Here is a 143,783-nt window from a genome sequence, read left to right on the forward strand (position 1 = left end):
GTCACAAAACTCAAAAATACATCTATTTATGGATCAAAATGAAGATTTGACAGTGGCACCAGTTAAGAGTGCAGATTAAATCTAATTTTACTCTAGTATAAGGAAAAAGTACTGTTTGAAAAAATACATGCAAAAGTACAATTATTTCCAAAAGTTACTTACTACTTACTTACTGCATGAGTAAATGTAAGTAAGTACTACCCACCTCTGGTATTAGGCTGAAAGTAATCTGCACATGGTCTGTGTCGTATGTAATGAATTGGATGTTGGAGTTTGTGCAATTGTGCAACATTAAAGAACGATCTCACTCTGATTCAATTTACTGTATAAAATAGAGACGTATCGACAAAACAACAGGAAAGTCTATAGTATTTAAGTGCATAGAAAACTGACTGTTACAGATGCTTCACGATATATGAAAATGAATACGTTTATTGGTTCCTATTCTATGATAAATGATTTACAGGAAGCAGACAAAAGTGTACAGGCAGAGTCTTGTTTATTTTGGAGCAGTGCAAGTGTCACTGTTGCCCACAAATTTCAAGAACGTTTCCCTTGCCTTCTCTGACCTTCCCGTGTAATCCCTGAAAACAAAGCCCGATGACGCTGTGAGAACTGTGTCTTTAAAGTGTGATCTTCTCTGTTCCGCTGTTCCATATCAAATATCCAGCAGTTTTATGTCCAACTACTGTTTGTTTATATTGTTGCCTGAATAGTTATTGGTCTTGGCGGGATGTACTGTATTACATTTCCTCGTCTTTTCTGATTTATTTGGTATTGTAACATTTCTTGCAAACAGGAGAAAGGCCAAGTAAACATGTTTTAACCTCTTAACCCCCACCTGAACCGAGCACATTTTCTTCACTTTGGCTTTACCCAACCTCTAGAAAAAAGTGTCAAAATGGCAACGAAATGCAATAAAAGAGCAGTAAAAAAAATGACGAAAAAGTGATGGAAACAGAGCCCAAAAAGCGCAACCGAAAAGTGGCAAAAAGCGCTGAAAATGTGGAAAAGATTAGATGAAAACGCAATAATTAAAGTCAAGAAAAGTGGCGACTATGTGGCAACAACACGAGGAAAATGATTAGAGGAGTTTTGTAGATTTGGGTAAAGCTGAACTGGAGAAAATGTGCTTGGTTCAAGTTTGGGGTCAGAGGTTAAAGAGCCTTGGTATTTACTTGTTCTTAACTACAGTTGTGCTCAGAGGTTTACACACCCTGGCAGAATTTTATACGTTTAGACGGTTCTTCAAACAATATTCTTCAAAAAGTGTATTTTTCATTGATAGTTGGTGATTTTGTGTGAGGCCATTTGTGGTGAAAAACAGTTTGCTCTTTTTAAATCATAATGAAAAAAGTCATTCCTACGTAGAATTCATATAAAGTATATTTATATATTATATTTTAACTGAAAAGTTACACATGGAGTGATGTATGTAAAATGTACACTCATTTTTCTCTTTAAAACACCTTTTCAGCACAGAGGGCTCGTCAGCGCCCCCTGCTACAAGAATAACTCAATCAAAAAGTTAATCACTGTAATCACCATAATGTCCATCCATCCATCCATTTTCTTCCGCTTTATCCGGGGCCGGGTCGCGGGGGCAGCAGTCTCAGCAGAGATGCCCAGACTTCCCGATCCACACACACCTCCTCCAGCTGTTCTGGGGGGACCCCGAGGCGACACCAGGCCAGCTCGGAGACATAGTCCCACCAGCGTGTCCTGGGCCTTCCACGAGGACATGCCTGGAACACCTCCCGCGGGAGGCGGCCAGGAGGCATCCGGAACAGATGCCCGAGCCTCCTCAGCTGCTCCTTTCGACGTGAAGGAGCAGCGACTCTACTCCGAGCTCCTCCCGGATAACTGAGCTCCTCACCCGATCTCGGAGGGTGCGCCCAGCCACCCTACGAAGGAAACTCATTGCGGCCGCTTGTATTCGCGATCTTGTCCTTTCGGTCATGACCCAAATCTCATGACCATAGGTGAGGGCGGGAACGTAGATCGATCGGTAAATCGAGAGCTTTGCCCCGACTCAGCTCCCTCTTCACCACGACAGACCGATACAGCGACCGCATCACTGCTGACGCCGCACCGATCCGTCTGTCAATCTCACGCTCCATCCGTCCCTCACTGAGAACAAGACCCCGAGATACTTGAACTCCTCCACTTGAGGTAAGGGACTTATTTCATTCTTCATGTTGGTGAAACGCTGCACTAACTGTAAGTTTGTATATTATAGAGAAAGTGATGTTATGAAGCTCATGTGCTGCAGGTTTGAAGGGTGTCTTTGCAGTAAAAAAAGTCTCTTTTATATCATGTTCTTGTGCCTTTGTACTTTAAATGTGAACCCTTGTAATAAAGCAGTAAAAAAAAAGAGAGAAAGAAATCAGTGGCTTCACACAACCACTGACTATGAGTGAAAAAACCTTTTGTGTTATCTTTCATATTCTTTGAAGAATTAAAAAATCCTGGTATGTCGACTTTTGAGCACAACTGTATGTAAAATAAAATAAAAACAAGGTTTTGATAATCATGCTACTCACTCTGAAAGTAAATTGTTTGACATTATAATAATCAGTAAGAATGAAGAATGAATATTGTAAATAAAGTGGAGTCAGGAGCCTGTTTGTGTAAAAAAGTTTTATTTACTCCTTTAGTTGGTTGTTATGGTGATGTTGGGTGGAGTCATCTGAAGCAGAGCCAGAGGGAGGGGCTCACTGTCGAAACACAAACACACAGACAGTCCAGATTAAAGGAGTACAGGTGTTGAAATGTGTGTTGAGCTGGAGTACAGGTGAAATACAACAACAGTTATCCTGTAATAAACCCACAGTTTGCTTAGTGTTGTGGCTAAATGTAGTGGAACCAGGACGTGTTTGTGAACGTGCCCCTGTGGACGGCCTTAAAAACACATCATACACAGTGTCACTTTTATTGTCATGGCTGCCATCTTGGAGATGTCTGCCATATCAAACTATCTCCACTGACTGAAGTCAAGATGCTACATTCCAAAACAGCAGCTCATGCAGATGAGCAGAGCTAATGATCCTTCGTTAGTCAGTTACTGACCGCACCTGACTGCACCACACATAAAAGCAATGAAACACGACAATGTAGAGTTCAGGCACATGAGGTATCCAGACAAGCATCATGTCCAAATGAGCGTCAGCAGCAGGTAGACCTAGACTCTCTGACATGACGAGGAATGGGAGAAAATAAAGAAACCTCAGGGAGAGCCACAGAGGGAGAGATCCACTCCCATGGACGGACAGGCTATAAACAGAGCCAGGTACATTAGTGGACATTAGCTCCAGCTGCTGAGCTGCAGGTCGAACAAACGTCTCCAAGAGAAAGCCCTGAATCACACTCCAAACACCTCAGATACAACATGTGCCAGAGGTCAGAGCTGAGCGGTGACTGTCGCCGTCAGAACACACCCATCACACTGTCTCTTCAAGGTCATGCCTTCAGGGAGGAGACTGCGGAATCCACGGGCCAGGTCCAGTCGACTGAAAAACAGTTTCATACCCCAGGCCATCGGAGGTTCTTTAGGTCATGAAGAGTATTACAATAAACTGGTTCCACTGCTCATTATAAGTTATTATATCATTATACGAAACCATGAGTCACTAAAGCAGCAGCAGGAAGGGGATGAACAGCGCCATGGCGCATTGGTGGAGACATGGTGTAATTGCAGCCCCAAAATCTTAGGAAGACTGTATATCAAGCGTTTGATGCAAGTTTATTAAAAAATGGGTCAGTTCACGGGGGCCCTTGCCTGTTGGGAGCCCCAGACAGCTGGCTGCCTTGCCTAATGGCAAGCTAATGTTACATGTTGTATTACAGCATAATTCCACTTCAGTCTTCAAAATGGCAGCCTTCCCTATGTGTGACGTCAGTGGAAACGCATGTATTGTGCACTACTCTAACATGGGCTTCAACATAAGTAAGTGTTTTATTTGTCATTGGACAATTGTACGTTGAAGTTGATGTGGGCCATAAAAGCCGTATCATGTTCTCATTCGATACTGACAGGGAAGTTTAACTCACCAGAGTGAGCAAGTTATCAGAGAAAAAACTAAAGATGAAACTAAATGTATTTTTAATATATATTTTTCAGAAAATAAAAACATGAAAACTACATTTTCTTTTATTAGTGCAGGGTGCAATAAAATCTACAAGAAAATATGTTGAGAGTCTATTCCAAAATATGGTAGTATAGAAAATGTGTCTCCTTAAGGTGCTAGGTCTGAAGTGTGGGTGTGGACAGGGGTGAGTCTCACCGGCAGGTCCCAGATCACCATGGCTCCGTCCAGGCCCACACTGCTGTAGGAGCTCACGTTCTCCCCCGCCTTTGAGATGACGCACAGCTGACTGCATCCACACAAGAGAGGCACACGCTTCAGATAACACGCATGTTGAGCCTCAGGTAAGTGCGTGTGTGTGTGTGTGCGTGTGTGTGTGTGTGTGTGTGTGTGCATGTGTGTGCGTGTGTGTGTGTGTCGTACGTGATGCTGTTCTGGTGCAGCGTGCGCGTGTGTGTGTGCGTGTGTGTGCGCATGTGTGTGTGCATGTGTCGTACGTGTGTGTGTGTGTCGTACGTGATGCTGTTCTGGTGCAGCGTGCCCAGCTCACTGCTGTCCTCCTCCGTGGCCTTCTTGTGTGTGTGTGTGTGTGTGTGTGTGCATGTGTGTGTGTGTGTGTGCATGTGTGTAGGTGTGTGTGTGTGTCGTACGTGATGCTGTTCTGGTGCAGCGTGCCCAGCTCACTGCTGTCCTCCTCCGTGGCCTTCTTGTGTGTGTGTGTGTGTGTGTGTGTGCATGTGTGTGTGTGTGTGTGCATGTGTGTAGGTGTGTGTGTGTGTCGTACGTGATGCTGTTCTGGTGCAGCGTGCCCAGCTCACTGCTGTCCTCCTCCGTGGCCTTCTTGTGTGTGTGTGTGTGTGTGTGTGTGCATGTGTGTGTGTGTGTGTGCATGTGTGTAGGTGTGTGTGTGTGTCGTACGTGATGCTGTTCTGGTGCAGCGTGCCCAGCTCACTGCTGTCCTCCTCCGTGGCCTTCTTGTCCAGGTTCTTGAAGTGCTGCATGGCCGACATGGTGCTCTGCTTGGTTTGCTTGGGCACGTCCAGCTTCTTCTCAAAGGCCAGAGTCCCCGGGCCTTGGTAGGAGAATTTGTACGGGCAGCAGTCGTGACCCTAAGGCGGGACGGGGAAGGGAAGGACACAGGAGGTCATTTCAGTCGGATTACAGAGACGACCCGAACCAAAGATCTTTGAGAAACTCCAGATCAAACTTGACTAACCCCTATGCCACCAATGCAAAACCAGGAACAACATTTTCATTGATCCAACGGCAGAATGTGAGACTGACATTGTTTGTGATTGGTTTATTACTTCAGTCTGATATCTCAGAGGCATTCACTGTATCACTGTCTCAATAAATACTGGTCATGCTGTATTAAAAAGATCCGAAATACAGTTTTAAAGTAGGAAACAAATGTTATATTTGATATAGACAGAACTGAATGATTTGAAGAGTTTGAGGAGAATCCATGGACAAATGGAGCTAAAGTCTGAGCCTCATATAAAAGTGGAGTCGGTCACAATGATCAAAGAGTCATGAAATAACTCAAAATAGATCAGAACATTTGATTACATTGCCCTGGGTTAGATAGGCCAGTCACAAGATGGCCGCCACAATTGCCATTTTTGATAAAAGATCTTTGACTCAGTGAAAGTGGACACATCCTTATACCTGAGGCCGGAAGACATTCTTTTGGTTTCCTCACGTTGGTATTTAATATTCAAAAATGTGAAATAATGTCGATGTAAGGAAAAGACAAGAGAGTCTGGGCAGGCCAGGATGTCATAGCACAGTTTAACAGCTCGTGTTAGCAGCTCAGAACTGCTCTGAGCGGGTCAGGTGGTGATGGCCGTTTAGGGTTTCATCTACGATGCAACAATATCCTGGAGACACAGATCAGTCAAGCAAACAAAACAACGCACGCGTCCGGGATGAGTCAAAGCTGTGTCAAGGAAGTGTTTGTTGTTGCATTTTAGCATCAGTGGCTGTTAGCACAGGTTGACATCCAAACATGGCTCTAGCAAAGTCAAAATAACAAGTCTACCATGTTCCAAACAGTGAAAATACAAACATTCATTTCTTGGAGACATTGATCTTTTTACAATGAGCCTCTCCTCAGACCAGACTCCTAACCTTTTATGATTGTTATTTGCCGGGAGCGGCGCGTCACCGTCTCCATGGAGATGTGGCTTTGCTTTGACCACAGGCTGCAATACAGGGTTAGCTTTAAATACATCAGATCCTCGTCCGAATGCTTTGTGTTGATCACCCACTGCAGACATGCGGGTGTAGAGGCTGGTCATCAGGACTGTGTGAGATTGTTCCTTCTTGTTTAGAGGGTGCTCTGCTAAAGCCACTATACCTGACCAAAATTAGTTTCGTCCTCCTTTAGTATATTGTAAACTCAGGCATGGGCATCTACTTACAGTATATAGTCTTTGATTAATTTCATGGACATGCAGACTAGTTTTCTCGGATTTTTTCTCGGCTGCTATACAAACTAGGGCTGGGATGTGTATCAAACAGGATTACTATTGCAACAACACATCATCAGTAGGGTAAAACCATAGAAATATTATATTAATAGACCGTCAGTGCTCACTCCTCCCCGTTTGACAAATAACTACGTTCGAGGGGGAAATCACGGCGGATTTACAGACTCCTCCTCCCCAGCTCTGACGAAGCATGTTCCTAAAAAGGGGCGGGATCTTCACTGTAGACTCCGCCCTTGCGTGACGTGCAGTTCGGTCGTAGCCGCGCAGCTCCAATGCTAACAGTCCGGCCCTCATTAGTATAAAGGATTTCTACAGTTTTTCTTATGAAAACCAGCCTGGTTTCTTTAACTGTAACTAACCCAGCGTTATCACAGGAGGAATATAGAGCTAAAGTTTAAGAATATTAGAAACCAGGCTTTAAGGTTGTTTTTAATGTGTCTAAAGTGCAATGCTTTCCAATGTGCAATGCTTTCCAAAGGGAGACAAGCGGCGATATGGAGGTACTACAGCTATGGCAGCCTCTAGTGTCGTCGTCACAAAGCAGAGCAGCCATTGGGTAAAACTAACCTGTCTCACAACGGTCTAAACCACATGTGTCAGGGTCAAGGCCCAGATTATTTAATGGCCCTCTGAGGAGCATGAATTCCCGAGCATGTCAAAAAAAACAAAAACAAAAAAACGTTTCTAGCCCATTCCTGTGCGGAGTTATGGATCTTTAAAGAAATAACCAGGTCGCTCACTCCAGCCACTAGGGGGCAGCTTAAATTTAAAAAAGGACAGAATTCCACATGCGTCCAGCAGAGGGCACTGACATAATAAGAGATCAGGAAATAAACAGCACACTATAGCCACGTGGTAAATGGTCCGTCTGCCCGCGAGCCGCCGTGGGGGCTGAATTTTGGCCCTCGACCCAACTTCAACTGTTTAACAGGTGCACCGCCCCAGTCAAACTCCCCACCTGCCACCGCGTAACCCCGGGTTACGCAAAAAAACAAAAAGCAGTTAATACTAGTGCATATTTGACCCACTGGCTGTACGGGTGGTTAGCTCGGTGCCCTTACTTCCACCCCTGAGGCCTGTAGGATGTTTCAAGATCAATGTTTATTTTAGTTTTTTTTTTTTTTAGGTTTTCGCCGCTGATGGATCTGTCGCCATGGTTACATATACATTCCATCCAGAAAACCCCAAAAAACGGAAACAAAATCGATCCTACAGCAACAGGTTCATGTAAAATAAAGCCTTTGGAAGAGTGTGGGACATATTTAAAGCACCAATAAAATCATCTGTAATCAAATGTATGTACGTGACAGCACAAGTAAATACAGCTAGCAAACATCACTCGTTACTTGTCATTGCTGCCCACGTCTGATCATTTGTGGCTGTTGGAAGTGAATGTAAAAAAGTGTGCTTGCAGCTCTTGTACAGAGTCAGGTCCTGCCTCTGCTGGGACGTCAGGGTCGGGCCGGAGAAAGAATGTAGTGACCGAGTTCCACAGTGGCTGCATTGACTGCTCACCTGCATGTTTGCACAAGACACAGCCTGCAGTCGCACATTCTCTCCACCAGGAGGAGGAAGGCCTGAATACAAACTACCAATATGTTCCTCCTTAAAATCAAGGTCTTCAGTGTCATTAAAAGCACTAAAGTGGATTCAAACCGGCATTACATCTACATTTCTGGGGAAATATGGAAAATATCACAGTATGGCCTAAAACATGTTCAGCTGCAGTTTTGGCTGATATTGACCGCACTTTCTTTTCTTCATAGTTTCACGTTTTGTGCAGTTCAAACATAGTATTTGGGCATTAAAATGGCATTAAAAAGCATTGCATTTGACTTGCTTCTGCCTGGACCAGAGCTTCTGTGCTGGGCCGGATCAGGCCCCTGGGTCTGACGTTGCTTTCCCCTGATTTAGTGACTTCAGGGGTGAAGCTGCACTTACCGCGGCGACGATCTCCGTGGGGCTGACGTACAGCACGCTCTGCAGCGGCAGCCGCTCCGTGGTCAGTGTGGTGACCCTGCACAAGCAGTTTTTTGAAGAAAATGTCATTTAGTCAAATGATTCTCTTCAAGTTTCATCTAGTTTTAGTTGACTAAAATTGCATGTAAATCTGACAAGAAGTAAGAATAAATATATTCATCACACACATAAAGTCAACAGCAGATTGTTCAGCCGAAGTGAAAAACAGCAGGTGTTGTAAACATCAGCATATGTAGCATGAAGCTAACGCTAGTCTCCTGATTAGCATTGTATGCAACTTTTATATAAAAGTTGATATTATGAAAGTATTTGACCTTTCAGTGACCCAGCGGATGCTTGGGTGGTTAGCATAGCGCCTTTGCTTAGCATCCCGCTGGCCTGTAGGACACTCCAGGATCAATTGTTTTTAGGTTTTCATGGCTGATTGAGTTTGTATCCATGGTTACATTTCCATTCCGAAAACCTACCAGAAACCCTACAAAACCTGTAATAAACCTGGTCCTGAATCAATCAATCAATCAAACTTTATTTATAAAGCGCTTTTCATACCGAAAGGTATCACAAAGTGCTTTACAGAATACAACATTTAAAACAATACGCCTGGCACCACCTCCCATATATATATTTTATATTAGGATTAAAGGGACTATAAGGAGTTTAAAAATGTTAAAATTAAGTATTTTCCTCCCCCTACATGTTCCAGCCATGTCCTAATGTGTAGAATGAGCTCAGACCTGTTCACCACAACTTCCTCTAAAATCCTGTACGGTCACTCAAAAATGTGTCACTTCGGCCCGAATTGCCGTCATGCACGAGCTTAATATAGAAGGTGCAGTTACACATATGGCCTGAGGTGGCAGTAGTGAGTATAAAATGGCGAACTTGCTTCCAGCCCCTTTAAATAAATAGATTAGTCAGTTAAAAGCTAAGCTAAAAAGGTGGGTCTTGAGCTGCTCTTAAAAACATGAACGTTCTCTGCAGCCCTGAGCTCCTCCGGCAGCATCAGGGGAGCCTACAGACGCCAGGCTAACCACATACAGCCACTGGGTCACTGAAAGGTCAAATATGCACAAATATCATCTTTACTTTTTACATGAAAAGTTGCAGAGTGCACCTTTAAATATTTAAGTGTTGAACCACTCTCTGTGTTTCTGTATCTTTTTTCAGTAGAAAGATATATATTCAGTCTTTGTTAAAGTAATGGGAAAAAGTTTAGTTTTTTCGCCTTTTTTGTTTCCCTCCTCTGGCCGCATGACCATATATGGGTTGTCTGTATCTTTCTGAAATCATGACATCACTGTAGAACATGAGCGCTGTAGACTGTTGTCGAGGCGGGAGGACTCACTCCTTGCTCTTGGCGCCGTCGGCCACAGAAATGCTGCTGTTGTGGGACACCCACACCAGCTGGTCTCCACTGGGGCTGAAGGACACTCCATGCACCCAGCCTCCACAGTCCTTATGCTCCAGCAGCACCTCCCCAAAAGGCATCTTGGCCCCCCAGGCCGTAGGGCCTGGCTTGTCCTCAATGTCCTTAATGTAAGTGGAAAATATCCTAGAAACACAAAGAGAATGAATGAATGAATCCACAACAACTTCACTGTTTTTATGCTCCATCACACTCTGCTGTGTCATATCAACAATCGAGAACTGCCTTGGGGGCCGGAATAACACACAAGGGGCGGCACCTTTGCCATCCCTGGTATAGAGGCTATTAAGATGATGTCACAGCATGGCAACAGTAGCCAAATGAGCATCAATGTTGAGTTACAAAATAGTTATTATTATTTGTTTTGACCTAAACCAGAGGTTCTCAAACCAAAACTTAGCGGGTTCGGCTTGAAGACCTGGGCTCTGAGTGTGAGAGTGAGTGGTTGGTTAGTGTTTGTCAGACAGAGGTTTTTCCTATCGGCAGCCGCAAGCCTGTGTCTCAGTCAAATGACCATATTGTTTCACTTGTTAATCAGTGCGACACAGCGCTCCCTCACACTCCTCTTACCCCCTGTCGTCCCCACTGTCTCGCATGTCTGTCTCCTGTCTCCTGTCCCCTGTCCCCTGTCTCCTGTCTCCTGTCTCCTGTCCCCTGTCCCCTGTCTCCAGTCTCCTGTCTCCTGTCTCCTGTCTCCTGTCTCCTGTCTCCTGTCTCCTGTCTCCTGTCCCCTGTCCCCTGTCCCCTGTCCCCTGTCTCCTGTCTCCTGTCCCCTGTCTCCTGTCCCCTGTCCCCTGTCTCCTGTCTCCTGTCGTCTGTCTCCTGTCTCCTGTCTCCTGTCTCCTGGGCAGTCTCTGCAGTGCTTAAACGTATCGGCTATATTTAAACTCTCTTCAGAGGGCACTGTTATCAGGACAGTCGTTTGGTGAATAGAAGAGCAAAGCCGTTGTATTTGTCTTTATGGGCAGTTGAATCCACACGGCTCTCATAAGTACAAGTTACTTTCATTAACTGCAGTTCTATGAATGTGCATGGTCTAAACCAAATTAGCGTCTGGCTAATTCTCACTGGTAAGTTAAACAAGGTACAGGCTTCAGTTTCAAATCAGTGGTTCCCAAACTGTGGGTCAGGGACCAGAGGTGAGAGAATGTGAACATTTACCATTTTAAACCCCAGTCTGACAGTGACGAATGGTTAGTGGTTAAGGTTCAGGTGCTTAGCTCAGGTTCTCACAGTGGGCCAGGGCCTTTATTGAGGTACAGATGTTCCACTTCTGCCCTGCACGACTGCACAGTGGAACTGTTTTGGACCATTAATGCGATCACTCTTCATCGATTAGCCTTGGGAAGCGCACTGTAGGTACTGTAGGGCCCCTTTGTGGACTTCTGCTTAGGCTCTGTGGGGCCCTAAGCAGACGCACTTCTGTTAGTCTACCCCAAGGCTGCACCACCACAGAGTGAGGAGTGAATGGATAAAAACCCTTCCCTTGAGTGAAGCTCTTTGGTCTGACCTGTGACACATGAAAAGCACTTTACAAACAACATTCCCTTTCCCACTTTTGGGTTATTGCTCATTCAGAAAATCTTTCCATGATCAGCACAGGGTCTCACGGCACAGTGAGTCTGCGTGGAGTTGTTCTCACACACCTGGTCCAGTTTCTAATAGCACTAAAGACCATGTACAATAGTCTCCTTGGACTAGAACGGACCTGCAGTGAAGGTCGGCCGAGCCCGCTGCCAGCAGGATGTTGTTGGGATGCCAGTCCAGACTCAGAACGGTGGAGCGGATGGCCTTCTTTATGTGTTTACTCAGCCACCTGCACAACACACGAGAGAAAATAAATCAGGCTGAGACAGGGCTAAAATGGAGCTAAAATATAAAACGTTAGATAATACATCCCCTAATACAGAGAGACATGCAAAGAATTTAAATTGTAATACTCTCAAACCCTTGGTGCAAAATGAATGTGGCATAAGTGACCCAAACACAAAATACCAAACATAAGGATTCCAAAAAAATCAGAGTGGGGAGCTTGGAGAGACCGAAGGACCCAAAGGAAAAAAATCAGGACAAAACCGCACAGAAGCACAGAGGTCTCAGATCAGTCACGTCGAAGATAACGATAATCCGGGACTGTAAAGCGCTCACCAGTCATTCTCCTTCTCGAAGTAGCAGATGGAGATGAGGCGGGCCCCGGAGCCCAGGGCGAACTTGTTCTCCTGAGGGGACCACTTGACACAGGTGGCGGCGCGGTTGATGCGGACCAGCACCAGCGTGGGCTTCCACTGCCCGTCACGGAGAGTCCACACGTAGGCGTTTCGGTCCGAGGCGCACGTCACGATGCGATTGGTCTCCGGGGCCCAGTCGATACCTGCAGAGGGCGGGGTGCGGGGGGGTCACAAACTCAATTTATACGAAAAAACATCATACTACATAATTTAGAAACAAAAACATTGACTTTTTAAATGTCAGGGAGTATGGTGGTTAGCATGGTTAACACTGCTCCCCTAAGGCAGGGATCTCTGACCGGTAGCTTGGAACAAGGGCTGAACACGTTACATTTATTTTCCTGCTTCCGGTACTTGAGCAATACTTTGTTTACAAAGTACAAAACTTGAACGATACTCTCTTCGATACCTAGAGTATACTAAAATATTTGTCATCTAGAACCAGAAAACAGAAATGTGTTGAATCTGTTTGAGCTGAAGCCACTTCTCTAAAGATGTAATATTTTTTTCGGTTCCTGTTTTCGATACTTTTAATCTTTCAATACCAGTAGTGCCTAAACTCTTATGGTATTGTTTAACAGTACCCAGCCCTATTTGGGAGCTACTCTCCAGCCCTTGCCAAAAAGCCTCTCTAATTTTGATCAAAATCACTGATTTTTTTCTAGATTCTGAGATAATTAGTGTTTTATGAAACACTCTCCTTTGTCATTAACTCCTCTCCCCTCCTCTCTCCAACTTTTTCCTCCTCTACCCTCTCTGGAGGGTAGACCGCGTGTTATCGATCTCTTTTTATGGTGTGTGCATTTAAACAGCCTTGTTCTCAGAATGAAGACTTTAACAGGATGTTTCTCAGTCGTCCTTGGACCGATTGTAACCATTTAAAAACTCAGAGAAATGTTGTAATTTCAACTGTTTCAATCTTTTCATGGGAATTGTCAAACGCACTCCAGAGAGCGAGAGAGAAGTGTCGGGTTTACAGCTGTTTGCTACGTAACACCACGCCCCCTCGGACTAAAGAAAAGAATCGCAATCACAGAACCACCAAAACCACACATAAGGTGTATTAGTGCCTAGTTTCGCAATAAAAAAAAAAAAAAAGCAGCCAAAACGAGTTTTTCCATTTTTTGGCACTCAATGTGTTAAAAGAAAGTTTCTTTTTAGTGTCGAGTGTTTTTGCTGTATTAAACACACAACTAAACACCAATAAATCAGAGTTTATTCATAGATATCATTTTCTAAATGCTTGGCTGCACCTTAGAGTTTACTTTGAGTAGAAATAAAGGACTCTAGGGGTAAGCGGGACTAAAAAGGCTGGCCATCTCTGCTCTACTCTACAGGGATGGTCCAGTGCAGTTGGTACCGGTGATGCGCCCGCTGTGCTCCGTCAGCTCGTGGATCTTCACCCATTCCTTGCCTTTCTTCTCGTAGATCATCACATCATTGTTGTTAGGACTCAGCGCAATTTCTGTCAAATGAAAATAAAAGAAACACTTTAGTCGTCACACATCTCTCATTGGTTACAGCTGATTCACCTCTGTCCGCCTTAACCGAGCGTATTTTCTCCAGTTCAGCTTTACCAGACCCATCCTGGAACCACCACCTTAACGTGGTGGAGGGGTTTGAGCACCCGAATGATCCTGGAGCTCTGTTGTCGGGAGCTTCGTGCCCCTGGTAGGGTCCATGGCAAACAAGTCCGAGGTGACGGGTCAGACAAAGAGCGGTTCAGAAGCCCCTTATGAGAGACCAACAGGCCCGGTTTGAATCCTGAGGCCGTCCTTCGTGGACCCACCACCTGCATGCATGGATGGATTGATGCATGGATGGATTGATGCATGGATGGATGGATGCATGGATGGATGGATGGATGGATCAGAATCTAAAAGCTTCTTGACTGGAGCTCACAGCCCATAGGCCAGAGTAACTCCTCATTTGTGTCACAGCTTTGAAGTGTTTTTGTAGGTTTTTTTTGTTGCTTTTTGTCAGTGTTTAGCCACTTTTTAGTTGCATTTTCATCACTTTTTAGTCATGCTTTTGTCGCTTTTAAGTAACTTTTTTTGGTTGCATTTTCATCCTCGTTTGGTTCTCGTAATTTGTCACTATTTTCAGCATTTTTTTCAAGAAGCTTTTAGATTTGGGTAAAGCCAAACTGGAGAAAATGTGCTGGGTTAAGGCGAGGGTTCAGAGTTGAAATGTTGACGGTGACTTCCGTAAGCCGGCGCGGGCCGAGCTCCGAGGCCTTACGTGTGCGGTCCTTGTTCCAGGCGTGGCAGGAGAGCGGCTCCAGGCCGAAGCTGTACAGGGACATGTCCTGGCGGGTCCGGAATGTGCTGCAGAGGCAGAGCGCAGACTCAACCACACATACAAACATTGTGTGTGGTACGTATAGGAAGTCTACAAAGAGCTTGCTTGTTCTAAAACATGCTTTGCAGTGAAGGCAATTTGAGTGCTGAACATGCTGGATAAATGTTTCCAGATCATTTATAAAACACTTAAGAACATTCCCAACAGAATTACAAAGTGTGGTTTGATGACACAGTGAAGCAGGGCCGGGGACCGCTACATCTGTGTCGATACCGATACCTGAACGATACTTTGTCCGATACCTATACACAAATATTTGTTGTCTTGAGCCAGAAAACAGAACAATAATGTGTGGAAGATCTGCAAATGTACTGTATAGGGTTCATCTCCAATGTCGAGAAATGTGTGAAAAATGGGGAAGAATTTGAGGAAGAATTGGGAGAAATTGTGGCAAGAATTCAGAAAAAAGATGAGGAGCCTAAAGTACATAAAGTTTTTTTTTCGATATTGTGTCATGGTAACCAGCCCTACAGTGAAAGTGTGATTACACTTTGAACTGTTAGTGTGAGTTACTATTGTAGCCACAGCTGCCCTGGGGTAGACTGACAGAATCGAGGCTGCCAATCTGTGCCCTTGGTCAGTCTGACCACCAGCGTTGGGCAAGTTACTTTAAAATTGTAATATATTCTATATATTACAATATTCTACACGGGCAGTGTGGTGGTACAGTGGTTAGCACTCTCGCTTCACAGCTAGAAGGCTCGGGTTGGATTCCCACCAGGACGGGGCCTTTCTGTGTGGAGTTTGCATGTTCCCCCCGGGTCTCCGTAGGTTTCCTCTGGGTACTCCAGTTTCCCCTACCACTAAAAACATGTACAATAGACCAGGATGAATGAGAGTGTGTTTGAGAGCATGGGGGGGCGACGGATGGAAATTAGGCTACAATCCGGTGTGTTCATTAACATGCACTGTCCCGACCAAACAAACCAATACATTAGTAGCTGCAGCTTTAAAATGGAATATGTTACTATATATATTACTGTTACAATAATGAACACTGTTAAACTACTTTGAGTTACTTTTGGTAAAATAATGCCACTGAGCTAAAGTGCAGTCAAAGATTTCATTTTCTTTCGTGTTTTTTTTTTTTGACGACATTAACTATATGTAACTACAGATCTCACACCAGAGTACAACAACTGATTTGGTGCTGCATTTTATTTGGGGGGGAGTTTGGCATTTTTTTTGTTCATACATCAATATAAGTAATTTAAATGATCTTGTAACTCAAGTGACTTATATTGTATGTATTGTTGTATTCTGTATAAGTAATATATTTTTGAAACTCTGCTGCAGGTCCACAGTCAAACAATGGAATTGTGCAACTTTTTTGAAGTTTTTTCCAGCTTATTTCTTGTTGACTAATTGGAATGACAAAATCTCAAATCCAGGGCTCTCCAAGGAGCAGTTTCTCATCATCGCAGGAGCACATGGGCTCTGTCAACTTGTAAAAAACACAGATTTTGGTCAGATTTTCACATATTTTTGGGCGGGGTGGCTGCAGACACCTTGCTCTGATCACCATCCACTCAGGGCAGGTGAAGTGTCTTTTCTAAGGAACAACCAGCCAGGACACAATCCGCTCTACAATCAGAGCCACTGTTTGTACCTGAGAACCAGTCGCTGAGAAGGACGAAATTCATGAGTAATGCAAACTTTGTGCCTCGTAAAGACGACACATTTGAATTCCACACATTATTTCTGTACTAGCATCTCTACGCCGCATATTCAAACACTCACAAGTCGATCAGGAACTTGTGAGCGTAAAGGTAAGAATAAAGCAAACATTCCTCCAGTGGAATGTGTGAGGCGTGGACGAGCAGATAATGAGGCGGAAGTAGAGCCCAGGTTCACTGCAACTGTGACTGAAGCATTAGGAAAGTGCAGAGAGACCCCCCCCCCCCCCCCCCCCCCCCAGTCCCTGTCAGTGGAGACAGACAGGAAGGAGCAGGAGGACAGAGGGCAGAGTGTGGCTTTACCTGAACGTGAGCGGCAGGCGGAGGATTCGTGGACTCTGGGCAGTCTACACGAGTCTGGAGGAGGACCTGAGCGTGCACCGGGGAGTAGATCAGAGGGAGGGGCTGTAACAGCGGGGAGTAACCCAGAGGGAGGGGCTATAACAGCGGGGAGTAACCCAGAGGCCAGAGGGAGGGGCTATAACAGCAGGGAGTAACCCAGAGGCCAGAGGGAGGGGCTATAACGGCGGGGAGTAACCCAGAGGGAGGGGCTAAAGAGTGTGAAAGTGGCTCATAAGGATTTGTACCGGTCACAACCCAACTTTGGAGTTTCCATCGCCACTGTAACCTCTAAACCCCCCCCCCCACACACACACACCTTAACCGAGCACAGTATCTTCAGTTCAAATCTAAAAGCTTCTCGACTGGAGCTTACAGCCTACAGGCCAGCGTGACGCCTCATTTGAAAGCTACGACCTATATATGTAACCGTTTCTACAGAGTAAAATGATACAAAAATATAGTTAAGCTAAGTCCGTTAGCCTGCTCAATGCATTTTTCTTATAGCCGTTAGCATTAGCCCCAAAACATAGCAAATTATGAACAATCCAGGCGTTTTCAGCTGTTGTCAACCATGGACCACAGCTAGGTCAAAGCCTCGTTAGAAATCATTAACGAATGAACAGACCTTCAGAGATTTTTTATGCAAATGAGTGTATGAAAAAATGTTTCCCAGGGTGACAAAGGCCTCATTTGCGTATTGACTTCCAGATTGGTCAGATTCGTACCAACACCTGAAAGACACCTTTTGTAAACTCCACTGTCCTTAAGGTTAGGGCTTAGTAAGGTTAGGGTTAGTTTGAAACCATAGACTGTATATATAAATGGACAGCTTCTGCTCACTCCTCCCCGTTTACCATAATGACCACGGTCGAGGGGGAAGTCATGGCGGATTTACAGACTCCCCCTCCCCAGCTCTGACAAAGCATGTTCCTAAAAAGGGCATATGGGCGGGATCTTCACCGTAGACTCGGCCCTTGTGTGACGTGTAGCTCGCGCTGCTCCAATACTAACAGTCCGACCCTCATTAAGTAGGAGATTTCTAAAAGTCTTCTTACGAAAACCAGCCTGGTTTCTTAAATTGTGACTAACCCTAGCCTGGCATCCAGACTAATCTCCGATGTTTATTAATTAATAAACAGGAGACTAGTCTGGCGACCCTGTCGTAGGAAAGCTACTGCTTGAGGCGGGACTAATGTGGGACAACCGAAGCGCAGAGCAGCCAATGAGAACATAGCGGATGTGACGACAGAAACAGCCATAAGAAAGTTGTATCATTGGGACATTAACAATGGCGCTCCTGCCACACGGAGTTCAGTAAATGACTTCTGTCGTTTATGTCAGAAAAACTTAAGAATACAAGCATACGTGAAATGGTTGCTTGTGTTGAAAAACTACAAAACAAAGGCGCAACAACGTGACGCCCGTTCAGGGAGCTGCTCTGATTGGTCGGTCGGCTCCATATCGCTGTGTCACTTTGAAAGCGCGCAATGGAGTGTTGCCAGACCCTCTTCTGTAAAGAAGCGGAGTCTGGTTGGCGAGACTAGACTAACCCAGCGTTATCTCAGGAGGAATATCGAGCCTAGTGTTGAAAAAAATTAAACCAGGCGTTAAAGTTGCTTTTAAGGTGTCTAAACTCCAATGCTTTTCAATGGGGGACTAGCAGCGATATGGAGGTACTACAGCAATGGCGGAGCAATGGCGGCCTCTAGTGTCGTGGGCATAAAGCAGAGCAGCCAGCGGCCATTGTTTGAAACACACTATTCTTAATGGGACTAGATGCAAGTTGGTCTTTTTTTATACTCACTACTGCCACCTCAGGTCTTACACGTAACTGCAGTTTTTATATTAAGCTCGTGCATGACGGCACTTCGGACTGGAAGGGGTAGGCAAGTTTTCTTGGCGGAGGCCGACTTTCTTTATTGTAAATAGACCGAGGGCCGAAGCCACTGATTATTAGCCCCAGGTAAAGCACAACACTGGAAAAAATACCATCATGAGATAAATGCTTGAATTAAAGTTCTTCTATGTTGAATTTGAGTCGGTTTGAACTAATCCAAGATACAAATGCTATAGCGCCGATGGAACAAGAATAAAACCCACTTGGAATCAGACAAATAATTGTTTTTCACTTGAAATGACACAAAATTATCTGAATTAAGAGAACAACTACTACTAGAGGTTTTATCTCATCCAAGACCAGACCAAATCTACTCAAACCTTAGATTTAATCTCTTGATTCAAGTAGATTTATGTCATTTCTTCCTTAAAACGATAATTCTTTTTCCAGTGCACTTCTTTCAAATGCCAGTGTTATGACCTCATTGGGTGTATTGACCCTATTTCCATCTATTTTTCTCCCATTTAGCCCCACTAATGTTAAAAGTACTCTGTGATTTGTGTAATAGTGTTTCTGAAAATCATCTTGAGGGCCAGAGGTTCTGCACCGGAGGGCCGGATTTGGCCCCCGGGCCTGATGTTGCCTACCCGTGTTTTAGAGTGACAGCAGCATTTTAGAGGCAGTTGTGTTGAATAGGACTGAGCTCCAGTTACTTTCCACCTGTCGTAGTCATTGTTTTCTACTGATATGACAGCTGTCCTGCACAGTAATGCACACAAAGGCCACTTGGTAAAAATATAATAGGAATATAAGAAGCAGAGTCTCTGTAGCTAATATAGGCTATGACTAGCATGGACCATTGCAACATGGCCGCCAGAGCGGGACATTACATTACTATGGCAACGTCTCTTAGCTTGAGGTTTATTATAGCTACCACTCTGGTAGGTTTTTACACTCCAGTAATAAGGAAATGGCTCAGGTGAGCGCGTACTGGAATAATCCACCGTAAACCCGGAAACAAGGCAGAGGAGACGCAGGAGACGCACGGTACAGGTACAGGTAAGCACAGGTACGGCACATTGAACACCTGCGTACTTTCGGTCGGTGATCTGATTATATTTGTGTCAATAGCGCGACGTGTTCAGCCCGATGGCGTGCGCGTCGTTCGCTAACAGGAAATACCCGCTTCACTGTTAACGTTCGTATAAAGTCAAAGAAAAAATAAAAAAAAAGCTATTTTATTATTCTGACGATTGGTATCACCGACGGACGGATAAAACGTTAAAGAATAGCTTACTTTTCTGACGTTAAAGTCTTTGTCTTGAATGTTGATTTCTCACCTGCTGGTCCAGGTAAAAGCTCCGTCACGTGACACGACCCAAAAAAAAGACCAGAGCATCATTGATCTCTGACATGGTTAGGAATAGTTGTTTTTTCTGTTGCATACAGTGAGTGCCTCTTTTGTTTAAGGCGAGGTCAATACAAAAACAACCGTTAGCTGACCATAATATGTAGAAATAAAGGCCGATGTTTTGTGTAAAATATCAAATCAATATCAAACAAGATCCAGGCTCAAGTTCATTGGTTTATTTTGTTGGTCTAATATTAGATACAATATGGATTGATGAGGGGATTTTGAATATCTTTTTTTAAAAGTATTTTTTTTATTACAGAAAGGGCCAAACCCCTGTTGGTCGCAGGCCAAACACGGCAATGTCAAGCGTGAAACACATATGACTGCATTAATACTTACTTTATTTTATTCAGTAGCCTATACATTTGCATTTGATTTGACTTTACCTCATTCATTTGTTAACTCAAAGAAAATGCCACATTAGATCATTTTGAAAGTGTCAGTTCAGTATAAATTCTTTTATAAGTCAATTTTTAACATGTACCTTTGTTGATGTCAACGACCTTTGCAATAAAAGTTGGAAAACTGGGAAAGTTAATATTACAATGCTCTGTGATAAACACCAAGACACCACAACAGTGTTTCCTTCACTTTGCGAACTTTGCCCCCAGTTTGACGCTGGTGGCCAAAAACTGCACTGCATCCATATTTACCATTGAGAATGAATGGGAGAATTAGTATTACAGAACCAACAGAATTGTTTCGGTGGACCAAATTTGGCCCGCGGGCCCCACTTTGGCACCCCTGGTATAGACCATTCTCAGTCCTTTTGGTTCGCAAATCAGCTGTTTGGAACTTCGCCCACCACTACAGAGCTGCTATTTTGATTTGTTTCAACCATTCCATTTCATGTTCCATTTTAATTAGATTTAAATAGGCTCAGTTCCAAACAGCTGATTGCCAATCCCTGGGGGCCAAACCAATTTTTGGTGGCCCTCAGCCTTCTTGCTGTATTGGTACACATCAATAGAGATGATCCTTTTTTATTTGAAATGTAATACTTCTACACAATTCTAACCTAACAACTGACATTTTGTTGTGAGACAGAGCTGGCATGAAGGTTTTCATCATAAATAAAGGTATGGGGCACCTCTGCTAGTCGAAGTATGCGCCCCCCATGAAAAAAGTTTGGGCATCCCTGATCTAAAATAAAGCAACAAAGCCTTCAGTGAAAAAATGTTGAGTTAATTTGCAAGTGCGAGTGTAAAATGTGAGCGAAAAGACAAAATGCTGTCTTTGAGAGAGCGGCCTTTGAGGGAGTTCCCACATAGATCCGTGGAGGAAAGTTGCTTTAGTGAAATAATAATTCCTGTGTACATTTTGACTATTTCTTTGTTGTGTATATAATTTAAAGGGGGTTGTCATTATGCAGACATTTGCTTAGAGCTATCAAACATGTTACAATGGTGGTTTCCCATCAAATATGTGTATAACAATGTCTCGGGTGTTTGTGGAAGTGTTCGTCCATGTTCTTTGTGTCCGTCCCAGACTGGCCTGGTTGGAGTCAGACAGCAGACCATGGAGAAGAGCAGTCTCGAGGAGCAGGTGCAGGAGCAATTCAACGATGTGGTCAGCAGGTTCAAGTCCAAAGACTTCTTCCAGTCGGACTGGGACACCGCCTCCTTCGCCGTCTTCTTCATCTTCATCGGTGAGTCTATGGAGGACACCAGGGCTCCACGACTTTGGAGCTAATAACCAAGTATTGCAATTGTGATACTCGTCCTCATTAAGCAGTTTTTATTGGAGGCGCACATTCATTAGTTTCTACTCTCATCATCCTGAGTGCAGTTCAGTCTTTCTCTTGCTGTCATTTAACAATAAATGAGCTCAGCCAGAGTTGCTTTCATACTTTATATTTGTAATGCATCTGTCAAACCACCAGATGTCGATGTTTAGTACCATACACTGAATCAAAACATTGTGCTGAGCTATACCAACATTAGGGAGAAGTGTCACACACCTTTGAAGAAATAGTAAAAATGTTTTTTCATTAAAGCCTATAGCATACACAGAAGTGTTTCATATGCTGTCCACACTAGACCCTAAAAAGTCCACAGGGGCTGATGTTATTATTGGCTGCACCGCTTCTAACTCAACCCTTAACACACATTTGGAATGTATCAATTGAATCTGAATCCATCCCAGACTCATGGAAAGCAGCCCATGTTCTGCCTCTACATAAAGATGGTCCTACAAATATCTTAAACAATTATCGACCAATATCAAAACTACCATGTCTTGCTAAAATTTTAGAAAAACTTGTAAGTAATCAAATAAAATCCTTTTTAATTAAACATTCTGTCCTTTAACCATGTCAGTCTGGCTTTAGACAAGGACATAGCACTGCCACAACGAAAGTTTTAAATGACATCAATACAGCACTTGATCGTAGACAAGAGTGTTTGGCCCTTTTCATTGACTAAACAAAGGCTTTTGATTCTGTAAATCATCAAATACTGTTAAAGCAACTACAACACATTGGATTTGATTAAAAAAAAGCCTATAATTGGTTCTCAAACTATCTTTCAAACAGAACACAAGCAGTTGTAGCTGATGGCTTTAAATCTGAGTTTTTAATCACAGATAAAGGAGTCCCCCAGGGCTCTATGTTGGGTCCATTGTTGTTCACAATTTTCATAAATTCTATTGGATGCAATATCAAACATAGCTCTATTCACTTATATGCAGATGATGCAATTTTGTACACCAGTGCTCCCTCTGCTGGCCAAGCTGCTCGGTTTCTTCAGGAAGATTTTGATGAAATTCAAAATTCATTCATAAAACTTAAACTCTCACTTAACCCTCACATATCCAGACATTTGATGGCACAGCTATAGAACGAGTTTCCTCTTATAAGTACTTCGGTTTCTGGCTGGATGTTTCAAAACTATGCCACAGCCTTAAATCTAAATGATCATTTTACTACAGAAACAAATCCGGTGTTCCATTGAATTATAGAATTATAAAATAAATTGTTCACGTTTTTATCAGTTCTTGATTGTGGCGACACAGTTTATATGCACACTTCACCTTCCGTTCTTAAACCTCTCGATGCTTCTATCATTCTGCTGCTCCATTTATAACTGGAGACAAATACAGAACTCTTCACTGTCTGCTGTGGGACAAAGTTGGCTGGTCTTCCCTGACAAACCGGAGAGAGCAGACCTCTATCTTATTTATTTAGAAGGAACACTAGGTCACATGACTGTTTAGTTCTGAAAAATGGACTCATAAAGAGTGACACAGAAAAAAGAGGCTTTTCTTATTATGCTGCCCACAAATGGAACAAACTACAAAGACTTTTACAATTGAACTCTTTAGTGGCTCTGTCACATCTAAAATGCTTAGTACGAGATTTGTATAAAGAAAATGTATAACATTTTATTGTAAATACTGTATTGTTGTTCTTTGCAATGAAACAGGGCGCTCATGAAAAAGAGAGTCTTGTACTCTCTTCCCTGTATAAATAAAGATAAAATAAAAATAAAAAGTACATTAAAAAGGTTCAAATTAGGACGATGTTGAGCATGTAAAGACAAACACAAGGATATCAGAATAACAAGCCTGTGCTCAATAATGACTTACAGAGCGGCAAAAAAGTTTCAATAGAAAGTCCATAAGGACCAGGAACTTCCTGAGCCAGCTGCTATTTTCGGTTACAGGAAGAAGTCGGCCACAATGAGTCCATTCTGAATTTCACAGTCCGTGGGCATCATCTGCTCATCACTGCATCTGATATTTATGCATTATTATTTCACGTTATCTGAAACATCCATGTTAACTTAGTTTACTTTAGCTCAGGGGTGTCCAAAGTGCAGCGCGGGGGCCGAGTTGGCACACATCAACAGAGATTGTACATTTTACTGCAAATTTAACCATTCTAGATGGTTATTGTACTGAAAACATGTACAATAGGTTTCCCTCCAGGACTTGATGATGAGGATGTTCATCCTTTTGCCTTATTATAGAAAACAAACAGTATTAAGGATGCCCTCCCGCTTGTCCATCACAAAGCAAAGCAGACTTGCATTATTTCAGGCCGCTGGGATTATTTTCACGTACCTTTGCCTCATGCTTTTGCCTGACATAAAAACAAACAGCGCTGTGCGATGATGTCATCAGGCCGCGCTGCTCAGGTTACTTGTGCAGGTGTGAGGGCTGGCCAGCAGGGGGCAGGTGTGAAATAGAGACCTCTCCTCCATTGAGGCAAACTTGAAATCATCTGTATTTTTGTGACAGTTCAGAAAACAGAAAATATACAGCATAGTTTTATGATTAATAAGTAAATAAAATAAATATAGTTTTTAAAGGCAACAAACAATCATTTGAATAATCGGGATTTCAATTTTGACTAAAGTAATCATGATGATTATTTTTTCAATAATAGAGCAGCCCTAGTTGAAAATGAGATTCCTGTTCTCGACGGCACTTTCCTGGTTTTAACAAAGGTCAACAACAACATTTTACTGGGAGAAAGAGTTGCATTGACCTCTTAACCCGCGCCTTAACCAAGCACATTTTCTCCAGTTCGGCTTTCCCCAAATCTAAAAGTTTCTCGACTGGAGACTACAGTTGCTTATTTGACATATTTTAGTCACATTTTTATGGCTCGATCACAGCTATATTACACAGAGAAAACAAAACGGCAAAACGTGACAAAGACATGATTAAAACGTGAAAGCAAAAAAAAAGGAAGAAGCTTCGATGTGTTTTGTAGGCCTTAGCTTTCAAATGAGGCGTTACACTGGCCTATAGGCTGTAAGCTCCAGTCGAGAAGGATTTTTGGATTTGGATAAAGCTGGAGAAAATGTGCTTGGTTAAGGCGGGGGTTAAGGTCTTTATTGGAGTTTTGGTTTATAATGCAGACTTACTTAATGCTTACTTCCAGTCACTTGTTTGAGTAATATAGTCTTTTAAAAGGGCCTCTTTCATTATAATGATATATTTGATTTGACCTCTTTTGTATAATGAACATACTCCACCTGTGTACTGCGATTCAGGGATGATCCTGCTGCTCTTCATCCTGGTGCTGATGCGATGCTGCTGCTGCTGTTGCTGTGACGACAAGGTAAACACTTAACACCAAACAATACCAGCTATTTCGATTCTGAACTAATGTGAAGCACAGACTGACATGCAGGATGATTAGAAGTTTCTTAAACCAAGAAAACCTGGCCCAAATGAGAACTATGACACATGTTTTTTTATTAGGACTGCACAATGAATTACAATCATATTGCAGTTTTAATTACAATTGGCCAAAAATATGTGTTCAGTGTCAGTGTTGCTGGACATGTTTATAATGTGAGAGTGGACCAAACCCTGAATCAGTGCATTGATAATGGAGGAGGATATTCTTCTCAAAACTGTGTAAAATCAAATCTCCAGTGTTGAGTGACAGGCTACTGAGAATAAAGGTTCATTTTCAGATTTTTTTCATTTAATTTTCAAAAGAAGGAGGTGGCCACGCTCCTGCATGTACAAAATGTATTTGTATAAAATAATGCAGCAGTAAACATGAAATCCTAATCTACAATACAAATAAAAAAGCTGCCGAAGAAGTGAAAATGTAGATCATTTAGATGAGGATAAATACTCTGTGGAGATACTCTGTGTGATGGTGTAATCCTCAGCCTCGTGGAAAGAAGATGGGCATCGAGAACATGGCGCTGGAGCCCTGAACCCTCCATCCCTGAACCCTCCATCCCTGAACCTCCATCCCTGGACTTCCATCCCTGAACCTCCATCCCTGAACCTCCATCCCTGAACCTCCATCCCTGAACCTCCATCCCTGAACCTCCATCCCTGGACTTCCATCCCTGAACCTCCATCCCTGGACTTCCATCCCTGAACCTCCATCCCTGAACCTCCATCCCTGAACCTCCATCCCTGAACCTCCATCCCTGAACCTCCATCCCTGAACCTCCATCCCTGGACTTCCATCCCTGAACCTCCATCCCTGAACCTCCATCCCTGAACCTCCATCCCTGAACCTCCATCCCTGAACCTCCATCCCTGAACGTCCATCCCTGAACCTCCATCCCTGAACCTCCATCCCTGAACCTCCATCCCTGGACTTCCATCCCTGAACCTCCATCCCTGAACCTCCATCCCTGAACCTCCATCCCTGAACCTCCATCCCTGGACTTCCATCCCTGAACCTCCATCCCTGAACCTCCATCCCTGAACCTCCATCCCTGAACCTCCATCCCTGAACCTCCATCCCTGAACCTCCATCCCTGAACCTCCATCCCTGGACTTCCATCCCTGAACCTCCATCCCTGAACCTCCATCCCTGAACCTCCATCCCTGAACCTCCATCCCTGGACTTCCATCCCTGAACCTCCATCCCTGAACCTCCATCCCTGAACCTCCATCCCTGAACCTCCATCCCTGAACGTCCATCCCTGAACGTCCATCCCTGAACCTCCATCCCTGAACCTCCATCCCTGAACCTCCATCCCTGGACTTCCATCCCTGAACCTCCATCCCTGAACCTCCATCCCTGAACCTCCATCCCTGAACCTCCATCCCTGGACTTCCATCCCTGAACCTCCATCCCTGAACCTCCATCCCTGAACCTCCATCCCTGAACCTCCATCCCTGAACCTCCATCCCTGAACCTCCATCCCTGAACCTCCATCCCTGGACTTCCATCCCTGAACCTCCATCCCTGAACCTCCATCCCTGAACCTCCATCCCTGAACCTCCATCCCTGAACCTCCATCCCTGAACCTCCATCCCTGAACCTCCCACCCCTGAAGCCTCTTCCTGGGAGTGTTCGAATGTCCATCTGGTCTCTATCACACTGGACACACGCAGCACTTTTCCAGATTGTACTAAAATGAAGCACTAGTTGATTCTATCACATAATACTAATATATCATCTAGGAGTTGAGATGACCACCAGGGGCCAGTGAAGCGGCCTACACAGTCCCATGGTGGAACCCAGAATGCTATGGAGCCATAATGTCAAATGTTGTTATTGTTGTGAAATATTAGATGTGATTGTTGTGATTATTTCACTATGAAAATATTTTAAGATGAAGGACTTTTCAAACTTACCTTTACTGTCATTTTTAAGCTTATGGTAAATGAAGATCTTCAACAATATTGTTTTATTGCAGTTTCTTTTGGCTCAATATATCAAACTAATAAATTATAAATATAATTAATATTAACTAATAAATAGTTAAAGAAAACATGACGGACAATAAGTTACTGATCGACAGTCAGTTTAGTATAAAGTATTGTGCAAAATATTAGTGCTATTTAAATTTGTATGAAGTACAGTGAAGTTTTTGCTCCCGGCGTGATGTTTTTAACATGATGCGATTAACTTAATTAGACATACAGTCTTTGACATTTGTTTATTTGGACAAGACACTGCTGCGAACTCAAAAGGGAAATGAGAGCGGAAGTGCAGTGGGCTCCTGAGAATTCACTCTGAAGTCACTTTTATACCATATGGAGTTATTTTTCTTGACATGTCATAAACTAAATGAATACATCTGTTTTAAACTAAGTAGTAAAAGCGATGACTTTTATGAGCAATAAATATATGGTTGAATATGGATGTTTGATGGGGACACGTATATAAAAGTCAAACAGGAAGCAAACCACAAAGTCGAGCCTCATTAGTGAATTAGAACAGAATGGACCTTCACAACATGGCTGCCGGAGCTGGACATTAGTTCCATAGGATTACTATAGAAACGTTCTATCTAGAGTTCTGAGCCCTCTGTTCCAGGTCCCACTGGCTTTCTCCAAAACCACTAGTGACTTTTGGCCTTTGTGCATCAAACACTTTCCAAAGTGATTAAAAGAATATCAAGGCAGTGCTGATTGGTCCATGTAACTGACAAAAGACTTTCACAAACATGAAGTTTGACCATCATGGGTGGAAAAAGTGAGCTCTGGTCATCCTGTTTTACTCTGAGTCTTTTATACGAATGAGGGAAATCTGCCCATTTCTACATCTCAGAAACTTCGAACAGTTTCTCAAACTGGATTAGTCACCAAACCAAACTGATAGAATGTGACCTGATTCATGAAACTTAAGTTTGTACTAAAAACAAAGCGTGCTGCCTAAAGGGACCTGAATACCTTTGAAGAGGTTGAATTTGAGTTTGTTAAATGCATAGGTATGGCTGTGACACAGCTTGTGCCGACAGAAATTGAGTTTTAAATGTCTGAATGTTATGCTATGAATCTTTTTAATATTGAAATAACATGATTTTATTTTGGTGCCAAAATTTCAGTCATTGAATAATCATTTCAGTGTTTTAAGTTCAGAGTGTCGATTGCTGATAGCTTGATGTCCAGGATGATCTGTGTGAATTTTTCACTCCTACTGTTGATTTATGGGCTTGATTTTTAAGAAATTCATTTATAATTCATTTATAATTTTACACACTGAATTTTAAATATTGAAAAGCAATACAGTAAAGACCAGGTCAAAGGTGATTTCTTCATTTTCAATTTAAAACACTTTGATTAATGTGTAATGAATATTCAGTGTCGGAAATTCGAGGACAAAAATGATTCACACATGTTATTTCAGTGTTAAAAAACAATGGCTGCTGTTATAATTTTGCATCACTCGAAACACATGAATATTGTTTTTGCTATAATTGTCGTCATTAAAAAGAGTCACTGCATTGAAGTATATGATGAGTTTATTGCACAGATATATTTTCCTCATTTAACATCTTAAGCAGCTTTTCAAACAATCAGTAACACTTCCTGGAATGACAAAGAATAATTTTGTTCAGGTTTAGAAAAAGTGCAAAGTAAAAAAATAAAAATAAAAGGAAAAATCACAAGCTGAGCACACATGAAGTACACACACAGTTATGATTAGCTTATCAGTTCCATAACACACACGGTATGAGCTGGACTGGTGCACGCTGACCCTCGAAACAAGCTTCACATTTCACTTTGTGTCTCATCGCCGTGGAGATCAACAATAAACCGGCTCTGCTTCAGAAGTGAAATCCCATCCATTTATCCAATAGACCTTTCCAATACAGTAACAGCTGGGCGTATGCAGGTCGTCCCGCCTTTTCATTTTCAATGCCCAGAGAGAACATGGTTAATGCCACTAACAGAGACATGAGGGGGTGAGTGTGGATGTGGAAGTAGACTGGACACAGAGGAGGGCAAATATTTACTCATGTAAGAGTAATGTTACTTCAAAATCATTAAACTCAAGTAGAAGTAAAAAAGTAGTGACCAAAATAATAACTCCAGTCAGAGTAAAAAAGTACTTGGTTGCCCGAGTACTGTGAGTAACTGAGCGTAAAATTCTGATTCATGTTTCAGTTACGACAAAAATGAAGGGAACAAAACATTAAATAATGGAACAAAAGCAATATTTTCAAATAAAATACATATAATCATCATCACAATGAAGAATCAAGTTAAAAAACAAGCAAAATACATCTATTTTACAAAATGAAGATTTGTCACTTAAAGGTTTACTCAGTGTCACAAGTTGCTATTTTCTTTTACTCAAGTAAGAGTACAGATATTTAATTACTCAAGTAAAAGTAAAAAGTCTTGTAAGAAAAAAATACAACTACTGCAAAAGTACAGTTAAGTACATGTACTTGAGTAAATGTAAGAGAACTACCCACCTCTGATTGGACACAACAAAAAAATGGAACGACAATGTCATTGACCTTTCACAAAAGCCCCACCCCCTTAGCAACTGCTAGCTAGTTCAGTTTAGCACATGTCATATGTGTGTTAGCAACTGTTTTTGGTGCAATACCGACATTATCTCCTCCAGATCGAAGCAATGTTGCAGTGTGCAATGGAGGAATTTATCTCAAATATGCAACGAAAGGGAAACGACAGCTATCGAGGCAAAATGAAATCGAAATCTACCCCTGGAGCTGCCTCAAATGAAAGTGGCGCCGTCGTGTGGACCAGTCACGCCCTGACACTGCCGGGTAAGTTCTCTTCTTTTGGTATTCTAGTTATAGATAGAAAAATATATGAACCTTACTGTTCCGCTAGCTGCTAACTAAACCTTCAGTAGCCGAGTTCCCCAGCTGCCCGTGAGAGAGGCTGCAGTGGCTTTGTCTCCCCCGCGGCTGTGGTTCTTATTCGGCGAGGTAATATTTTAGTCCTCATTCTCCAGCCGCGATGTCCCGTGCAGAACAAGACTAATCAAGACTCACGGAGCTTTCGGCAAACGGCAAGACGATGGTAAACTAGTCTTACCTTGGCTTACGAGTCAGCAGGTGCGGTTTCTGCTATTTCTCTCGGCTTTGAAAAAGGAAAAACACGGCAGGCTTCACTTTCTGCTGTAGGAGTTCTATAGACTTGACAATGAGCATTTAGGAGTGGAGTGTTGTGAAAGGTCAATTGGATGAATTCTTGGGACAATATTTCTTTGTATTTTTAACAACAGGACAGGCTTTATGTTTTAAAGAAACTTGCTGATCCACTGTTGTACCATTAATTTGAATTTTCAGAATATACTATTGAAAAAAATGAATGGAAATTTTACCTCTGGCCCCAGTGTCGGTGGATACTGTTGAGCTACAATTTTATGTATTTCACAAGTAGTGAGCCGGTGTACCAGGGCTTGGACGAGCTTAACATGAATATTTACATTTCTGGAAAAAATAAAAGGAGCAGCTAAAGGTCAGTGAACAAGGGCTGACAATCGACAGCTCATAGTCTATGTGAGCGACTCCAAAAGTATGAGCTCAATCCATTACCAAAATAATTCAAGGCGCATTATGGAACTTTGTATGTGAAAAAAAGTAGATATTTGTGCGTATATATGTCCTTTCAGTGACCCAGCGGCTGTGTGGGTGGTTAGCATAGTGCCATTACGTTCCTTCCAGGCCGCTGTGATGGAAAATAGAGGCATGCTAACCACCCATACAGCTACCGGGTCACTGAAAGGACAAATATGCACTAATAACAACACTTTTTTCCACATAAAAGTTCTACAATGCATCTTTAAATAAACATAATAAACTAAATAAATATCTTAAAGGAGGCATATCATGCATCAACCTTTTTTTGTGCTTTTAAACATGCTGTAATGTTATTCCCTCTTTAAAATCATGCCTGTTGCCATACTGTTTAGTGTCATCAACATTTTAAACCATCTCCAAACCGGTTCAGAGTAGTTTCCATCACAGAAGCCTCTATAAAGCTCCAGGATCAATGTCTTTTTTTAGGGTTTCGTGTAGGTTTCTGGATAGAACGCATGCAAAACCATGGACCTACCAGAAACTTTAGAAAAAATTGATCCTGGAGGTCCTGGAGGCCTCTGGGATGGAAAGTAAAAGCTGACCACGGATAAAGCTGCTGGGTTGCTAAAAAAATAATAATAAATAAATCAGTCCTGAGGTTTCCAAAAGCAGGTTTATAAGCTAAGGTTATGCATGGTATGTCCACTTTTAAATGGGATTTTTCAATGCCAAAGGAGTGAGTGCAGATAACGGCTGTCGGATTAAACAAAAAAAATGCCCTGACAGGTTAGTGCAAAAACAGGCAGCGACTTCCTACACATCCCTAGCTTTCTTCAAATCACATCTCTTATTTCATGCTCCTGTAAAGTTACCTGCACCCTGCAGATTCTCAGCCCCTGTTCATCGGAGGAGCACCAAAAACACTCAGTCTGCCACTGGCCCAGTCGAGCACCAGTCAGTCAGTCAGTCAGTCAGTGGGGCATGTGGGCATGGGGCGGATCACTGGGGGTTCAACACCTGAAGGACGGCTGTGATGAGGCTCCATTCACTGGTTTAGAAGGACCGAGAGTTCCAAAAGCTGGAGAAGACGGAGATCTGTGGACATGACACAGGATACTTTTTTTTTAGAACACTGGACTTATTTAGGTAAGTTACCAGTAATCAGTACCTCACAGAGTCACGACCTTGTCTCTGAGCTGCTGGGGTTACACTTGTGTTGTGGGTTTGGGGGTTGTTACCTTGTCTTTGAGCTGCTGGGGTTAGGCTTGTGTTGTGGGTTTGGGGATTGTTACCTTGTCTTTGAGCTGCTGGGGTTTGGCTTGTGTTGTGGGTTTGGGGGTTGTTACCTTGTCTCTGAGCTGCTGGGGTTACACTTGTGTTGTGGGTTTGGGGGTCGTTACCTTGTCTCTGAGCTGCTGGGGTTACACTTGTGTTGTGGGTTTGGGGGTCGTTACCTTGTCTCTGAGCTGCTGGGGTTACACTTGTGTTGTGGGTTTGGGGGTCGTTACCTCGTCTCTGAGCTGCTGGGGTTACACTTGTGTTGTGGGTTTGAGGGTTGTTACCTTGTCTTTGAGCTGCTGGGGTTACACTTGTGTTGTGGGTTTGGGGGTTGTTACCTTGTCTCTGAGCTGCTGGGGTTAGGCTTGTGTTGTGGGTTTGGGGGTCGTTACCTTGTCTTTGAGCTGCTGGGGTTAGGCTTGTGTTGTGGGTTTGGGGGTCGTTACCTTGTCTCTGAGCTTCTGGGGTTACACTTGTGTTGTGGGTTTGGGGGTCGTTACCTTGTCTCTGAGCTGCTGGGGTTACACTTGTGTGTGGGTTTGGGGGTTGTTACCTTGTCTCTGAGCTGCTGGGGTTACACTTGTGTTGTGGGTTTGGGGGTCGTTACCTTGTCTCTGAGCTTCTGGGGTTACACTTGTGTTGTGGGTTTGGGGGTCGTTACCTTGTCTCTGAGCTGCTGGGGTTACACTTGTGTGTGGGTTTGGGGGTCGTTACCTTGTCTCTGAGCTGCTGGGGTTAGGCTTGTGTTGTGGGTTTGGGGGTCGTTACCTTGTCTCTGAGCTGCTGGGGTTAGGCTTGTGTTGTGGGTTTGGGGGTCGTTACCTTGTCTTTGAGCTGCTGGGGTTAGGCTTGTGTTGTGGGTTTGGGGGTCGTTACCTTGTCTTTGAGCTGCTGGGGTTAGGCTTGTGTTGTGGGTTTGGGGGTCGTTACCTTGTCTTTGAGCTGCTGGGGTTAGGCTTGTGTTGTGGGTTTGGGGGTCGTTACCTTGTCTTTGAGCTGCTGGGGTTAGGCTTGTGTTGTGGGTTTGGGGGTCGTTACCTTGTCTTTGAGCTGCTAGGGTTACACTTGTGTTGTGGGTTTGGGGGTCGTTACCTTGTCTTTGAGCTGCTGGCAGAGCTGCAGTGAGATGGTGAAGAAGACCAGTGTGTCGCTGAGCCAGGGCACCACACATTCCACCTTGTGCACATGGCTCACCTCGAAGCGGTTGGTGTTCAGCTCACTGCAGAGACACACGTTGACACAAATTGGACGATCAGCTGGATGCTTTGAAGGGCCCGATTTTTAGAGTGGACTGAAATCCATCTAGTGCTTTGGAATATATTGAGTTCGCAAAAAGAGTGTGTGCCAACTAACACAAACACAATGTAGTTAGACAACTCGAACGTGGATGGATAGATGTATGTCACATTCATCGAAGTCAAATAGACACTTACAACATTGCCCCAGGGTTGTGCAGCACTGAGCTTCCCGCAGGCTTGTAATTCTAAGAAAAACAAAGTGTTAGGAACCATTTGTTTGGACAATATACTGTATAAGCAAAACCAGACCTTGGTGGTGTTGGGGGGCAGCACGTGCAGCTGGTAGACCGTCAGACACAGCTTGCTCAGGTTGATGTAAAAGTTGACCATGACGTCTCCGGGCATCGGCGGACTGAACATTTTCTGTACAAACACAAGCACAGGTGAGGAGGGGCTGACAGGGGCAGGGAGGAGGCTGTGCGGGCTTTACCATGAGGCCGCTGGTGGCGAGCTCGGGGAGGGTGAGCGAGGCGGGGGTGGTCAGCCTGTTCCTGGCCCTGGTCAGCTGGAGCATCACTGCGTCCATCAGCTGCACACACAAGCACAACCTCAAAACATTCGATAAAATAAAGTCCAACAAACGGTCGATGTTGCTTTGTCGTACAGGGCTTTTCCATTGTAGACAAATGTTTACGCAGTCATTTGTACTTGGTAGTTTGACCACTGAGGACGTCAGTGACCAATACTCATCAATACTTGCAGCAGGACGAATATCCACTATCTAGTGTTAAGGGCTTCAACACATTCTAAACTAAATGTTTGAATAGCCGTAACATAGTTTGTTTCCGGCGTTTGGTTATATGTGGCGATGAACATGTTCCCAGATGGAATTTTTTTTTTTAGATTATTATGATTATTACCTGCACAAAGCGTAATGCCACCGCTTTAAGTAAATTCGGTGCATTACACACCATCTCACCTGGCACCACAGTTTAAGAAAGACAGTAAAAGGGTTGTTTTCGATCTCTTAATGAGATGTTTGGAGTCCAAAGGCTCGGGCAGGTGCATGTCTCACCTTGTTGACCTCTGCTCCGGTTTTAAAGTGGTAGCTGTCGTCTCGGCAGCTCAGCAGGTGCAGCGCCTGGTTCACGTGGTTCCGGGCGTCCTGGATCTGACAGAGAAACATTCAATAGGGGTATCTACATAGAATGACAGGGAGAATAAAAAAGACACACAGGAGAGCAGGAGGATGATTATGTGAAGGTTGGAGTTAGTACCTGCTGCAGCTTCCAGTGCTTGTCGTCTCTGAACTGGAAATGCAGGACTTGGCTGCTCTTGGCCATCTTCAGGTTGATGTCCTGTGAACAGTCTGGTTAGAGCGCGTGGACTGATACAACACAGGGGACAGCACTACCGCGCTGGATTACAATATAGAAATCCATGGATATTGCTCTCTGCTCCCAAGAAACATGGCTGGTTATGGTCACAACATTAAAATACATAACGTTTGATCGCAAACTGTAAACTTAGTAGGGCAGGGACAAAATATAGTTTTGTAGTGTATCACAACACTTTTTAACGCAATGCCAAGTGTCAATACTTTATCAGAGTATCTATACTTACTTTACTTTAATCTTTATTAAAGGGGAAATGTACAGAGACATTAAGCTCATAGAGACGGAGATGTACTGCTTCAGATTACAGCTAAATAGCTAGTTTCCATCCGTTACTATGTTTAAGGTGCATTATGCAACTTTTTATGCAAACACGATTTGATACATAATTTGTGGATATTTGACCTCGTAGTGGTCCGTGTGGCACCTTTACTTTCCATCATGTTGGTTTCTAGGACGCTCTAGGATCTACTGGAAAGTAAAGGTGCCACGCTGACCACTCATTCAGCCGCTCGGTCAATACAAGGTCAAATACCCACAAATTATGTTTTTTATATGCTTTTTCACAAAAACGTTGCACAATGCACCTTTAAGGTAAAAGGATAAACTAATTAAAATAGTCCTAGTTCATGTATTGAGCTGAAATGTTTGCACTTCCAGTTACAATGTGCAGATGCTTTTCCTCTAAGCTTTGTTTCTGGAAGTATTTTATAAAATGAGAAGCTTAGTTTAGCTTTTGGTTGAAATTAAGTTATTTGCAAAGGCCTTTGATTATGAGGTTTAGGTTTGGAGGCTTTTTTTTTAAATCTTGCACTCCTTTATTTTCTCCTTATATTGTGGACACTTTTGGACACATGTCCATATGTTTTCTATTGACACATTTTAAAGGGACCATACAGAGTTTAAAAATGTTAAAACTAAGTACTTTCCTCCCCCTACATGTTCCAACAATGTCCCAAGGTATAGAATGAGCCCAGACATATTAACCACAACTGCCTCTAAAATCATCACCAGCCCCTTTAAAGGTGCTAGATGCAAGTTAGCCATTTTATACTCACTACTGCCACCTCAGGTCATATGTGTAACTGCACCTTCTATATTAAGCTCGTGCATGACGGCACTTCGGGCCCAAAGTGACACCTTTTTGAGTGACAGTGCAGGATTTTAGAGGCAGTTGTGGTGAACAGGTCTGAGCTCATTCTACACAGTAGGACATGGCTTAACATGTAGGGGGAGGAAAATACTTGATTTTTACATTTTTAAACTCCCTATAGTCCCTTTAAGGTGAATATATCACTTACTGTACATCAGGGCTGGGACGACTTTTGTCACAATCCGATACAGTAAGTAATTATGATGTGTAAGGAAGTATAAGTGATATGTTCTCCTTAAAGTGTGTAAGAAGTCATGTGTCCAAAGTTTATAAATCAAATGCCATTTGACATTTATTGAAGTGTAAAGATTGTGCATGAACACAAAGTGCTGTGTAACTGTTACTGGAAAACTGTGTGATAATGCTCCAAACACAAGCATTCAAAGTATTGCGAACTTGATAAAGAATCGATACTTGGTATTGCAGTACAAAGTATCGTGGTCCGATATTTTGTCTCAGCCCTGCTGTACACATAAATCAGTATGTATCAGATGTTGTGATACATATTGGATCGGCCCCTAAGTATAATGATACATATGAAATGAATTATTGTGATAAGATAATTGGATCAGCCCCTAAGACTTAGCATAGCATTTTACCCCGTAGCCAAAGTTATTGTTGTTGCATGTGTGTGTATCTCTCTGTGGTAGAAAAGTTACTGATAACTGCTGTGTTTGAGTGAGGTTTATGGTATAATGTGTGCTGACTGAGTAGGAGGAGTGTGGGAGCACTGGGCCCGGCAGGTGTGAGTTTGTGTGTGTGGACTCACCGCCTGCGTCAGTGCCTCTCCCTGCAACGTCAGCACTCCCTTCACCTGGTCCATCCTGGAAGAAGAGTGGTCACAGAGCTCCGTTTTTACAAGTTTTGCTATTTTCTATACTTTCAGTCACGTGACTTCTGTAGGTGTGGCCGCCATTTTGGAGATACTGATTATCAAGTCAAACTACAGTATAAATCTCCACTGACTCAAGATACAACATCCAAAAATGAAAACTGAAAACTTCGGTTGTGATCCTTCTAAAGTACCTGGAGAGCTACAAACACCACTTAAAAAGACAAAGCCTGAACATTTTTTAAAAAGTAAAAGTTAATTTGTCTCATTTCAAGTGGGCTTTACGCTTGTTCCATTAGCATTTTTTACAATATCCTCTGACTCAAATTCAACATTAAAGCAGTACTAAGTAACGTCCTTTCCGTAGACCCTCTGGGGGTAACACAAGTGTTAAAGGGATGATTGGAGGGTCTTTCATCTCCCCATGGTGTCTCTGGACCAAAAACCACACTTGCAACTTGACTGCCACCGGACCGGAGCCACCAATACACACTAATGGACTCACGAAGAAGAAGCAAACAGGCTAACGGGCAAAGCTAACTGCGGGCTAGCACCACTTAAACAGTATTTACAGCCAAGTATGAGTGAAAAAAATATTTCCATTGTGTAATTGGATGAACAATATCCCTCTGTCCCTTTGTCTTTTCTGTCAGCGTAGTGTTGCTACAACACCTGCAGTTGCGCTTATGGCCTCTAGGGGCAAGAGTTACTTAGTACTGCTTTAAGAACCTTTATTCAAGCAATTTTAAGCCATTTAAGACGGTCATGGTCCCAGTATGTGCGCCACACATGGAGGCTAAATCCCTTCATTTTTTCCCCCAAATCATTCATTCAATACCTTCAATGCTCTGTGGAAACCCAGACAGACTCAAGGCTCTTTCATACTTCACAAGACGCAAGAACTTCTTGTTGAAGTGTAAAGATAGAAAAGTGCATGAACACAAAGTGCTGTGTAACTGTTACTGGAAAACATTTGCAGAACCCTGAGCTGCAGAACAAAATGAAGTCACTTTTGCCTTGTAACCATGGAAAAGTTTTGTAACTGTCGACCGTTCCATGGCGACAAGGCAAAAGTGCAGCTCAGGGTGCAAGAACAAGAAGTTCTTGCGTCTTGCGAAGTATGAATGAGCCTTCAGACCGAGGCGCTGTTGACATTACATGACAAACTGTCAAATTCGCCGAGACAGGGTTTTTGTTTGCTCTTTGATATTACTAGTCCCAGAATGTGTGCTCTGGGGCCTTGAAATAAAAACCAGCACTTAAAAATTCTGTCTTCAAAATGGCGGCCTTGGCGATGTGTGATGTCACTAGAAACTGCATGTGTCTTTGTGTTGAGCTTACGTGGAGCTGCCCAGGATGAAGTTCTCCTGCTTGAGTTGGCTCTCCAGTCCTGGGGAGGGCATGGTGAACCGCCGGGACGCTTCCTGCCACAACAGCACTACGGTCAGACCAAAAACTCACTACTAGCATTTACGAGCCTCATTGTTACAGTAAAATGCACTGCTCAGTCTTCAGTTGGAGCAATACGTGAAATAAAACTGTCTCGAGTGTTGTGAGTTATTGCAATATTTGACTATGATGTGGAATGTTTCTTAACAGTTCATGCATTTGCTGCGGAGGTCGAGGGGGAGCGGAACGGGGCGAACACGGACAATGTGGAATCTGGAGGTTTGATGAACTTTTGAAAGGATTTTTAGACGCACAAAAAAACACTCATACAGATAAGTTTTTGGGTTTTGTTGCATAAAAAGTAGCAGAACGCACCTTTAAGGATAGGAAGTACATTTGGACTTCTTCCTGTGACTCTAGTGTTACCTCCAGATTCCACATTCTCTGTGTTCATCCTGGAGCGGAGGGGAGCTTTTAAATGTAGTGGACTGAAATACAAAACAATAAGCCTCTCCAGTAAAGAACCTTCCTCAGAAAGAATTCACATTCAGCCTCTCAAAGACAATTGTTGACTCCTGTTTTCAAATACTAAGAACAAAGTTGTGGTTGTTTGAGATCTGGAACCCCTGGCATCATGGTAGAACTTTCACCTTGAGGACGTCCTGCAGCTGCTTGAGCACAGAGTGGACCTCTTCTCGCAGCAGCCAGTTGAACTCCTCCTCCTGCACACACAGAACACACCATGGACCGTTTGAAAGGGTTTTTCTTAAAGCTCAGTGACTGCATTTGAAAGAAGTCGGTAACAGAAGATCCGCAAAGTTAAACCTGTGAGGGATTAGGTTTAAAGCTGCCATAATCATCTAATCATCTAAAGTCCTGTCAAAAGTACAGGTCGACTGCTCTCGACCTCTATCGACCGATGCCGATATTTTTCCATAATGTCCGGCCTATAATCCTGTGTATGAAGCTTCTAAACTGTAAAATGTGTCAGTGTTGACCTGTGACAACAGAGGGCGGTTTATAAAAGCACAGAGCTGATTTATTCAGTGTATTCCTGTTTTATACAGGGTTTATACAGCCAGAAGCAAGTCAAATGTAATGCCTTTTAATTCAACATTTAATATACGATGTTAATGCCCCAAACGCAGAAAAAGATCTGCTCATATCTCATTTCTTAAAAGGGACTATAAGGAATTTAAAAATGATAAAACAAAGTATTTTCCTCCTCTACATGTTCCAGCCATGTCCTATTGTGTCGAATGAGCTCAGACTGTCGTGGTTTGGAGGTGCGAAAGTGGAATGAGGACCCAGATGCAAGCAGCCAACCAAAATACTGAAAATAAATTTAATGGAACAAATCCAAGGACAAAAATGCAAAAAACAAAACTGAACCAGGACACAGACATGAACGACAATGATCCAACAAAGACAAGGGAAAACAGAGGGGTCTAAATACACAAGGAACAGGGAACAGGTTAAACACATTAGGGCGGGGCAGGTGATCAACTAAGGGGAAGCAAAGCAAAATCACAAGGACAGAACAGACAAGTCAAAATAAAACACTAAGGACAAGAACACCAAGCAAAATCAAGGGGGAACTGAACATAACAGACAGAACCATGACACCACAACTGCCTCTAAAATCCTGCACTGTCACTCAGAAAGGTGATACTTCGGGTCTGAAGTGCCGTCATGCACGAGCTTAATATAGAAGGTGCAGTTACACGTAAGACCTGAGGTGGCAGTAGTGAGCATAAAATGGATAACTTGCGATCTAGTCTCTTTAAAGATTTGCAAACATTTCATCAAGCAGAGGAAAGAGAATTGAACATGGGAAACTTCTGAGCAAAAACATGTGGTCAGTTTCATCCCAAAACAGCAGCTGAAAATGTTTTTACAATACTGTTGGTATTTTTGGATGAATTTGAACAGTAAAAATTGTTGAGCAATGTCCTAATTTTCCAAAAAATGTAGATTTAGTGCACCTTTGAATCTAATTTAATGCTTTTTAATGACATGTAAGGCCTTGATTTGGGCAAAATGAATTGAATGACTTTTAATGCTTTTAAATGCCCTGCTGAAACCGTGTCAGAGCTTCAGCAGATTCCAAAACAAAAAAAAACAAAAAGTCTCTGGTTCTGAAACTAAAAGTAAACGGCTCCAACATAAAATGTCTAAAATAGGAACCAAGGTGTACAAGATTGTAACTAATATTCATTGCGATGTTTCCCTGTTCCTCTGAGGCCTAGATATTGGCCTTTAGGGAAGGGAAGCGAATCTTATCTGTATAACGCTTTTCATTTGCCGATATATCGACCTCTCACCAAAATGACACGTTATTCGAATGTCCTTTTCTGCTGAAGGAGAACATGGCAGTTTCTGTTTGGTGTGGATTGGCCCAGCAGTCACGTGTGGTGAGGTCTGTTGTTGGTGAGCCACATGTTGTATTGACTCCAATAAAGAGGAAACAAAACTGCAGGAAAATGCAACTTTCTGTCTCTGGGATTTGTGTAAATGTTCCTTACTAGGAAATAGCATTCATGTTTCAACATAACGTACATTGTCACGATATTTGTAAGTAAAAATTAAAAGACAACATAGCGTACATGGCCCCAAAAAAAACATTTACAAATGTTACTTTTACTTTTACTTTTGGGGGTCGAAAAAAGCACCCAAGCTGTTGGATCTGCCCATCACATTGCACCAGCCCCTATGGCTCCCCCTGCAGGTGGTGGGTTCACAGAAGGACGGCCTCACGATTCTAACCGGGCCTGTTGGTCTCTCAAAAGGGGCTTCTGAACCGCTCTTCCGTCACCGAGGACCTGTTTGCCATGGGAGACCCTACCAGGGACACGAGGCCCCTGACAACAGAGCTCCAGGATCTTTCAGGCGCTCAAACCCCTCCACCACGTTAAGGTGGAGGTCACAGGGGGGGGTGAAGGGTTCAGCCATCTTTAAATGCTCCATCTCGGGTTCAGTGATTCTGTCCCAAGTTTCTGAGTCGGAATTGTGGAGTTGGTGCGCATTCCAGTAAGTTTCCAAGTTCCAATTTTCCAAGAGATCAAGTGGAACACAGTGGAGGTGGAGAGCAGGTAAGAATTCTATGATGGAAACTAAGGTAACGGTTCAAATGTTTTGTTTTTGGTGAACATCTCTGTCATTACTGGGACAAACCACATGAAACAACAACGGTCACAATGTTCAGCGTCTTCTCTGTCAGGTCACATTATTTTCTCATAAAGTTGTCCAAGAGTAGTGACTATGTTATACTATATTATATTCAAAAACAACTGTGTGATGTTGGTCAGAACAAATGTCTTTCAGCCATACGAATCACAGCAGGTTTGTGAATCCAGTCCGTCAAAAACTGGATCCATCCCACAGAGTTGTATTGACCTTTTGCCCCTAGTCCACACATAGTCCTCGTAGTTAAACTATAATAAAGGCTCTTTACATGAATGCCACCTATACTGGAGGTTCGTTCACAAACTTGGACTTCGGTCTATGGTCTACAGGCGTCCCAGTAACTATAGTAAAAGTACCTCTATAAACCTTTTAAGAGCGCATGACAACGAGAGCAACCAAACCCAGTCCAGTCGACGATTCAAGCTTCACTATGATCAATACTTCCTGGACGAATGAGAGCCTGCACAGTTTTAGTTTGTTTTCCAGCAATATCTAGTTTAAAGAGCTCGACAGTCCCACCCACTCCAGTCACATGTCTGGATCCGACGTAAAAAAAATAAAAAAATTAAGACTTTAAAAGCACGATGCAGCTAATCAGCTACATGCTAACTCAGGAACATAAAACACACAAAGTTAAATTGAAGATTTGTCTAAAACATTATACACCGAAAAGTTTGCAAATAGTTTCGCCGTATTTTCAAGTATTGAGTGTTTTCTTGATTGTAAAACACCCGTGCAATGGTCGGTAGTTAGCACATAGCTCAGGGGTGTCGAAGTCGTTTGGGTCGAGGGCCGAAATTCAGCCCCCACGGCGGGTCACGGGCCGCATATATTGTAAAGGACTGTGGCCTCATAAATAACAATGGCTTACACTTATTGTGCTTCGTCAGCCTGTGTCACATGTTTCTTAAAGTGCTACATAAAGTCAATATTCATTCACTCCACATTCGATGGCGGTAAATTACTATTGTAGCCACAGCCGCCCTGGGGCAGGCTGACCATTTACCACGTGGTTATAATATGCTGTTTATATCCTGAACTCTTATTATGTCAGTTCCCTCTGCTGGACAGGTGTGGAATTCATTCCTTTTGTTCATTTAAGCTGCCCCCTAGTGGCTGGAGTGAGCAAACTCATTATTTCGTAAATAATCCATAACTCCACACAGGAATGGGCATGTGACATAGCTGATTGACCGGAATCGTGTTTTTAAACCCTTAATATTTGAATTTTTTTGATACTGAATTTTTTTTTGATGCTGAAAATCATTTGAAAGCTAAGAACAACAAAACTGATCTAAGACTTTTCCTTGTATTGTCACTTTTTCGTTGTATTTTTGTTGCTTTTTTATTGCATTTTTCGCGGCTCTTTTGATGCTTTTATTGCTGCGTTTTCATCGTTTTCTAAATCTCTTTTTATGTCGCTATTCTGATGATTTTTTTTTTTTCTGAAGCTTTTAGATTTGGGTAAAGCTGACCTGGAGACAATGCGCTTTGTCAAAGGGATATTTCATGATTTTGACATAGAGCCTCATTTCCTAGTTATCCAGAGTGTTGTTGATTTATGGAGATATTTTTCTTTGTAGAGTTTTGTGGCGCTAGGCTCGTGCAAGGCTAGCGCATTTCTATGGTATCAGCTAGCCTGCATTAAAACCAGTCTGACCCGCTCCACAGAGCACCTGAGGCAAATCACTTATAACACCAGACTAACCATATAAATGTTTGTGTCAATAGAGTAATTTTAACCATTTTGCATTTAGGTCTTCATTTTCACATTCTGAGATAATCTTGCCATAGCTTAGACGAGTTAATTTGTACCCGTCTGGTCTTCACGCGTGTCCTCAGTCACGCAAACACAGCACAGACGGCGTTAGCATTAGCCTCTCCTCCTCTCCTCTATAGCAGGTTTACTATTGCAACAACACATTATCAGTAGGGTAAAACTAACCTGTCTCAGGACGGTCTAAGCCCAGCTCAGAATACCAGCAGTAGTTCCAAATCCGCACAGTAATATCTTCACTTTACTGTGCGGACGTCGAACTACTCCTGATATTATTACACCTTACAAGATAGTTCCCCCTTTTATTAGAAAATCCACATTGTTTAATTTTGTGTAATTATACTTTATCGTGTAACACTTCATGTAACCATATTTAAACAGGAAAAGCGTGGAAGAGCTTGGTAGCTTCTATCTTCCCCTGGTTTGGAGCTATAGAGGAGGAGAGGCTAAATGCTAACGCCGTCTGTGCTGTGTTTACGTGACTGAGGGCACGCGTGAACCCCAGACAGGTAGTGATCTGCTAGAAAATAGTCCCTCAAAATGCGATCATTCATGCGATGCAAGGTCAGTTGTATTCCAAACGTTACTCTATTGACACAGACATTTATATGGTTAGTCTGGTGTTATAAGTGATTTGTCTCAGGTGCTCTGTGGAGCGGGTCAGACTGTTTTTAATGCAGGCTAGCTGATACCATAGAAATGCGCTAGCCTAGCACAAGCCTAGCGCCGTAACTCTTCATATAAAAGGACTGCATGAGTTACAATAAAAAATATCTCCAGAAATCACTCTGGATAACTAGGAAATGAGGCCCTATACGTCCAAAATCCTGAAATATCCCTTTAAAGCGGGGGTTAAGAGGTTAAAGGATTAGCTAAGGACATTTAAACCTTTGATTCACAAACAGGCTGACACAAGTATTATTAATAGGTGTAGGATTGATCCCAGATATAAATGTATGCTGATGTGTATACGCAGTTTTAGCGTCTGACTTAGCCCCGCCCCGGACGAAATGCCGGTCATTTAGGCAGCCTCTGTTTACCAGCGCTTCGTGCCAATAAGCGCCTCTCTCTGGCACAATAACAACACGCGCCCATCGATAACGGGCTGATGTTGTTGAAATCCTGCGGGGTGTGAGCTGGAGGCACTGGCGGACCGCTGCGGGACGGCAGCAGCATCCAGCACCGGGGGGCGGCTCCACGGGCCTCCGAGCGACCGGGACTGTGCGTCACAACACGGAGGGACAGAAAACAGTCGGGGCTTTACGGACAGGTGGATTTCCATTTCTGTCCTGAGTCTGAACAAATTATTTCTCTTTGTCGGAAATAAATTAATTTAGAGATTTCTCTTTTCCTGTGGATTACTATAAGGGAAATAAGTATGATTTTGACTTTTCTATCATGTAGCCTAATACTACCATATGAAAATAATTGATGTTGTGCTTAAAACGGCCAAAGCTCCCCATAAGAAATATGTTTAAACTCGCTAAATCGTTCTACCTGTCCTTCAGCTTCACCAGTTAAACCATCGAATCCAAAACGCCTCCTCATAATCCGCACTTCAGTGTTACACACAGTTATACAGTAGAGTCCATGGCAACCTCCTGCTAAGCCGTCCCCACTCGGACGGAACGCCGTGAGTGTAAAGGCTCGGTCTCTCTTACCAGCACGGCCCGCTCCACCTGACTGGCCGAGGACATCTTCGGCAGCTCGGACAGAGACCTCTGCGGGTTCAGCATGTCTGGCTCCGGGGGCTCTTCCAAAAAAACACACAAAAAAAGCGATGGATCTGCAAAAACGATATGAGCCGAGATTCTGCACTAGCTCAGGCTCAGAGGAGGAGCTGGTGCGTTCACGGGCGCTCGGACGGGGGAGCGCTAACAGCAGCTTAGTGGAGTGCGGCGATACTGCGGATGCGTGTGCGCTGTGCTAGCGTGAAAAGCTACAACATCCGGGTACAAAGAATGAAACACAAATGAGACGTTACTTTTCCCACGTCACTAACAGGTTGTGCTGTCGATACGGAAAGACATCGTTTGGTTTTCCCATGGTCAGAGAACGCACCATTCCCTTGGTCACACGCTTGTTATTAAAATGTACCGCCCACAGCCATATTTGGAAATACTTTTCCGGTTAAAGGGTCCCGCCCATTTCTGGTCATTTAGCGCAGTGTTTCCCAACCAGGGGTAAGGGGACCTGGGGGCTCTCGAGAACCGAGCAGGGGGTACCTGGAACTATTTCAGAATGAAGATAAAGAGGAAAGGCTCTGTTTGGGTATTTTAGGTGATTAAATTAGTATTTTTGTAAGAATGGAAGGTTTATTTTGAACGCAACATTGTCTTTTTACTGACAAACAGCGCTTCCAAGTGATTGCTTTCTAAATGAACTGCAACACCTTTGAGGGAGGGGGTACACACACGGACCAGTGGGTCACTGAAAAGCCCAAGGGGTCAGTATGATAAAAAAGGTTGGGAACCACTGATTTAGCGGGTGCCGGAAGTCAAAACCACATTCCTTTTATGCATCGACTTGTCAAAAAAAATCCAGATATTATAACATTTGACGCAGGCTAATCAGCTATGTGCCAACTACAACCATCATGCAGATATTTACCAAGAAGGAAGACAATAAATACTTGAAAGTATTAGTATTTATTGATCTAAAGTGATTGACACTTGCAGTCTCCCTGGTTTGCCTTTGGGAGCTGTGAAATAGTGCAGTGACTATTACTTTTACATCAGGATTGGCAGCTTCCTATTGTGCGCACCTTTCCTGATGTCACATGTTCTGGTAAATAATAGTTTAAAAAATCAATTCCGTCCAATTGTACTTTTGAATCCGTGTCCATCCATTTTCTTCCACTTGTCCGTTGCCGGGTCGTGGGTGCAGGTGTTGGGTCCACAGAAGGACGGCTTCATGGTTCTCAGGCCTGTTGGTCTCTCATAAGGGGCTTCTGAACCGCTCTTTGTCTGACCTGCCACCTAGGACCTGTTTGCCATGGGAGACCCTACCAGGGGCACGAAGCCCCCGACAACAGAGCTCCGGCTAAAGTTTCTACAAGAAGAACATCCTCTGTTGGGCCTTCTTGATGAGGGAGCAGATGGTCGGCTCCCATTTGAGGTCCTGGGTGATGGTGGTGCCCAGAAACGGAAGGAGTCCACGATGGCGATGGGGGTGGGAGAGTCTGTCAGGGTGAGGGGGGGGGCTGTGTCTTTCCTGAAGTTCACGATCATCTCCACTGTCTTCTGGGTGTTTAGCTTGAGGTTGTTGTGTTTTAGTTTTTAGTTTTTAGTTTTAGGGACTGGTGACTGGAGGTGCAGCAGTTCGTGTTCAGGGAGAAGAGCCAGGGGAAAGCACACAGCCCTGAGGAGTTCCAGTGTTTGCAGTCCTCAGAGCTGTGTACGTTCCCCCTGGCTCGTCTCCCTGTACACGAACTCCTGCCATAGACTTGAAATCCTGTTGGAGGTGATTGAGTAATATCTCAGAGTCAAGCATGTATGAGGTCCTGGGTTCAATCCCCAGCATCTCCAGCTCTTCTTCATCACAGCTGAGTGTGCAATCTCTTGTCGACCTCAAAGCATTTTTGGCATGTCATGGTTTGAGATCATTTTGACCCTCTCGTGTTTTCAGAGGGCAGCGTTGCGGGTTGTTGTGGCCGAGTGGTTAAGGCGATGGACTAGAAATCCATTGGGGTCTCCCCGCGCAGGTTCGAATCCTGCCAACAACGGTGTATTTAATTCACCTTCAAGATACTAATCTCAACTGAAATAGACACTCTTTAGGCTCTTTAAAATCCACTTCGCAAACACCCCTTCAGACTGTTGGCTAAAGTATGTATATGTTTACTCTTTAAACATGACTCAATAGGCAGTGGTGTGCAGGAACCCATGAAGTAATAACAGACCAATAACAGTCAGAGTATGAATAAGTGAGTGCATACTTGCCACTCGGTTTGCTGCTGTTGCGAAGGAAAGCTCACTGTCAAGCTACTGCTTTGTTGACATGACATGCATAACACCTACTGAATTTTACACATTGAGACTAAACTAATCATTCTCTTTTCAGGAACATTTCTCAGACTGAAGAGCCACTGTGATCTTTAAGGAGACCACTTCTCTCGTCTCTGAAGGAACAAACCAAAGTCCAGTCAGGGATAATCACTTTTACACATTATCAGCAGCTCAAGGTGTACAATATTGTCCCCCGTAGAGAAAGTTGTCCTCCGCATTTGACCCAGCCTTGGATGCCGCTGCTGGGGTGACCCCCGTAAGGAGCAGTGGGCCAGTACCTCGTCTGGGGACCCCTGTATAGATGTGAAGCCAGGCTTATGGTCAGAATCACCTACTGGAGCATTCACCGTTTGTTTTAGAGGAGTACCCGGAGGAAACCTACGCAGACACGGGGAGAACATGCCCAGAAAAGCCCCGTCCAGGTGGGAATCGATCCCGGACCTTCTTGCTGTGAAGCACGAGTGCTAACCGCTGTACCGCCATTCAAAACATATATTCAATAATAACATTTTTGGCAAATAATTACTACATTTAAAGGCAAGGCAACTTTATTTGTAGAGCACAATTCATACACAAGGCAACTCAAAGTGCTTCACAGTTGCATAAATACAAGAAAACAAATAGAATTGCAGAAGTGTGGATAAAATACTTTCAGTGTTAGGCACGGGCAAAAGGAACTGTTTTCAGCCTGGATTTGAACAGTGTCAGAGTTGAGGCCTGTCTCACATCCTCGTGAAGACTGTTCCAGATTTTAGCTGCATGAAACTGAAACGCAGCCTCACCGTGTTTATTATTGACTCTGGGAACCACCAGGAGGCCCCTCCCTGAAGTTCTCAGGGCCCGAGATGGTTCATACGGTTGTAACATGTCAGAGATGTACTTTGGAGCTAAACCATGAAAAGAAGTCTAAAGTCTATTCTCTGAGAGACAGGAAGCCAGTGCAGAGACCGGAGCACTGGACTAATATGGTTGTATTTCCTGGTTCTGGATGTTCTGCAGCTCTAACAGTGAGCAGGCGTTACAGTCGTCTAACCTGCTGGAGACAAAAGCATAGATAAGATCAGAGGAATAGTGTCAAAACCAGACTTAGAGAGACTTATCCATGTTTTTCAGATGGTAAAAAGCTGCTGATGTTGTTGCTTTGATGTGGCTGTTTAAGTTCAGGTCTGAGTCCATGATCACTCCTAGATTTCTAACCTGAGTTTTTGGTTTGAGAGAGACTCAAGGTGACTAAACAAAAGAAGAATTTCTTGTCGCATATGATATGACATCCACATTCAATTCAATGTTATGGTGCATTGAAGAGACAAGGAGTCTCCAATATAAAACTACATTTCAATTTTATTGTTTACCGTGGTAGAAATTTATCTTTGGCTCACTGACACATAAAAACACAAGACTAGGGACAATACAAACATGCCCAGTAGAAAAATACATTGGAAAAAGAAACATAGAAAAATAAAACAGGAAAAGTATTACAAAACAGTTCAGTCCATTTCTGTGTTGACCGTGTTCAAGTCTCTGCTTCATTCAGAATTCCCACAGCACAGGGGACAAACGACTTCCTAAACACAGCCTTTTTTGCCAGTGGAACTCTGTATCACCTCCTAGAGTTCAGAAGCTCAAACTGAGCATTCAGAGGGTGAGCGGAGTCAGAGGCAATAACTGGAGCCTTTGTCAGTGTCCTCTCCATGTACAGCTCAGGTCTCCCCACGATCTTTGTACCAGGCGATTGTACCAGGCAGTGAGGTGGAATGTCAGAACACTCTCAACAATTGATTTGTACACAGATTCTAGAATGTGTGGGCTAAGTTTTCTCGGAAGGTCCAGCCGCTGAGAGCCTTTTTGAACACCTCCTCAGCTTCACTTTGGAAGGTGATCTGGGTGTGGAAGATTGTGCCGAGGTACTTGAAAGTGCTCACCATCTCCAGTCTGACGAGTGACACATGATGTAGATTTGTGTTGTGATTGCAGTTCCTTGGTTTCGGCCACATTCATTTGAAGCTGACTGTTGTTACACCAGTTTTGTAGGACCTTAATGTGGTCTAGGTAGACCCCCTCAACTGACGGGTTGTTTGGATGCCAATGAGCGCCATATCATCTGTGTATTTTAATAATTTGAATTGGGTGCCATTTATTTTAAATGAATTTGAAAAAAGACTGAATAAAAGCAGGGATAGTACACTGCCTTGTGGACATCCAGTGCTCACAGTGAGCTCATCGGATGTGCTGTTTAGACCTTTTCTTGTTTTAAATGAAGAGTTCATATGCCAGTCTTCTGGCAAACACGGCAAGGCAATCCTTGGTTCGATCACCAACTGGACGGGGCCTTTCTGTTGAGTTTGCATGTTCTCCCCGTGTCTGCGTAGGTTTCCTCATGTTTTCCCTACCACTAAAAACATGAGTATAGTGAGTGGTTGGTGGTAGGGTCCGATGGCCCAGACTGGGTGCCTCGCTTCAGTCTACTCATAGACTGTAGAAAATAAGGGACGTCTTATGCTCACTCCTCCCCGTTTACCAGAATGACCACGGCCGTGGGGCAATTCATGGCGGATTTACAGGCTCCCCCTCCCCAGCTCTGACGAAGCATGTTCCTAAAAAGGACATACGGGCGGGATTTTCACCGTAGACTCGGCCCTTGCGTGACGTGTAGCTCGCGCTGCTCCAATGCTAACAGTCCGAGCCTCATTAAGTACGACATTTCAAAAAATCATATTACGAAAACCAGCCTGGTTTCATATAGTGTTATTAACCCAGCGTGATCTCAGGAGGAAGATCTAGCCTAGTCTAGCGTTGAAACAATTGAAACCAGGCTTTAAAGTAGTTTTTAATGTGTCTAAAGTCCAATGCTTTTCAATGGGGGCCTAGCGGCGATATGGAGGTACTGCAGCAACGGCGGAGCAATGGCGGCCCCCACGTTTGTGGTCAAAAAGCAGGGCAGCCAGCGGCCATTGAGTCTACTACCCAAGGTGCGTGTGACTACAATAGTAGTTTACCACCACAGAGTAAGCCGTGAATGAATAATTACTACAGTGTTGCGCTTTGAGACACTTGGTAACACAGGCTTGTAAAGCGTAAAGCCATTATTATTACAAGTCCTGGCTTTTCTGTGAACCTTGGTGTGAAACTTGGATAATGTGAGACAAAGGAAAACATTGATTATAAAATCAGCTCAATACCGCATAATTAAATCATGAGTAAACTAGCCTCAAATAGCCCTAAAGTCAGTCTGAAGTGAGTGCTCACCATGAAGCAGAATCATTTATAATTTAAATACATTATAAATAATCTGTGATTGCAGATGCGCCTGAGTACAAGGTGAAGATAATGTAATCCAACTTGATCGTTCAGAGATCTAGACTTTTAACTCGGAAGTTGTAAAAGCAGAAGCGAGCCAGTCAGCAGAGTAATTATGAGGATTTATTAAACGGCACAAACGTCTTATATCTCCACATGTACACAAAATCATAAATATCCCCCAAAAGCAAAGCGAAAAAACCTTCAGTTTCTTCCGCACTTCAGATCATGGAAAAGAAGCTCGATTTTTTTTTATTTAAAAGCCACACGTTAATCAGAAGCCTACAGCATTAAGACACGATATCAGAGCTCTGCCTCGTCCAAAGTCACAGTCGTATGTAGCATTATTATAAAAGAAATCCTATCAAGAGAGTGTGCTATTTACATCCGGCTTCAAAACAGCTCAGTCTTTAGTATGAACAGGAATCGAAAATGGCATTTCCTCTTTTCATTTCGATCAAAAGTGTGTAACATGCCCATAAAGAGACCACTTTAATGATGTGATTTTTCATCGTATCAGGGGTGTCCAAACTCATCAGGGACAGAAATATTTCAAATGAGTGCACTTGGCAAAAGGTTCTACTAGTGTGGCCTGGAAAACTTCTCGTTCTAAGGTTAGCAAATGGCTAATAAATACATTTCCCCCAAAAAAATAATAATGAAAAAATGTGAACATCAGGCTAGTTCCAGTACCTTAGCAACTGCTAGCTAGCTCTGTCAAGAAGTGGAGTTCAACACTTTTCTCGTCTTTGTTTTCACCCTCAACCGCTTCAAGCATAAATGTATATGGGCGACTCTGGAGATGCCGTCTGTATCTATGGTACCCCAGTTTTACTTTGAAAACGGCCCCTGCTAACTTGTGAGCCAGTCTTTTTTTCGACTTTGAGAGGGGAAAAACACACAGCGCTCCACTACTTTCTATGGGAGGAGATCTGGAGAATGACCGTTTTGGGCGGGGTTTTGCGATTGTGTCGTCATATATTCAATTCAAAAAATGTTTCTTGTTGCTGACTAGATACAGATCTCTGGAATCGCCCATATATGGTCATGTTTGAAAACAGTAAGGGGGAAAACAATTGAGAAAAATCTAAACTTTCTCTAATTATTCAAAAACTACTTTAACGCTGAATTATGAATATAGTTTTCTACTAAATAAAGCTACAAAGACATGGAGAGGAGCAAAGTGGTTCAACAGCCCATAAATACATAAATAACGGAGAACGCTAACATAATGCTTCATTTTAGCATCGTGCTAATGCTAATGGCCAGCTAGCGCTAGCTAAGACTGCCGTTCTTTCACTTCTATTGAACAATCTGCTGTGAGAAAATATCCATATGGGCCCGATTTACACTTGACTTTATTTATGTGATAAATAAGTTCATATTCAACTAAAAATGGTGGGAAAAAAAAAAAAAAAAAAAAAGTGGAAAATTGTGTTTCCCCAAAGATTCTACTTTCCCCCTCGTCGAAGCCACGCCCCCTTCTATGACGCGATGCTGTCTGTATCTATTGCAGTGATTTAATGTTCTTTATATTTTTTTTTCTCAAAGAAATGGAAATGTATCCATCAGTAACTTTTGTCTGTCACATAATCCTGTTTTTACAACGACAGACCAAGAAACGAGGATCTCACAGAAACTAGCTTGACGTCAGCGCACAAAGAGTCAGAGTCTGGACACCCCTGCGTTACATAATTACAACTTAGCTTAATTCATGAATAATAACACCCAAAAGGGTGACACTCCTGGATGCCATGTGTGACATAGACATAACAATGGTGCGCCCTGCTTTTAAAATGGGACATTGTAAAAACAGTAGGAAATAAAGATCTCTCTGCATTTAAGGCCTCGCGTTAGTTTCCTGTCCTCAAAAAAAACAACAACTACAAAACATCAAACTTAAAAGCACAACAAGCAAACTCTGACCGAAATGCACCGAAAGGGCTGAGAACAAAAAAAAACGACGACAAATAAATACATTATTCCTCTAATTCTCCAAAATATGTAGGGGACGTTATTAAGGCAATGCAGTGGCGTGTTTGTTTAAAAAATAAAAAGGGAAACAGAGAAACGGTTACAGAAAGCCATTACATGCACGTGGGTGGAAAAAATAAAATCATTTTCCTAAACATCGGTACGGTCTGCGCTTGGGTTTTGAACAGTAAAAACACTTCCAAATGTCACACTGGAGTTACCAAAGCCAACGGATCAGAGCCTCCCAAAGTACAAAAGTGCCAGCTCAGCAATATGAGAGCGAATAAGGTCAGAAGTCAAGAAGATAATATTGAATGACGCGTGACTTTGTTTTCCCAAGAAGGGTTAGCGATTTCTTGCTCAAATCAACCAATAGTTCAAGAAGGGAATGCCTGAGATTAAATCAAAAGCTCATTTTGAGAAAACTCTAAAGTTCATTTATCCGGTTATTCGTCCCGGCTGTCTGAGCTATTGATTTATTTGGACAAAACAACACTACTAACGCATAAGGAAGTAACGGGAGGAAGAGCGGCGCCTCCTGACGATCTTTGGGAACATTACGTTGCTGAACACTGATATTATCCAATGGGACCCGTTTGCAAAGTCAAGCCCAGGTCGTGTCGTTTCTTTTTTTTTGGGCGGGGCAGTGTGTGCTTTTACAGAAACAAACCATCCGCTGCAGACCCTCACAGTAAAAAAAAAAAAAAAAAAACATGAGTACAGCCAGCGCAATGCTCAAAAGTCTCCAACACAGAGTGAAATGTGGTCTGTGAGCGGGTGGAGCAGAGAGGAGAAACTAATGGAACAGGGTTAAAGGAAGAGGGAGAGGGGGCTTCAGTGGATGTAGGCTCTGTAGACCGCAGAGATGTCGTTGTCGGACTGGTCCAGCGCCTTGGCCCTCTTGTACACCTGCGCACACAAAACATAACACACACCTTTTCAGCAATAGAACACTTATTACAGACTTACAAAGGAAAAGGTTATGTCGTCGAAATCTCCAGAGCTGTGACTCCCAAAGTTAGAGGCGCCGCATCAATTATTTGTGATTGTTAAATTTATGATGAATCTTTTTATTTGTGAAGTCATATTGTTAGGGGGGCCCTGCGGGATGGTTGGGTGCTGCGACGTGTTCGCTGCTTTTTAGTTTTATTTCCTCGCGTGCTGGAGAGTCTAAGGCAGGGGTGCCCAAACTTCTGTTGGCCCGCCAGAGAGTGACCTACTTTTGCGCTGCATGTGGTTAATACCAACTCTCTTCCACTCATTCTCAATGGTAAATATGGGTGCAGTACACTTTTTGGCCACCAGCGTCAAATTGAGGGCGCTGTTTCTTTCCTTTCACAAAGTTAGGGAAACACCGTTGTGGTGTCTTGTTATTTATCAGAGCCTTGTAGCATCAACTTTCACAGTTTTTCAACTTTTATTGCAGAGGCAACAACAGTACATGTTAAAAACTGACTTATGAAAGAATTGATGCTTAACTGACACTTTCAAAATAATCTAATGTGGCATTATCTTTGAGTTAACAAAAGAATGAGGTAAAGTCACTGTAAGTGCTGCAGATAGTTTTTTTTAAATTTATTTTTTACTTTTTGCATTATATTGCTACAATTGTTGATTTTGTTCTACTAAACCTAGGCTTTTGCCATCGTTACCATTTGTTTTAATATAGCTTGTTATTTGCATGGATAGAATTAAATGCAAATGTTGGCGATCGAAAAAATAAAAAGTAAATAAAATAAAGCAACTATTATTATTTGCAGTTATATGTGTGTTGCCTCGGTTCCTGAGAAATCTAAGCTAAACAGACTCAGATTTTTTTCTAGATTCGGAGATAATTAGTGTTTTATGAAATATTCCCCTTTCTGAGGAACTCATCCTCCAGTCCCCTCCTCCTCCTCCACCTCCACCTCCACCTCCCTGGAATATTATGACAAATGCAGTGCGCCCCTCGATACCTGACAAAGTGAAAACCTGTTTGACAACTGACCTTATACGGAGAAAAATGTGTCTGAAGTTGTATGTGCAAACTGATGCGATGTGAACATTAACACTGCATCTCACGAATATGTTTTTGCCTCTTTGTCAGCAGTGTTGCTAGGACAACAGCTTACCTCATTTGCCGCTGCTGCCATTGGTGTGGGGTGGTTGGCGTTGTCCCCCATGGAGATGGCTAACCTCAGGTCCTTCTGAATATGCTTCAAATAGTAGTCAGGTTTAAAGTTACCCTGTAAGATATCTACAAACAGACGATGCTCGGTTAGTGTGAGGAGACACAAGAGGGGCAGGAACGGGCAGAGCAAAAATAGTCCTACTTTGACATTTCTGGTCCACAAAGGTGCTGGCCATCTGTCCCTGGCACAGGATGTCCAGGAAGGTCTGCTGAGACTGTCCCGTGGCCTGGGCCAGCGTCAGCCCCTCTGCGATGGTGGCCATGAAGCTCCCCTGCACCATGTTAAGGATCAGCATCATCCGAGCAGCGTTCCCCGCTTCACCTGCACACAGCGCCCAGAAGGTCAACACAGTGACACGGACCATCACCAAGAGTCACCGTCCAGCCAGGTTATCACAGGACATCAGAGTGTGCCCAAAGGCGGACACACTGGGGATCTGACAAACTAAGCAGGCATGAGGAAACATCTCAGGTTCTATCTGACCAGCTTCTCCTTCCTGGACCCTTTCAAAAGCAAGAACATGAGGTTCTGTCTGCAATTTTAATGCTTAACTTGGTGTTATAGGCAGTGTTGGTCAAGTTACTTTAACCTCTTACCTGAACCGAGTGCATTTCTTTCCATTTCGGTGTTACCCAAATCTAAAAGCTTCTCAACTGGTGAGCAACAGTGTAGTGCCTCATTTAAAAGCCAAGACTTACACAAGTGATGGTAACTTTGTTGTCACACTGTCGTTGCGTTATTGTTCATTACCTTTTCATTGCATTTTTGTTGTGTTTTCATCCTCGTTTTTGTCGCTATTTTGATGGGTTTTTTTACTTTTAGAATTTGGGTAAAGCCAAACTGGAGAAAATGTGCTGAGTTCAGGTGGAGGTCAAGACGTTAAATTGTAATATATTCTATATTAGCAGAGACAGCTTAATGTTTGCATTACATAATGCCACTTAGCAAAAGTGCAGTCAAAGATTTCCTTTTCCTCCTCTTTAGCTTTAACGACGTTAGCTACACGACTGCAGATCTTATACAGCAGTGTTCAACTTCATTTCCATCAATAAGAACCATTTAAATACACGTGTAACTCGACTTACTAAAATGGTAATGACTAATACATTCCCGTATTTTGTTTAAGTAATAATGTCTGATATTTTTTTAACGCGTTACTTTTGTAATATGTTACCCCAACACAAGATTAATCGATCAATCGCCATCATGGGCTAAATTGGTTAAAAATTGTGTTAATGTATTGTTATGTTGTGTGTTAGGGGAGAATACAGAACAATCAGATAAGTATCAAATGTGGCATCTGTTGAAACTGAGCAGAATGTTCATTCCTAGTTCCTAGCCCTGATTCTCTTTGGACAGGATTGAAAAGGACATTTTATCGGTATTTCTTAATAGTTATTTTTTAAAATGCCAATAAAGACGCGTGTGAGTACTGGTGGTACTGAGGGGTAGTGGTGTAGAGCACATACCCAGGAAGAAGGAGGTCTTCCCCATGGCCATGAAGCAGCTGCTGCAGTCCTCGTACACGGTGCGGTCGCCTGCAGCCAGGATCACCAGCATGCCGTCATTGGAGAGCTGCTGACTGCCGGCCACCGGGGCCTCCAGGAACCGGCCGCCCCGCGATGTGATCACCTGCACACGCCCACACAGAGCCATGGATGAGCTTCTACACATGGAGCTGGTGATCCCAGCGTTTTGTGTTCACAGCAGGGGTCTCCTGTGCGCCTGGTGCTTTACCTGGGAGAGCTCTGTGATGGTCTCAGGATCCACGGTGGACATCTCCACGTAGCACTTCCCTGGTCTGATCCCCTGAAGCACCCCGCTCGGCCCCATCACCAACTGGGAAACAAAAACAACACTTTACCAGGGCTCCGGCACACTATGTGGTAGAGAGTTGTGTTAAAAAAACATTACAATTAACTCCAGTTTGATAGTTATATAGAGACTGCACTCACATCCCGGGCAGCCTTAGGGTCTGAGACACAGGAGAAGGTGATGTCACACATGGACACCACCTCAGCGGGGGTTCTTCCTAACCGGGCCCCCTCCTGAATGAACAGGTCACACTGGAGAACACAGAGGCGTTAAGAAGTTCACTTAAATGCACAAAATGAGAATGAAACAAGACCAAAGTACGTGTAGTGGAGCTGTACAGGGCCTGTGAATTTGAACGTTTTACGCACTTTGGTCGAAGGTACCTTTTCTGCCGTACGGTTCCAGACGGTGACCACATGGCCCATTTTGAGAAGGTTCGACACAATCCCGCTGCCCATCAGCCCCAGGCCCAAGAAGCCTATCCTGCACAAACCAAGACCAGTGTGATGATGAGTAACCGGCCTCGTAATGGTAAACTGGCTGATGCTGACGAGCCCCGGTGTGTCTGTACCTTTTGTCTGTGGGTGTGATGCTGCCGTTGATGGCTGTGCTGTCCGCTGCCTGAATGGAGGTGGAGCCTGTCGTGTCCTACACAAACAAAGCCACTGTTTAGATTAGGGGGAATTATCTTTAAAACTAGAGATGCACCGATCCAGCTTTTTTGCTTCTGATACCCGGAGTTTGAGCGTCTGCTGATATCGATACCAAGAGTTTGTTATGAGTGACCCGTCAGGGGAAAAAGTGAATGGTCTTGTCTCCAGTGTGCGTGAAAAGATCAGACTTTATTGATCTCAAACGGAATATTACAGATCAATTAGCAACTATATCTTTCAATAAACAAATGGAAAAACAAGGATCCAAGGACTTTTCCACACTAAATATCCTTGGCTACATGACTGACATGGCTTCTAGACTACATTGATGTCAAGAACTCAAACAAAACGATCTGATCATTACAAACAGCATTTCATAAACTAAAATCCAAACATTTGTTTAGCTGCCGTTAGCATTAGCATGCTTGTGTCCATATTCACTTAGATTTAGTTAAAAGCTGTATTTCGATAATGCTGAGAGCCTCAACGGGTATCAGTTCAAAATCTGATATTTGGACTCAGTACCCAACACTGTATATATTCCAGTATTGGCTCCGACATTCACTAAAACCATCGGTGCATCCCTATTTCAAAAGCAAAATTGTGTAGCTTTTTATCTGGAAAAAGAAAATTGATATTAGTTGGCCGTATGGGTGGTAAGCCTTGCCCCTTTATGTTCCATGACTGAGGCCTCGAGGACGCTCTAGCTTCATTTGTTTTGAGGGTTTCAGATTTTCTCTGGTGAAGGAACCATCTCCATGGTTACAAATACATTCCATCCAGAAACCCTTAAAAAGAATTGATCCTGGAGCTTTCTAAGGCGCTATGCTAACCACGCATACAGCTACTGGGTCACAAAAAAGTAAAATACGGCACTGATATCAACTTTTTAACCATAAAAAGTTACATAATGCACTTTTTAAACCAAAGCAAGTAGATCTTTGTCAGTTTATATATTAGTGCTAACGACTCACCTCTTCAACTATTTTCAGTCTCTTGCTGATGGGTTCCATTGACGACGCCTGAGGACAAAACACATCACCGTTAAAGGGACTACACAGAGTTTGAAAATGTCAAAACTAAGTATGTTTGTCCCCCTACATTTTCCAGCCATGTCCTAATGTGTAGAGTGAGCTGTTCACCACAGCTGCCTCTGAATCCTGCACTGTCACTCAAAAAGTTGATACTTCGGGTCTGAAGTGTTGTCATGCACGAGCTTAATATAGAAGCTGCAGTAACGCGTAAGGCCTGAGGTGGCAGTAGTGAGCATAAACCAACCAACTTTCATTTAGTCCCTTTAACTGAGCGGTTTTTCTCGAGTTTGAAAGCTGAGACCGATAAACCTGATCTAAACAGATCGCTTTGTTGCGTTTTTCACTTTCGTTGTTATCTTTTATTGTTTTGTATTCAGTGTTACCTTTGTGGTAGATGTATACAGTACATGTGCTACAGTACATGTGTGTAAATGCCTTTTGTAAATAGTAATTGTAAATTTCTACTGTGATGGGATTCTGCGAGTATGTATAATCTATTCTTAGCGGTTGCTTCCTTTGTTTTTCTTTTCCTTTTGTACTAGGTTCCTTTGTGTTATTTGATTGTATGGATTTTGGGGGTGGGTACTTAAAAGCTCTTGCTTCGGCCCACTCCTTTTGAGTAGTGTGTTAACTGTGTGTTAACTCAAATAAACAAGTGTGTTAACTCAAATAAACAAACTAAACTAAGACGCTTTTAGATTTGGGTAAAGCCAAACTGGGTCTATTGGCCGTGTACAAACTGTGGAATACACTCCTCTTCATTGTAAGTAGGGACCGTGTACTGATGACATGGCCTACATTACCCCACAAAACAAACTCTAGCCACTTAATTCACCCAAATTAAGTCCTCATGGCGCCAGGTCTTATTTGCTTGTCGTACCTTGTCGGACTGGCTGAGGAGGAAGTGATGGAAATGTGGGTCGTCCTTCACCGGCTGAAACGCAAATCCAGAGTTACACACAAACGCAGTGGCAAGCCTAAAGAAGGTCAACACACAGCACACGCACGATCAAAAAAAGTCAGAACACAGTGCACAGGAGTCAAACGCAGTCGGCGAGAAAGAGGCAGGACTGATAGATACGACTACTTTCCACTGAGCCGGATGAAACGCCCTTCAATAGAGATCAGCAGGTAAATCCAGTAAAAGACACTAGCATTTAGCATTTGTGTTTCAACAAAGATACAGGTTTGACTTGGTTTGGTGTTGTATCAAAATAAGGCTGGGAAACACTGTGCTCAAATTAAAAAGTAGATCTCTGGACTTTTTACTTTTAAGTCAATGCAAAAAAAGTACATTAACCCTTTGGAATTTCTCACATTTCTATATAAATTGCTCATAAAATGTGGTCTGATCTTGATTTGAATCACAAGAATGAGTAAACAGTGTCTGCTTTTACTAATACCACCCAAACATTTACATGTTCTCGTATTTTTATTGGCCGTAGCATGTAAACAGGGAGGAATAAGTGAGTACACCCCCTGGCAAAGAATCATGTTTGCCATTTATGTAGACATTTAGAGCTAGGTGTGAGACAATCTGAAGTCCAATCACTGAGGTTGTTTGATATGCACCATGCCTCACTTCAAAGAGCTCTCTGAATACCTACGATCAAGAATTGTTGATGCTGGAAAAGGCAGAACCATCTCTAAAAGTCTTGCGTTCATAAATTCATGGTTCAATAAATGGAGAGAAATCAGCACTGTTGCTTCACTTCCAAGGAGTGGCCGTCCTGTGAAGATGTCTCCAAGAGCACAGCGCAGAATACTTAGTGAGGTAAAAAAGAACCCTAGAGTGTCAGCTGAAGACTTACAGAAATCACTGGCACACGGCAACATCTCTGTTGAAACGTCTACAATATGTGAAACATTGAAGAAGAATGGGGTTCATGGGAGAACGTCACGGAGGGAGCCACTGCTGTCCCAAAGTTGAATAGTTTGGGAGGAACACACAACATCATGTGTGGAGGGAAATTGAAACATCCCCACTGTGAAGTCTGGAGCAGGAGAATCATGGTGTGGGACTGTTTTTCTGCCTCAGGGCCTGGACAACGCGATCGATCAAAATTTGTTCACAAGTTTATCAAGATATAAAGCTTCGGGCCATAAAATACACGTTCTGGAATGGCCCAGGGCTGTGACGTGACTTCAAGAAAGACCAACAAGATTCACTCTAACCTGCAACTACAGGAAACGTCTGATAAGGTTATTGCTGCCAAAGGAGGATCAACCAGCTATTGAATCCAAGGGTTCACGTACTTATTCCTCGCTGTCCTGTGAATGTTTACATGTTATAGCCAATACAACTATGAAAAAATGTAATTGTTTGCGGGTATTAGTCTAAGCAGACTCTGGTTACTCATTCTTGTGATTTTAATAAAGATCAGACCACATTGTACAATTAAGGCAGAAATTAAGAAATTCCTAAGGGTTCACATACTTTTTCCTCCCACTGTAGATGCAAGTATGTCAGATTATTCAACTATTTTTCCAAGGCAACTCGAATACTGCTGACATGTTTACACAAATCAGTATAAACATGTCAGTGTTTGTGAATGCATGAGCGTGGGGGAGAAGGCCTTAGCTGTGTAATGTTGGAGTTACTTCCTGGATATCTCTGGCTCGCTATAGAGACAAAACCCCGTCATACGGCTCAATGGAAACGAAGCTTGGGAGGATCTACAGTTTCCTTAAACAGAACACATTTGTTTTAGTGCGAAAAGTCCCCGGAGGAGCTGTGGAAACACAAGCAGAGGGCCCCCGTGAGCACAGCACACACAGGTCAGAGGGGAAGCTCCAGCCACAGGGCGAGGGTTAGGGTGCAGGAGGGAGAGGAGCAGAGGCAGGCTGTGGGGCTGGGTCACCTACACTGCTGTCCCACTGGAACGCCGAGCCCGACGCACTCCCCAGCCTCTCCGCTGTGGACGGCTCAGGGTCCGAGTCTGTTAAGTCCTTAGGAGGAGACAGAGAGAGGTTCACCTCAGTCGGGACAGGCCCCGGCAGCATGGGGCCGCTCACGTGGGGACGTTTAAGCACCAAAGTAAAACAGAGTCATTCAGTGCAAAGAACCTTGCTGTTGGAACTATCCTGCATTTGACAGAAAGTTAACCAGCACTCTTCTGTATGTAATCATTTTAGTGAAAACTCAATTAACACTTGTACCCTGGGCAGCATGGTTTTCAGAGATCAACCTGAAACACACAAGTTCAGCTACTCTAAATCACTGCAGTGGCCTTTGTCTGTGGGAGAATTTCTGAGACAAATACAGGATGGAATCAGATCAATGAAGTGGTTTAGTAATCACCGATGCCAATACCAGAAAAATTCTGTGGTATCAGCATGAGCGCCAGCACTGCTCTGCAGGAGGTGGGTAGTACTCAGTTACATTTACTCAAGCATATGTCACTCTTTCAAGAAATGGTACTTTTGTACTTTCGTTTTTTCTTCTACTCGAGTAATATTCAAAATAAGCATCTGTTTCTTACTCGGGTATAAAAAAGTAACTCATGCCACTGTGAGTAAATCTTTAAGGTTCATTCATACTTCACAGGACCTAAGAACTTTGTTCTACTGCCCTGAGCTGCAGCTGTCAAGCTAAACAAAGTTGATCTGATTCAATTCCAATTATCCCACGCTGAACCAGATCCAGTCATTTTCCCTGGATCCAGCACGAGTATGTGCATCTCATAATAACTACAGACAGAAGAACACATTCCTTCTGGATGTGCTCAGTTGAGTCAACATCAGCTGAAGGTGTTAACCCTAAGATCGACAGATGGACAATCTTTTGTATAGTGTCAGAGATCCACAGGTATTAGCAATTTGATTGCACCAGAAGTTACTAAAACACACATTTCATTTATAATCAAAGCCTCCAAAAGCCCTGAAGTGAAAAGGGATGCGTGTCAAAAGAACGGCATTGCTCTGTTGTTACGCCCAGAGTGCAGAGCAGTGTCTGAGATACCTTTTCTGAGGGGTCCTTGAGCGCACTGAGGTCTTCATCATCCTCGTCCAGGATTTTCAGAGGCTTTTTCTTTCCCTTGGACTCTCCTTTTCCTTCAGAGTTCTGTTCAAAACAGACAAGGTCTTTAATTAGGAACCATTAGACAATAAATAACATAAAAGACTGCAGCCTTCACTTTCTCTTTTCAGACTGCAGTCGTCATTAGTCGTCTTTAATCAAACCAAACAAGGGCTCAAACAACTGTAGTAACTGGATGAAGAAAAGGTGAGGTCGGGCAATATTAACATGGTTTTGCAAACCATCAGAAACACACAAAAAGATGTGCTGGCAAACAGCTACATTCAGATTGTTTTGGATATGGTCTTATAGATGATATAACGCTCACCTCTGTACTGGGGATGAAAGCAAGGCAACTTTATACCACGCATTAATTAAATGGAACTGCATTAATTTGAATAATTTGGGTTTTAAAAATGTGGCGACTGAAATAACACAGGATGGAATGGAACAGATAAAAGTTTCGACAGAGCTTCTTTTCATAAAAAAGCCCAGTGAGCCGGTTTTACATCCCCATGGCAACAAGCATTTTTAGAAAACAGAAAAACCCTCACAAACAGCAATACTAGAAATTAATTTGGAAACTAAGATCACCAAAAGTGATCGTAATTTTTAGTCACATCGTCACTGTGCGTTTGTTACATTTTTTTTTGCTTTTCCAGCCCCTTATGTGTCACTTTTTTGTCACTTTTTTTTAATTTACATCCTCGTCTACGTCGTTATTTTGATGCTTTTAGATTTGGGTAAAGCTGAACTGGAGTAAAGCTGAACTGGAGGCACTCGGTTAAAAGGTTAATTGCTTTTGGAGATGTCAGGATTTAAAAGTTTTTTGGTTCCAATAATTGTGAGAGAAAATACAAAGATTTTGCGATTATTCGCTATTATGGAAACAATGAAGCGAACAACTACTAATATTTTTTTGTTTTTGTATTGAAAATGCTTTTTAATACTTGAACTTGCAAACAACCACCGTTTCTAAAAATATAAAAGGCTTTAAGACTCCTTTGCATGAATAAAAATACATTTGGACAACTTTATGGGGAACAATGTGTTACCTTGACTTGGACATTTCGAAGAACGTTCTTGAAGATGTTTGATATTCAGCGAATCACAAAGAGGTCCCACACTGCTGTCTTCAGTGTGGGACCTGAAGACCGTAAACCGCGGCTTTTAAGATTCTTATTGTTAACCTACCACATCCTTTTATCATCGCGGTAATCGCAGAAACAGTTCATCTTGACGTCCCTAATTGCTTGAGTGATTTAGCCATGTTTTGAGACTCGTTTGACTGCTGCAATGGGATAAACTTTAGCAGCGAAAATCCCTCCAAAAGTCCATGTCCTTGCTGAATGATTTAAACTGGAGCCTTTGAAAAGCTGCTCCAAAAGATTCAAATTACTAAAACATGCGCGATTGATAACATCTATATTTTTGATGAGGGAACAATGCTGTAAATGGTTAAAGGTCGAGTAAGACCATCAACAACTCACCTGGTCTTTGCTTTTGGCCTTCTTCAAATACTCCTCCACCGCATCCACCGCCTGTTGGAACCTCTTGCCCTTGTTGATCTTGATCATCTCCTCTTTGTGCGGGTGGTAGGGCTTGAGCTGTTCCACCTTGATCCATGCACTGCACAGGTACAACACACACAAGGCCACAAGATTCAGATTCAGACTGTGGGAGCAGAGATGACCGTATTTCGTTATAAAACTATTTCAATTCAAGTGATTCAAAACATTATGCTGATTTAGAATGCATTCCCCTCTGAGAGTCAAGTGTACTAGGTTTGGTTGGAGACAAATAACGGAGAATACGGAGGCTAAGTAACCCCCTCAGTGGTTCCCAGTCTGAAGGGCGTCTGGGACTTTAGGAAGTTCCTGTTGACCAGGGTTCCCGTTAGCCGGCTGTAGCAAATGACCAGAAAAATATAATTGCCATCGGTCAAAAGGGCCAACAAGAAAGGAGAATAGGCTAAATACTAGGGCTGGGCCGATCCGATATGTATCACGGTACTCGGGGCCGATCCGATACGTATTGTGATACAATCAGTATTTATGATTTGTAATATGTTCACCTTAAAATTTGAAAAAGATGTTGTATAAACCCAAAGCCATGACAGTTTTTGAAGTGTTAAGATCAAAAGACACAAAATGTAACAAAGTGCTGTTACTGGAAACCAAAGGAGTGCAGGCTAAAAATGCCTCCAAACACCAATATTGAAAATATCGCGATACTTGAAAAAGTATCGATACTTTGCAGCACAAAGTATTGCGATCCAAATCTTATTTTGTCCCAGCCCTATTTAACACAATATTGCACCTAAGTCAGGTGACTGACACAGCCAAAGTGTTTTTGAGGCAGGCCTACATATTGAAAAAAGTTTCAATCTAAGCACATCGCCTGTTTTACAAAGCACCAACATCGCGCTGGAAATGAAGGATTTTCTCTTCGTGCTTCGTCACATTTTCCAAGAGAACAGCGGCCTACAGGAACATTTACTGTTCTAAAAGTGAGAACTCAATCCTGTTATTCTTTAAACCCCGTGTGTTCAGTCAAACTAAAGCGCTGCCTCTTCCCGGGAGAGTAGCCGGGTTAAGAGGCGCTTTCCCCCAGCCTGTCCGGGCAGACTGTCCACGGGGTTTCCTGGTGATCGGAGCCTCTCTGAGTGTGGCAGCTGGGTGCTGCATGGTGAATCGTTCAAGGCTGTCTTTTAAGGATTTTCCATGATGTTTCAGCAGCACTTTTATTTTGCACCTGAAGCAGACGAGGGAGGTTTACTTACTGATCTTCTGTCCCAAAGAACTTGACAAAGTGACATTTTTTGCCCCGGGGTTTTTTCAAATCCTTTGGAGGGCTTACAACCTGTAATTGGAAGCAAAAGAAAAAAGCAAGTTTAAATCATGCCACACTGGAAAAAGCTTAACATCCGCTTTAAGTCCACTTCTTTTGATGGAGCATTTTGCAAAACAGAGATGGTGAAACATGTTCAACTACAGCATACCTTTCCAGGCCATGGAGGATATCGACCCAACTTCCCCCTGAAAGCACAAGTCAAACACATTAAAGTGTGAAACGGTACACTTACAGGGTCATAGGCCATGATTTTGGAAATGAGGTCAGTTATGTTGACAGTGTGGTCTTCTGAGATTTGGCTAACACTCACCTCACTTTTAATCGTAGGAGAGCTGTTTTTTTTTCCCCTCCACAGTAAACTTCACTATTACATTACTTAAAAACCTCTTAACCCTCGCCTTAACCCAGCACATTTTGGAGTTTACAGCCTTTAACTAGAGTAACACCTCATTTGAAAGGTAAGACCTACAAAACTGTTTTTTTTTGTCGCACGTGTCACATTTCTGAAGCGCTTTTGCTGTGTTTTCGTGTTTTTTTTATAGTCATGCTTTCATCACTTATTTTACGCTTTTTTTTCTTTTTAGTTGTGTTTTTGACACCCGTTTGTTGTGTTATTGATGCTTTTCAGGCACGTTTTGGTGTTTTCACCCTTGTATTCATCGCTATATTTTTTCAAGAAACTTTTTAGATTTGGGTAAAGCCAAACTGGAGAAAATGGTGCAGTTGAGCTGGGTGTTAAGAGGTTAACCGCACTAGGCAAGAGTAGGTCATAACTGCACGCAGTTTAGAGAAACAGGAAGTGACCCAGTGGCAGCCATCCTCTGAACAGTTGTGCGCTTCTGACTCCTCCATCTTTCTGTTGTTTGGGAAACAAACTGGGCGAAGATACTTGAAAGTACCCACAGTTATCATTTAGTAAACACGAAACAGTTGAGCCAAAAAGCAGAGTCGTTTAGGCGTTGTTTAATCGGTTTGCTCTGGGGAATAGTATTTAGCTAAAGTGCTAAAGCGCTAGCAAACATCGGCCGTAACCCGTTGTACGCTGACGCAGTGTTTATTAAAGCGTGCCAAATACACTACATTTTAACTATTGACAGATTCAAAAACAAACAAGAAAACCTATGTGATTCTGTCGCTGACCAGTTGATCATCTGGCTGCAAAGAGCGCCTGGGGCTGAGTCAGCCCAGTTACCGATTTGTTTGGGTCCACAGTGAAGTGAGGAGATCAGCGGCTGCAAAAGACAAACACTGGGCCAAACTCACACATCCGCCGCACTAAGCGGCGTAAACACGTCCCCCTTCTCACAGGCGTATCAAAACACACTTATTTGTGATCTTACCAGACAAGATCCCCAATCCGCAGATGCACCGTCGCCATTTTACAACTTTAATAAATCGTCGCAGTGAATGAACAACACACCCACCGCCTCACGTGAGCGCTGGCTTTCCGGCTACTCCGCTACGTCACATCCGGTTAAACCAGCCAAGCCCGCGCCATAGGTCGAATAACCGAATAACCCCGACTGAGTGAGCGCATTTTATGGACTTTCTTTGACAGGTGCCCTTATCAAAACTGTATCAGTATTTAGCTCTGCTTATTTATTATGCGTGAAAATAAATGTGCGCATTTATCAAAGAACCCGGATCAGGGCTAGCATGATTGTCTCTCAGCTACTAGTGACGAAAAAACAACAAAATATTTTCCACTTTAAACATGCAAATCTATGTGAAAGAAAGTTGCAAATTTACGAGATTTGGTGAGAAATTGGTGAGAAAACAAATAGCAAATCAGCAAAATAGGTGAAAATTTGCCAGAATGAAGTTACAAGCTTTCCAGAAAAAAACCAAAACAAATATATGAGGAAATATGTGAGAGGCACCTGCCGGCAGATCTCCACTGTGAGGTCTCTTCTGGTGCACGCTCCACTGTCAGAACCGGTCAGAACCATGGATCTATTATATAAACGTCAGAACGCCTCCACTGTCAGGACCATCAGGACCCCAATACGGGAAGTTACTTTTTTGGGTGGGGGCGGGGGGCGATTTTTTTTTTGTAGGATGGGAAATAGAGTGCGGATCGGGCCGTTTTTTTCTGTCCGAGCCCGGCCCTCGTCCGACAGAGCAGTGCTCGAATCCGAACCGAGGGCGAATTCGTCTGGCAAAATGTAGAACAATCATCAGCTAATAATATGTTCAGAACAGAACAGAAAGTTTACAGCGTGCAGACAGTGTCTCTGGAGCGGAGAGAGAGGAAGGCGCAGAGAGAGAGGCCAGAAAGACGCGTCTCGGCGGTACGTCTTTGGGCTAAAAATAAGTTTCAACACTATTGATAAATGATCGGTATTTGTCACGAACAGCGCTGTAGATCACAAGGCACGATGCAACGCTCTGCAGAGACAGATGTGCGGATAGGTCCTGCAGACAAAAGGTGCAGGCCATGAACACTAGGGCTGCAACTAACGATTATTTTGTAATCAATTAATCTATCGATTAGTTTTACGATTAATCGAGTAATCGCTTGGCTGTGAATGGTGTAGGAAAATTTTATTTTTTTTATTTTTTTTAAATCACATATAGCTTAAGTGGCGCTGCTTGAAGATGTGTTGATGGAGTAAACTAAAGGGAAATGTTTGTTGGAGCAAAATGTACACAGACCCTAACTATATAAACAAAGTAGGATTTCATCAAAAATACTACAGTTTTATATCATTTTTGCTCCATTTTAGTCTGTGTGAACCAGAAAACGATGAATCGATTACTAAAATAGTTGTCGACTATTTTAATAATCGATTTGTCGTTTCAGCCTTAGTGAACACTGAATGTTGCTGACCGTAGGTATGTGAGCCACGGATAAAAGTGGGAGGGCACAGCCCTACAGGCTTATGAAAATATTGTGATTTTAATTGTGTCGGGCTCGGTTGGACTCGGACACTAATATCTAAATGCCTTACGGGCTCGGTTCGGATTCGAGCACTGCTCTGTCGGACGGTGGCTGGGCTCGGACAGAAAGAAACGTCCCGATCCGCATTCTTTCAGGTGTTAGTATGAAGATCAATCAGGGAGTCGATAGTCCCGTGCATTTCTCATCCTGACAGTGGAGGCGGCATGAGAGTGGAGCCTGCACCGGAAGCGAACTCACAGCGGAGGCCTGCAGGCAGGACCTCACAGCGGAGGCCTGCAGGCAGGACCTCACAGCGGAGGCCTGCAGGCAGGACCTCACAGCGGAGGCCTGCAGGCAGGACCTCACAGCGGAGGCCTGCAGGCAGGACCTCACAGGTGAGGCCTGCAGGCAGGACCTCTTGGAAAAAGTTGCAAATTTATGAGAAAAAAAGTCACAGTAGTAAAAGATAAGATAAGATAAGATAAACCTTTATTAATCTCACAAAGGAGAAATTCACTTGTTACAGTCGGCGTTACTTCACAGTCTTATTATACAGTCTGACAGCAGTGCAAAGTAGAAAGTATTTGCTAGATTTTTTTTCCCCGTTATGTGCATAGAACCTTGTTAGCCTCCAAAACAAAAGCAGCTGAATTGTATACTTAAAGATGATGAAGTCTTGTCAACATCGCTTATAGAGCTTGCAGATGGAAATGAGCTCTGTACTATAGTCTTCTCATGTTTTTGATAATGCTCTGTCAAATAAATCAAATTTGAACATGAGCAAGGCTAGATACTTTGTAGTATCACCACTCCAAGCAAAAAATACAGTTCAGCTGCTTTTATTTTGGAGGCTAACAAAGTTTTATGTTCATAACGGAACTATCTTTGATTTTTTTCAAGCAAATTTGCTACTTTTTTCCATCACAACTGTGCATGTTTCAAAATCTCATACATTAGCAACTTTTCCCCACAGATTTGCTTAATTCTTTTCATGTGTTTCCCCGTCACTAGGAGACCCTAATATCAGTGTATCATCAATGCTTATTGCAAAGAAGCTGCATCTGGAAAGTCTCTCTACTAATAAAACTACATTATAGTCAATATATCATGGAATAAAGCTGGTCTGTAGCGCCATCTTGTGTTTATTTCAGTGCGCAGCCATATATAAGCCATATATTTTAATTTACGGGTAAAAGTCCCCTTGAAACTTAAATAACAGGTACAAACACGCCCTGATAAATATTTAAGACACTAGCTAAAAAATACAAGTTATCTCTTAAGTACATGTACCCTACTTGAGTAACTTTTTAAATAAATTGTAGCTACTTTGGGTATTTGTTTCATCTTTTTTTCTTTTTTACTTCTACTTGAGTAAAATTATATTGATAGCTGTACAAAATGTTTACTTTTATTACCGTGAGTAAATAGTTATGCGGTAAATGCTTCATTTTGACATATAAAATGTAGTTCGTCTTGGGCACAACGTGATGAAGTGCTCCAGATGGCTATCTATTGGAAATATTGTAATGCGATATTATTACTATTGTTGATGGATGTGTTTTTCTATGCAAGTTTATTTTGAGTACAATAAGAAAAAATACAACTAAAACAAGAAATTATAGTCTGATTGAACTTTATTGAAGCTTACAGGCTCGTAATGATAACATAGCATACCCACATAAAGCTGCATTATGATTTCCAAGTACAGTATACTCTCCCCAACAATCTGATGGTGAATGCTTTTTAAACACCTTAGCATAAATAAATACAGAGAGCGTTTGAGACATAAAAACATGCAGCCTGTTATCCCGACACAGAACGTCACAAATCATCAAGAATGTTGAAAGCAAGAGGCTGTAATAATAATCAACAGAAAATAAAAAACTGAAAAAGAATGAAAATCACTTTTTCCCTGACACCATTGCCCCAAATTCCTGGATTGAGATTTCTTTCTTCAAATATTGCTGGTATTGATAATTTGTGATGTGGCCGTACTTCAGAGCATCGTCGATGGAGAACTTTTTCCCCGACTTGCGGTCATGCAGAACACAGGACTCTCCAGATGGGCCCTTCATGGTGATCTCCTCCCAGTCGCACTCCTGGCTCTGCAGGTTCACAAACATCTTCCAGTCGATAAGGCCAAGCTTGTAGGCCTCCTCTGGCCTCATCTCTTTGCCTGTATCCGGGTCGATGACCACAATGGACCTCCGCAGGTGGCTCTCGCGCTGCTCTCTCTTGATGCGGACCGCGGCCAGGTTCTTCTGCATCCTCTCGATCTCCTCGTCCTTATGCAGCGTGATGCGCCTCAGCTCCGTCAGCTCCTTCTGAAGCGAGTCCAGGCGCAGCTCCAGGCTCCTGCCGTCCTCTCGCGGGGACGATTCAGTGATGATGCGCGTCTCCTTGCTGGTGATCTCAATCTCGGACTTCAGTTTGCGGATGTCGTTTAGCAGCCTCTGGTTCTCTTGCTGAAGCCGGCTGCTTTCGTCGCGGATGTAGTCCAGCTCTTTGGTGGACTTGGTGTTGGTGAACTCCATTTCAGAGTATCGAGAAGTGAGTGTTGAAATCTCTATGTCCAACTCGCGCTTCCTTCGTTTCTCCTCCTCCAACGCTCTCTTCAGGTTCTCGATTTCAAGCTCGGCCTCTGGGTCTGTTTCCACTTGGACCTTCTCGGTACGGACCACCCTCTCCTTCACGTCCACCTTCTCCAGTGTCATGTGCTGTTGGATCAGGGCATTGAGCTCTTTCTCTAGCAGAGTGCGCCTGTGCCTCTCCTCGTCGAGCTGGAGCCTGAGGATGGAATGCTCCTTCTCCTGCTGAGGGTCCTGCTGCAGCACCACCTTCTGTTTGACCGTCACTTTCTCGCGGTTCTCTTTGTCGCGGATCTCCAGCTCGCTCAGCCTTATCCGGAGCCGTTGGATCTCCAGTTCGGCGTCGCGTCGGTGTTTGCGCTCTCGCTCCAGCTCCTCCAGCTGCAGATCAAGGTCCGTTATCTGCCTCTGTAGTTGATAAAGCTCTGTTTTCAGGCCCTCTTTCTGCTTCTGCTCATTGTTGATGCTCTGTAGGAATGTGTTGCACTCTGACCGGAGAACTGGGTCCTCTTCCATCTTGACCACCTCCTGTTGAACAATCTTCTCGCGGACTTGGGACAGATCCAGCTTCCTCAGCCTGATCCTCTCTTCCTGTTCAGCGCGCTCTCTCTCCAGGTCGAGCCGCTTCTTCTGTTCTTCTGACAGCTTTCGTTTGAGAGTCTCGATCTCCTCTTTAGTTTTGGGGTCTTCTCTGTACTGCAGCACTTCGTTCACCACCTCCTTGGTTTGCACTTGAAGCTTGGTATCCCTCCATCTTTGAATGTCATCTCGCAGCTGCCGAATCTCCATCTCAGACTTCTCCGTCATGTGTGTTTTGTCCACGATGTCGTTGCGGAGCCTCTCCAGCTCACGCTCAGTGTCAGGATCTGTCTTGTACTTGATAACTTCTTTGATGATCTCCTTCACTTCCACTTGAGGACCCCGGTTCCTTAGCATGGTCAGCTCATCTTGCAGGGATCGCAGCTGAAGCTCTGAGTCTTTGAAGCGTCTCTGGTGCTCCACAAGTTCTAGACGGAGGTTGGCCACTTCGTTCTCCGCTTTGGGGTCTGGGCGAACAATTTCACGCACCTTCTCTTGGACAATGACTCTGGCCTTCTCCTCCTCCATACTGGTGATCTTCCTCTGGAGGTCAGACTTCTCTCTCTGCGACGATCTCCTTTTGGACTTCTCGTCTTCGTATTGTCTGCGGAGGTTTTCCACTTCCCGTTCCAGATTGACATCTTTCTCCACTTTGAGAACCTCTTTAATAGAAATGGTCTCCTCTGCAATGGATTTCTCCTTCTCCAGCCTCTTGAGTTTGTCCTGTAGGAAGGTCAGCTCATCCTCCAGCTGCTTTCTGCTGTCCACATCCTTCTGCCTCCGGTCAAGGAGGATGCGATACTCACTCTCCAGCTGTGGATCGTTCTGGACTTTGATGATCTCCTCTTCAGTGATGATCTCTTGTTCTTTGTTCTTCTCCTCGGCCAGGAGCACCACTTGCTTCTGGATTAGGACCAGCTCGTTGTCTTTGACAATCCTCTGCCTCCGGAGCTCATCTAGTTCCTCACGGAGCTTGCGGATTTCCTCCTCCTGGCCACGGTCTCGCTCTATACGTAACACCTCTTTGACTGTGTACTGCTGAGCCCCTTCTTTTAGCTCCGTCTCCAGCCCGCGCAGTTTGAGCTTGAGCACTTCCAGGTCGTTTTCCAAGACGTGTGTGGTGCGGCGCTCCTCGGAGAGTTTCTGCTGGACTTTATGGACCTCCTCATCCAGCTGTGGGTCAGCAACCTTTTTGATCAGCTCTTTCTTGACAATGGTGTCCTGAGGTTTCTGTCCCTCAAGGATATAGATCTCAGTCTGGATGGTCTCCACTTCTTTCTCCAGCTGCTCCCTTCTGTGGATCTCATCCTCCAGCTGCTTCTTGATTCTCCAGGGCTCCTCCCCAGGTATAGAGGACTGCACTGATTGGACATTGGTGCTCTGGATGAGGACCTCTGGTTGCTGTAGGGAAGACAGTCTTGGTGTCATTTATGGCGCTTGTGTTTGATGCTTTTTAATTTGTTTTGAACAAAGTTATGTCACCTGCTTGAGAAGGCTGTGGGTGAACTCCAGATTCTGCAGTTTTTGCTTGTTCAGAGCATTCACTTCAGTATATTTTGATTCAATGGCAGCTTCCTGTTGAACAAAAATAAAATCACATAATTGAACATGAATAGCAAGAAAAATCTTACTACAGTAAACAGGGGCGCGCTGGGCCTCATTTCAGCCCGGGAATTTAAAGATTTAGACTGGCCCATGGGTCTACAGGATTATAGCTCAACTATACAGTAGTTCGCTGGCTTCATAAACCAGAGATTGCAGATTCACATATCACTCTAACAATTTTCTAACAATTTCACTTTTCACATGGGCCGCTGCACTGAGCCTGATAAAACTCCTCAGTCACCACCAAGTTATGCAGATAAAAATATATATACTGTATTCCTACTTGTCCATTTTTTCTACATTGAACACTAATACTTCTCTGTCTCCGCTGGATTGGACTGCACCAACTTTAAAATTAAAGCAGAGGGTTGTTCCACTTAAACACCCTGAAACACTTCTGAGTTAGTTCAATGTCAAATGTTCTTGTTTTGATAAATCAGTCATTATTTGATAGATTTACATGACAATTGCACTTGTGTTACTGGATTTATTTCTGGAACAGCAGCCTAGGTTCCTGCTACAGCCTAGTTAAAACCCTTTGGCCTGGAATAACACAATCGTGACCTATACCTGACATTTTTTTCTTTTGTAAGAAAGCAGAGTTTTTGCACGATGTTGTAAAAGTAGTGATATGAGGGGGGAAAATCCGCCTGATGCATGAAGCTTGCATTGTTATAGGATTTTTTGTGTATGGTCAACCCAAATAGTCAATATGCAACTAAAAGGGGTTTATCTTTTCCATCACAGATTGACTACGAAGGATGTCCGTGACGGTAAAAATACCAATTTCGTCACATTTTGACTAAAAAGGTTAAAATGAGCTATAGTGCCTTTAATTAATTATTTTATTCTGACAGCCCAAAACACATTAGATACTTGTCTTTAGTGTAGCCAAACACTAAACCCCTCCCAGAATAATAACCACAATGTGCTATTGAGAACATAGAAGAATTAAAAACAACATAAAATCAGCAAAATGCTCTTAAATAACAGAGGTACTACTACAGCTACACTGGCTTTGCTACAGTGCAATAAGGACAAATACAAGGCTTGTCAGATGCATTAACGAAAGTTTGCACTTTCATTTATTAGATCTTTATCTGATGACATGATCTGGCTTGTTTGGCACCTCAGAAAAAAACAAACTGCAGTTAGACAACTTAGACTGAGAACAGTAGACAATTCTCTTAGAATGCAATGTATGCCTTTCATCAGTAGAAAAACATTGTGTTTATTAATAATTTAGATAACTATGTACCCCATTAATTTGATTGTGTCCTAATTCAAACTGGGCCATCTTATACTTCTCCAAAGAGAAATGTATTACCTCTGCTTTGACAGTGAGTGCAGGAGACTCCAGTCTGCTTCTCTTGTAGGTCTGAGGCACAAGCCCATCATCAAGGTCAAGATAAGACCGGAACTTCTCGGTTTCATTCTCATAGTCCTGCAAAAATGCAAAACATTTACAATTGTATAGAAGCTTTTAACAATAACCCTATAGGCTATATTCTCTTACTTTAACGGCTTGTTGGTAAAGCTGAGCATTTTTGGAGACATTGTTGAGATCAGATTCTTTCCTTGCAATATCCGCAAGCAGGTTCTAAGGAAAAAGGTCATTTAGAACAAGTCCATTTAAAAATGTAACGTCATGATGTTAAAAGCTCTTTTGCGCCACCTTCTGGTTCTTCAGCTTGGTCTCTACTTGAATGGCGCTGTCTGTTTCGCGAGGCTCGTAGTTGGGGATACGGGAGAGCCAGCTGTTGAGGTTATCATAGTCGTTTTGGTAAGTCTTCGATGCCATCTTGGCTCTCTGCAAACACTGGGACCTGCGGTGAGATCACGGGTTAAGCTTTGCCCGGCGCCGGCGTGGACCTGATCTGGCGCCCCTCCCTTACCTGGTGTCGATCTGCCGGTTGAGGTTGTTGTAGCGCTTGCTGAGTTTCTGCACCTCGGACTCCTGCCTCTCGATGTCTGGACAGTGCTCCTGGAACTTTTTGGCCATGGTGTCACAGCTGACTTTGGCCAGGCGGAGGTCCTGCTCGCTCTGGGTGATCACGGACTTCTTGGACCTCAAGTCAGACGCGATATCCTGCAAATGAACACGAGCATTTTACACCACTCTCCTCCCCGTTATCCAGTTTCCCTCATCAACAAAAAAACCAAAACATGTTCAACAGGTAAATCCTCATGATCAGGAAGGATTTGTCTTGAGAGAGCCTATAGTTTTAAGTTTAAGAAATCCATGATGTAACAATGGTTACTGTCAAAATGCTGATTTTCTTTTGTTATTTTGGTTAGTATCTTTGTCATTACTGGGACAATCCACATGAAAGAAAAAACTTTCGACGTTTGTCAATTTCTCTCTGCTTTGTGTTCATGTTCTAGAATTCTATTTCAGTCGGAGCAGGTGCCAATGCAACTTCTACGGGAGAGAAACCGTTTTTGAAATAAATTTCCAAAAAGAAAAAGTCCAAATGTTTTCCCTGATCATTATTTGACAGCGATTGGACTCACAAACCTGACACATTATTCTCACAGCGGAAAGTCCAACTGACCAACATCACACAAAGGTTTTTGAATATTGTACCCACTTTTGGACGCCTTTATGAGGAATAATTAGACAATAGTTCATGTGGCAGTTTTTGTTTCGTGTGAATTGGCCAAAGAATAACAGAGAAATAGGCAATAAACTAAGACTAGAAAATCTGCATTTTGACAGTTACCATAGTTACGCCATGAAATTTTCAGCTGCTCCACTAGAAGGGGGCATGGCCTCGCGAGGGGGAAAATGGAATCTTTTGGGAAACACAATTTTCAACTCTTTTTAGTCATTTTCTGGTGGAATATGAACTTATTTATCACATAAATAAAGTCAAGTGTAAATTGGGCCCTTATGGATATTTCTTCACAGCAGATTATTCAGTAGAAGTGAAAAAACAGCAGTTGTAGCTAGCGCTAGCTAGTCGTTAGCATTAGCACGATGCTAACATGAAGCATTATGTTAGAATTCTCTGTTATTTATGTATTTATGGGCTGTTGAACCACTTTGCTCCTCCCCATGTCTCCGTATCTTTAATTAGTAGAAAACAATATTCACAATTTAGCGTTTGTTAAAGTCGTTTTTGAATAATTAAAGAAAGTTTAGATTTTTCTCCAAATTGTTTTCCCCTTAACTGTTTTCAAACATGACCATACATGGACAATTCCAGAGATGCCGTCTGTATCGGGAGTTGTTGTGTTCGGGAATGTGACGGCATATCGCTAAGCATTATGGGATTAGCAGCAATTGTAAACTAATGGAGATTTTAAAAGTTAAAATACTGGAGTTATTGTTCACCACAGTGTGACCAGCAGTCACTCAGCAGCTAACAAAGTTGTTCCACTGCTTTTTTCTTCACTTTTTATACAGTTTTTATCTATTGTTCAATGGAAATTTATGCTAACAGCTGCAAAGATGGCGGATCGCCATGGTAACTGTGGAATTTCCCGAACTCTATAGTTTCTTGTCAAATGAACACAACCTTTTAGTCCCGGACATCATCAAATTCTAGAATGTGAACAGTAGGTCTTCACTACTTCTTCGATGGATTCTGTTCCCATACAAATAAACAGGGAAGCCAGGCCTAATACTAAAGTATGGCGAGGTATGCTTTGTCCGTTTCATCGTCATTAATCATTTATATCACTTCTGTGGTTTCTGTATGATTAACATCTTATAAGATGTGATGTGATATAATGTTTAGTGGCCATTGGATGTACATGTGTCCCAAAAAAAGCTGAACCTAATTGAATTTGAGTTAGCATTTAGCTCATAGACACTTTTAGGCACTAATTTGTATATAACGTAATATTTGTATATTATATTTGTCTCCTCTTCCTAACTTTGTTCGCACGATGCACATTGTGTCACTCACTCCGAGCTCGCGCTGTGTCTTCTCCAGGGAGGAGAGGTCGGCCGGGGCCACCTCTTCACGGGCCAGCTTGTTCTCATAGCCGGACAACAGGTTCTTCCCGTTCTGCAGCGAGTTCTCCAGCTGGTTGGAGTTCTTCAGCCTGAAGCAAGCAGTGGGTTACTTACTTTTGGGAAACATTAGGATTACACAATAGGATATAATATTACGGCTTTACTTTGCATTATAAAACCATTCACACAAGCCATAACCTCTTAACCCCCGGCTTAACTGAGAGCATTTTCTCCAGCTTCGGCATTACGCAAATCTAAAAGCTTCTTACAGCCCACAGGCCAGTGTCACGCCTCAATTGAAATTCATACAAAACTGATTGAGATCTTTTTCCTTGTGGTGTTGTCAATTTTGACGTTTTTTTTAATTTCATTGCCTTTTTGTCACTTGTTTTTTCAATTCGTTGTCGCTCTTTTGTCACTTTCTTGTCGATAAATAGGGAAGCCAGACCCAATACTAACATATGGTGAGGTAAGTTTTGTCCTTTTCATGGCATTCATATCATTTCTGTGGTTTCTGTATGATTAACATTACTTATAAGATGTGGTGTGATATGATGTTTACTGGCCATTGGATGTATATGTGACACACAAAAAGCAGAACTTAGCTGAATTTGAGTTAGCATTTAGCTCAGAGGCACTCATTTGTATATAAAGTCAAATTCATAAATGATTTCCAACAAGGCTTAGACTTAAATGAGTCACTTTTCTGTTACTCTTCAGTCACTTTCTTGTTGTTTATCATCCTCCTTTTCGTCTTGTTATTGTTGCCATTTTGACGCTTTTTCAAGACGCTTTTCGATTTGGTTAAAGCCGAACTGGACAAATGCGCTCGGTAAAGGTGGGGGCTAGAAGGTTAATAAGAGCTAAACTAACGAATATCTTGCTTTTGAATGAAAAAGTTCCATAAACTCAACATCCCAGGAACAAGTCTGATCCTTTGTACATTTGAAGCAATGCAGTTTGCACAATCTGTTTCAGAACAATTTGGGTGATCAAACGTATAGTTAAGTTTCAAGTTTTAATAATAATGTGCCTTAGAGGTTTGGGCAACTTTGAAATATGCTTGAAGTAGGCTGTGTAAATCAAATATTGATTTTATAACTACGAAGCTCAACAGGCTCCACATTCTCCTCCCTCGGGCTAGAAGTACGACCAAGTGACTTTCTTTAATGCTGGAAAGGAAAACAAGTCTTACTTCTCCTGGGAGCACTGCAGCAGCTCCAGAACCTTGTTGTGCTTGTTGTTGGTCGCGTCCACCTTGCTGTACAGCTGGGTGGCGCTGGCACATTTGGGGGTGGACACCAGGAATTTGTTGGCCTCCTCCACTTTGGAGTTCTTCTCCGGCTCGATTCTACTGACTGCGTTGGCAATGTCCTGGATTTCCATTTTGGCAGAATAAATATTATCTCACACTGTGCAACTATACAAACTTTTTTTCAAAGACTGCAGGAATAGAAACAGTGGGTTGAAAAAGTATCCGTACCCCTTTAACTTTTTGACATTTTCCCACGCTATGGTTGAAATATATGTATACTGCATGTCTTAAAGTGCATATGACACATTAGACACAATGTTTGCTAAAACATAGTTAACACAATCTTTTTACAATATTTAAGATTTTACCCAGTTTTCTATCATTTGACCATTTTTGTGATTTTTTTTTTGTGATTTATAGTTTCACTTCCTTAATGCACACTGACAGGAAGTGACATAGATAGAGGCAAACAATCTTAAACTGTTGCCGTGCCAATCATGTTAACAATTCTTCATTCAATTGCTGCTTCACTGAAATAAAATGATAATTATTACTTACAACATATATTAACCACCTAAATAAGTTATATTCTCAAAATATGCATATGTACTTTCCATTATGCAGTAAATGAAAATAAAGTAAGTGAGTGACAGCACCTTCAGATCTTGCAGACGGTCTGCGCTGTCCTGCAGTGGTCGGTTTTGCTCCAGTGGGGGGCGTGTTCGGGTGTTAATGGCCTTTTCTTGTTTGTCCAGATCACTGACGACCTTGTCCAGGCCTGCCATGAGCTGACGGCACTGCTGCTCCTGAGAATCTGTGCGAGAGAAGAAGGGGGTTGTTTATTGCCACGCAAAACCACATCTCGCAGCAGCATGCTAATTAATCAGTGCTAACTAATCAAGCCTGAAAATCTCCACTAATGACATATTGACTCTGTTCAAAGGAATTTGTTTATATCTTATGGATGATGTACACTGTGCCATTTTTGTCTTATGAGACTTGTAGATGTCACATTGCTCGACGTGGGGATTGTAACATCGTGAGCCTGCTCTCTTCTCCACTGTGCAATGGTTCAGAGAGAGTTTATCGGAGCAAACATCAGGCTACAGAGGCTTGTGTTTAGCCGTGGCAAGTGTTAGCGGGGTTTATTTTCACGGAAAAGTGCAGGGAAAGTCGTGTAAAATGCTGAGTCAGACCTGCTCATGCCCGGCCTCTGTTGCTGACGACTCAGGCTGTGCGCTGTTGACGAGACACTTGACAGAGATCCGAGTTGTAGCGAGAGGAGCTCACTCTGCGACTAGCCTTCCGAAATATCAGACACTGCCTGATGTCGGTCGTACGATGGTTTTCCCACTGTACGACCTACGACCTGCGATTTCCAGCTCTGACCTAAGATTTTCCCCATGATGAGTGATTGCTTGTCACAGACGACCAAAACGGTGCAGTGTACATCAGCAAAAATGACAACATCATGCCTCAGACCACTAACCTATTATTGTAGCTACAGCTGCCCTGGGGTAGACTGACAGTGTTTGGAATTTAGTTGTTATGATCAGATTGATGTGACCTAATAACCTGTGTCATGTAGACCAGGCTATTTAGTGTACAAAAGCCCCGTGATCCAGATGTTTTTCCATTGCAATCTACAGTATTAACAGAAAAGCCCTTAACACAGTATTTAGCATCTAGTTTGCAAGATAAGACATGATTTTATTGATCTCAGAAATGAAGAAATTCACCTGTGCCCACGGCGACGCTGCTCTCCTTCCTCAGCTCGTCATAGCGCTTCTGCAGCGTAGCTTTGCTGCCTGCCGTCTTCTGCTTCAGGGCCTTCTGCTGACTGGACAGACTGGGGGGCACACACAAAACAAAGCTATGTTCTTTCTTTGCTCCATCACTGCGCTAGCCACATATATATCAATCATATATATCAATATCCTGTCATTCAGCTTTTGTCATCATTTGTTTGTACATCAGTTGTTTGTTTTTCAAGGTTTGTCCAATTACACCAACACTCATATACTTATACAATAACTCAGTACTCAAGTGTTCTGACCAAGGACTCATCTACTTGTATTTGGGTCACAACCTTGAACCTTTACTTCTTCTGGAGTAAAACTATATCAAAGCAACATGGGACGAATGGGCCACTACCACTGAAGTCAGTTTGCAAGTCGACTAGTCCGTGAGACCGCTACCCTGCTCAATGTATTTTCACTATAGCCGTTAGCATTAGCCTACAATGCTACCTCGTCATACTTTAGTATTGCCCCTGGCTTAACCACTCATTGCATAGGGATAGAACGTTCAATTTAAAACGAGTCCGGGATTCGACGGCGAACAAAATGTGCACATTTGTAGGAACAGGCTCAGATAGATAGGCATTTCTATGATTTCTATGGACAAAGGCTAAAGTACCGGCCTCATCTGAAATTGAAAATAAAAAAAGACAAAAAACAACTGATGTGGACGAGTCATTCTTAAACCACTGGGTAAGTTCTACAGGAAGTGTTTAGTTTAGTTTTAGTTCTTATCTTTCTCTGGTATTGAAAAGATACAACTGTTATTTTTAAGTTAAACCTACAGGAGCCTACAGACCCCTGCTACTGACTGCAGTGGCTTTGTCCCCTCCCCAAAAGTAAACGTCCCAGATATTTCAGCGGCAGAAACAGCTTTATTGTGACGATATCCAGCAACGACAGCTCATAAAAACTCAGCTAACGACAAGACGGATGGTAAACGAGTATTACAAGTTAGCAGGTGCTCCTCCTGATTATTTTTTGGGGGGGGGGCCAGAAAGGGAAAAACATGGCCCATCTCACTACTTTCTATGGGATAAGATCCGGAGAATGTCTGGAAGCAACGGTTGCTATGAGGTATGATTGGACACTGAAGATCGGGTTAAGCATGCGTGAAGGGTGTTGCATGTCACTCACTTGTCAGCAATGGCCACCGCCTCAGGGTCAGTGGGGGGGATCACGAAGCAGACGGCGGGGGCGTTCAGCTTCCGGCCCGCGGCGTCCTTGACGTCCCACTTGGATCCGTTGTTCCTCAGGAGAGTGTACCTCTCTCCGCGCTGGATCTGCCCCTACAGCGCAACCAGCAAAACTCTTTGAGTGAAACGAGCACCATACAAACACAACAAGGTCAACTGTGAGAAAGTTGTCTTGTAGAGAGCTTTGTGGGACTGAACGCACATCGTCGGTGTCCAGCTCGCACAGGGCCTCGATGGGCAGCAGCTTCTGTGGGGTCTCCCGCCGGTACTTGAGCGGCAGCACCTGCAGGCCACGCTTCTGCAGAGCTTTGATGCGCTCGTCGAAGTGCTCCAGCGCCTTGGACTGGTCCTGCACACACAACAGACCCCCCTGTCACAGCCTGTCACAGTATCACACGGTGTTGAGGAGCGTGGAGGAGCAGAGGGGCCTTACGTCCAGGTCGCGCAGCAGCCCCTCGGTCTGGTACATGTCCTTGAAGTCAGGGTTGTACTTCTGGCTGACCTCGGTGTCCAGGCGCCGCAGCAGGTCCTCGGTGTCGCGCGCTTCCTTGTTGTACTGCACAGAGAGCACACGGAGTCACTACTAAATCAAATCAACACTAAAGCGCTGCGAGCAGAGGTTCTCGTGCTGACCTTGTGGTACTCGTCCATGTGCTTGAGATGGGTTTCCTCGCAGATGAGCAAGTTGAGATACTCCTTCCAGTCGGCGTGGACCGCTCCCATGTGAGCCTGCAAATAAGTTAAGTTAAGTTAAGTTATGCTGCATTAATCTCTGTGGAGAAATGAGTTCTCTGCATTTGACCCATCCTCAGTGTCGCATGGGGCGAGCTGTAGGAGCAGTGAGCTGCCAGCAGTGGCCGGCGCTCGGGAACCCATCTCCATGATGTGGGGCCAGGCTGGTGGTCAGAAACACCTGGCTGGAGGATTAACCTATTGCACATGTTTTTTATAACCTACCACTAACCTATGCAGACACGGGGAGAATCGAACCCGGGACCTTTGACCTGTGAGGCACAAGCACTAACCGCTGCGCCACCGTGCCAAATGCCAAAACCAACAGTTTATGCACAGAACTTTGATTTTACAAACTGTAAACTGAAATGTTCAAGGCGTGCAGTATCGGTCAAAGTTTGGAAACACTTTTTTAATGTATTTTTTTGTGTTTTATTTCAAGACTATTTCTATTGTAGATTTTCATTTATGAATGAACAAAACATTTGAACCACCAGGATGATGCTGGGAGCTCTGTTGTCTCCCATGGCAAACAGGTCCTAGGTGACGGTTCAGACAAAGAGCGGTTCAGAAGCCCCTTATGAGAGACCAACAGGCCCGGTTAGAACCATGAGGCCGTCCTTCTGTGGACCCACCACCTGCAGGAGGAGCCAAAAGGGGCTGGTGCAATGTGATTTGGGCAACTCTAACAGCTGCCCCCTCGACCCGGAAACGGAGAAGTGGAAGAAAATGGATGGATGGAAAAAAGTTGAAATAGATTCTTCAAAATGGCCGCCATTTGCTTTGATTACTGCTTTACATGATTATAGTCACCAGAACCAGGAAAGTTAAACCATTTCAGGGAGCTCATGGAGAAAATGCCAAGAATAAAGGGAATTTACAAGAGAGAATCACACAACAGAGAGTTGAAAATAAAGAAACATCCGTGTCATATTTGCTCTATGTGAGTCTGTGTTTACCACAAAACGATGAATGGATTACTAAAATAGTGGTCAACTATTTCAATAATCGATTGGTTGTTTCAGCCCTATACACTTTTCACTCACGTTTGACTTGAGAATAGGCAAGTCAGGCATTAAATCAGGCTACAAAACCTTTTCAACTACTGTCATGATCCTGACACACCATGACTCCAACACAAACATCCATTACGCTCAGAAAAGAGAATCTGACCCACAGTCATGTTTGGCAAAGATCAATGAACCACTGCTTTATTGTGTCCCAGGCTCCATAAATGTGTCTTACCTCGAGGACGTTCTTCCCAGGGTGGCCGGCGGCGATCAGCCTCTCTCCGTCGTCGTTCAGTTTGGTGATGGTGGATTCCTTTGACTCCAGACATTTGCTGATGAAGTTCTGTGGAAACGTACACAGTCAGTCGGTGGTTTCGAAAAGGTCTTAAAAAACGGTCACAAAAGGCCAATAACGCTTAAGGCGAGACTAGGCAGGTGAAAGTATTGATTGATTTTGTGGTCAAAGTCGTGATTTTTGCTAGTTCCCTCCCTTAACATCTTAGTTTTCATGTCCTGGAAGTACTATGTGGCGTCACAAAGCTGGGTTTCCCACAGGTATTCATTCACAAATACTGATATATTCATATCCCCGTGTCCTGAAGGGTCAGGGAACCGAAATATGAAGATTAGTCGTTCCTACTCAATCTAAACTTTCCCGTCTTGGACTGAACAAGATTTTTACATTTTTTAAATCCAACTCCCAGCCTGATTTATTCAGCTTTGAACCTCCCAAAAAAACAAGGCAAAGTTTTATAGATGTTTTCACTTTTGATTAGCTTATTCAAAAACTAAACATGATCCAAAAAAAAAAACCTCTGAAAAAAAATCCTTGTTACTAATATGTATTTGCAGTATCCGTAGTACCTCATACTGCCTCTGGCGCGCCGGGTAGTCCAGGTTGGTGTCGCTCCAGTCGTAGTTGATCCTCTCCTCGGCCTGTTGGTCCATCCAGTAGAGCTCGTTGGTGCATCGCTGCATGTAGTCTCTGAGGCTCAGGAGGTTCCTCTGCCGGGCGCTGGACTCAGCCTAAACAAAACCATGCTTTATGTCACCACTCAATCGGAAATCAAACAGTTCCTCAGTACACACAGTAAGTAAAGTTACTCTTACTTGAGTCAATATTTTAGACTCTCTACCTTCCTCTGATTGGAACTGACTAGATTAAACCGCAAACATTCTTTTCATCATTCGACCAATAACCACAAACGTTTTGGAACATTGTCTCTACTTTGGACGCCTTTATGAGAGAATAATTGGACCTTAGTTCATACGTGCTGAGCGAGAAGACACTGATTACTGTGATCGTTTCATGTGGATTGTCCCAGTAATAGGGCTGCAACGATTAATCGATAAAATCGATTAACTCGATTAGTAAAATGCTTCGAACATTATTTTCCCGCTTTGATTATTCGCTTTATTAATATTTCTCATTAAAACCGCATGAAACGGGGCCGCCTACGGGCCCGGAACCGTAAGTGGCGCTCTATGGTTGTAAACACCAGAGCGGAGCTCGCTGTGCTAAACCTCGTAGCCGGGCAGAGCCAGGTAGCGGAGCAGAGAAACAGGCTGTTGTAATCATCAAAACACGGCTCAAACAAGAAGAAACTCCGCAACGAGAGGCGAAGACGGGACGGAGGCGAACGAGGCGAACGAGGCGAAAGGACACGGCTCCCCCCGCTCCGCCACAACAATGCTAACAGCTGCATCAGTGATGATTTACCATCAGGACGATCTACACTTTCATCCACTGTTACTTCAAAGTGTGACATAAGGTAAAGTATGACGGCGAACTTATCTCTTCCCCCCCTCACCAAACACAGACGTTTACATCCTACTGTATCTACTTCTCTGTTGCTGCAAAGTTTTTTGCGCTAAATATCTTTACGCTGTAGCTACAATTAAAATTAATGACAGAGATATTAGCCAGAAACCGAGGCAAAAACATCTTCATTTTGGCATAGCTCCCACCATGGAATTCTTTAAACTATAGAGACGGCAACGCGTCATACGAGGGGATATCTGCCTGACTGTAAACATATTCATCCTTATATCAGGTCCAGATGGATATTATTTCACTACAAATTTATCAGTAAAAGTGAAAAACAGCACTCTTACTAATATTAGCATATGTAGCATGAAGCTAATGTAGCTTCTTGGTTAGCATTGTCGGTTTTCAAAGTATTTATGGGCTGTAGAACCACTTTACTCCTCTTCATGTCTCTATATCTTTATTTAGAATAATAATAAAGTGTGAGGCTGCTGCACGGGCAGCTTTAACAAAAGGGAAGATACAGACTCTCATTCATGTGTGTAGAGACGGGAAACAGGGTCTGTAGGACTTAGGATGTTTGGTCCAGATTCTTTAAAAGTCCGTTACAGTTTATGGGAAATACTGTATGTATGTAAAGAGCTGCACTACATTAAACATGCCCAATCATGCAAAGAGCTGCTCTCTGATTGGCCAAGTTGTAGCATATGAACATACGCGACTCCACCTTAGAACAGTTTGATATCATTTCCATGTTGCTCTGAACCCCGTGGTTTCTGTGCGCTGACAGAACTCTTCGTCACTGTATGAAGGTAAACACGCAGTGTTTGTCTGCAAACACTGGCTCCAGGGCTAAAAGCAGACAGCAGGTCTGCTCCATAATAAGTGAATGTTGTTTCATCTTCCCACTGCCAGGAGCTGCAGTCAACATTAGTGTCTGTGAAGCTGCAGACAGGTTCTTACCAGGAGTTTGCTGTGCTTGGCCTGGAGGCTGTTCACGTACTCCTGAAAAAAAAAGACAAAACAGTGAAAAAAAACAACATTTGTGGGCAGTTTGTCCCTGTTTTACATGGAGAAAACAACAGCACTGCTGCACTTGCTCGTACGCAGATCTAAGGATACAAACTGAAGTCCTCTCACAACTGTTTGGTCCACTTTAAAAGTGAGGAACCTTTTATGCTAAAAATATATATAACCTTAATATTAATGTGTCTTTGACTGTGATCCAGCGGCTGCATGTGAGGCTAGCACGGCGCCTTTACTTTCATCATGATGGCCATGAGAATTGCAATTGCAATTGCTTTTTAGCCGTTTTCTGGCAGACTATTCATATTAATCACACACAAATAAAGTCAAGCCAAAATCGAGTCCATATGGATGTTTTGTCATGTTTTGGATGTTTCAGGAGAAACAAAACGTTGCTAACGTTAGCTTCCTGGCTAGCATTGTCCGTTTATTAAGTATTTATGGGCTGTGAGCATTTTGACAACACCGAAGAAAGCATGCAATGTGAAATTAAAGACTAAAGCGGAACTAAGTAACTCATGCCCCTAGAGGCCATAAGCGCCACTGCAGGTGTCGTAGCATGTTATGTTTTTTTACTCATTAATTGTCCGTGAGAGTAAATACTACGCTGACAGAAAAGACAAAGGGACAGAGGGATATTGTACATCCAATTACACAACGGAGATCTTTTCTTTCACTCAAACTTGGCTGAACTGTTTAAGTGGTGCTAGCCCACAGTTAGCTTTACCCGTTAGCCTGTTAGCTTCTTCTTTGTGATTTCATTGTGTGTATTGGTGACTCTGTCCCGGGGCAGGGAGATGAAAGACCCCCCAATCGTCCCATTAACACTTGTATTATCCCCAGAGGGACTACAGAAAGGATTTATTAAGGTAAACAAGGTCTTCTTTAAGACATTTTGTACCAATTATTGCAACATTTACTTCTTTACAATTGTACAGGACTCATAAACTCATGCTTCAAATTTAAGCCCTAAACAAATTTAAAACGCTTTAAGACCCCGTGGGAACCTTTTGCTGGTGAGCCATAATGTTATGCTCAATCATACAGGCCACTTTGAAACATGCAGCTCCAGCTCTGAAAATGCCATTTCCCTTTCACGAAAAGAGCTGCAGCAATTATGAACCCATTTGCTTTAAAGCTCTAGGAAACTTCACTTCATCTTACCTTGTCTCCGCTCTGGCTCAGGTGAGGCTTGAGGGCCTCCACCTCACTGTGAAACATGTTGTGCTCCACCACTTCCTGCTCCACAGAGGGCAGGTCCTGACCAAAGCTCATGGTCTTCAGGTTGTCCTGGAAACAAAGGGGAGACAGCAGGGTCAAAACATCATCTCGAAACATCGACTGATTATTCATGCTAATGTAGGCACGGGTGGGATTTGCGTCCCGTTGCTCTTCCCTCGGGCTCTTACCATCTTCTCGTCGATCATGTTGCCCCAGTTGACAGTGGGCTTGCCCTCGGTGCGGATCAGGTGGTAGATCCGGTCGTGGTCCTCTCGCAGCTTCCTGACTCTCTCACGCAGCTGGTGCATGCTGAAACACAAGTCACAATAATAAAAGAACTGAAACAACTTTGAAGACGATTGTTTCACTTGTCAGGATGCTATGAATGTATTTAGTCTTCTACAGAGCTCTACGACTCCTCATATGTGGGGATGGGGGAAGTGCGTGTGTTTTGCCCTCACTCCTGCTCGATCATCTCGGCCTGCGGGTGCTGCAGCTTCTTGGCGTTGGCGGCGTCCTCGTCCAGCCCGTTGAGTAGCTCCAGCGAGTTGAGGATGCGCTTGTTGGTGTCGTCCTGGTAGAGCTGCTGCTTGCCCTCGTTGATTTTGGCCACATCCTGTCAAAGCCACCACATAGATCCATGACGTTAGTGGTTATTCTGTTTACCTCGAGTATATTAGCTGACGTATGAAATGAGAATTCCACTTTTCATTACTTGTAAAATACCTTCATAATGTATTATCATTATCATTATCATTATCATTATTATTATCAATTTCTACTCTCTGGAAGTAACCTTAACCTTACTTGTACTCCCTTAATGTACTTGAGTATTTCTTTTACTGGCATCTCATCTTAGATTAATTGCTTAAAGGTTCTTGAATTAAGACAATTGATGCTGATTTTGAGTAGGTTTGGACTGATTTATAAGACTGCCAATGGAACAAGCATGTGCTTAAAATAAGAGCCAAAAAAAACTTGAATTGAGACAACAAAATCCCAATATTTTAGCAGTTTAAAGGGACCATACAAAGTTCAAAAATGTCAAAATTATGTATTTTCCTCCCCCTACATGTTCCAACAATGTCCTAATGTGTAGATGAGCTCAGACCTGTTCACCACAACTGCCTCTAAAATCCTGCACTCACTCAAAAAGGGGTTAATTCGGGTCAGAAGTGCCGTCATGCACGAGCTTAATACAGAAGCTGCAGTTACACATCTGACCTGGCGTGGCAGTAGTGAGTATAAAATGGCTAACTTGCATCTAGCCCCTTTAAAGTCAATTTCATTGAAGACAAGATGCCATTTTTTCTAGGGATGCAACAATTCATCGAAAATCTATTTAAACTGCTTAAAATGTGAATTGATGTTAAAAAAAATTTGTTCATTTTCATGTTTTGTAATTTTTTATGCAATGTGAAGTTAACTTACTGAGACAACAGCTTCAGTTTGTTAAAAGCAAAAAAATGCTGATGTTAAAATAAAAGAAAGATCTTTTGCTTAGCAAAAAATGAGTTATATGCATTTTGTAAAGAAAAAGAAGGAAAAAAAATCTTAATTGGGAACTTAATATCGAAAATGGAATGGCGGCTTGAGGGCATCAATACATCCCTCATTTTTTCCCAGTGTAGGGTTGATTTTATAATAATAAATTGTTCTCTTAATAGTTTTTATGTCTGTCATCTTGAGTGTTGTGAAGAGCTTTATAAATGAATGTAGATTGACCCTGAAAGGTGACCCTGTAAATGTGCCCGTGAAGAACCACAACTAAGATTTGCAATTAAGTCTTTTCCTCTTTCATTGTTCAATCAATCAAAGTTTATTTATATAGTACTTTACAACAACACCACCAGGACGACCACATTTCAATTCAAAAATGTATTGATTACATCCTAGACATCATTCAGTGCGTGGTATTAAAAGCCAGTTTGAAGAGAGAAGTCTTCAACCTGGACTTAAAAAGGGACAGATCAAGCTTCAGTACTTCTTAAAGTGATAATCTGGAAGTCTAAATGTTTTACAAAGTCGACCACCTGGTCTTTTGATTAAAAGTTAGCAAAAAAAATCTATATATTTTTTGTAAAGTCTTTCCTTCCCGGATCTCAGTAACTAATTAGAATCTAGTATCCTCCCGTGTTGACCAATGAGACGAGCTTTTGGCCTGTTTGGTCCAATCAGGGGGAAGTAGTGATAAAATTCTGTGCCTGATCCACTGCAGGTCAGTGAAGTGCACACATGAGCTGAGAGTCTGCTTCTGACCGCACTGACCTTGTTGAGGTTTGCCTCCACCTCACTGATGTTCTTCTCCACTTTGTCGGCATTCTTCTGCAGCTTCTCGATCAGAGCGCTCAGTTCTGTGGACGGAGCCCTGCGGGAACACGGGGGAGAGGCTTCGTTACGGCTTTTCAAAATAATCATCTCCCGAAGACTGACGGAAATGATCAGATTAGAAATGAAACGCACGCATGGGGCCCCACAGCACTTTATCATATTACTGCTCAACATGGATGTCTTGTGTTTTCCTTCCTTCCTTCCTTCCTTCCTTCCTTCCTTCCTTCCTTCCTTTACTTCTTCCTTCCTTCCTGTCTTTCTTCCTTCCTTCCTGTCTTCCTTCCATCCTTCCTTTCTTCCTTCCTTCCTTCCTTCCTTCCTTCCTTCCTTTACTTCTTCCTTCCTTCCTGTCTTTCTTCCTTCCTTCCATCCTTCCTTTCTTCCTTCCTGTCTTCCTTTCTTCCTTCTTTCCTGTCTTCCTTCTTTTCTGTCTTTCTTCCTTCTTTCTTTCTTTCCTTCATTCCTTCCTGTCTTTCTTCCTTCCTTCCTTCCTGCCTTTATTTCTTCCCTCCTTCCTACCCCCCTCCCTTCCTTCCTCCCTTCCTGTCTTCCTTCCTTTCTGTCTTTCTTCCTTCTTTCCTTACAGTCTTTTAAGTGTGAAATCAAATGTCCTATATCATGCTATATCTCTCTGCATTTTTTGACCATTAACTCAGGTCATATTGTTGATGAAAAACAGCGGTGTTTTGTTTCCGTTATTTCAGTAATCCTGCACATTTACACCACCAGCATCTTTCACACTCCGGTAAACGTCACACGGAGGAATCAATGAAGCTCCTGCGTGTTTTAAAGTCGAGACCATGACGTTCTGATTCGGAGACAGACCCAGTTCTCCACTCTGGTTTGCATATTTGCTGCTTGCTAGTCCCGTTTGCTCGTCCCAGCTTTCGTTATAAACTCTGGGAAAAACATAAATATAACAGAACCTTAAAGACTCTTATCTGGGGCTCTCCAGGCAGAGCAGGATGAAAACCACCCTAATATCTTCACGTCCACGTCAGCACTGGATCAAAGTCCAACATGCTTCAGTCACATAGTGTTAACGCCATTAGCTAATGCATAGAACAGGCACCGCATACGCCAAACTCTGTATACTTCTCAGAGCTGACCGTCACTGACTTCAGACTTCTGACCGGATGAGTGGTCAGACGTCACAAGCACAGCGCTGTTTGTACAAAATAATGGCAATGATGGCAGCCAAATTATTCTTATCATGATATTACAGCAAAAATAAAAATAAAAGGCTCACGAAATCGATGTATTACACAAAATAACATCACCATATATCGCTGTTTTTAGTGAAACAACAACACTGTAGCTTCAAAGTTGTAGCTACTGCCTGAATCAAAACGGGAAAGTCGTTGGTTATATAAATCTCTGAGCTGTTGCCTAAACTCATTTCTAGCTCTCACAGACTATTCCGCACATCCCGATTATTCTCTTGAGTTCATTAGGAGTTCATATAGACTGAGTTGAGACGTGGACACGGTGGATCGCTAATGCTAACGCGGTGCTAATGCAGCCTCTGAATGGTGCCTAATGACGTTAACTCAACTACAAGAAAATGATTTGATTAACAAAGTTTTAAAGGAACAGGCCACCGTTTTTACATACTGAGATATGTTCTTACCTGAGCTTAGACGAGTTCATTTGTACCTGTCTGGTCTTCACGAGTGTCCTCAGTCACGTGAACACAGCACAGATGGCGTTAGCATATTAGCCTCTCCTCCTCTCCACTATAGCTCCAAACCAGGTGAAGATAGAAGCTACTCCTGGTATTATTACGCCCTACAATAATTATACTATACAGTGCAACACTTCACATAGCCATATTTAAATAAGGAAAAGGTGGAAGAGCTTGGTAGCTTCTATATTCCCCTGGTTTGGAGCTATAGAGTTCGGGAATATGATGTCATATCGCTAAGCATTATGGGATTAATAGCAATTGTAAAATAATGGGGATTTTAAAAGTTAAAATACTGGAGTTATTGTTCACATTAAAACACTTGGACACCACAGTGAGTTAGTTGTATTTACCAGCAGTAACTCAACAGCTAGCAGAGTTGTTCTACGGCTATTTTCTCCACTTTTTATACTGTTTTTAGCTAATGTTAGTCAATGGAAATGTATGCTAACAACTGCAAAGATGGCGGATCTCCATGGTTACGGTGGAATTTCCCGAACTCCATCGTGGAGAGGCTAAATGCTAGCGCCGTCTGTGCTGTGTTTACGTAAAAAACGCTGGCATATTCCTTAAAGTTCAAGTTAGCCCACACAGCTCTTTAGACAAACTATACTTCTGTTTGCAGTAAAGCTCTGCCTAACCACACACGCGCTGGCATACTGTACATGACGGCTGTTAGCTTGAGGAAACTGTCGAACTGTCCCGTGATAAATCCTGTCACCGCCAACAGTTACATAACTCCTCGACAATGCTCAAAGCGCTGATTTGAAATGCGCCGAGTGTTTAATATGAAAAACAGCCCGACGTGTTTGAACTTGAGCGGACTGGCACAGGTTCTTCTTGTTTCAAAGCCTTCTGTCTGTCAACCGCAAACCGAAACTCCCCGAGGAGCTGCCCCCAGCACATTCACGGGCCCATACCAGGCAAATGACATTTTGGAGGTTTTTGCCAAGTTCTAACAAACATAGCATAACAACGGCGCCCGAGTCGACGTGCCAGCTACTGTTACATGCTTTACAAACAAGACGTCCATTGTGTTTTTATTCTGGAACCGGGAAGAGCTTTTGCTAATGAGCTAGCTTTGTCCTGCTAAACGTATTAGCTCTGCAAATCACATGGCGTGTAGCATTTTCTCGGGTGAATTCTCTTGTGTGAATTCTTTTTTCTTTTTGTTGGGAGCTTTGTTTTTCTTTCATCATTCAGGTTAGAACTAGTCTGTTGTATTTCTCTGCACGGGCTAGGAGAGCAGTTTGAGCTTAAAGGGACGGTTCAAAGTGAAAGCTTTGAATCATCTTTGGTGTAAGTAAAGCACCACTTTCTTCAAATGCCACTGTTGTACGCAATAAAATACATATTACCTAATTGGTTGTTCTGAAGTATTCCTCACATTTTTAGAGTAGTTTCACTCTAAAAAAGTACTTTCTGATCTGTGTAATAATATTTATTCAAAATCATCTTCAGGGCCAGAGGTTCTGGTCTGGTCTGTTGGTTTTTATTTGCAATATTATGAGAGTACACTTTAAAGGTGCATTATGTAACTTTTTATGTGGAAAAAAAAGTTGATGTTTGTGCGTATTTGACCTTGTAGTGACCTATCGTATCGAGATATGAACATTCCAGATATCAATATGGCAAAAGCAAAATATATCGTTATTGTGTTGATATCGAGATATGAACATTCAAAATAATCAAATCCAAAAACCAAGACATAAACAATATACATTTTCATCAATAAAACTGCACTGTTTTGTATTATAATTTTATTTTTCACCGAACCCAAAGTTATATCATATCAATATCGAGATATCTGGCATAAATATCGAGCAATGAATTTTTTTCCATATTGTTCAGCCCTACATTCAAGATATTAAAATGGAAAAAGCAAGATATAAACGATATACATTTTCATCAATAAAACTGCACTCTTTTGTATAATGATTTTGTTATTCTAATAAAAGGCTTATTCTAAAAAAAACATAGTTATATCGTATCGTATCTGGCATGAATATCGAGATATGAAATTTTGTCCATATGGTTCAGCCCTATCAGCATGGCATCTTTGCTTTCCATCACAGTGGCCTCACAAATGCTCCACGATCAATTGTTTGGGAGGTTTTCTCTGCTGACGAAGCCTCTCACCAGAAAACCTACAAAACAACTGATCCTGGTGCTTTTTATTGGAAAATACTGTTGTTTCACTGTAAGGAACAGTTACACAGCGACTGCAAGTGGCATCTTCCTGCAGTTTTGTGGACTTAATATTATACAACATGTGCCTCACCATCTGTAAACCTTGCCACACCTCACTGCTCCACACTATGCTCAAGGCTATTGTTTTTAACCTGGATTTTACCCTTTCTTCCACCTGCATTCACAAACTGTGGTCCACTCTAATTGTGAGTGTAATTCCATATTTTGCTCTATTTATTGTTTACACCATGGCTTTGACAGTAACATAATGTGTTAGAACAATGTGTGATATTCAGAGCTATAATTAAGTTATAAATCATGCAAACACAGCCGAAAGTAGTTTCAAAGTCTTGACACAGGACCTTTAAACCCGGCCCGGCCCCTGCAGGACCTTTAAACCCGGCCCGGCCCCTGCACATTTGCATCCAGGCTCACGTGTGTTTTCAAACAGAGCTCCAGAGTGACGTCGTCCACAGCACGTTCAGGACACTTCCCAATGTGAAACAGATGATCAGCACAAGTGAAGTCACTCGTTTTGGGACGTTTCCAGGTTTGTGCACTAGCTAATTCTCAGCTCCAGCATGTGTGCATATCACAAATCCCTAGGCGTGTCCCAGAAAAGGGAGTTTCCCCAAACAGAAACAACATGATCTGCACAGAGTTCAAGCAGTCAAGTAAGAGCAGCGTTCAGGAGACTACGGGCATGGAGCTGCTGTGGAACAAACCTCAACTCCGTTTTTTCTGAACATTACAACATTTCTGATAAAGACATGGCCATATCTTTACACATGGTGCGTATTACCAGTGGTTCAAGACACAATACTCCTCAAGTCAGAGAATTATTACTTTAAAATTGAAGGAGATGTTGGGATTCTAGGTTTTCTGGCACATTCCTTAATAATAAACCAATGGAGAGGTTAATGCGGAGTCCAGGAATAGTGAGTAAGTGAGTTGCAATTAGGTCGGGATTACGAGACTTTTACTAAGAATGACTAAATCGGGGCACGAGATAGTGAACCTGCATAGGCACAGCGGTGTCCAGCATCCGTCCAGCTCAGGCAGCATCCATGACGACTGATGAGCTCATGAAGTTCTACCTTGGACTCCATTTCAAGGACATTGAGCGTTTCCTTTTCTGCGCCATTATATCATCTTGGAGAGAGGCCACACAACCTCAAGCTCCATGTTCAGTATCTCTCAGTTGATTTATGACACTGTCTGAGATGTTTTTATGAGTTTGCAGAACAGAGAAATCGTCCTCCTCACCTGAAGTCGCCATATTTGCAGTTGGATCGCTGTGTGTGCTACATGTTCAGTCTGTTCCCCGGTGTCTGGTGCCTATAGGCCAGTATCTCATTTCCCCAACTTATTAACTCGGGCCTTAAGTTAATAACTTGTGCCCTTGACATAGTTATCTCAGGCCCTGACTTGTTAACTTTTGTTTGCATGTTTTTCTCCCTGTGTCTATAGATTTCCTCCAGCCACTCTAGTTTCTCCCATCAACCAGAAAACAATCACAATAGGTGAATCCGCCAGCCAGGTGATTCTGACCATTAGCCTGGCTCAACATCTGGAGATGGGTCCCCCAGTGCTCCACTGTCATCGACCACTGCACTGCAGGGGACACATTTCCCTAAACAAAGTACACCTTAACCTTAACCTTAATATAAGTCAGGATGACTCAATGACTTTTTTTTTTTTTTTTAAATCTAACTCATGTCCCTTCCTGGACTCCATAGGTTAAGATGTAGAATGCTGCACAGCTCCTTATCGACATTTTGTATTGTATTGAGCTAAAGAGAGTCTATGGAGAATGTTGGCTAGTCCCGGCTTACCTGGCAGATTTTCATGAGAACTTCACACTTATGACATTCTACCCCGAATAATCAAAGAATTAAGCAATCCATTTGAAGCATCTATATTATATTACACAAGCCTAAGCCGTGTTACACAACCGCCACTGTCACGTCCAAATAAAGCCATGTCTTAGCAACGCGTGTTTTGACATGGGACGCACGAGGAGAGCCGGGGCTCGGATCTGCAGCCGTCTCCCAATCACAGCTGTTCCTAGTAAGACACTGACTTCACGTGCAACTATTTTCCTTTCAGACTGGGGCGATTTGCAAAACAAAATCACACGGTGTAGCCGAATGTAACCATGGAACATGAAAAACAAACCCAGCGGATCAGGCGAGGTGCCATCTGCCCGAGACATTTCCTCTGGCGAGAATAACCTGCATGTCAACCTGCTGCGCGGAACCATAGAGTCGTTACTTTCTGCTATCTGACACCACGGTTTTATAGATACAATACTTAAAATATGAACAAAGCCAACTAGTGGTCATTTGAAGAGAAACATTTCCACAGACGACCTGTCCTGGTCCACAAACACTAGATCACAGGACATCAGCAACTTCTGACACTCAATAAAAATGTCAAAATTCAACAAAGAAACCAGGTCCATAGGGCTAACTCTGAGTTGTTGTGCTCGTGTAATGATGTAGCTGTATGTGGCTAATAGCAGCAAAAGCAGGAGAAGCTAATGCCAGAAAACACTTTTACTCTTCACAAAAGTCTCTTAGCCCACTAAAGTACATTCTTTTGAAAACTTCCATAAAACATATCGTTCATGACTTAAATAAAGTCCAATCTTCAGTTTCCTCCTCACAGTGACAGCAGCTAATGCTAATGCTAATGCTAATGCTAATGTTAATGCTGCTCTCACAGAGCAGGAGTATCAGAAGGAGATTGAGGCCCCATCCGAAACGCTAAAAACGCCATACCAGATGTGCGTCAGTGTCCGCCATGATGAGAAGCATCCGAATTGGGCTGTCAGTTAGGAAGAGTTAGGGAAAGGAGCCTGTATGCTAACTATCATAGCTACTTTAGCATAGGGACCTCTGATGCTAACTCATAAGCCACCACGCCGCCAATGTTCAGATTATTCTTTTATTTCTGTGATGAAGCTGTAGGTGTGGAAGGTAAATCTGAAACGGCTTGTTAGCATCATCTGTTTTCTGTGTGGCTTCATATCGTTATTGTGGTTTCAGACACTGAAGTCCATGGCCAGGAGTAGGAATGTTTTTGTAGTCCAATACTATACGGGTAATGTAGTTTTTTTCTGAAACAGCTGTTGGTGATGTCACTTCCCCTGCGTTTTCCGGTCTGGGTAAGGACGGTCGAATTGGGCAAATGCTGCTGAAGCTCTAGTTCCTAACTGCATAGAGAGCTAACAGTTGACTAAATGACAGGTTAGGGATCAGGAGCTAGGCTCAGGACATAGAAGCTACATATTTGATGGTTTCAGTCGCAGCCTTGATTTGATAGTTGTACACTGAAATATCTCTCACAGCAGAGAGGAAAAGTCTCAAAGATGCTTTAAAGAGGACAGTGTTTTAGGTTGTGGCCGATACAAAGAAGAGCTTTTAGAAACAGAATGATAGACTCGTTCCATGTGTCCAGTATTGTTATAAAAGTCTATCATTCAGGTCTGTTCTGTTGATGCAGCTGTGTGTCAGACACAGGCCTTGACCTTCCTCGTAACAGTATTGATCTGATGATAATACAGTCCTCACATTTCTTATATGGGTGGAGGTGTGACATCACTCAAATACATGTTTGAAGGTTCAAAAACATCATTAATGGGTAGCTAAGAGTTCACCAATTATTTATTCAAAACCATAACAAAAAACATGCTAAATTTCCTGTTTTTTTAAGCATTTGACAGTTTCACATTCCACACATTTCCCATTAAAAGTTTCAAGATATTTATCTGGAATTTTCCGCCGGTTTGCAACCCTAACTTTAACAGTCAAGCATGCCATTAACTGAAAATGAAAGCTTGATTTTCACTCTTTTATGACATGTAATTCCGACAACTGCCTCCAGAGGGCGCTCCAGGCCAGTCTCACACTCTCTCCTTTTCACATAGGAATTATTTCAATGTTTCAAATGGTTTCAAATGTAAAAGACCGACGTGTTCAGCCTGAGTGACGCACATTTCCTCTTTAAAGCCGCACTATGGGGTTTTTACATGACAATGACACTGAGGGGTGACAAACTCATGGGCATGTGTGGAATGTGGACAGTCCGGAGAGGGAGGTGTGCACATATGTGTATGCACACTCCTGTCATATCTCAGACAATGGAATGGAGAAAGGTGGAGTCGCGTTACTGAGATGCCTGCCCTGCCCAGGTAAAGGGTCACCGCGGCAACAAGGGAGGGGCCCATACCTGTGGAGCTGATAACCCTGATCCTCCCACACACACCTACAGGAAGTCATAGGCATTCAGAGCTATTTCTATGACTCCTTTTCATCCTCATTCGATACTCTCTTCTGCCTTTTGCATATGGCCGTTTATTCAAGGGCTGTTGGTTACAAAAATAAACGGAAAACAATTTAAAACAATGAGAGAGAAAACAAATAGTGGAAAAATTAGGGAAAAAATAGAGAAAAAATACTGGGAAAAATGATAATTTGGGAGGAAAAAATAGATAAAAAGAGAAAAAAATGTGGAAAGTGTTTTTTTTCCTGACCTTTTGTCGTCTGTTCAGGACAATTATGTTTTTGAGCGACAAAGCCATGTAAATGATGCATATTTCTGATGATTTACAACAATAGTCGACACAAATATTGCAATAGTCCTTTTGGTCCTTATCCCTCAGACCTACTACGTGAAGAGAGACACTCTCCATAATAAACAAATCCTTCAAAAAGCAGAAAATGTGTTATTCCCACGGCTGTTTGCCTTTGACGGTGCATAATCATGGCTTAGAAACCTGCCTTAGAGCACCTCAGGACGATACTGTACGTTTTATCATTGATTCATTCATTTTCACTGTATTTTGCTTACAGCGCCCTCTCCTGGTAGCGGGGGAAGCCGAGTTTAGCTAAAGTTACAGCTACGCCAACAAAAGCTCAAAAACATCCATTCTGCATGACTTTAAATGAGCCTTTATTACAAGTGTTACGTCTTGTTTTTAATCTCGTGTCAGGCTTTGACTTCGTTTCCTTTTCGCGGCGCTAAGTGCTGAACACTGTCACGACTCCAGATCCCCAACAAAACAGATTCACACAATCTGAAAATGACCTCCATTTTTCTGTATTAGGTCAGGTTTTTTGTGATTTTCCAATCTCTGCAGATTCCACAACGCTCATGATTTTGACTTTCTGTTTTTCTGGGGACGTTACGACCAGCCCCTGTCTCCCCAAACTGTGGACAGACAGGCCCCAGGACGATGGCAATAGAAACATTCGGGACCAGATTGAGCGAAACCAATGATTTTTTAAATTCAGCAAATCAACATTGTCCTGCATCAGCTCACAACACTTCAGACACCACATTTGTTGTAAACCAGTGTAATAAACCCTTTAGATCAAGTACAGTCAACTATATGTGCTTAAAGTAGAATATTCTCTCTCAGTGCATCATGCTGCTGTTCTCTGTGCATTCAAATACAAGGCAGTACGATGACTGTGTAGTATAGAGATGAGACAAACCCCTCCAGCGCTGATCTAAACTACAGGGTTAGCAGCTTTCATACAAAACAAATCCCAATGAAGAGGGGGTGATTCGGTTCTGATTTACTGATTGCAAACACAATGCAATAGTGAAAACAATGATAAAACACCTTTAGGCCCTCAGGCCGGGCCTAAAGGTGAGAGAGGGAGAGGCTAATACTAATCATTCCTCACATAGTCCCTGTGCGGAGCAGAACTTATCAAACCGGTCACCACTGCAGCACCACACCCCCCTCAGCGCTCAGCACGCCCTACCCAACAGCACCAGGCATGTACAGCCACACTGCAGGAACACAGCCACATACAAACAGCACGCCTGACCCAACAGCACCAGGCACGTACAGCCACACTGCAGGAACACAGCCACATACAAACAGCACGCCTTACCCAACAGCACCAGGCATGTACAGCCACACTGCAGGAACACAGCCACATACAAACAGCACCAGGCACGTACAGCCACACTGCAGGAACACAGCCACATACAAACAGCACCAGGCATGTACAGCCACACTGCAGGAACACAGCCACATACAAACAGCACGCCTCACCCAACAGCACCAGGCACGTACAGCCACACTGCAGGAACACAGCCACATACAAACAGCACGCCCTACACAACAGCACCAGGCACGTACAGCCACACTGCAGGAACACAGCCACATACAAACAGCACCAGGCATGTACAGCCACACTGCAGGAACACAGCCACATACAAACAGCACGCCTGACCCAACAGCACCAGGCATGTACAGCCACACTGCAGGAACACAGCCACATACAAACAGGGAATGGTCCTGAAATTATGAGTCTGCGGCCTGTAGCCAAAATCATACACTGGAGTCACGTTAGGCTTTGTTTTACAATATTATTATGCTATTACTTTAACTCCCACTGGCATTATTTCATCATCCTGTTCAGCATTACCCAAATCTAAAAGCTCTTTGAAAAAAAAGCGTCAAAATAATGGCAAAAACAAGATGTGAACGACGAGAAGGTGACAAACTAACAATAAAAATGAGGATGAAAACACCAGTGTTGGGGGTAACTTATTACAAAAGTAATGATTTACTAAAATATATGACTTTTTTCAGTAAGTAAGGAATATAACATATCACTTACACAAAAATATGGGAATATATTAGCCATTACAATTTAAGCAACTCATGTTACAAGTGCATTTAAATGTATAAACGAAAAAAAAAAAAGAAAAAAAAAACTCCCCCGAATAAACTGCAGCACCAAAAGTTGGACACTGGTGTGTAAGATCGACCCGAGAGAACGGGAATATCGTTGGCATTATTACTATTATTAGTTTATATTCTGCCAAAAGTAACTCAAAGTAGTGGAACATATGTAATACAAACATATTACATTGTTATAGCTGTAACTACTAATATAGAATATTTCACAATTTTAAAGTAACTTGCTCAACACTGCAAAACACCGACGAAAAAGCAACAAAAACGTAACGAAAAACAAAAGCATCAATATACAACAAAAATGCGAGCAACAAGGCGAGGAAAACGTTTAGATGAGTTTTGTAGGTCTTAGCTTTCAAATGAGGCGTTACACTGGCTTGTAGTGAACTCTCCGGGTCAAGAAGCTTCTAGATTTGGGTAATGCTGAACTGGAGAATCTGTGCTCAGTTTCTACTTAACCTACTGCCTTTACATTAACGTAATAAAAAGCTATAACCCAGAGTTTTAGCGACGTAAACAGCCAATAACACAGTGTACCAAGAGCGTGGAGTGACAACAAACCCGACGTGCCATTACGTCTGTGCGTGAAGCCAAAAACCTTCACAAATGAACTTACGTCGTCGTCGTTTTGGGCTGCGTAATGACGGTGGACTTCTTCTTCTTGCTGAACATGGTGCCAGGCGTAAGTGAGCTGCACCGGTCCCGGCAGGTGTGTGTGAGGTCCTCGGGTGGTCAGTGCGGTCGGTGCGCGTGTGTTGCTGCCGTAGCTCCGGGTCGCAGTGTCGCGGCGCGGTGCGGGAGCTCGGGGGAAGTTCAGAGTCTGTGTGCGCGTCACGGCCTCCCGCCCTCCCTCTTCTACTGGAGCGCAGGCATCCCGATACTCGCCCGTCCGGTCCTCCCCGGGCCCTCCCCCGCTGCTCCTCACCTGCTGCACCTGCTGTGTGCCGTGAGGGGGCGGGGCCGGGGACCTCCCAGCCCCGCTGCGCGCCGCCGACAGGGAAGCAGGAAGAGCGGCGGACATGGAGAGGCTTCACCGGTTTGATCATAGAGCTGCGGTCAGTTTCAACAATGTGTTGAGTTATAATTACAGCAAAACAGATCAGAATGGTTTCACTGGCCGTTGTTAGTGAACAGGTTCACAACTAGGAATTTTCCTCGGTTCAATCATAACTTAGATAAATAATAAACTATAAAAAACTTTAAAATATTAGACTATAAGGATCATGCATAAGAAGATTAAATGCACTCTGTACCGCATCCCCTAGGGGAAGAAATGTGGTGCAATTTTACAATCACTTAAAAAAAAAATCCCCCAATCTCTGTGAGGTAATTAGAAGACTGATAACAACATTTTGGGGGGAAAAGTGTTTATTTTTAAGATATCCACTACAATGGACGTCAGAACGTCATACATACGAAACAGATTCATGATGACAGTTAGTCCAAAGAAATGACCAAAAGATTAACAAAAGAATGAGTTTTGCTTTGTTGGATTGATACTTTAAAAAGCAGATCTTCTTCTTAGAAACCCAGAGGAATCCCTCACACTTTGTGCACAGGTTGAGTCTTGATCTTGACTTTACCGGGAGTGGGGACGTCTCCAGCTCATCTCCATGGAGATGTGACTAAAATTTGAGATTTGAATGGGTTAGGTTCTCATCCAAATCCATTCTTTGATTACTCACTGCAATAATAGCATTTTCTGGTCATTAGGAGCATGTTTCGTACTGATGGCAACAGTATAGGCCAAAATGTTACGCAATGTGCCTTTAATACTGCTACTGATTTGGAGGGATGGTTGACTGCAGAGCTGGTATGAGTGCGAGTATGGGTCCATTCATTCATTCATTCAAGCTTTATTTAGGACACAGAATGCTGACCCATAGTAAAACTAAAGTATGTGTGTTAATGTATTTTTTGTTTTGTTTGCTTGTAATGTTACCTTTGAACTACTACCTTTTTGAAGGATATATCCCCGTGTTCATTTGGTGTCTGTGCTTCCAACCTGCCACTGTTACTATGACTTTAGTGTGTATGGAGCGGCTCGTCCGGTCAGACAACATGAGTGACAGTAACATGGCACTCAAGACAGTGTGCTCTTTACTGGGAGCCCAGTCTTTGGGATCCGTTCATCTCAAAGAGCCGTTCTTTTTCATATAAGATTTTAATAACAACAGCCAGATAACTCACACTATCTAAGATCTCAAACCATTTAGAGAAAACTGGACAAAAACGTTTGTGTCTTTGTTTAGTGTGTTTTCTAATGTGTGTGGTTCGTTCCTCTGTCGTGTGGTCCTCTGTCCTGTGGTCCGCTCCTCTGTCCTGTGGTCCTCTGTCCTGTGGTCCGCTCCTCTGTCCCGTGGTCCGCTCTGTCCTGTGGTCCGCTCCTCTGTCCTGTGGTCCGCTCCTCTGTCCCGTGGTCCGCTCTGTCCTGTGGTCCTCTGTCCTGTGGTCCGGTCCTCTGTCCTGTGGTCCTCTGTCCTGTGGTCCACTGTCCTGTGGTCCGCTCCTCTGTCCTGTGTTCCGCTCCTCTGTCGTGTGGTCCTCTCCTCTGTCCTGTGGTCCTCTCCTCTGTCCTGTGGTCCGCTCCTCTGTCGTGTGGTCCTCTCCTCTGTCCTGTGGTCCGCTCCTCTGTCCTGTGGTCCGCTCCTCTGTCCTGTGGTCCGCTCCTCTGTCCTGTGTTCCGCTCCTCTGTCGTGTGGTCCTCTCCTCTGTCCTGTGGTCCTCTCCTCTGTCCTGTGGTCCGCTCCTCTGTCGTGTGGTCCTCTCCTCTGTCCTGTGGTCCGCTCCTCTGTCGTGTGGTCCGCTCCTCTGTCGTGTGGTCCGCTCCTCTGTCGTGTGGTCCTCTCCTCTGTCCTGTGGTCCGCTCCTCTGTCCCGTGGTCCGCTCCTCTGTCCCGTGGTCCGCTCCTCTGTCCCGTAGTCCGCTCCTCTGTCCCGTGGTCCGCTCTGTCCTGTGGTCCGCTCCTCTGTCGTGTGGTCCTCTCCTCTGTCCTGTGGTCCGCTCCTCTGTCCTGTGGTCCGCTCCTCTGTCGTGTGGCCCTCTGTCCTGTGGTCCACTGTCCTGTGGTCCGCTCCTCTGTCCTGTGGTCCGCTCCTCTGTCCCGTGGTCCGCTCCTCTGTCCCGTGGTCCGCTCCTCTGTTCTGTGGTCCGCTCCTCTGTCGTGTGGTCCGCTCCTCTGTCGTGTGGTCCTCTCCTCTGTCCTGTGGTCCGCTCCTCTGTCCCGTGGTCCGCTCCTCTGTCCCGTGGTCCGCTCCTCTGTCCTGTGGTCCTCTCCTCTGTCCTGTGGTCCGCTCCTCTGTCCCGTGGTCCGCTCCTCTGTCCTGTGGTCCGCTCCTCTGTCGTGTGGTCCACTGTCCTGTGGTCCACTGTCCTGTGGTCCGCTCCTCTGTCCTGTGGTCCGCTCCTCTGTCCCGTGGTCCGCTCCTCTGTCCCGTGGTCCGCTCCTCTGTTCCGTGGTCCGCTCCTCTGTCGTGTGGTCCGCTCCTCTGTCGTGTGGTCCTCTCCTCTGTCCCGTGGTCCGCTCCTCTGTCCCGTAGTCCGCTCCTCTGTCCCGTGGTCCGCTCTTCTGTCCCGTGGTCCGCTCCTCTGTCCCGTGGTCCGCTCCTCTGTCCCGTGGTCCGCTCCTCTGTCGTGTGGTCCGCTCCTCTGTCGTGTGGTCCGCTCCTCTGTCCCGTGGTTCGCTCCTCTGTCCCGTGGTTCGCTCCTCTGTCCCGTGGTCCGCTCCTCTGTCCCGTGGTTCGCTCCTCTGTCCTCTGGTCCGCTCCTCTGTCCCGTGGTCCGCTCCTCTGTCCCGTGGTTCGCTCCTCTGTCCCGTGGTTCGCTCCTCTGTCCCGTGGTCCGCTCCTCTGTCCCGTGGTCCGCTCCTCTGTCCTGTGGTCAGCTCTTCTGTCGTGTGGTCCGCTCCTCTGTCCTGTGGTCCGCTCCTCTGTCCCGTGGTCCGCTCCTCTGTCCTGTGGTCCTCTCCTCTGTCCTGTGGTCCGCTCCTCTGTCCCGTGGTCCGCTCCTCTGTCCTGTGGTCCGCTCCTCTGTCGTGTGGTCCACTGTCCTGTGGTCCACTGTCCTGTGGTCCGCTCCTCTGTCCTGCGGTCCGCTCCTCTGTCCCGTGGTCCGCTCCTCTGTTCCGTGGTCCGCTCCTCTGTCGTGTGGTCCGCTCCTCTGTCGTGTGGTCCTCTCCTCTGTCCCGTGGTCCGCTCCTCTGTCCCGTAGTCCGCTCCTCTGTCCCGTGGTCCGCTCTTCTGTCCCGTGGTCCGCTCCTCTGTCCCGTGGTTCGCTCCTCTGTCCCGTGGTTCGCTCCTCTGTCCCGTGGTCCGCTCCTCTGTCCTGTGGTCCGCTCCTCTGTCCTGTGGTCAGCTCTTCTGTCGTGTGGTCCACTCCTCTGTCGTGTGGTTCGCTCCTCTGTCCCGTGGTTCGCTCCTCTGTCCCGTGGTCCGCTCCTCTGTCCCGTGGTCCGCTCCTCTGTCCCGTGGTCCGCTCCTCTGTCCCGTGGTTCGCTCCTCTGTCCCGTGGTCCGCTCCTCTGTCCCGTGGTCCACTCCTCTGTCGTGTGGTCCGCTCCTCTGTCCCGTGGTTCGCTCCTCTGTCCCGTGGTCCGCTCCTCTGTCCCGTGGTCCGCTCCTCTGTCCCGTGGTCCGCTCCTCTGTCCCGTGGTCCGCTCCTCTGTCCCGTGGTCCGCTCTTCTGTCCTGTGGTCCGCTCCTCTGTCCCGTGGTCCGCTCCTCTGTCCTCTGGTCCGCTCCTCTGTCCCGTGGTCCGCTCCTCTGTCCCGTGGTCCGCTCCTCTGTCCTCTGGTCCGCTCCTTTGTCCCGTGGTCCGCTCCTCTGTCCCGTGGTCCGCTCCTCTGTCCTGTGGTCCGCTCCTCTGTCCCGTGGTTCGCTCCTCTGTCGTGTGATCCGCTCCTCTGTCCCGTGGTCCGCTCTTCTGTCCCGTGGTCCGCTCTTCTGTCCCGTGGTCCGCTCCTCTGTCCCGTGGTCCGCTCTTCTGTCGTGTGGTCCGCTCCTCTGTCCTGTGGTCCGCTCCTCTGTCCCGTGGTCCGCTCTTCTGTCGTGTGGTCCGCTCTTCTGTCCCGTGGTCCGCTCCTCTGTCCCGTGGTCCGCTCCTCTGTCCCGTGGTCCGCTCTTCTGTCCCGTGGTCCGCTCCTCTGTCCCGTGGTCCGCTCTTCTGTCCCGTGGTCCGCTCTTCTGTCCCGTGGTCCGCTCCTCTGTCCCGTGGTCCGCTCTTCTGTCCCGTGGTCCGCTCCTCTGTCGCGTGGTCCGCTCCTCTGTCCCGTGGTCCGCTCTTCTGTCCCGTGGTCCGCTCCTCTGTCCTGTGGTCCGCTCCTCTGTCCTGTGGTCAGCTCCTCTGTCCTGTGGTCCGCTCCTCTGTCCTGTGGTCAGCTCCTCTGTCCTGTGGTCCGCTCTTCTGTCCCGTGGTCCGCTCCTCTGTCCTGTGGTCCGCTCCTCTGTCCTGTGGTCAGCTCCTCTGTCCTGTGGTCCGCTCCTCTGTCCTGTGGTCCGCTCCTCTGTCCCGTAGACCGCTCCACTGTCCCGTGGTCCGCTCCTCTGTCGTGTGATCCGCTCCTCTGTCCCGTGGTCCGCTCCTCTGTCCTATGGTCCGCTCCTCTGTCCTGTGGTCCCCTCCTCTGTCCTGTGGTCTGCTCCTCTGTCCCGTGGTCCTCTCCTCTGTCCCGTGGTCCGCTCCTCTGTCCTGTGGTCCCCTCCTCTGTTCTGTGATCCGCTCCTCTGTCCTGTGGTCCGCTCCTCTGTCCTGTGGTCCGCTCCTCTGTCCTGTGGTCAGCTCCTCTGTCCTGTGGTCCGCTCCTCTGTCCTGTGATCCGCTCCTCTGTCCTGTGGTCCGCTCCTCTGTCCTGTGGTCCGCTCCTCTGTTCTGTGGTCCCCTCCTCTGTCCTGTGGTCCGCTCCTCTGTCCCGTGGTCCGCTCCTCTGTCCCGTGGTCCGCTCCTCTGTCCTGTGGTCCCCTCCTCTGTTCTGTGATCCGCTCCTCTGTCCTGTGGTCCGCTCCTCTGTCCTGTGGTCCCCTCCTCTGTCCTGTGGTCCCCTCCTCTGTCCTGTGGTCCGCTCCTCTGTCGCGTGGTCCGCTCCTCTGTCCCGTGGTCCGCTCTTCTGTCCCGTGGTCCGCTCCTCTGTCCTGTGGTCCGCTCCTCTGTCCTGTGGTCAGCTCCTCTGTCCTGTGGTCCGCTCCTCTGTCCTGTGGTCAGCTCCTCTGTCCTGTGGTCCGCTCTTCTGTCCCGTGGTCCGCTCCTCTGTCCTGTGGTCCGCTCCTCTGTCCTGTGGTCAGCTCCTCTGTCCTGTGGTCCGCTCCTCTGTCCTGTGGTCCGCTCCTCTGTCCCGTAGACCGCTCCACTGTCCCGTGGTCCGCTCCTCTGTCGTGTGATCCGCTCCTCTGTCCCGTGGTCCGCTCCTCTGTCCTATGGTCCGCTCCTCTGTCCTGTGGTCCCCTCCTCTGTCCTGTGGTCTGCTCCTCTGTCCCGTGGTCCTCTCCTCTGTCCCGTGGTCCGCTCCTCTGTCCTGTGGTCCCCTCCTCTGTTCTGTGATCCGCTCCTCTGTCCTGTGGTCCGCTCCTCTGTCCTGTGGTCCGCTCCTCTGTCCTGTGGTCAGCTCCTCTGTCCTGTGGTCCGCTCCTCTGTCCTGTGATCCGCTCCTCTGTCCTGTGGTCCGCTCCTCTGTCCTGTGGTCCGCTCCTCTGTTCTGTGGTCCCCTCCTCTGTCCTGTGGTCCGCTCCTCTGTCCCGTGGTCCGCTCCTCTGTCCCGTGGTCCGCTCCTCTGTCCTGTGGTCCCCTCCTCTGTTCTGTGATCCGCTCCTCTGTCCTGTGGTCCGCTCCTCTGTCCTGTGGTCCCCTCCTCTGTCCTGTGGTCCCCTCCTCTGTCCCGTGGTCCGCTCCTCTGTCCTGTGGTCCGCTCCTCTGTCCTGTGGTCCGCTCCTCTGTCCTGTGGTCCGCTCCTCTGTCCTGTGGTCCGCTCCTCTGTCCTGTGGTCCGCTCCTCTGTCCTGTGGTCCGCTCCTCTGTCATTAACCTCTGACCCCCCGTCTTCACTGAGCAGACTTTCTCAGTTTACATCCTATAGGTGTGACACCTCATTTGAACGCTAAGACCTACAAAATTGATTGACCTACAAAATTAAACAGATCTTCTTCCTCCCGTTGTTGCCATGTGACTGTTTTCACGTTCTTTTTCATCTCATTTTGACCAGTTTCTTTTTGCTCCTTTGTTGCTTTTTTTTTGCATTTTGCCACAAGTTTGTCACTTTTTTGTTGAGATTTTTTTTCCCATTTGCTGTCATTGCTTCGCTTTTCGGTCACTTTTTGGGCCGTTCTTGTCACATTTTGTTGCTCTTTCGTGGCTTTTTGTCAGTTTTCGTGCTTACTTTTCTTCTCACGGAAGAAGATGTCGTGTTCAGGTAGTTTTTGGGTCTTATTTTTGTGGCTTTTTTGTCGTGTCTTTGTCACATTTGAGTCCCTTTTTTGTCGCTTTTTTATTGTGGTATTGTTGCTTTTCCGGGACATATTATTTGCTTCTTTGTCGCTTTTTTGTCACTTTTTGACGCTCTTTTTTTTTCTTCACTTTTTCATTGTGCATTTGTCGCTCGAGCAAAGCCAAACTGTGGAAAATGTGCTGGGTTCAGGCGGGGCTTAAGAGGATACTTTTACTGAAGCGTCAACACAAATACTACTCGAGTACTGACACCTCTGCTTATTATAAGGCCTATCCTTAAGCTCATCTCAGTTAATAAGTAAGTAAGTTAAATAGCAGAGATGAAGTTTTCTGATGGGTTTGGAGTCGTCTCTTCTCTGGTTTTAATGAATGTGATGTTTCTGGGTGTGGCCTGCAGCTCACATAAGAAAATCATCTTCCTATTTCAAAACTCATTTGTTTAGACGACCTGCTGCAGAAAATAAAGTGGGTTGAACTGAAGTTTCCACACAGTGTTAACCTCTTAACCCCCGCCTGAACCGAGCACATTTTCTCCAGTTCGGCTTTATCCAAATCGAAAAGCTTCCCGGAAAAAAAAAAAGTGTCACATAGCGACGAACATGATGAAAATGTGACGAAAACACGGCGACAGCGCATCGGTTTTCCTGGTCTTAGCTTTCAAATGAGACTGTAAGCTTCTCGGTTTGGGTAGTGGGGGTTAAGAGGTTAAGAGCACTGTTGTCGGGCTAAAATAACATTTGATCATAATAATAATAATGTGACCGAGTCGAGAGGATGGACACACCTTTATTGGCTCTCGTGTGGCTGTAGGTGTGTTGAACCAGTCGGACATGTTCTCAGGTAGGCCTGCATACGTGTGTAGGTGCAGTGGAGGGGGGGGGGGGGGGCAGTCTTCAGACTGAACTAGGCCATAGCGACAAAGAGACATTAACACACATCTGACAGCGTCTAAAACCATCTTCACAGAGGGGTGACTGTGGAAACTCTCCAGGCTCCGGCTGCACGGATCAGCTTCCAGACCACACAACATCCACATTTCATCATGAGTAATGCAAAACCAGTGAAGAGTGAGAGCTAGAAAGGAGCTATAACAGCAGTAAACCACCTACAGCTAAAGGTGCATTTTAAAATTATGAACAATGTTTATCCTTTAAAGAGGGGGTATCATGCTTTTTTCAATCACATAGCACCAGTCTATATCACACTACAATGATGACAAACCTTCTGTTGGTCTGTAAATGCAGTAAATTAGAATAACTGCCTTGTATAAAATGGCTCTCTCAAAATGGCTGTAGTGAATGTCTTGAAATAGGCCTCTGTCTCTTTAAGAACCTCTGACCCTCAGTGTTGGGAAAGTTCATTTTCTACATGAACTAGTTCAAAGTTCAGTTCACAAATTTCAAAATGAACTAGTTCGTTCATAGTTCATAATTGTTTATAGTTAATAGTTCGTTCATAGTTCCAAAAATGAACTAGTTCATAGTTCTTTTTTTTTTTTTTTTTGCTGCGAGCTATTATTCAGGCATGAAAACAGGTCAGGGGTGAAATAGGAGAGAACTATATTTCCCCTCTTAGGGAAATATTTTTATATTCCATATCTTAAAGCAACAATCTGAAGTATTTTGAGATGCATTTTTGCCAACCTTGGGAGAGCTGGAGAAAGTTGACTTCAGCCACGAGTCAAAAATATTATGGCCTCCTCACTTAGTGTTAAAGCTCTTTCATGTCTGCCTGTCACTGTTATATGAGTGGATTTTGGATATTTTTGCTAATCATATTTTATTATTATTATTATTATTCTAAGAAAAAATGTTAAATTCTTAGTGGAAAATTAAGCTACAAATATTCAATTGCATTTGTGTTAATTTGGTAAATTAATCATGTGAATAAGATTGTTTTAGGAGCCAAATTTTAGTTAAAAAACTCCACATTGTGGCTTTATGCAAATGAGTGCGCACAGGGAGCAGAGGAGTTTGGAGCGACAGATGTTACACAAGGGAAACTAGCGTTGTAACCTCACACTGTAGCGGCTGCGGGCACCGTGCGGACCCGCTGGTTACCCCTGTGCCAGGGCCATAAACAGCAGAGTTCAGCGCCACAGAACTGGACACAGTCGGGCCGCAGGCGCGGGGGCGGAGTGGAGCGAGCGCGAGCTACACCGTGGACCCGCCAGAGTTTAGAACCGCTGGTAGACTCTGACGGTGCGGCGAGGTTTTATAATTATATTCACTGATCCGCGGTCTTAAATCACACATTAAAGAAATCTGGCACCATATTGAACGAACGTAAAAAGAACGGGAAATGCCGTTCACAGACACCAGAATGAACGCGTTCATGGTTTCGTTCGTCAGGCAGTAACACTGTGCGTTCAGTTCACGTTCGCCAAAAATATGAACGCGTTCATGAACTTTCGTTCAATGAACGCGTTCAGGTACATCACTGCTGACCCTTTCCGACACGCCCCCTCCACACGCTGTCTGTGGCATCAGTGGGGAGGGGGTTCTGCTGAGGAGCAGTGGTTGGTTACTCGGCTGGTGACGAAAGCTCGGAGGCGTCTCCAGGAGGTGGGGGCGTTCCTAGGAGGACTCAGGCAAACCTATCCCTAAAATGGCCGCCATCAGAGTTTTTACAGATGACTCAAAAATACGTGAATGTGCCAAGGCAACACTTCAGCCATGTTTTTAATGAGGGAATGACATAATAACATGATGGAAAGCTTGAAAAAGTTGATTTTGCATAATGCCCCCTCCTTTAAAGCAGTACTGAGTAACTTGTTTACCTTAATAAATCCTTCCCGTAGTCCCTCTGGGGGTATACAAGTGTTGATGGGATGACCTCCTGGTGTCTCAGAAAACCACAATTGCAACTTCACTGCCACCGGGTCGGAGCAACCAATGCACACTAATGGAATCACGAAGAAGCTAACAGGGCAAAGCTAACTGCGGGCTAGCGTCACTTTAAACAGTATTTACAGCAAAGTTTGAGTGAAAAAATAATATTTCCATTGTATAATTGGATGTACAGTGTCTACGACACCTGCAGTTGCGCTTATGGCCTCTAGGGGCATAAGTTATTTAGTACTGCTTTACAGTCCAAATGTAGCCTCTTAACCCTCATCCTAACCGAGCACATTTTCTCCAGTTTGGCTTTACCCAAATCTAAAAGCTTTTAGAAAAAAAGTGTCAAAATAACAAGGATGAAAAAGCACTGGTTTTGCCCCAGTGACACACAGGGGCGCAGATGGTAGAGCGGGTCGTCTCATGATCGGAAGCTCCTGCAGGTGTAGACTGTTGTTGTGTCCTTGAGCAAGACACTTCACCCAATGCCTATGTGTGAGTGGTTGGTGGTGGTCGCAGATGTGAGCGGCCTGTCAGTCTGCCCCAGGGGAAACTGTGGCTACAAATGTGGCTCACCACCATCAGCATGGAGTGAATGAACCCCCTCCCTGTGTGTGACTTGTGGCATATGAAAAGCTCTTTACAAATAACATTCCCTTCCCCTTCCAAAAAAAAAGATGAAAAAGCAGCAAAAACACGACAAATAAAACCACAAAAACGTGACAAAACAGAGACGAAAACAGAACAAAAACGGTTAAACAACGTGACAAAAATGTACTAACAGTTTTGTAGGTCTTAGCTTTCAGCTTCCAAATGAGGCGTTACACTGGCCTAGAGGCTGTGAGCTCCAGTCCAGAAGCTTTTAGATTTGGGTAAAGCTGAACTGGAGAAAATGTGCTGGGTCAAGGCTTTAATAAGAGGTTAAAGGGTTGTTTTGTCAGATTGTTTGTCAAGGGCTTTACTGAATCGAACAGCAGAGGTTGTAAGGGGTTGGTAGACACCCGGAAACAGTCCTGGTCTGGAACAGATCCCACGACGCAGGGGAACAGTGGAAACCCGAATATGAGCCCTGCGTTACGCCTTTTCTCACCCAAACATTTGGTCATGTTAACGCGTATTGGAAAAATCTCCATCCAAAGGAACATTCATTTGTGTTCTTCGTATGTTCTATCCACAAGGAATCTTGGTCTTTTGAGCACAGGAAGTACTTGTATGCAGTACCACACGTTTGGAGCGAAGAGGAAACCCATGACTTTGTTGATGGAGAATTATAGAGTTAATTCAGCCTTCGCATTTATATCCTACTGTCAAATTGGAACGACCTTCTATGCGACTTTTGGCCTTTTGTGTAATTTAAATGAGTGTTATGAACACATCTGGTTTTGTGACTGTTTTAAAGCAGTACTAAGTAACTCTTGCCCCTAGAGGCCATAAACGCCACTGCAGGTGTCGTAGCATGTTTGCCTGGCTCTGCCATACTGTTCCCTGTCCATTCCACACCGGGAGTTAGTCTGGTCAATTGGAGCAATTGGAGCAGTTTGAAGGGGCGGGTCTAACATGCACAGATTGTCAGTGAAATAAACCAATCAGCAATTAGCGGACGTGATGACAACTGTGTCCAATTCAAAAAATATGAAGTGAATATAAACTCACGCAGAAAACGCGGAGGCAAAATCCTCGACTCCATGATTAGTTTTGGCTAATGTTAATGTTAATTGAACTAACAACAAAGTGGTGCAGCGAGTGACGTAACCTTGTCATTTCTCTGTGACGGTCGTGATTGGTTCGGCCTGAGCCGCCAATCAGACACTTGTTTGCTGTGTGTGGCCACACCCACCTTCTTTCGCGCAGAAAGAAGGTGGGTGTGGTTTATCAGGCTAGTAGCATATTGCGTTTTTTACTCATTAATTGTCCATGACAGTAAATACTACGCTGACAGAAAAGACAAAGGATTGTACATCCAATGACACAATGGAAATATTTTTTTTTCTCTCAAACTTGGCTGTAAATACTGTTTAAAATGCAGCTAGCCCGCAGTTAGCTTTGCCCGTTAGCCTGTTAGCTTCTTCATGATTCTAGTGTGTTGGTTGCTCTGGTCCGGTGGCAGTCAAGTTGTGGTTTTCTGGTCAGAGACACCAGGGGGAGATGAAAGACCCTCCATTCATCCCATCAACACTTGTATTACCCCCAGAGGGACTACGGGAAGGATTTATTAAGGTAAACAAGTTTCTTAGTGTTGCATTAAAATGTATTTTGTCCTTTTATCTCAATAAAGCAAAAAAAAAGTCACAAAGGTTTATCAAATTTCATCTTAACATCATTGTCACAGTCGATTGTGTTGTGTTCGACGGTTAATAACTATCACAATATGATAGAAAGAAGAGAGTGAGGTCTACTTCAGGTCAAGGGTTCAAGCTTTCATTTAATGCAAGTCTGACTCTTTCTGGTGATGAGCAGCGAACTGTAGAAAAAAAAAGTGAGACAAATAATAAATGTAAACGTAATAAGCCATCAGCAGCAGATGGAAACGTGTCTTGTGCGTCCCTCATCCTTCGACCCTTCGATGAAAAAGTGGAAGAAAGTCCAGTCCTTGTTGTTGCTTCCGTTCTTGTTGAACAAACTAAAGGTAAGGGAAATAAATGTTATAACATAGTTTGAAGACAAAGTTTATGCAGTCAGAAATGTTTGGATGACAGCCGTAAAACTTTTCCTCAGGCCTGTTGTTTTCGTACGACAGATCGAATGCCAACGTTAGCATGCTGCTAGCGCAAATGCCCAAAGCTGTTGCTACATTAGCGAACTGGTTTATTCAGGCAGTTTTCTAATGATCAAAGTGCTTATCGTGTGAGTCATCCGCTCTGTTTATCTCGCTCATGCTTAAAGACGTGGGCGGAAACCACAAGCCAGCGTCTCAGAAATGTTTCGTCCTCGTTAGAAATGTTACTATTTTACTCTTGTCACCCAAGACATGACACATTGGACACAATCTTTGATAAAACGTTGTTCAAATGATTTAACATTTTGCCAAACAATTTACCCAGCTTTCATTAGTTAGATTTTTTTTTTTTTGTGATGTGACAAAAACGAGGATGAAAATGACAATAAAATGAACAAGAAATGGACAAAAACGCAACCTGACAAAAAAAATCAGTTTAGGAGTTTTGTAGGTCTGATTTTAGGACAATGTTTTTTGCCCTCGGCCAAATGTAGAGGCGGGTAGTACTCAGATACATTTACTCATGTACAAGAGTTTCTGCAGAAATTGTATTATGTATATGTATTAATTGTTTTATCATACTGTACTTTTTACTTCAACTTAAGTCAAATTATAATAATGTAATTGTTTCTTACTAGAGTCAAAACAATTGGTACTTTTTCCACTGTGAGTAAATATTTAAAGTGCATATGATACATTAGACACAATTTTTTGCTAATACATAGTTAACACAATTATATTTTAAGATTTAGCTAAAAAACTTTACCCAGCTTTGTTTAGTTTGGACATTTTTGTGATGTTTATAGTTTTACTTCCTTATTGGACACCAACAGGAAGTGACATAGATAGAGGCAAACAGTTTTAAACTGTTGCCATGCCGACCAAGTTATGTCAATAAGTTTCAAGTTTATGTCATAAATTCATGCTTGCTGATTGACTGATTATCAGCAAGAAATTACAATAAAAACATTCGTAAGATCAAGTCCTTATTGTACAGCCTCACCGCTGTTGGCAGCACAGATTGTCCAAATCTTCCAGTGTGGGACTTGTACACCGACATGTTATTTCCACTGTGTGTGTCCACTGTGGCCCATCTCACTCTCCTGCTCTGCAGTGTGGGTACCTCAGGTGTGGCTCCTCCTCAGAGCTCTCTTTTGCACTCTCTCCAGCTGTGCAGCCTGGCCATTGTTACATCCCACTAAGACGACACCACCATACTCTTAGCATGGTCTCACGACTGTGGTGTAGAAGCCCAGGTATTTGGTGGTTGTAACAACTGGGACCTCCTTTCCGGCCAGGACCAGAGGAGCAGGCTGCAGCAGATTTTAGAATTTTATAAATGGAAACCCCTTGAGATGCAGCATCTCGTTTTCAAGGGGACCATAACATTTAAACATTGAACACAGTACAGTACAACACAGGACAAGTTACACAGCAAACAGTTACAGACAGACATTAAGGACAATTTTGCTCATACCACTCCAGCTCACGCAAGCAGATTCTGAGCTCCACAGATTTGTCTCCATTAAGCAGCATGCTGTTTTCTTTTGCCCATTTATAGAGCGGCTGGGCTTCCAGGGCCAACTTTGTTGAGAGGAATGGCCTTTGACAGCTCGGTATGATCTGCATATCCTCTGTCCAAGGTGTGCATGAAGAGCGTCTCACAGGTGGACATGTACAAGAGGAACAAATAAGGAGAGATGACCCCTCCTTGTGGAACTCCAGATGTGACCTCTGTCCATACGCTGATGGCCACCGCCCTTTGTGCTCTTCCAGTGAGGTGACTGATCAGCCAGGCTAATAATCTGGGGCATAGCTCCAGTTGGTCAGAGTGAGTATTAGAAAAAAAAATAAAAATAAAAATAACTTTTCTGTCCAACATTTCATCATAAAAAAATGCTGCTTCACTGAAATAAAATGATAATTATGCAACTGATGTTTTCCTTCTAAATAAGTTATATTTTCAAAAGCATGAAAACCTGTCATATGCACTGCTTCATTTTGATTGACAAAGCAGATGTAATTCACCTCATGCTCCTTGTTTTCCTATATTTTCACTACAAGTTCTTATTCTCTAGGGATTTTCTTTGTAAATGTCATGATTTCCATTGGATTTGATGTTTTGTTTCACACAATTTATGGCGTCACTGAAAATAAATCAGACTTTTTGGCTCAAACAGTTACTCAGTTACTCACAGAACTTAACTGACTGTTTCTCCAAGTACGTTTTAACTTTTACTTGAGTAATTATTTTTGGTCACTACTTCTTACTTGCACTTGAGTAAGAAAAAAAACCTTGCTCTTACTTGAGCAAATCTTTTGGCTTCTCTTGTCTTCTTAATGTGTTCTAATGTGTTTTAATGTGCAGGTGTGTCCACAGTTTAAACTGGGGTTGGTTGGGCAAAGCTCTGCTACAAACGTGAGTGTGTTGGTGACGATGAAAAGCTGCTGTATATACAGGTGCTTTATGATGTCATGCGGAAGTTCACTCCTTAGGGATGCCGAAAGATATGACTGAAAAATATTGAAAGCGGCCCATTAGGGCTGGTTTTGTGATCGGTGGAGTAGAGAGACTGAAAAATCCACTACGCACAAAAACCTGATACAGAACAAGAGATGTCATTTTCAGATTCTGCATTGCAAAAATGTTCTAAATCAAACATTTTAGACACATCACAAAAATGTTTGTAACCTGGTGTTATTAAAGGTGGATTTTATGTGGAAAAAACTCCAATTGCTTTTTATAATTGCATATTTGACCTTTTGGTGACCCAGTGGCTGTATGGTTTCTGGTGTAGGTTTTATGGCTGACAGACCCTCTGGAGCAAAAAACCTACAAAACAATTGATCCTGGAGCATTGTGAAGGTCATTCAGCCTTTGGGTCACTAAAAGGTCAATATTATATCGAGCTTTTGTTTTCACATGAAAAAATCCATAATGCACCTTTATTATGAATGCCAAGGTAAGTCTCCTACCATTACCAAATTAAAAACATACTCCATAAAACCTCAGAAGCATTTCCGAATGTGTGAGTAATGCCTAAAATGTGTGTGACAATATAAATGATAGGACTCACATTCCGAATGCCATAGTAATGCCAAGTAGTTTACAAACATGCCAGAGTCTGAAACCCAGCCCTATCTCCATGGAAACACATACAGGTACGCGCTGCACATTCCGGGCTGAGGCGTGTCGCAGTGTCTGTGGTGGCGACTGGAATGACAAGTATGACACTAAAGTCATTGTTGTTCTGGGCGTCTCCAGAGTTTTGATGAAACCAAAGCTACTGTGGCGTCGCTGATGACAGAAGGGTTCACCGTCGTTCAGCTGAAGGGGGCGTCGCTGCTGACAGAAGGGTTCACCGTCGTTCACCTGAAGGGGGCGTCGCTGCTGACAGAAGGGTTCACCGTCGTTCACCTGAAGGGGGCGTCGCTGCTGACAGAAGGGTTCACCGTCGTTCACCTGAAGGGGGCGTCGCTGCTGACAGAAGGGTTCACCGTCGTTCACCTGAAGGGGGCGTCGCTGCTGACAGTAATAATAAAATAGAGTAAAGACTAAGAAATAAAATGAATAAATTATATTTTAAAGCAGAACTAACTCATGCCCCTAGAGGTCATAAGCGGCACTGCAGGTGTCGTAGCATGTTACGGTTTTTTACTCATTAATTGTCCGTGAGAGTAAATACTACGCTGACAGAAAAGACAAAGGGACAGACGGATATTGTTCATCCAATTACACAATGGAGATCTTTTTTTTCACTCAAACTTGGCTGTAAATACTGTTTAAGTGGCGCTAGCTCGCAGTTAGCTTCTTCTTCCTGATTCCATTTATGTGTATTGATGACTCCAACCTAACCGTAAAGTTGCAATTGTGGTTTTCTGGCCAGAGACACCAGGGGGAGATGAAAGACCCCCCCAATCATCCCATTAACACTTGTATCACCCCCAGAGGGACTATGAAAAGATTTATTAAGGTAAACAAGTTACTTAGTTCTGCTTTAAAAGGCAGATTAATATAGTACAATTCAATTATAGTAAACTAAGCTGAAGTCAAATTTCCAACATAAACATATACAAAGCAGCGCTGTGAATGGATAAGTGGATTAACAATGTTAACTACACAGTGTGCACATGCTGGGTGTTTGGAATTCGTCCACACACTCTCTTTCACCTCCACTCCCTTCTTTCACACTCTCTTTCTCTCTCCCATCTCTCCCTCTTTCACTCTCCCCCTCTCTCTCTCTCCCCTCTCCTCGTCTGTTATTAAATGTGTTTAATTGCCACCCTTATTGTGATCAGTAATTACACTAAATTATCAATGAGTGAAATCGTATATTATTATTATTTTCTTTTTTGGCCTGAAGTCTTCATTCGTCCGCACTGTCACCCATGAGGCTGGAGCAGCAGCCGGACCCACTCGGCCAGGGGTCCCAAAGTGTGGGACACTGATGCAGATGATGATTTTAAGACAATATTTGTTGATGATTGTTTGGATTGATTTGTAGATTAAAAAGTATATGAATGACAGATTTTAAATGTTTTACACTTGAATTCATTATAAATGCTAATCACATTTTACAGTGGGAGGGCACTAAGTTGTTCATATTGTGATTTAAAAGACTGGCTCTTTTCAATATACATTTTTAATAAGCCAGATAACTCACAATATCTAAGACGCGATCGATTAAAGGCACTTTTATATTTAAATCATCTAAAATTACAATGTGACTGATAATTTACACTTTGAAAAACGTGTTTGTGAATCAAATCTTGCACCACAGCTAATAAAAAGAGGCTGCGACTGTCTGACAAATCATTTTTAGGCTGTTAGTTTTCACTTGTGTGGTCTGCTCCGGCTGATTAAACCAGGTCAGACAGACACATTACTCTTAACCCTGATAAAACCCAGGTTATTATATTAGGCCATCAAAAACTGAGAGAGTCTTTATCTCAGCCGACCACTTCACTGTATCACTTTATATCACTTTCATGCATGCCCCTAAAGCCTTATAGTTTAAAGTTTATAGCTTATTTTTATCTAAACTCTGTGTTATATGTTTTCATGTTTAATGTTGCACGTCTCACCAAGAAAATGTCCTAGTTTGTGAACCTGTTTACAAGCAATGGCAATAAAAAACATTCTGATTCTGATTCTAAAGTCTCTCCATTGGCTTCCTGTTGAGTTTAGAATCAAATTTAAAATCCTGCTCCTCACATTTAAATCCATAAAGGGTTTGGGTCTATCTCCAAGATGCTGTCATTCCACATCAGCCAATCAGAGCTCTCCGCTCTCAAAACTCAGGGACTAGTGATTCCTCGAGTCTCCAAAATCACTGTAGGAGGCAGAGCCTTTAGCTCCAGGTTTTATGGAATAAACTCCCAGCCCAGGTTAAAGAAGCAGACACAGTCTCTACATTTAAGACTAGGCTCAAAACGTACCTCTGAGAATTAGCTCATAACCAGGTCAGTTTGGTAAAGCTCTGACCCACAGCCTGAAGTAAAGCTGCCTGAGGAGGAACACTGGGAAGTACGGTCCACTGAGCGCTATCCTCTTCTTCTTACTGCAGACTTTGTCTTATTATGATACAATATTTAGTTTATCTGTAGATCAAACGGAGAAACCCTGCCTACTGGAATTGTACAAGAGGAACTGAAGCTCCAACAAGGACTGCATGGTCTGTGATCTTGGCCCGTCTGCTGAGGAACTCCCATTGGCCCTGGTCTCTACAGCCTGTCCGTCCATGGGAGTGGATCTCTCCTTCTGTGGTTCTCCCCGAGGTTACTAACAAAAATAAGAAATATTTCATCTTTCAGACTGCATTCACAAAGCAGCTCGTTTAAAATACACTTGTTTCAAATTTTCTGATTTTGTACTGGCGTGTTCAAAAATATATCAGTTTTTGATTTATTTGTTCCTATTGAATATTAATTGGATTTTAAATACAAATCCTTTAGATTTTGACAAGTTTGATTTTGGCCTAAATTTTCAAAATGGCTAAATGTTAAGAAAGCACTTGCATATTTTCAAGTAGATTGAACACATTTTGAAAAGAAGAATTAAAAGTCCTAAAGAGAAAATTAGGCTTAACACTGATGTTGAGGTGACATGCTTGGTACTTGGACCTTCACATCTTGGACTTGACTGGAGATTTCATGACTTATTACTCCCACGCCTCTGCCAGTGACCCATTCACACTGTCATTCAATCATACGCACACACTGGAGGCCAGGCAGGTCAAGTGTCTTCACATTCCTTTTATTAAATGACAACTTTATTTTTCCATTTCACATCTTGGTTTTTGTTACTTCCTCTTAATCCGGTTGAGCCGACATGTGAACCTCCGACCTTCCAATGGTGAGACGACCTGCTGTACCATCACTGTCAGGGACTGGGACGGACACAACCTGCTCCTCCACAGTACATTTGTGTTAGAAAACTTCACCGAGGCCGACCCACTGAAGAGCACGAGTGCGGGCGAGGGCACAAACCAGAGCCTGTTGACAGATCAGTCAGGTATGTTGTTACACGGCATCTAAATTATTATTCTAAGTGATCAACTCAAATGACAGTCAGCATCATTTTCAAGTCTTAATATAATATGAATGATTGAAAAAACCTCTCAGTGATAACAGTATTTTATACAAAAATAAATATAACAAAAACTGAGGATCTCCTGTTCCAAATTATTATGCAACTCATCGTTTCAATACATTTTAAAGCTTGAAATTAACTGAAAATGGTCATTTGTTGAGTTTGTAGCATTAGGAGGTCATATTTACTGAAATCAAAAGCAAATCAATCAAAAACATCTTAACAGTTCAACTTTTACTTAAAGTTATAATTAAATAGCAACAATGAAATACAGGATAAAGAGCTGGTCGTGGGGCTCCTCCTGCTGGCAGCTATAGGAATAACAATAATAATTCAAAAAGCCTGAGCTGTGAGCAAAAAGGTCCATGTTGCGTGACATGTCCACTTTAACACACATGTTACAGAATACCTGATACTTGGGAGGAAGTACTGCAGTCAGTTCTGCATCTGGTCATAATCTGATTTCTGGAGTTCTCAGATAATTGAAGAGACATGTAAACCGCATATACGTATGATCTGGTATTCACATAATCTCATTTCTTTCTGATCTTTCACACTTGTGCATAAACTGACCAGGAAAATACAGCAAAGTAAAGTAAAACTAAGGACACAAAGACAAAGAGACACATTTATTATGAAAAGAGAAGACACACAACTCCAAAATCCAAGTCCTGACCAGGCCCTTCCTGCTTAGCTTCGAGTTCTGACGGGCTTGGGCAGAGCAAAGGCGGTATGGCCACATGTTATCAAGAAATAAATGTCAAACTTTGTTTGTAGAGAAAGTAGAATGTGTTTCCAACAGCTGAGTGGTTAAAGGAATAGGCCACCGTTTTTCCATACTGAGATATGCTCTTACCTTAGCTTTGACGAGTTCTTTAGGACCTGTCTGATCTTCACCCGTGCCTTCAGTCACGTAAACACAGCGCAGACGGCGTTAGCATTTAGCCTCTCCCTCTCTCCTCTATAGCTCCAAAAAAGGTCAAGATAGAAGCTACCAAGCTCTTCCACGTTTTCCCTATTTAAATATGGCTACGTGAAGTGTTCCACTACAAAGTATAATTACACAAAATTAAACAATGTGGATTTTCTAAGCGGATAAAAGGGAGAACTATGATGTAAGGCGTAGTAATACCAGGAGTAGTTTGGCATCCGCACAGTAAAGTGATAACTGCAAAGTAAAGTGAAGATTACTTCACTTTCTTCTATGCTACAAAAAGAAGAGCCGTGCTTTCCCGAACAAGATCATCTTCATGCATGACAACGCACCATGTCATACTGTAAAGAATACCTCTGCATCACTGGCTGCTATGGAAATAAAAGGAGAGAAACTCATGATGTGGACCCCCTCCTCCCCTGACCTCAACCCTATTGAGAACCTTTGGAGCCTCAACAAAAAATACTTCTATGAGGGTGGGAGGCAGTTTTCATCCAAACAGCAGCTCTGCGAGGCTATTCTGACATCCTGCAAAGAAATCCAAGCAGAAACTGTCCAAAAACTCGTAAGTTTATGGATTTAAGAATTTTGAAGCTGCTATCACACAAGGGCTCCTATAGTAAAATATAACTTGACCTGTTAAGATGTTTTTGATTGAAATAGCTTTTGATTTCAGTAAATATGACCTCCTAATGCTACAAATTCAACAAATGACCATTTTCAGTTAATTACAAGCTTTAAAATGTATTGAAACAATGAGTTGCATAATAATTTGGAACAGTGGATTTTGAGGTTTTTACTATATTTATTTTTGAAAAAAATATTGTTATTACTGGGAGATTTTTTCAACCACATTTAATTGATCCTCTACCAGTTAAAGACTTGAAAATTATGCTGACTCTCATTTGAGTTGACAATTTAGAAAATCTTAGAAAAATGTCATTTGCATAATAATTTGGAACGCAGTGTATATTGATGAAAAATAACTTGAAAGAGGGAGACTGAAGGAGTTTGTTGTATGTTTCCTTGTTTTGCGAAAGGATCAACCAATCACAGTGCTTGCTTCTGCAGCACTCGCTGTGGAGTCACCTTGTGCGGCAGGTGCAGCTGTCACGGACTCTCTGATTGGCTCCCACGTGCGTCCAGCACGTAAACGCGGAGCTGAAGTATAAACCAGTCTTAACGCGTTAAATAAACCAATTAGCAATTAGCGGACGTGGCGACAGCCGTAGTCCAATTCACAAAATATGAAGTGAATATAAACTCACGCGGAGAACACAAGGCAAAATCCTCGACTACTTCATCCATGATTAGTTTTGGCTGATGTTAATGTTAATTGAACTAACAACATAGAGGTGCAGCGAGTGACGTAACCTTGTCATTTCTCTGTGACGGTTGTGATTGGTTCAGCCTGAGCCGCCAATCAGACACTTGTTTACCGTGTGTGGCCACACCCACCTTCTCTTGCACAGAAGGTTCAGACTATGTTGCTACATGCATGATATTTATATGTTGCACTGTACATTATGAACACCTTTAGTATTATCATTCTTTGTCACGATTGTAAATTAGTTCCTCATTTAATCTCAAAACAAATGTAAGTTAATTAAAAGTAAATTAATTTCAGATTTTTCCTTGACAACTTGGTAGGGCCGATGTATGTGGGGGAGAAATTACTTGATGTAGTGTGTGTGATCTCCATCTTCATTTATATCTATTAGGTATGTGACGTATGTGTAATGATGTGTAATGAATAAAAGATGTCTAACTTTGATGCTTGTGTTGTGGTCCCTTTGAGTACCAGGTATGTTCATACTGTACTAACATTCAGTGATTGAATTTAAAGATTCTAGAGTCATCGGACCTCAGTCTGCACAGACCAAATAATACACAGCAGATTCACTGGACGAGGACAAAACCATGAGGTTCACTTTGTCACACATTGTCATATAGTCAATATTTTATTTTCTTCAATCTCATGTACCTGCGTATCTATTTATTGAAATCTGTAAGAGGACGATCCTCAGCAGACACAGTGATATGCTCAGTGTGAGGAGTACAGCTCTATGGGCGACCAGATATCAGTGCACTTTGTAAAGGATTCTTAGTGTCAGGCAATGAAGACAAGGTAGACATGGTCATGAGAACATATTTGCTTTTGTTAAGGTTGATGCCGACTACATGATGACCCTAATAACACTAAGTGACCATGGCAACCAAAAACTCATGAAAGAAATGCAAATAATGAATAACTTCCAGGATTTCCCACAAGAACTAGAAGGTAAACTTTACGTTAACCGTGTAATGTTAATGCTACACTAAATTATATTTTCTGTAGCTGGCTATTCTTGACTCAGTTAACGTTTTGGATATTTAAAAAAACAAAACATGTTTGAAACGTTTTGCAATGAACTCTGTAATACATTGTTATGGTTCAGCCTAAAGAGAGAGTTTAGAGAGAGGCTGAGTTGAACTACGTTGAATTAAGTAAGCTGAAACTGTCCTGCTGTCTGGTCCTTGGTTAGCGCGGAATATTACAAAAATATTCAAGAAACAAAGATATCTAAGTGTGACCTGCCTGACCCACAGATCATCCAGTTAACAACACATAAGGGTTACACTGACACAGAGGTCATGGCTGTGTAGTTTACAGATGATCATTCAGGAGCAGGGCTGCAAACACAGCGTTTTGATCTTGAAAAGGTCATCCACATGAATAGTCTAGATCAGTGATACAAACCTCTGGAGGGGGGTGGGGGGGTCTGTGTATGTGATCCGGCTAACATGACCTGCAGGATCTGTGACAGTCACTGTACTGTTAGAAATAATGTGCACAATTTGTGCCGCTCAGGGTCCAACGGCTCGCCCTGGGGTGGTTCCCTCAAGGGTGCACCCATGGGACCCTTTTAAGTGGGTCAGATTTGTACCTCAGGGTAAATAAATGGACCTCAATGTGTTGGTACAAAAACATATCTTCAGAAGGCGGCACACGTGTGGTCTTTTTAGGGTACCACTCCAGCAGCGAGCCAACCGTGCCTTTATAGGTACATAACTGTACTTGAACCCTGTACCTGTATGGGCACATACTTGTACTGATCACAAACAAATATTTGTAACCATTTATTTAGCAAGTCATATCTTTCAAGTCAATTCATCAATGGTGTAAGTTCTTAACAGTTGATAACTACACATTTCTTTGCATAACATACAAGCTACCATCAGTATTATAAATGTCAAGAGGCTGATAGTCCGTTATATACCCATATATTATATTACAGTCCGTTATAGGCAAGGCAAGGCAAGTTTATTTGTAGAGCACAATTCATACACAAGGCAATTCAAAGTGCTTCACAGTTGCATAAATATAAGAAAACAAATACAATCAATAAAACATCAACATAGAATTAATCAATTACAGTAAGAGGCAAGAGTGTAGATAAAATACTTTCAGTTATATGCATTTTTAAGTCTTGTTTTGATTCGCTCTGTCTTGAGCACTATTTTTAAGTCTTGTTTTGACTCGCTCTGTCTTGAGCACTATTTCGCTCTGTCTTGAGCACTATTTTTAAGTCTTGTTTTGACTTGCTCTGTCTTGAGCACTATTTCGCTCTGTCTTGAGCACTATTTTTAAGTCTTGTTTTGACTCGCTCTGTCTTGAGCACCATTTTTAAGTCTTGTTTTGACTCGCTCTGTCTTGAGCACTATTTCGCTCTGTCTTGAGCACTATTTCGCTCTGTCTTGAGCACTATTTTTAAGTCGTGTTTGGACTCGCTCTGTCTTGAGCACTATTTCGCTCTGTCTTGAGCTCTATTTTTAATTCTTGTTGTGACTCGCTCTGTCTTGAGCACCATTTTTAAGTCTTGTTTTGACTCGCTCTGTCTTGAGCACTATTTCGCTCTGTCTTGAGCACTATTTCGCTCTGTCTTGAGCACTATTTCGCTCTGTCTTGAGCACTATTTTTCTTGCTCGTTCAAAAGTAAGTTACCTAACCTCTGTTTTTGTCGCTCCTTCTCCTCTGGACATCAATATAAAATTAATCAATTACAGTAAAAGACGAGAGTGCAGATAAAATACTTTCAGTTATATACACGGGCAAACAGAACTGTTTTCAGCCTGGATTTGAACATTGTCAGAGTTGAGGCCTGTCTCACATCCTCGTGAAGACTGTTCCAGATTTTAGCTGCATGAAACTGAAACGCAGCCTCACCGTGTTTATTATTGACTCTGGGAACCACCAGGAGGCCCCTCCCTGAAGTTCTCAGGGCCCGAGATGGTTCATACGGCTCTAACATGTCAGAGATGTACTTTGGAGCTAAACCATGAAATGACTTGTACACAAGCAGAGCTGTTTTAAAGTCTATTCTCTGAGTGACAGGAAGCCAGTGCAGAGACTGGAGCACTGGACTAATATGGTCGTATTTCCTGGTTCTTGTCAGGACTCGAGCAGCAGCGTTCTGGATGTACTGTAGCTGTCTGATAGCTCGTTTAGAGAGGCCAGTGAGTAGGCCGTTACAGTAGGAGTAGGCCGTTACATTCCCATATATTATATTACAGTCCATTCTGAGTCCTGTTGAAGAGAAGAGACATGTTGGTGTGCATCATAAGACTTTGGAACCAGTACGTTGCCACACAGTAGCCATTGTGAATTAATGTTGAAAATAAATTTGATCAAATAGTTTATAGTTGATAAAAGAGTCGTAGTTTTCTTTGAAATAACTAAATAAAAAGTTCATTATTATAAATCATCTGAACACTGATTGTGGTTTCTCATTGTTCACAGGTCACACATGCTTCTGAATGACTGGTATACTTTAAACTTTGACTTACAGTTATTTACTCCACAAGTGACACTGACGTTGGATGAGACCAACATGCTGTATCAGTTTCTTCAAGGTGAAAGTAGCTCGACTGCACTTGTACATTTACATGGCTGAGGCGTTAGTAGTTAGTTAGTAGTGGGTGTATCAGTCGAGTCACAGTGACCGGCGGGGGCTTCTCCCCCACCTCAGCAATGTTAACTACCAAACGCTGAAGAAAAGTCAGGCTGTTCTTCAGGTTAGGAGGGTCAGACAAACTGACCACGAAGTAGGCACAGAAGAGAGATTCACCAATCCTTGTTCGGCTCCTGATCCCCGGCACAGGTCGGTGCTGGGAGCCTCCCTGTGAAGGCCATGTTCCAGTCCATATGAGTCACATGTACAGGTGGGCAGGGGGTTGGACACATTACACCAGACTCTAAAAGAAAAATACATAAATATAGAGGCCATAACAGATTTGAACAACATTAAACGAAAAAGGTTTTAGTGCTGGGGCTCATCATTATAAAGAAGCAAATGTTTAAAGTGCATGTGACACATTAGACACAATTTGGTAAAACACATTTCACTCAGTTATATTTAAGAAGACCAGCTTTTAGTTTGAGTTTCACTTCCTGAAAGGAATTGACATATGAGGGAGACGGTCTTGAACTGTTGCTGTTGCGGATTTAGTTGTGACATCTGTTGTCAAAAGGAAAAATGTCCAGACGATCGGCTTCGAGTAAATTTGGCTTTACTGACAATTGCTGCACATCATGCTGACAAAGCCTTTTGCGTGACAAAGGCTTCTTCTTTGCCCCATCTCAGTTTGAACAACTTCGACAGACAGAGCACCAGCGCCGTCTAGTGGTGAATCTGGTGCGTTAATTTGAAAGGAAAAACATGTTCTGCTGTAATTTAAACTTGTGCTAATAACAGGCTTTTAATCATAAATTAAATCTTGGACCTAACATGAATTGTACTATTTATTATGTATTTTAATCTTAATCTGCAAATTACTATTTGATCTGTAAATGCATAACCCAATTCTTAAACCATTAATAACAAATATTCAACAGTTGCTGTGCTTTGATGAGGGGGTCATCATGGGGGCTGATCCTCTAATAAAATGTTGATAAATAAATAAAGTAAGTCAGTGCAAGAGTGAAATGCATCTTCCTTTTCTCTTTTGACATGCACAATACAACGCAGCCATCATCGGACCTGAGACACAATAACACCCCTGTGTCACTCCAAATGTGTCTTGACAAAAAGCCGAAATCACTTTATAAAAACTGCCTTTGTTACTACATATGTGCCTGTGACAGGATTGTGTTCTTACCGGTTTAATGTGACATCACTGGACATCTTCTCCACATCGGGCATGTAAGGCCACCGTTTTTACACACTGACATATGTTTTTACCTGTCTGGTCGATCAGATGCGAATGTTTATTTCTGAAACTAAAATGACTAATTTATTGGTATCTGAAATACTAGTCAATAATACTGCAGTTAGCAATAGCTGAAAAGGTAGCGGAGGATGGGGCTTATGATGGGCACTGATGAAAGACGTGCGAAAAGAGCGCGCAGCGCTCAAGAAACAGAGCGCGGAGCGCTCCCCATGCTTTAGACAGTAATGGGGGGACTCCCGGCACCACGCCCTGTCCGGTGAAATAGGCGTGTGCCGCGAAATGTGGGGCATTAAAAGTTATTAAAAACGTTCTAATAGGATTTCCGGTTTTGTCATGGCAACGCCATGAATTTGGCGTTCGTTTTCGGCGCACGCCGTCACATTCGAAGAGTCATAACTCGTACATACTTTGACCGATTTTAGTGAAACTTGAATCGTTGGTCGAGTCATCGGCCCCGGATGTTTTGATGTAGGAATTTTGAAAATGGGCGCGATAGCGCCCCCTGCAGAGCACCAAATAAAAATGAATGGAGAAAAAAAGTAAACTTTGTCGTAGACAAATCAAATTTGGCACAGACATCCGTCACGTGACCTCGATCAAAAAGTAAATTATGGCCACGCCCATTTTCCCTCCGTGTTGCCATGGCAACGACCCAAAATAAAGTTTGGCGTAGCCAAACCAAAATTGGTACACACCTTCGTCATCACTTTCCGAGCAAAAAAGTACATTACGTGGTTGCTAGGCAACCCATACAAAGTCGGCCATTTTGGGAAATATCGCGTGATCTGGCGCCAGAGGCGCCGTTTCTTGCCTTTGCTCTTTTATAAACTCGACCGAGGGTGGCAGCGACAGCTGAATCATGTAGGGCGCGGCAGCGCCCCTCGGTTATTGCGGTGGCGTGCGACGGCGTGCGCCAACCGGCCAACGCCGCTCGCGAGGGCCTCTAAATGCCGCTTGCGGCTTTAATTATTATTATTATTATTATTATTATTATTATTATTATTATTACACCGTCATCCCATCCTCGATTTCCTTCCTCCGCTGCATGTGTGGTCTTCTACCACTGACACTGATCAGGGTTCACCTTCTCACACTGCACTTGAAGGATGCGTACATGTTGCTCAATAGTGGAGGCATCTTCACCAATTACACCTGGACACTGATAGAATCTGAAAGAGGAGGCGGAAAAATGGCCACGCTCCAATTTGAATTTGCTCTTGAGGGATTGATGCCAGGTATTCCAAAAGGAAGACCAGAGATAAGGCGACACAAGTCACTGTCACCTTCAGAAACATCTGACATTATGATTCCTTGTACAATGGATTCAAGTACATAAACATTCATAAACAAATACTTTATTTGTTTTTACTATGCAGTTAGGACTTTTAACTCCATCAGAAAAGTCGATTTAACTGCCATGCCGTTATTAATATTGTAATTAATATTGTAAATACTTCTGTAACCATTTCCTCCTGGGTCTGCCAGGAAAGAGGACTTTGTACTTGTACTGCTGCAACAAGTGAGACATATATCAGATTACCATTATAAATGTTTAAACATACCTTTCTGTAGGAGAAGTGGGCAGTTCTGGCATATGTTCAACAGTTATAGTGATCATTTTGTTTTCTCCAATGAACTTGTAAAATGTAGCTTGCTTTTTAAACGAGCCAAAGAGGGAAGACGCCCCAAAGCTTCATGGTCAGTATCACGGAGTCTCTCGCACTCACACAGACAGAAACGGCTTTGATTTTCATCAGTGGTTTATTGATTCAGATTTCCGTTGAGGGAACATTGTGCGGACATCCCAGTGTAAAGAACGTCCTCTTCCTCCGGGCAGGTGTTCAGTCGCAGCAGCAGCCGAAGCGCACCTTGTAGTCTCTGCAGTACTGCGTCTTAGAGTTCTTGCACACAAACCCCTCAGTCGGATTGAAACTGAAAACAGTAATAATTGGAACAACAAGAAAGTAAATAAGTAAGTTTGGCTTCAAGCTACTTCTTAATAAAATACTCTCACACAATATCAGAACTGAGGTACGTGGGTGTTATTTGGCGTCTTTGGTTCTGTATCGTCACACATTTCATACTAAATAACTCACATCAAAAAGTCCTGCCCCGTGGCTGTCGCGGGGACGTTCCCGTACACTGTGACCACATCGATGTACTTGGGTGTCTTGCAGATTTTGCCAGGATACTGCTTGTGCAGAATGCTCAGATGCTCCCAGTCTCCTGTCCCACTGGGGTTATCCCGGTCAAACCAGCCAGTCCAGCACACTGGACGGGGCGACACACAAGAGAGAGGTGGGTTGAGTTGAGGAGGGTTCACTTCCCTCTTCAGAAACGTCTTCTCACGCTTGTGGTCAGCCTTACACCAGACAGTCATCAGGAACGGTCTGATCCACATTTAAGCTACAGTAATAATATCATGGTATCAAGCATTATTCAGACTCAAATGCTGACTTTTCTCACTATAGCGTGGCAATATGAATGAAGAAAAGGCTTGGTGTCGTCATTCAGTGTCATTATCTATCTATCTAGTGAGAAGAAGCTTCTGAAGATGAAGAGAAACATCTTCAACTCAGCTCATTCAGTCAGTCGGCCAAAATTTGCAATAACGCAATAATAAAGTGGCTATTTGAGTACCTTCTGCGCAGAAGGGGGGGTGGCAGCTGAAGCGGACACGGTAGTCATTGCAGCTATTGTCCTTTTGATCCTGTTTTTTGCAAACAAAGCCTGTATCTTTGTCCATCCTGAAACACAAAACAGGGGGTCATTAAGCGAGCGTTCTTGATGTGCAAAGTGAGGAGCACGTGCAAATGTGGGACCAGCAGCGCCTTTTCAATTTCCTTATTTACAAATGCGATTCGGAGCCATGACTCTGTAACACACAATTTCAAATGGCAAATCAGGGGCAACATCATCACAAGAAGCTATATTTGATTTTCTATCTTGCCCTTGGTATTTATAGCACTGGTCCTGGTAATTGTCCCCATAGAGTCTTGAAAACATGTTGTGATTTGACTTCCTGTCTGTTACAGAGTGATGGTCTGCCATGCAACAGACATGGGCAAAAGACAACTGGCATTAGGTTAATCCTCCAGCCAGGTGTTTCTGACCACCAGCCTGGCTCCACATCATGGAGATGGGTCCCCGAGCGCCGGCCCATGCTGGCAGCTCCTACAGGTCGCCCCATGCGACACTGAGGATAGGTCAAATGCACAGAGCTAATCTCTCTACAGAGATTTCTCTACAGAGATCAATACAGTATAACTTAACTTAACTTAAATCAAGTGCCCTTAACTGGATTGAAAACTATCTGTCAAATAGGCAACAGTGTGTGTTATTCAATGGGAGCTTATCTGATGTTAAAAATTAAAGATGGTTTATTTCGCACATCTCTTTGTTATAAACAGGTGCATAAGAGAAGGCATAGAGGCCAAATGTAGAAAAGCTTATCTAGCTTATCTGATATTAAAACACTAAATTGTGCTGAAAAGGCGTCAGTGGCCATTTACACTGATGATACTACCATTTATTTATCTGCCAGTAACTTAAAAGAGTTAAATGTGGTTCTTCAAGAGGAGCTGACAATGGCGTCAAACTGGGTGGTTATTCTATAAAAGATAAAGTTTAAAGTACTTGCCAAAGTCCTGCTTGTTTCTCTTTAAATTGTATTTGTGTGTATTTAAGACAATGCACAATTTCAATTTCTATGATGTAATTCTACTTGTAACAGATGACGTCAGCTCAACCTGCTTTGTTTGCATATGGACTAGTGTGTTATTGTACATGTTTGTGTTGTTGGTTTATGTGGACCCCAGGAAGAATAGTTATTGCTGCGGTAAAAACTAATGGGGATGCGTAATAAAGATGAAGATAAAGATGGTCATACAACAACATTGCTCTGCTCGGTCTCACCATATCCAAGCACTGGACCTTGGGGGGACCAAGCTCAGACTCATTGTACACTTTTAAAAATCTTTTCAAAACTCAGCTGGTCCTCATGCCTCATCGCCTCTGTTGTTCGCTCTCTGCTCTTACATTTGTTTGTTTGCCTTTCTCTGTCTGAAGGGCCTTTGTGTCCTTGTAAAAGTGATTAATGTTATTATTATTCTGGGCTCTACAGTACGGAGGACCAAGACTGCCAAGACGCTAAATGAGTTCATCATCAATGGGCAGTGGCTCAGACAGTAGAGCAGGTCGCCTTATAATGGGAAGGTCAGCGGTTCGATCTGTGGCCACCAAGTGTTGGAATAAACTTGTCAACACAGGCTTGTAAAGTGCAATGCGAGTGTAAGCCATTATTACCTTTACAATTAAAACAACTTAAAAACAAGTGATAACATTTTTTAAATGCATGTAACAGTTTGAAAATTATTTGAATAATTTAAAGCTGCATTATGCAACTTTTTATGCAAAGAAAAAAACAAAAACAAACAAACATTGGTATGAGTGTGCACATAGCCTCTCAGTGACTCAACGGCTGTATGGGTGGTTAGCATAGCGCCTTTATTTTTAATGATAGCAGCCTCTATGACGCTACAGGACCATCTGTTTTTGGGGTTTCTGGTAGGTTTTCTTTTTGGACATGCATAACCATGGAGGCGTTTCCATCAGCAGAGAAAACCTACCAGAAACCCTAAAAATCAATTGCTCCTGCAGCATCCTAGAGGCCGTTATGATGAAAAATAAAGGTGCTATGCTAACCACTCAGCCGCTGGGTCACTGAGGGGTCACATATGCGCTAATATCAACCAGATGAGGAATCGGGTTGGGTGACTCACGTGACCACGTCCCCCGCCGCGGTCGGGGTGAGGTTAGAGCCCAGGGTCCGGGCCTCGATGTCCACGGGGTGGTCACAGATCTTCCCTGGGTTCTCCGTACGGAGGTTGGACAGCAGCTCCCAGTCTCCTGTTCCTGATGGGTTGTCCCGGTCAAACCACTCAGTCCAGCAGCCTGAGCGCAAACACACATTTATTCCAAGAGTTGACCATTTTTGTTTTTATTTTCTAGAGACATTTCAGTTAGGTAATACTTGTTAGTGGGTTCTATATTTGCTAGCTTCGAGTGGCGCTAGCATATTTCTACGATATCAGCTAGCCTGCATTAAAAACAGTCTGACCTGCTCCACAGAGCAACTGAGGCAAATCACTTATAACACCAGACTAACCATATAAATGTCTGTGTCAATAGAATCATTTTCAACTATTTTGCATTTAAAATAACTTATATTGGAGCAGCATCAGCTTCGTGCTTGTAAGCTACACAGCGGCGGAGTGATCCGCTAGAAAATAGTCCCTCAAAATGCGATCATTCATGTGATGCAAGGTCAGTTATATTCCAAAAACGACAGTGATTTGCCTCAGGTGCACTGTGGAGCGGGTCGGACTGTTTTTAATGCAGGCTAGCTGATATCGTAGAAATGCACTAGCCTTGCACCACTAAACTCTTCAAATATAAGGACTGCATGAATTACAAACAAATATATCTCCAGAAATCAACAACACTCTGGATAACTAGGAAATGAGGCCCTATGTCAAAAATCCTGAAATATCCCTTTAAACAATTTTTGAAAAATATGTTCCTTAATATCCGTTGATGAAAGAAAGTAATAGTATTCTACTCATTTGCCAAAGATATTTAATAAAACTCTAGATTGGACATGACACTCATTGGTGTGGCAAACGTGGCAGCCATCTTGTGACTGGCTGGCAACGCTAACCCCTATGGCAACCAATGGAAAACCAGGAGCAAAATTGTCATTGATTCAGCAGCAGAATGTGAGATACAACCAATCACAAATATTGAGTGTCTCGTATCTCAGTCAGGACGTTATTTGAAATGTCTTGTTTTTTAGTCGAGTTGTTTGGCCGTATTAGCATTATTGTTTTCTCCAGGGTTTAGCAGTTAGCATTCCTGTGGTTAGCATTCATTGTATCACATTCCCACATAGACTGTATATATAAATGGACAGCTTCTCCTCACTCCTCCCCGTTTACCATAATGACCACGGTCGAGAGGGAATTCAAGGAGGATTTACAGACTCTTCCTCCCCAGCTCTGACGAAGCATGTTCCTAAAAAGGGCATAAGGGCGGGATCTTCACTGTAGACTCGGCCCTTGCGTGACGTGTAGCTTGCGCTGCTTCAATGCTAACAGTCCGACCCTCATTAAGTACGAAAACCAGCCTGGTTTCCTAAATTGTGACTAAACCAGTGTTTTCTCAGGAGGAATATCTAGCCTAGTCTAGTGTTGAAGAAATAGAAACCAGGCGTTAAAGTAACGTGTCTAAACTCCAATGCTTTTCAATGGGGGACTAGCAGCGATATGGAGGTACTACAGCAATGGCGGAGCAATGGCGGCCTCTAGTGTCGTGGGCATAAAGCAGAGCAGCCAGCGGCCATTGGTTAAAAAGAACAGAAATAATGTTTCAAAGTAGGAAACAAATATTATATTTGATATAAATAGAACTGAATTGTTTGAAGTGTTGGACAGAGGAAAACCTATGTGCAAATGTAGCTTAAGTCTATGCCTCCTATAAAACAGAAATAACATTTGAAAAACTACAAAAAACTTAATTTTCTTGCCAAATACTGTATGACATAAGATGTCAATTCTCATTTTTGGTCAAGAAATAGACAAATGTTATAAAACAGTTTGAAGGAAATAAGTGGTGTTTCCCATTTGAATACATTGCACTGGGCCAGAAGGGCCAGTCACAAGATGGCCACCAGAATTGCCATTCATTCCAACGTATTAATATTGTCATGTCCTATGGAGAGTTTTTTTTTTTATATCTTAGTCTTTGCATTCATTTCTCCTTCTCTTTGTTCTGTAAATGTTAAACATTATACTTACGTCGAACATCTTTCATTGCAATTGCCACTGGGCGTGGAGGGCGTGACAGCTCCAGGCTCCCGGCTACAAATAGGAACAGTTTGTTTGTTTTTATCTTTGAAAAGCATGTATGTAATTCATCCCATATTTGTATTTCAAACTTACCAGAGATCAGTCCTGCGATAATAACAAGTCCAAGCTGTCGAAACACAAAGACAGTATGTTTACTTTAACCATTTTTAAATGACTTGATTACCCTTTTGAAATCTTACACACCAGGTCGTTCATTGTTGCAGGTGATGATCAATCCTGTGAAACAACAAAGCAACAACATGATGATGTCAAAGTCAGATGAAAACCACACACATGTTCAACTCCTAAGTGCTTACCGAAATGAAGAGAGGACGGCGTTCCCTCCGATGTGCTGTTGTGAATCCGGCTGGCTCTTATGTACTCTGTGCCCGGATGGGAAGGAAAAAACCCAAAGTTTTAGAAAAACAAAAAAAGAGTGATGCTCAAATAACATAGGGAGGCGTGTGGGCTTTTGTGCGTGTTTTAATTATGTCCACATACGTGGAACAGAGGGTGTGTACGTGACACGGGGCCAGTGTTCCCTTTCAGAATGTACACCCCATTTCACTGTTTGGGGAAGATTCCATTGTCTTCGACAGAATAGGAGTGAACTAGAGTGATCGTAGCTAAGACTTTCCAGAAACCTCGTGCTGATCATGACAATGGATTCCAGTAACAGTACAGTTGGTCACAATGCAAGGTTTTTTAATATCCAATTTCTAGTATCATTTATTACAGAGGCGGGCTGGGACTACAAAACAGCCCTGGAATCTGATCAGCCCGGCCCATATTAGCGTAACCACGCACTTCCACAAAAACATATTTTAACGGGACTATAGGTACAGAGTTTAAAAATGTTAAAAGTATGTATTTTCCTCCCCAGCAGATCTATGATGGTATTATTAATGTTTTATGTTTCACAATTATTGTTAGGGTTAGTTTAAAATCAATAGGATTAGGAGTTGTTTAAGATTAGGGTTAAGCTTAGGTTAGGGTTGTTAGGATTAGGTTAAGATAAGGATCATTTAGGAACAAAAATAGCAAGCAACGTGTGTGCTGTTTGAAGTTATGTTGTCTCTATCAATCAACAGAAGCATCTAAGTAGAATAGAATAGATTAGAATTTTATTGTCTACCGAGGTAGAAATTCATCTTTGGCTCACCCACACACAGAAATACAAGACTGTGGACAATACAAACATCTCCAATAGGGAAAAAAAATAAAACAAAAACACATATGTAACCCACGTCTCCTAATGCCATGATGTAACCGCAGCCCTCCGCCACAAGTGGCGCTATCATAAAAGTGCCTGACGGCCATCACTTCCGAGTCAGCCCCACTGCTCCCGCTGTGACCGACTACGCACTGCTGCATGATACAGACCACCAAAAGAACCGTCCCAAACCTTCGTAAACCGTAAGAAATCATCTCGAAAGTCGACGGTGAGTTACCAGAACCTGTTTTGCGTCGTAGCACTTTGCCAAATGTACGACAGTTGTTACCAAAATAGTAACTTAAATGAAAGTCGCTACTTCCGTGTTCGCGGTAGCCGTTCCTCTAACACCGCTGTCTTTGAGTGTTTATATTTTTGTTGGGCCCTCAATTACAGTGGTGTCACTGCACCTACTTACGGTAGACACTCACTACTGTGTGCTATATTGGCCGTTTGCCGATACCGCTCTTTGTTTAGATGAAATATGCATGTTTTCATATGCTACCAGAATGCTAACAGCCCATTGAAATGCATATGGTTTCGTTAGCTCATACAATGAATGAAGCTTCTGATTGTTTTGATTATGTTGCGCAACTGTTTTGATGTTTACATTTATTTTTAATAAGCTATACTGGGCTTCAGTATTAATGTAGTAACTGATTACTCACTGATAGTTTTATCGTGAACTTATGTTTTTTTTCCTGATCTTGTTTTCAGGTCAGGTTTTTTTTTCTAAGCGCCCTGCCCCAGGAATTCCTCTGCTAGAGGTGGCGAGCTGAAACGAACCGACACTGGTAGGAACTTATCATTCCTCTTCTGTTGCCTCCGCTGGACACTTTTTGTTGGATTATTACTTTTTCTATTTTTCTTCCTTTTTGAACTCTGAACTTTCCTGGACAAGGATCGGTACTCTGAACTTTGCGTTTGGATAAAAGGATTGTAAACCAAACTAAATAGTGCGTTTTGGAAGAAAAACGTATGAACTGAACTCTAAAAAAACAAGAACTAAAACCAGACTATTTGACTATTAAGGTCATAAGGGTTTTTTGGATATTTTTTCCCCCTTATTGTCGTTGTTGTGCACTTTAAACAAGGCCTTATTTATATTTATTTGTTACTGTGTGTTACTATTTTTCTTTTGCTTGAATATAAGTCACTTCAAATCTTATTTCTGTGCATCGTGTTCATCATTTCCCCCAAGCTCCTATAACAAACCTGGTTTTTCTGTTCAGTCATATTCCGTCCATTGCAATACAAGTCCTAACCTTATTACATATTAATTAAGCGTTACACGTGGCGAGCTAGCCAGGAGCTTGGTGTGTGAACGAATTATTGTTGAACACTGCACATTGATTTAGAGAACGTTCTTGTCCTGCGCGATCATGGAGTTTTTCGAAAAATCAGGGGTAGATGTTTTGAAAAGCGTCATAGTTTCTGGTGTTACTCACACCAGGAAAGATGATGAAATCTTTACTGTTCTAAAGAAATACGGTCGTTACAAGATAATAACCGTTAGTGACGAAGAAAGCCCATACTTTAAAAACCTGGTCGTCGAATACTCAACTAATTCGGCTATTACAGAGCTGAAAAAGATATTGCCGTACACGCACGTTTCAGAGCGCGACCCTGAATTAAAATTTTGCGTTGCGCTACCCCAAGTTGAAAGCACGGTCACAGCTGGAGCAAAGGCAGATCCCCCTGATTACATGAATGAACTAAAACATTTCGCACGGAGGAGTGGACAGCCATTGGAGTGTGTGCTACAAAATGTGCTGTCCCAAATAAATAAGCACATGACGTCCTTGGATGTAGAGCCACCTAGTGGTGCTAATGAACAAGAGGAAGATTCAATGCAAACTGTGGATTAAGCAGCACCCCTGCCTGGCCAGCAGGGGCCGCCAGCTGGAGCAACTGCACCACCAGCCCTGTCACAGCATGCACCCACTAATCTTCCACCTGAACATCAGAGACAACAGCATCCATCACAAAGATTTTCACTCTCTCACGCTGATCTCAATCCACCTGACATACAGAGAGTCGTCGTGGAGCATATCGTGAGAGCAGATGAGCTCACATCTCACTCAATGCCTAACTTGAGACTTCGTCCATTCTCCGGAAAAATACCCAAACCCACAAATGAAACTGATTATGAAACATGGAGGTCTCACCTTGAACTATTGCTGGCTGATGTAAACTTACCTCCTGTCCATGTCACCAGAAAGATCATCGAAAGTCTGCTGTCCCCTGCTGCTGATGTTGTGAAGGGCCTGAAGCCAGACACCTTACCATCGGTGTACCTACAAGTGTTGGACTCAGCATATTCCACAGTCCAAGATGGAGAGGAGCTGTTTGCCCAGTTGCTAAACACGCTCCAGGATCCCGGTGAAAAGCCCTCCAGTTATCTTCAGCGTCTGTTGTTGACAATAAATACAGTCGTGAAGAGAGGCGGAGTTGCAGCAGCAGATATCGACAAGCACCTGTTGAGACAGTTTTGTAGAGGGTGCTGGGATAATGACATTATCACAAAGCTGCAGTTGGAACAGAAACGGGAGAATCCACCGGCATTTGCAGCGTTGCTCCTCCTCCTAAGGACTGAAGAGTACCGACAGTTGGCTAAGGAGAGCCTAATGAAGAAACATATTGGTTCATCCAAACAGCGTGCATCACTCCATGCCCAAACCTGTTCCTGCACGGAGACATGTTCCATGGATGAACTAAAACGGCAAGTACAGAAGCTGCAACAGCAAATGACAACACTGCTCGCACAGACGACACGTACCTCTGCCAATGTACCCAGCCGCAAAAAGCCTTCTACACCGCAGTCATCAGGCAACAAGGGGCAGAACACAAGACCCAGAGCCGGTTTTTGCTTCAAATGTGGTGAAGATGGCCATATTGCTACTAACTGCAGCCAACCAGCAAATCTAGGCCTGGTGCAACAAAAGAAACTTCAACTACAACAGAGACAAGGACAGTGGGATGGAAATGATAATCAGAAACAGTCAAACTAGATTCAGCCTCTTCTGCGGGACAAGCAGAGGCTGCAGCAACATCACAGTGTCCTACACAAAGGTCCCACCACCACTTCAATACACTGCCACGAGGACTCATCGGTACCAAATGCACTGCTCAAATCATCATCAAGGGAACACCAATCAACTGTCTGTTGGACACGGGTTCACAAGTCACCACCATTCCAGAATCATTCTATTATGCTCATCTATCAGACCATGAACCCTCTGGACGACCTTCTTGAAGTTGAAGGGGCAAACGGCCAAGTTGTTCCTTATCTGGGCTACATAAATCTTGACGTCACGTTTCCTCCAGACTTCCTTGGGACTCCGATAGATGTAGCCACGTTGGCTTTGGTGGTGCCCAACATCAAGACTCACCAGCCTTCTGTTCTGGTTGGAACAAACACTCTTGATATTGTATATGCTCTGTCAAGTGAACACAGTCCTGATTTCCATCCTGTTCCGTATGGGTATCATGCTGTCATGAAAATCCTAGAGCATCGACACAAAATGGGCAGTGAAGGACATCATGGAATTGTCAGACTGCACAGCAAAAGTCCGCAAGTCATTCCTGCTGGAGAGACTATCCTGGAAGGCATTGCAATTGAACACTCCCTGCAAGCAGAAGGAGCAGTCATGATCGAACATCCGTCCTCATTCCACTTACCTGGAGGATTGATGGTACAGTCTTGCCTCGTTGATTTCCGTGGGCCTCAACCGGTGTTCTTGCCCGTTCCTGTGAAAAACGAGTCAGACCATCCTACCCCCTCGAGCCATGCTTGCAGAAATAAGTGCTTTCCAGTCGGTGTCCTGTGCTGCGCATAAAATTGCAGACTCTACTCCATCCACCTCCCCAGAGCCATTGTTCGACTACAATTTCGGAAATTCTCCTCTCACGGTTGAGTGGAAGAACAGAATAATCGCAAAACTTAATACTATTCCAGAAGTCTTCGCAAAACACGATATGGACTTTGGAAAAACAGACAGGGTTAAGCATCAGATAAAGCTCCTCGATCCAACACCATTCAAACAGAGACCTCGACCCATACATCCACAAGACCTGGATGCCGTCAGGAAACATCTTCAGGAGTTGTTTGATTCCGGGGTAATCAAAGAGTCCGACTCACCTTTCGCCTCGCCAATTGTGGTTGTAAGGAAGAAGAACGGCAGTGTCAGGCTCTGTATTGACTACCGACGGCTCAACCTACAGACGATACGGGACGCATATGCTCTTCCTAAACTGGAGGACACTGGACCTGAAGTCCGGATATTACCAAATAGAAATGGAGGAGCAGGATAAATGCAAAACCGCCTTTGTGTGCCCACTTGGATTTGGGGAATTCAATCGGATGCCCCAAGGGGTCACTAACGCACCGTCCATGTTCCAGAGGTTGATTGAAAAATGCGTCGGGGAGATGAACTTGAAGGAGGTACTGGTATTTATCGATGACCTCATTATTTTTTCCCCTACGTTGGAGGAACATGAGGTGCGACTGATGAAAGTACTAAATCGCCTCAAGAAGTTCGGGCTAAAATTGTCCGTTGAGAAATGTTCCTTTTTCCAGACCTCCGTACGCTACCTGGGACACATCGTGTCGAAGAACGGTGTGGAAACGGACCCTGCCAAGATTGAAGCCCTGAGAACCTGGCCTATCCCGAAAACTCTAAAAGAACTCTGATCATTTCTTGGATTTTCTGGATACTACCGGAGATTTGTGCAAGGCTACTCCAACATCGTGAAGCCCCTCCACATACTTACCTCTGGATATCCGCCAACCCAGAAGAAATTGAAGCCTTTGGTCAAACCCGAACAATACCTCAACCCCAAAGAGCCATTTGGTGGTCGCTGGACATCTGCCTGCCAGGAAGCATTCGAGGCCATAAAAGAGAAACTTACCTCTGCCCCAGTGCTTGCCTTTGCCAATCCACAAAAGCCCTACCTATTACACACCGATGCCAGTACCATTGGGCTAGGTGCTGTATTATATCAAGAACAGGAAGGGCAGAAGAGAGTCATTGCTTACGCCAGTAGAGCACTGTAGAAAAGTGAGTCAAGATACCCAGCACACAAGCTGGAGTTTCTCGCCTTAAAGTGGGCCGTCACCGAGAAGTTTAACGACTATTTGTACGGGACAGAGTTTACCATCATGACCGACAGTAATCCGTTGACTTACCTCCTCACTTCAGCCAAACTCGACGCTAAAAGCTACCGCTGGTTGTCTGCTCTCTCCACATACACCTTCAAGATCACTTACCGGGCTGGCAAGCAAAACGCAGATGCAGATGGCCTGTCGCGCAGACCTCATGGTGAACTCTTACCCGACCTGATGTCACAGAAAGAAAAGGAAAGAATTCTCAGGTTCACTGAGCAACATCTCGAAAGTCCCAACGTCATATCCATTGACCAACATACAGTTCAAGCTCTTTCAGACCGACAATTGGTATGTAGTGCTCTCGATTCTACTCCCGACTATGCACTTGTCCATTCGTTGTCCATGTCCGCTGACAGTCTGCCGGATAGCTACACTGCTGACAAGCAGTTTGCATCTTCGGTGGTCCCTCAGCTGAGCCCATCCGACATCGCTGACAAGCAACGGGCTGACCCAGTCCTGAGACACGTGATAGCACAGCTGGAGAATGGTGAATCACCTCCACCCTCCTTGAGAGAAGAACTGCCAGAGTTGCCACTCCTCCTGCGAGATTTAAACCGCTTGGAGCTCCAGAACAACATCCTCGTACGGAGAAGGCAGCTTGGGCCCCAGCTCCAATATCAACTAGTGCTACCATTGGAATGTCGCGCCGATGTGCTGTCAAGTTTACACAACCAAATGGGCTATATGGGCAACGTATGAACTGAACTCTAAAAAAACGAAAGAACTAAAACCAGACTATTTGACTATTAAGGTCATAAGGGTTTTTTGGATATTTTTTTCCCCTTATTGTCGTTGTTGTGCACTTTAAACAAGGCCTTATTTATATTTATTTGTTACTGTGTGTTACTATTTTTCTTTTGCTTGAATATACGTCACTTCAAATCTTATTTCTGTGCATCGTGTTCATCATTTCCCCCAAGCTCCTATAACGAACCTGGTTTTTCTGTTCAGTCATATTCCGTCCGTTGCAATACAAGTCCTAACCTTATTACATATTAATTAAGCGTTACACATACATAAGAACAGTTCATTTCTGTGGCAACTGTACTCAGGTTGCTGCTTCATTCAGAATTCCCACAGCACAGGGGACAAAAAATTTCTTAAACACAGCCTTTTTTGCCAGTGGTGGTCCCTCAGCTGAGCCCATCCGACATCGCTGACAAGCAACGGGCTGACCCAGTCCTGAGACACGTGATAGCACAGCTGGAGACTGGTGAATCACCTCCACCCTCCTTGAGAGAAGAACTGCCAGAGTTGCCACACCTCCTGCGAGATTTAAACCGCTTGGAGCTCCAGAACAACATCCTCGTACGGAGAAGGCAGCTTGGGCCCCAGCTCCAATATCAACTAGTGCTACCATTGGAATGTCGCGCCGATGTGCTGTCAAGTTTACACAACCAAATGGGCTATATGGGCATCGAACGCACCTTGGATCTGGTCCGGAATCGTTTCTTCTGGCCACGGATGGCCAACGATGTGCAGACCAAGGTGAAGACGTGTGAAAGATGCATAAAACAAAAAGCATTACCTGAGAAAGCTGCACCGCTGGTGAACATCCGAACTTCACATCCACTTGAGCTTGTCTGTATTGACTTTCTGACCTTGGAACCTGACAAGAGCAAAACGAAAGACATCTTGGTCATCACGGATCACTTTACTAAGTATGCCGTTGCCATACCCACTCCGAATCAAAAAGCAAGAACTGTTGCCAAATGTCTGTGGGAGAACTTTTTCGTTCACTATGGCATTCCCCAGAAGATCCACAGTGACCAAGGCCCTGATTTCGAATCAAGAACAATAAAAGAACTCTGTGGAATCCACAAGATCAGAACCACTCCATATCATCCTCGAGGAAACCCGGTTGAGAGATTCAACAGGACCCTGCTGAACATGCTCGGAACACTCGCAGAACAAGAAAAGTCACATTGGAAGGATTTTGTCAAACCGCTCGTACACGCATATAATTGCACGCGAAATGACACCACTGGATTCTCACCATACGAGCTGATGTTTGGTCGCCAGCCTAGACTCCCAATTGATCTAGTTTTTGGCCTCCCTGTATGTAAACCCAGCTTGAACCACTCTGACTATGTCCAAAAGTTACGGTCACACTTGGAGAAGAGCTACCAATTAGCGTCTGAAAATGCAGAGAAAAGCATGCTGAAGAACAAAACCCGTTTTGATCGCAATGTCACTGCTTCAGAGCTGGAAGTGGGAGATCGTGTACTCGTCCGAAATGTCAGACTGAGAGGGAAGCACAAGAGCGCTGACAAATGGGAATCCGATATCTACGTGGTGGTCAAGAAAGCAGACAACTTACCTGTGTACACTGTCAGACATGAGCATGCCGAAAAGCCGCTGAGAACTCTTCATCGAGATCTACTCCTACCCTGCGGGTACCTACCTGCCAAATCTCAAGTTCAGCCAGTACTTGCCAAAAGACCTGCCAAACACCCCTTACCTGCAACAGATCCAGAAGACGAACTGCTGTCCGATGATGAGATCTTTCCCACCAACTGGTATGAACCACTTACCTCTGAGCCTGTCCGTCTGATCACAACTGTGGACATTCCAAGACCACAATTGGAAGCTGCTGAAGACAGCTCAGAACCACCGCCGGATTCGCCTTCTGTGCCACTTACCACAGCACTTGAACCAGTAACCGAAACTAGATCGTCTATACTACCTGAACCTCAAGAGCACTCAGAATCCGAAGCTGCTAACTCAGAACTTACACCTGACGTACCGGCTGAAGATTCTTCTGAAACTAATTCCTCTGATGATGCACCAGACACTAACTTACCTGGTCCTGAAGCCAACTTACCTCCCGATTCCGATCCTGATATACCTGCCTCTGGCGCTGACCAATCCATAAGAAGCTCAACACGAGCCAGACGTCCTCCTGAGAGACTGCAGTATGGCAAATTGGGTCGTCCGCTGCTGAAAAGTATGCAGTCGCTATATGATGGCCTGGGCAAAGTTTTCTCCCTTGCCATACTAGATGATCGGGGCCCTCGTATCTCTGGCCATCCATCTTGACGTTTCCAGTCCAGCCATGTACAGGGACGTACATGAGGTCAGGGGGGGACCCTGTAACCCACGTCTCCTAATGCCATGATGTAACCGCAGCCCTCCGCCACAAGTGGCGCTATCATAAAAGTGCCTGACGGCCATCACTTCCTAGTCTGCCCCACTGCTCCCGCTGTGACCGACTACGCACTGCTGCATGATACAAGACCACCAAAAGAACCGTCCCAAACCTTCGTAAACCGTAAGAAATCATCTCGAAAGTCGACGGTGAGTTACCAGAACCTGTTTTGCGTCGTAGCACTTTGCCAAATGTAAGACAGTTGTTACCAAAATAGTAACTTAAATGAAAGTCGCTACTTCCGTGTTCGCGGTAGCCGTTCCTCTAACACCGCTGTCTTTGAGTGTTTATATTTTTGTTGGGCCCTCAACTACAGTGGTATCACTGCACCTACTTACGGTAGACACTCACTACTGTGTGCTATATTGGCCGTTTGCCGATACCTCTCTTTGTTTAGATGAAATATGCATGTTTTCATATGCTACCAGAATGCTAACAGCCCATTGAAATGCATAGGGTTTCGTTAGCTCATACAATGAATGAAGCTTCTGATTGTTTTGATTATGTTGCGCAACTGTTTTGATGTTTACATTTATTTTTAATAAGCTATACTGGGCTTCAGTATTAATGAATTCACTGAATGTTACTAGTAACTGATTACTCACTGATAGTTTTATCGGGAACTTATGTTTTTTTTTCCTGATCTTGTTTTCAGGTCAGGTTTTTTTTTCTAAGCGCCCTGCCCCAGGAATTCCTCTGCTAGAGGTGGCGAGCTGAAACGAACCGACACTGGTAGGAACTTATCATTCCTCTTCTGTTGCCTCCGCTGGACACTTTTTGTTGGATTATTACTTTTTCTATTTTTCTTCCTTTTTGAACTCTGAACTTTCCTGGACAAGGATCGGTACTCTGAACTTTGCGTTTGGATAAAAGGATTGTAAATCAAACTAAATAGTGCGTTTTGGAAGAAAAACGTATGAACTGAACTCTAAAAAAACAAGAACTAAAACCAGACTATTTGACTATTAAGGTCATAAGGGTTTTTTTGATATTTTTTCCCCTTATTGTCGTTGTTGTGCACTTTAAACAAGGCCTTATTTATATTTATTTGTTACTGTGTGTTACTATTTTTCTTTTGCTTGAATATACGTCACTTCAAATCTTATTTCTGTGCATCGTGTTCATCATTTCCCCCAAGCTCCTATAACGAACCTGGTTTTTCTGTTCAGTCATATTCCGTCCGTTGCAATACAAGTCCTAACCTTATTACATATTAATTAAGCGTTACACATACATAAGAACAGTTCATTTCTGTGGCAACTGTACTCAGGTTGCTGCTTCATTCAGAATTCCCACAGCACAGGGGACAAAAGATTTCTTAAACACAGCCTTTTTTGCCAGTGGAACTCTGTATCGCCTCCTAGAGTTCAGAATCTCAAACTGAGCATTCAGAGGATGAGCGGAGTCAGAGGCAATAACTGGAGCTTTAGTCAGTGTCCTCTCCATGTACAG

General features: G+C 43.5%; 5 protein-coding genes across 7 annotated transcripts; 1 reads left to right on the forward strand and 4 right to left on the reverse strand.

Annotated features, from left to right (window-relative positions):
* Positions 1–2,624: 2,624 nt before the first annotated feature.
* Positions 2,625–16,646, reverse strand: LOC306969661 (actin-related protein 2/3 complex subunit 1A). Its single transcript, XM_079565354.1, has 10 exons — positions 16,552–16,646; positions 14,453–14,538; positions 13,572–13,676; positions 12,132–12,354; positions 11,692–11,799; positions 9,903–10,109; positions 8,519–8,594; positions 5,004–5,194; positions 4,284–4,374; positions 2,625–2,717 (listed from the first exon to the last, which is right to left on the reverse strand). The coding sequence occupies exons 2-10, from the start codon at positions 14,514–14,516 to the stop codon at positions 2,715–2,717; spliced, it is 1,068 nt and encodes a 355-aa protein (XP_079421480.1). The 5' UTR covers positions 14,517–14,538; positions 16,552–16,646; the 3' UTR covers positions 2,625–2,714.
* A 2,738-nt stretch (positions 16,647–19,384) lies between these two features.
* Positions 19,385–25,522, forward strand: smim22 (small integral membrane protein 22; the record flags this gene model as incomplete). The annotated part of the gene is made up of 4 exons (XM_079565280.1): positions 19,385–19,480; positions 21,330–21,489; positions 24,842–24,909; positions 25,475–25,522. The coding sequence occupies exons 2-4, from the start codon at positions 21,360–21,362 to the stop codon at positions 25,520–25,522; spliced, it is 246 nt and encodes an 81-aa protein (XP_079421406.1). The 5' UTR covers positions 19,385–19,480; positions 21,330–21,359.
* Positions 25,523–31,189: 5,667 nt separating this feature from the next.
* rogdi (rogdi atypical leucine zipper) lies at positions 31,190–44,676 on the reverse strand. Its single transcript, XM_079565359.1, has 11 exons — positions 44,468–44,676; positions 38,494–38,565; positions 37,796–37,878; positions 36,392–36,446; positions 34,353–34,433; positions 34,151–34,246; positions 33,566–33,664; positions 33,385–33,498; positions 33,271–33,320; positions 32,930–33,056; positions 31,190–31,654 (listed from the first exon to the last, which is right to left on the reverse strand). The coding sequence occupies exons 1-11, from the start codon at positions 44,540–44,542 to the stop codon at positions 31,613–31,615; spliced, it is 894 nt and encodes a 297-aa protein (XP_079421485.1). The 5' UTR covers positions 44,543–44,676; the 3' UTR covers positions 31,190–31,612.
* A 7,941-nt stretch (positions 44,677–52,617) lies between these two features.
* glyr1 (glyoxylate reductase 1 homolog (Arabidopsis)) lies at positions 52,618–66,094 on the reverse strand. Of its 3 annotated transcripts, none has more exons than XM_079564211.1 (16): positions 65,969–66,094; positions 64,777–64,813; positions 64,558–64,637; positions 63,266–63,404; positions 61,719–61,820; positions 60,623–60,706; positions 58,638–58,691; positions 57,698–57,745; positions 56,642–56,718; positions 56,439–56,553; positions 56,211–56,321; positions 55,993–56,094; positions 55,725–55,887; positions 54,397–54,576; positions 54,196–54,320; positions 52,618–52,993 (listed from the first exon to the last, which is right to left on the reverse strand). In XM_079564211.1, the coding sequence occupies exons 1-16, from the start codon at positions 66,004–66,006 to the stop codon at positions 52,919–52,921; spliced, it is 1,530 nt and encodes a 509-aa protein (XP_079420337.1). In that variant the 5' UTR covers positions 66,007–66,094; the 3' UTR covers positions 52,618–52,918. The 3 variants fall into 3 exon arrangements, with proteins under 3 accessions (XP_079420337.1, XP_079420338.1, XP_079420339.1); XM_079564212.1 differs by having other exon boundaries at positions 52,633–52,993; positions 56,454–56,553; XM_079564213.1 differs by lacking the exon at positions 60,623–60,706 and having other exon boundaries at positions 52,637–52,993.
* A 3,145-nt stretch (positions 66,095–69,239) lies between these two features.
* ppl (periplakin) lies at positions 69,240–100,122 on the reverse strand. The gene is made up of 22 exons (XM_079565311.1): positions 99,798–100,122; positions 88,521–88,620; positions 86,714–86,868; positions 86,441–86,561; positions 86,196–86,321; positions 84,969–85,010; positions 83,102–83,263; positions 82,473–82,580; positions 81,129–81,224; positions 80,929–81,051; positions 80,698–80,844; positions 80,437–80,588; positions 79,240–79,349; positions 78,157–78,314; positions 77,441–77,619; positions 76,196–76,334; positions 74,177–74,370; positions 73,957–74,107; positions 73,798–73,881; positions 73,609–73,725; positions 72,159–72,251; positions 69,240–72,077 (listed from the first exon to the last, which is right to left on the reverse strand). The coding sequence occupies exons 1-22, from the start codon at positions 99,851–99,853 to the stop codon at positions 69,411–69,413; spliced, it is 5,280 nt and encodes a 1,759-aa protein (XP_079421437.1). The 5' UTR covers positions 99,854–100,122; the 3' UTR covers positions 69,240–69,410.
* Between the last annotated feature and the right edge of the window lie 43,661 nt (positions 100,123–143,783).

Source organism: Gobius niger (assembly GCF_951799975.1).
Source record: "Gobius niger genome assembly, chromosome: 10".
NCBI classification, from domain to species: Eukaryota; Metazoa; Chordata; class Actinopteri; order Gobiiformes; family Gobiidae; genus Gobius; species Gobius niger.

What these genes read in the sequence shown, in the direction of transcription:
- LOC306969661 (XM_079565354.1), bottom strand. Translation starts at nt 14,516, where the DNA reads ATGTCCCTGTACAGCTTCGGCCTGGAGCCGCTCTCCTGCCACGCCTGG. An exon ending in TCGGCCGACCTTCACTGCAG is followed by an intron (nt 10,110 to 11,691) that starts GTCCGTTCTAGT and finishes TTGTGTTTCTAG; the next exon opens with GATATTTTCCACTTACATTA. An exon ending in CCACGGAGATCGTCGCCGCG is followed by an intron (nt 5,195 to 8,518) that starts GTAAGTGCAGCT and finishes GTCCCGCCTTAG; the next exon opens with GGTCACGACTGCTGCCCGTA.
- rogdi (XM_079565359.1), bottom strand. Translation starts at nt 44,542, where the DNA reads ATGCTGAACCCGCAGAGGTCTCTGTCCGAGCTGCCGAAGATGTCCTCG. An exon ending in GAGAGGCACTGACGCAGGCG is followed by an intron (nt 34,434 to 36,391) that starts GTGAGTCCACAC and finishes GACTGTTCACAG; the next exon opens with GACATCAACCTGAAGATGGC. An exon ending in CCGGAGCAGAGGTCAACAAG is followed by an intron (nt 33,665 to 34,150) that starts GTGAGACATGCA and finishes TTGTGTGTGCAG; the next exon opens with CTGATGGACGCAGTGATGCT.
- glyr1 (XM_079564211.1), bottom strand. Translation starts at nt 66,006, where the DNA reads ATGGCGACGGTGCATCTGCGGATTGGGGATCTTGTCTG. An exon ending in AGGCCAAAAGCAAAGACCAG is followed by an intron (nt 61,821 to 63,265) that starts GTGAGTTGTTGA and finishes TGTTTTGAACAG; the next exon opens with AACTCTGAAGGAAAAGGAGA. An exon ending in GAAGACCTCCTTCTTCCTGG is followed by an intron (nt 54,577 to 55,724) that starts GTATGTGCTCTA and finishes CGCTGTGTGCAG; the next exon opens with GTGAAGCGGGGAACGCTGCT.
- ppl (XM_079565311.1), bottom strand. Translation starts at nt 99,853, where the DNA reads ATGTTCAGCAAGAAGAAGAAGTCCACCGTCATTACGCAGCCCAAAACG. An exon ending in CAGCCCAAAACGACGACGAC is followed by an intron (nt 88,621 to 99,797) that starts GTAAGTTCATTT and finishes GTGTTCCCGCAG; the next exon opens with GGCTCCGTCCACAGAACTGA. An exon ending in CCCACAGCCTTCTCAAGCAG is followed by an intron (nt 72,078 to 72,158) that starts GTGACATAACTT and finishes TCTTCCCTACAG; the next exon opens with CAACCAGAGGTCCTCATCCA.